Consider the following 142115-nt stretch of genomic DNA (forward strand, 5'->3'; position numbering starts at 1 on the left):
TTATTGTGAATGTTTTAGGTTCAGTTTCAAATTTAGACTTAGCCTTTAAACCTTATTTTGGGCAGTAAACCACAATGTTTTTGCCAGGAGATCAAATCACAGCAAGCAACAGGTTAGCTTAGCTTAGCACATCAGATAGCTCACTCTGTCCAAATTTTTTGAAACCAGCACAGATTTCTTTGCTCTTACAATAAAATAAAAGCTTCGATTTGTGGAGGGGGGTAGTGTCTTAAGCCTACAATATAGAGTGACTTGATGCTCTTGACCTGAACTTATAACGTGCGGTGGAGATGGATAGCGAATGAGTAACAGCTTCTAACTTCCCACAAGCACTCATTTATTTAAAATATCAAAAATAAAAGTGCTACCTCTACCACACATTACTTGAGAGCACTCTAGTCCGCGTACCCACGTAAGAATCCATTACAGAGATGGTAGAAGAAGAACAAAAACGGGGGTGACGCACCAGTCATGAGACAGGAGGCGCCGCCATGCGGCGATACACTGCATTACAACAGCAACTGTTACAAACTGAAAACCTTTAATGTTAATTAGTGAACATTAGCTTTTAAAGTCTACAGTAAAGTTAAAGACAGTAGCAACAAAGAGGGAAAGTGAATCTTTAACATATAAATTTTATGTAGGTTAATCTGCTGTGAAGCGGTCAGGGCTGCACAGCAAAAGAACAACAAAAATAAATAAATGCTGTTCAAACAGTTTTGTGCATTCCAGAGCAAAAGGGAGGTGTCTGCTACCACTCTAAACTCCTCAGGGTCAAAAGTTAAAAGATCTCAGTTTAACCACTCGTTATCTTATGGGAACAGAGTCATTCAGTCTGTGTTAGAATTTTCCATCACAGCCTTAATGGGACTGTTAGTCTGATTTTGCACTTTTGGACAAACTCAAACAAGCTGTTTGTTATCTGTTATCTTTTTGCTAACCCACATATGGGTTCTTACATCATATAAATGAGAGAAGTGTAATTTTAAGAGTTGGAAAACCTTAGAAATGGCAGTGGTTCATGTGGATATATATTTCCCTAAAAGGTAAACTATGTGTTGTTGCAACACAACTGGTGACCTACCCAGTGTGTACCCTGCCTCTCACCCCATGATAGATTTTTTTATATGCGTCGCAATAATATATTTTTTATAAAGCCAATCACGGAGTCTGACATTGTGCTTAAATGCGCTTTTCTCAAAGTTTGCATGAAGTCTTGGAACAGAACTGAATCACAAAAATAACAATAGTTTTCATAAATTATGTATAACGATAACTTGGTGATAGACCTTTGATAAAAAAGTATCTGTTGGCGTGTCAAAATCAACTGTTTGACTTCCAGATAACCAGCGCAGTAACAATGTAATGCTGAAATGTTTCGAGTTTTCGTGAGCTGATTAGAACTGAGTTTGATAAGATGTGAGACAATTTTAATTTGAAAAGACTATTCCAGACTGTAATGCTATACCTGGATCAAGAAAAGTATTCGGTGATATTTTCTTTATAATTTCTGCAACCCCTTTTTTCATACAAGATGCCAAAGGTACTTTTTCTTTTTAAAGTAGCTTTATCCACTACTTTTCAGACCAAATCCTTAAATAACTGTCATTATTCTTGTGGGGGAAACTTTATGGAGATCTCTCACAGTAACACACAAGCGGTGGAAATGACTACGAATATTTGTTATGTAAGATAACTGTCGTGACAATAACATTAGTCCCAAACATTGCTGAATCAATCAGCCAAGTGTTTAGAATTCAATGCCTTGATTATTAGCCACGCCCCAAATACGGTGTTCCGCTTTTCTATTTGTAAATATTCAAGTCACGTGGAAATTTAGTCCAATGAACACCATTCTCTTCCCAGATCGTGGGCGTTTCCATTTGTGCTCCTGCTACCGAGACCGGGAGCTAGCGTGAAGCGCTGTGTTAACGACACAACGGTAAGTAACAAGAAAAGATCCGAAATAATGACTTTAAGTATTTAGGAATGAAGATACTAAGGAAGCTGAATACCAAAAGTAGTTCAGAAGCTCGACTGTATATTCCGTCCTGGGCTCGTAGACTTCAGACGTTGAGCTTTTTTTTGCCATTGTTCGGCAAAGCTAGCATGCTAGTGCTAACTGTAGCTGAGGTTTCAATGGGGTCTCGTTTTGTCTCCTCTACCATTTTGGTGTCTGATAAGCAGCAGACAAGTACTTAAATTCAAAATTCTCAGTTAATGTGCATCATATTATCAAGTTTTGCAATTGGCAGGAATAATGGTAACACACATGACTGTGTTTCCCGATTTATGGAGCATGTCTGCGCAGCTTTAAACCGCAGGCGGTCGGTTTTTGTCGGGGATGCGAGCTATCTGCCGTCAACAGCCAGACTCTGCGCCGAATTAAAATGGCGTCTGTTTTTAAATCCACGAGTTGGAGCTGCGAGGGTCCGGGGACTGGTTGTTTCTTGAAGTAAAGGTTACGTTTCAGTGAGAAGTTTTAGTACTTTAGTGGCTCGTGGGGAGTGCGACGTGAGCTCATTTTGGCTTTGTGCCATGTTTCGGTAAGTCGTTGACAGGTTGGAGCGTAGAAAACGGGGCAGTACGAGCCGTGTTTAAGATTTCAGCTCTTTTACGTTATGTCAGCTTTGTATCCAGGTACAGAAAGGTAGACCCACGATGGGAATGCTACAGTATGTGAGACCTGTGGGTGTGTCGTTATTATTGAATGAGAAGTCCTGCCCGCCCACTTCACGCCACTATTTGATCCAGATCTTAGCGTTTTGCTGTAGTAACACAGTAGCAGCTACACTCATCACGTCAGACAACACTGATGAACACTCAGTCATCCATGAAGGTTCTGCTGTTCCCCTCCACTCACATTCATCTGTTTACACCAGCCTGGTTTTTTATTTTGGTTAGAAATTAAAAAAAAATCTAACATGATTGCCCTTTATTCTGAAATATTGTGGTTTGTAGACACGAGTGAGTCGCATTAATTGCGCTTTTATTTATTACTGTGGAGCAGGAGAGGCTGGGCCTGTTTAGTGCCTGAGGCTTGTAAATCTGTGCCAACTATGTTGCTGCAGCTGGATGCCAGAGATGCCAGTGAAGTGTAAAAACATTTTCACCTCTGAGCCACTGAATGTCAAACAGTGGCAAACTTGAAATAAAAAAATTGTTGGTTTTAATTTTGCCCTGGTTTTTGATTTTTATTTTTTTTTATTTCCGTCCTGCAGACTCGGACAGCAGCAAAGTCATCTGCTGCCAAGACGACCATTTTAATACTGTGGGTCACTGGATAAAGCAGCCGTCACGGTCTCCACAACAGCAATGGTAAAATTTTCATTTTTCAAGTCTTACTGCGTGTTGTTTATAGGGCAGAGGATATCCAGGCATTTATGTTAAATACCAGTGTTAACAGGACAAATGATTGTGACCCATCTGATGCAGCCAGCATGTTGTTGTTCCATGATGCCCGGGGCTTTGGGAACACATGCTGGCTGCTTTCACATCACCGCCATCACTCTCCCATAATTTGGCTTTGGTTGCCTGTGCATACCCTCTGCTTGTGTAATGACTAGTTTTAGAAGCTTGACCTCTGTGTTCAGTATTTCAATTCATCAAACAAGGTCAGAGGAAGGAGGTCTTAGTTTGGTGGCCCGTTTAATCTTGATAAATGTTTTTTCCAGGTTGAGCAGGAGCTGCTTCATAAAGCTGGATTAGTAAAGTTAGTTGAATAACTCGTCTGAATAGAACCTCGACTGAAGTTTGAGGAGCTGCTGCATAAATGTGTTACTCGGGTTAATTGTCCCAGGGTAATTCAAGATGAGGTATTAATGTATTTTCAAGAGTAAAAGTTAGACTTTTATTTGTGGAATGCGAGGTAATAAATCTTGTGCACATTCTTGTCATGCATTGAAGTCTGGGTAGTGTTACGATGGAAATGCTTTGATTGAAACTAGTCTCATCTAGCCATGTGACAGATATGTTTCCCTTAAATTCACGCTGTTGTTTCTTTTCATCACTAGCCACCACCAATGCGCCACCGCGCCATGCGTGTCTTCATGAATGACGACCGCCATGTTATGGCAAAACACTCTGCCATCTACCCGACACAGGAAGAGCTGGAAAGTGTACAAAACATGGTGTCTCACACAGAGAGAGCACTCAAGGCCGTCTCTGACTGGCTGGATAAACAGGAAAAAGGGACGACAAAGTCTGACTCAGGCACAGAGACTGATAAAGAAAGGTGAGATGTTGGAGACTTTGGTGAGTAAACAAGTACCTTTTTAAAACCAAATCTGACTTTGTTTCATTTTATTCTTCTCCACTGTGCATCCGGTGTCTTTTCAAAGTGAGCATAAGGATCAGGCCACCCGCTCTCTGCGTGGCGTCATGAGGGTGGGACTGGTTGCTAAAGGCCTGTTACTGAAGGGGGACCTGGACCTAGAGCTGGTGCTCCTTTGTAAGGACAAGCCTACCATCAGTCTGCTGAAGAAGGTGTCTGAAAACCTTGTTACACAGCTCAAGGTGAGAAGTGTGACGATTCACTCTATATTCGGAAAAGTTTTATTTAACTATAACATTGCTATTTCAGATAACTTGCAACTAAACTAAAACTAGATGTGATTTAACACAAATAAAAATAAAAAGTAGATTTAGAAAAAGGCAAATTAAGTGAGCAAACGTTTATAAACTATATTAGTTTTAGTCTTTGTGGTGCATTATCAATCTGAAGCTTTGGGTCTTGTCTTGATAGAGATTTGGGGTACCTACATGGCTGTGATGCTACTTATATTGTAATGCCTGTAAAGTCTTAGCCTTATCAAACATATTTCTCATTATAGTAATTGGAAAAACTAAAACGGCCCATTTTAGAACAATGAAAAATAAACTGAAACAAGCAGAAGCTGGAAGCTAACTGAAATTAAACTGAGTTGGGAAAATTCTTTTCAATTTTGACATGACTGATGTTCTGGGTGTCCGTGTCATCCTGTGCAGTAAGGACAAACAAAACTTCCCACTGGCAGCATGCACACAAGCAGTGACTCCGACCCAAAAAGCAGCTCCTGTTTCTGTGAGCTGGGAAGAGGAAATGTAAAGCTAAAATGAAGTCAAGGGTGCAGTAAACCAATGAAAATGTTATTTGGCTGAAATCGTCCGCCTGCCAGTGTTTGTATTTTAAACGTATTGATTAACATTGTGTTAGGCCCGGAAAACTTGTATTTTCGGGTTAGCCCTTCACACTTGGGAGTACTCTTTAATTAAAATTTCAGTAAATGTAAGCATTAAATCAGAAGCGTCTCGCTTGGGTGAAAACTCCTCTGACCCAAAAGTGTCTGCAGACAGACACATTTGTGGGAACAGTGATAGTAATGGGTATTATGGAAAAGCTAGTTGTTGCCTTTGTTCTTATGAAAGTGAAATCTGCGATTGCCTCACCAGTGAGAATTTGGTTGGATGAGAACATATCCATTGATATGAGCCTTGAGATTACATCTGTACTGGTATGTAAACTGTTGGGGAAAAGTTACTGGTAGCAGTTTAATAAAACAAAATGATCTAGGACCAAGAATCTATATTTGCTAGCTTCATAGATTTCTATAATAACTCAATATCTTTGAAATGAAACAAGACATTAGGGCTTTTTATAAACCCAAATTTAGAGGAAAAAGATTTCCAAGTTTTCATTCTGGATCCCTGGGTAGTGTTATGTTGGGGTTTTTTGTTTTTTTTTGTTAAGGGAATCCTACAGTTGTATAGTCTTTGGTATCCCTACACGTGTCCTCCTTCATGACTGGGTAAGTTAAAGAAACCAGTGTCAAGTCTTTTTTTCTTTTTCTTTTTTAAACTGTACTGATTGTCTTGTTTTCTATCTTTCAGTTGATCACAGAAGACAAGTATGTGGTGACCCAACAGATCCGTGAAGCTAGCATCGTCATAAAGAACACCAAGGAGCCCCCTCTCACCCTCACAATTCACCTGACGTCCCCTTTGGTCCGTGAAGAGATTGAGAGGGCTGCAGCTGGAGGTAAGCTCCTGATTGAAAGCCTCAGTGTTTTTCTTTCTTTTTTTCTTTTTTCTTCTCTTTCTTCTTTTTCCCCTCTTTTTAGTGGCACCCTGTTTCCAGCAGGGAGGCCAGGCAGGTAACCAGCCTAGACAGATATTGTTTATTGGGCCTTCAATGGAGCTAGAGGACAAGAAATGCAGTCACATAATGAAAGTGTGCTATGCTTATAGCTCTCTAGACACTCTCGTAGTTCCATGTAATGTAATTGGACATTTTTGATGGCCCAATATACAGTATAGGGCAGGTAGTTTACTGACTTCTGAAGACGTGGCTTTTTCTTCCCCCTTAATGATCAAGGTCACCAAAGAAATGAAGGCTTACTGAGAATTTAACCAAATACAAAAAGAGAGACCACTTTGTTTGCATGTGTTTTATCATTGATGATGAACAGTTTGCATTGCAGCAAAAATGAGTAGCAAAACGTGCAGTGACACCCAGCAGTGGGCAGACAGTCTCTGATGTTGTTGAGCAGGGAAGGCTCGGGGTTGCAGATAATGACAAGGGACACTTGAAATTGCCTGTCCAACCACACCCAAAAATCCAGGGGTTGGTCCCACATGTCAGCTAGTAATAATTAATGGCAATGTGAAACGTGTAGTTATTTGGATTATTGGTAGCTATACAACAAAACATTTGTTGTATTTTGCGTTTTTGAGTTTTCAACAATAGACCTCTACCTTGACTTTATCTGTAGCTTCGTGCTCACAGTGAGGCCCAGTTTGGGACTTTGTTTAATTTTTTCTTTTTAAGCCATCAGTTTTGCTGCAGTGTGGACTTTTTTTTATACCCACCTTTTGTGTATCTGATCATTTTTGCCTGTGGTTTCAATTCTGATTCTCTCTGTCAAGCCTTCTAGTTTGTCAATTTTTAGGGACGCTGGACCTTTGACCAACTGGCCGCTCTCTGTCTCGGAAGGGGCAAAGCGCAGTGTACCCAATCTAGGGGTGAAGGGGAGGGGCTCTACCTCCTGTTAGTGCCAGAAAAAGAAAACTAGACCGTTTTAGGCAATGAAACTAAAGCATCCATTTGAGTTGAAGCGGCTATGGAGAGACAACCTCCCATTTGATGCAACCTATAATCCCTTTATAAAGTCGCCTTTCTACGTCAGGGATTTATTTTTATTTCTTGTAATCTCTTATTTTTTACATATTCCAGTTACAACGCACTCTGCATTACAGTCACTCCGGTGGAATTTAAGTGTAATTGTTACGTGCCGGGTCATGTCAAACCATATTAACTGGGAGGTTGGGAGCGTTTGGTGGTTCTCCAGTGGAGGGGTCCCCCTCCCCTTTCCCCTCCTGGCTGTGGTTTGGGAAGGCTGCCTGTGTTCCCCCTGGCCGGCTGACAGAACTCCCCTTGGTCAAACTGTACCTTGTCTTCTTATTCCACCTGCCAATAGAAACGCTTTCAGTCAACGATCCCCCGGATGTTCTGGACAGGCAGAAATGCCTAACTGCCTTGGCGTCTCTCCGCCACGCTAAGTGGTTCCAGGTTTGGATCTTGTCTTTATTTGTCTCTAAAACAGAAGTAGTTTTGAGTTTGGTTTTATGCTGTTTGTCTTTTATTTGGGCGTTCCATGTGTTTTGTTTTTCTTTCTTTTTTAAAATTTACTCTTTTGAAGTGTACTTCCTGTAGTAATTCTTGATGACCTGGATGTTTGTTTCTTAGGAAACCTTTGTCATCGCACTGTTGTAGAGTTGTTTTACTCACATAACAGATTTTTATTGCTTTATCATTTCATAAACTGAGAAATTGTTGCTTTTCAGTCCCTGATTTTCTTTGTTTTCACATTTAGCTTAACAGCTTCTAACTCAAATCAGTAAAAAAAAAAAAAAAAAAAAGGGGCGGGGGGGGAACTAATCCATGGTTTGTCCAGGTGCAATATTTCTCTAATGTCAGTGTTGCTGTGAGTGCTTTGTCATTATTTTCACACTTCTGCAAGTCGCAAGCTCCACTTTTGGTAGAGAAAGGGTTCCTTGTAGTTAACTGTGTTTGATTATATCTCATTGTAGTATTTTCGCCTGTTTCATTTCTGGCTTTGACACTATAACGATCAGTGCTCCATCTCTGCAGCTTGTTATTGTAGAGTATGTGGCCTCAGCTGTTTCTGCTCTCTGGCTGTTTCTGTTACTCTGTGTGCCACAAAAGCAGCAGAAATATTGCACCTCGAGTCATATTTTAAACTTCCTTTGCCACTAACTTAGTCATGGCCTCTTTTAATGACAGCACATGTATGCATATCCTCTGAAATAACACACTTGTTAATCATTTTAAAGTTGACATAAAGTTTGAGGTGGCTTTAGTCGCACATTCATATGCATGCTTTTTTCCTACAGACAGAAACAAGCAGTAACTACACCACTGATCATGTTGGCTATTGATTTGCAGACATAATTAGGCTTTTCCACCAAAGTGATCAAACATCATTCTGTCACCTAATCTCTCTGGACATTTACCATAATGACAAAGCTAAGCTGCTGTAGTCTGTGTGGCTTCATTTTTATCTTTCCACATATTTGAATATTTATCTTGCTTTTTGTTGCGTACAGTCTGCTTTTCTGTTGTGTTGTTGTTGTTGTTGTTGTTGTTGTTTTGTTTTTTGTTTAACTAAGGCTGTTTGTGCCCCTCCCCCCACCCCTTCTTGTTTCCTCAGGCTAGAGCCAATGGGCTTCGCTCCTGTGTCATTGTTATCCGGATACTAAGGGACTTATGCGCCCGCGTCCCCACATGGGCCCCCCTCCGGGGCTGGGTGAGTAAAAGAAAACCTTATAACAAAATTTTTTTTTTTTAGATAGATAGATATGCGCTGATTGTGCCTTTTATAGGACTATCAGATATGTTGAATAAATATTGCCTAAGGCTGATGAAAATGTCAAAAAACAAAAAAAGAAACTTTAAAATTCCTTTGTTATTGCTTTCAAGACACCACTATCTCACGTTCTAATACTATGACCTGAAATCTCTTTGTGTAAGTATAACTGGGCTTAAAAATAGCGTCCTATCTCTCATGCTTTGCAGCCATTGGAGCTGATCTGTGAGAAAGCCATTGGCACAGGGAACCGGCCCATGGGTGCAGGAGAGGCTCTGCGGAGGGTTTTAGAATGTCTGGCTTCAGGAATTCTCATGGCAGGTATACACCTGAGATCTCTTCTCAAAACTTTAATTGTGCAAGTGTAATTGTACTTGTTTAGTTTGTGTGCTTATTTCTAAGCACACGCCAATGCTGTCGTTTGTTCATGTTGTAAGATGGGCCTGGAATTTCGGATCCATGTGAGAAGGAGCCAACAGATGCAATTGGTCATTTGGACCAGCAGCAAAGAGAAGACATCACAGCAAGTGCACAAGTAAGTATGTGTGTGGGTGGCAGCAGCAGTGTCTCAAAAAGGCGCCAAGAGGCTGGCTACAAAAGGAAGCTCATGTCCATCGACATCCGTGTTTAAATTCCCAAATATGCAGCAAAGGAAGAAAACTCATGTTTACAGCCTGGTACAAAAAACAGCCTAACATGATCTGCATGGAGAGAGATTTGTTTATTTTATATTTTTAATTATATTTTCAAATTTAGGTTTAAAATTGGGGTCATTGGGGAAAAAAAACTCCAGTACTTTTAAACTCTATTGCTTAACTTGAATTAGCTGGTTTCTATGATGCAGTCAAGCAGTTTATGGTTGCAGCATGCTGATGAGTTTTGCTAGCCATAACTGGTGACTTAGCACTTTACCCTGTTGTCCAAATAGAGTCACTTCTGACTTAAAATAAACAAAAGAAATGGCTCAGACACTAACAACAGGGCTTCATAAACCAGTGAGTGATGTCACCGTGTCTGTGTCCTTCTTTCATATGCAGTCTGTGTTCTGCATATTCATAAATGGGTATATAGTTAACATCATGTGTTTGTTGTCCTCAGCATGCCTTAAGACTGTCAGCTTTTGGACAGCTTCACAAAGTGCTTGGAATGGATCCACTTCCTTCTAAGATGCCCAAGAAACCTCGACCTGAGACTCCTATCGATTACACAGGTAAACCTGAGATTTAAGTCGTCTACAAAAGCACATTAGACATGGAAGTTTTGTCTGTGCATGGTGTATATTTAATATGTATTTAGTATAATTTGAATGATCTCATTGCACAACTTCGGTTGTTGTGTTTCAGTGCAAATCCCACCCAGTACAGCATATGCACCACCAATGAAAAGGCCTATCGAGGAAGAAGAGGGTACTGATGACAAGAGTCCCAATAAAAAGAAGAAAAAGCTGCAGAAGAAATGTAAGTGCTCTTTTAGCTCAAGTTGCATGTGAACCTTTAGCACGTGTGTGTGTGTGTGTACACTTATCTGGGCGCGGAAGAGACACACTTGGGTGATCAGATGTGAAGTTCAGCTGTATCAGAAATCATGAAGTGTGCTGCCATTGATAATGTTACTTAAATATGTTCCTTTCTTTTTGAATTAAATTAACAATTTTGATGTTTGTTCACTTTCAATAGGTTAAAAAAGATGTTTGGTTTTAAAAATTATAACTAGATTACTACTTTCTGGTCAAAGAAATTTCACTAGTCTGATAATTAAAGTAAAACATTTTGATTTTACTGTATGTTATTATTGTTATCATAATGCTGTTTTTCTGACTTTATCACCAGCTGCAGAGGAGAAGGCTGAGCCTCCCCAAGCCATGAATGCCCTAATGAGGCTCAATCAGTTAAAGCCAGGACTACAGTATAAGCTGATCTCCCAGACTGGCCCAGTTCATGTTCCTGTCTTTACAATGGCTGTAGAGGTAGATGGCAAGACATTTGAGGCTTCAGGCCCATCAAAACGCACTGCCAAGCTGCACGTAGCTGTAAAGGTAGGCAAAACATTTGCAAGACTGTCTGAAATGCATATTAGATTTCATTGTTGCCTTAAACCTCAGTGTCTTTTTCTTATTTTGTCTTTTTGTAGTTATAGTTAGACTTTATTCTTGCATCTTTTTAACCTACACTGAATCTTCTGTGGGCACCTTTTAGGTTTTACAGGACATGGGCCTGCCCACTGGAGTAGAACTAAAGTCTCCTGAGCCGGCAGTAAAAGCAGACGAGGCAGTAGTAGCAAACACTGTGGAACAACAGAAGCCAGTAGTGCCACCTGTCGAAACTATCACTGCTGCCGCAGGAGCAGCTAATGCAGAAAGCACTGAAGCTGCAGAGGTATGTGTGTCAGCAACCAGCTTTTGGGTTGTTTCCTGTACTGCTCAATGTATCATTTTACCCACCAACTCTTTCTTATCAGACTGCTCGCCAGCAGGGACCAATCCTCACTAAACACGGCAAGAACCCAGTGATGGAGCTGAATGAGAAGCGTCGAGGCCTCAAGTATGAGCTCATATCAGAGACCGGCGGCAGCCACGACAAACGTTTTGTCATGGAGGTGGAGATCGACGGGCAGAAGTTCCAGGGCACAGGATCCAATAAAAAGGTGGCTAAGGCTTATGCAGCTCTGGCTGCACTGGAACGGCTCTTCCCTGAAGGCTCAGCACCTGAGGCTGCTAAAAAGAAAAAGGGACCACCCATGGTAAGCATCCCATTTCAAAAGTCCAGGCCCAAGATTTTTGCTTAAAGCATGTTTGTAGTTAAAGTAACTGTGGTGCATGTTGTATTTTGTGTACATCAGTTCCTGCACAGCTCAGTGGTAATGTACCATGACAGTGATGGAAGAGTAACATCCAACAAGTTTACATCTTGCGTCTTGCAGTGAAGTAAAGTTGTAGGGTCTTGTGTTTGGGGGGGGGGCGTTCTGTATTGGAACATCATATTAAAATGGCAGTAAAAGCCGTAACGATTGTACACACAACACGCCAACTTAAGAGCTGCATGACCAGCCGAAGTGCCAAAAGAAGATTGTCATGTGACGTCAAAATAAGCTCATGACACAGGCAATGCAGCAAGTATAATGGCCACATTACTGCTCAAATAAAAAAAATAAAAAAAATGAGGAGTTAAAATTAAACATGCTCTGTTCATCTATTTGAGTTAATTACTGATGTTAGAAAGGATTGTGTCACATCTTAAAAACATGAGACAGTTGCCTCTTAACAGGCTGACAAGTGAATTCTATCTGAAAGATGCACAACAGAAGTATCTGCCAAAAAACCAAAGGGGGAAAAACACTTTAATGAGCATCTTTCTTCAATGCTCTCTTCCACTCCCACTGCTATCTTGGATTTGGTTGTCAAGAGAAAATTCTAGTCCATTGTAGGGCTTGCAATAAATGGAAATCTTCTGGTTAATGGTGGCAAACGCTGGCTCTCCTGATAAGATAATCTGCAGTTCATCCATGTTATGTAGCAAAATACTATCTTGAGTGGATGCTGTTAGCCAGTTTACCCAGACTGTTGAGCTGATCTGGTAACTAACTACTTAATCTGCTAATGGCATGAACTATGGCTAGGTTACAGCTAACTGGTTAACTGTTTTGTTTGCTAACGCTATTAATAGCAAAAGTATAATGGTATTGATTTGAACTCTTTACCCTTGAAAGTCTACCATGAGTATCCCTTGAAGCTCTTTTCTGCGCGGAGTGCTTCCTGTCATATTTTAGGCCTGCTTATAGAACAAAATGACTGGGTTTGCAACAGAAGTTAGCGAAGGTGGTCTCTGCCTGTGCAGCTACCCTTTGAAAACAAACTACTGTAATAGTCATCAAACAGTGTCTTTATTGGTATTAACTGAGGTGTTGAAACTCACCATTAAAGGTACAGGGGAGGTCATCAAATGTTGTCTTTATGACGTAAAGAGTTAAGATATCAGCAAATAAGGTACGGCACAACGCTAAGATGAATAACTAACATTTGCTTGTGTTATTACTCACATGGGGGAAGTCGACTAGCTGTAAAATATAGTTATGTAACATGTACTTTTGTCATTGTTACTGAAACACAGGTATGCAGAAAGTTATGCTGAACTCCTTTTAAGTGATGTTCATTTCCTCTTTAGCACACGCCAGGGTTTGGCATGATGGGAGCCCCTGGACCTGGAGATGTCGGCGCCCCCAGGGGCAGAGGGAGAGGAGGGCGAGGTCGTGGAAGAGGCAGAGGTTTCAATAACGGAGGCGGCTATGGCCAAGGAGGTAAAAACAGATCCTGGGTATACTGGTACTGCTGGTAGACTTGGTCAGTGTGCTTGACACAGTGTTAAATCTCTTGAAAATAAAACTTATGTGCTCCTCCTAGGTGGCTTTGGAACATATGGTTATGGGAACAACGCCAACTCCGGATACAGTGAGTGTCCATTTCTTCCTTTCTAATCTTGTTGTGGGTGAGAATGTAATCTTTGAGAATTTAGTCTCTGATTTACCCCGTGAGCTTCAGAATTACATATTTTTGCCAGTTTGTTAGCATAGATGTTGTCCTTCTGCATCTGGCTAGAACTCTGGGAAATGTAGTCTATTATGTAAAAATGGTTTTTCCCCCAGCCAGCAAGACCATATGCTGGGTTGTTCCCAGTTCAGTGATTTTACATTTCTCTGCTTTAAGCCACAGGATTGAATCTGGTTTTGACAAGTCGCCTCTTATGAGTACCCCTTTCTTCGTTCTGGCAGCCTGTTCTGAGGACTGACCTACAAGAGCGTGACAGGAGCAGAGAAATCTAAAAAAGAAAAAAGACCAAAACAAATCAAAAATTCAGTTTGAACAAAATCTGACCAATGAGTATTTCACCTGCCACCATTTTAAGGCAGGAAAAAAAATTCAAACTAAAATTTAAATCTAATTTTGATCATTTTTTTCCCCTTCTCTGCCCTGTCTCACTCTTTAGGTGACTTTGTCTCAGACTGCTATGGCTACCACGAGTTTGCGACATAGATGTTCCCCCAGTCTTAGAAAATCCAAAACTGTGCTGTAGCGAGGATAAAAATGGACAAAATACTCAGTAGTTTTCCCGAAGCATCACGAACTCCCCTTCACCACCAAGTCCTCAACCCTGGGAACAAAGTGACAACTACCCTCTGCCCTGTCTTGCCAGTTCCTCTTGTCGTAACCATGGCACCTCGGGGAGACGACGTGCCACTTGCATGCATGTAGCCATAACACCTTGTGTTCTCTCAAGTTGCCGTGGATGTACCCAAACTCCTGGATCTCTGCAAGCTGCAGGGCCGATTTGTTGCAGAGTATCTTCACCCGTCATACTGGGGGATGGGGCTTGTTTCTGGAGTGTGATTAGCTGGCAGCTGGACTAGACTGCCTTTTGGATTGTTGTCAAGACCACGACGATGGCCTGGTCTCTCTCTTTGTCTTCATAACGTTTTCTTGGATGCAAATGCTGAGAACATTTCCACGTGGATTGCTTTTTAGTTCACTCTTAATGCTTTTTACTCACTCCCATGTTTTTTCCAGTTTGCTTTTAAAAAGTGGTCATGTGGTCTGTTCGAAAACAACAAAAGAATCTGCTGTTTCTGTATCACATCAACAACACTTGTTAAGTCATTACTGCACTGAATGCATGATGTTCTTATTTTGGGGATGTCTGCAGGTTTCAGTTTTCCATCTGTATTAAGTTCTGAACTGTAGCTGTTGGAAGACAGAGTGGATGAATTGGAAGATCTGATGCGTGTCGGTGAAGCGAAGACTTGTTCTAGCTGTTTTTATGTTGTTTTTTTTTTTCTTTTTTTTTTTTTAAATAAATGTGACTTCATTCATCACTGTGCTACTGCAAGCTTTGTTTTGATTGTGCGTGACAATGTATTGCCATTAAGAAACATGTAGTAGGTGCAGCTGCTGCCATGCTATGTTTGTTTTTATGACCATGCAATGCCCTTGTTTCACAGATTACTACAATAACGGAGGTACAAACGGAGGACCTGGGGCATCAGGCAGCTCATCGGTTGGCCCTCCAGCTAACACAGCACCGGGCCCAGCACAGGGATCCTATGGTTCATACTACCAGAACGATGGAGCCTACACTGCCGCTTCTGCCAGCAAGCCCCTCAAAAAGAAACCCCCTATGCACAAAGGAGGGAAAGCATCTTTTCCAGGTCCCCCAGGGACAAATAGTGGGCCTGCAGGGGGCTACCAGTCTGGCAGCGGCTCAGGGCAGGGCTCCTATAACCAGTATGGCCAGGGCTACGGGCAGGGAAAGAAGAGTTTCAACCAGAACCAGGGGGGAGCAGGTGGATACTCGTACAGCACTGCATACCCGAGCCAAGTGACGGGAGGAGCTGGAGGTAATCAAGATTACAGTTACGCTGGTAAAGTGTTGGGATTTTAAGGATTCTAAGAAAAATTTTATTTATACACATTTTCATCACTAATTGTCATCGTTTTGGTGCAGGTTTCAACAACCAGTCCGGTTACAACTCACAGGGAGGTGGAGGAGGTAGCAACCAGGGTTTTGGTTCTCAGTACCACAACTCGGTGGGTTACGGCAGAGGCGACAGCAGCATGAACTACCAGTACAGATAGACTGCGTCCCTCCATCTGTGAATCTCCAGCACCAAGCACCCCGCATCAGTGTCTCAAGCCTTCTCCAAAGAAAGTGATTGACGGCTTGCCTGTGCTCTCTGCCTTTTCTATGTTTGCTTCGTATATGCTTTTGGTTTGTATGTAGCACATGTGGGCACAAAACGAGATATCTGGACTTTGATGTGTCAGAGCCGAGTTGTGGCTGAATTTACTGGTCTGTTTCAGTGGTCTGGTCAGTGCTTAGTCTTTTTTAAAATTATAATATTTTCTTTTTTTTAATCGATACTACCAGTCCCCATTCTCATCACTAAATATGAAAGCCGATGCTACAAATCACTTGCTTGCTCTGACTTGGTTTCCTTTAAAAGTTATGTGGCAACAGCATTTATTTCCACATGAAATTTAGTACAATCTTGTGGTGTTAAACTACAGGGTTGTGTGTTTCGTTTTCCTTTTGTTTTTGTAACAATTCAGTGGACCCAAAAACTACTTTTCTCCAGTGCTTGTAATTTTGGCTTATTTTGTAATTTACCTACTGTGATGTAGTTATTTTAATAAATGGTTTTGGAGATTACTGGAAAGTACACTTTACGTTCTGGTGTTTAAAGTCACATTTCTGCTCAATGTAGCTTTTGGATTGGGTGGGACTTGTTTGAGTTAATGTACAACAAACTATGTTTGTATCAATAAAAGACTTTTATTTTGAATAAAAGCCTTCATTACAGTTTTGACTAAAGGTATCGGCTAACAGTTATATTCATATAAAGTGGGGTATTTCACAGGTAATATTAAGCAGGCTCAAAGGAAATCGGGAAACGCTACCAAAATTACAGCTATAAGCATTTGGAAACTGGGTAAAATAAGTTGTGATTTCATTTTATTTTATTCTTTTTAAATGTTCATAGATGCCCCTAGGGTTATAAATGTCCTGTAATGTAGTGGCATCGCTGAAGCGGAAAAGTTTGTTAAAGGTTAGTAATCAATAAAATAAAATATAGTCCACTGTAACTATGTTATAGAAATAACGCTTTCTCACTCATCCTTTGGTCGGCAGTGGACCAAACCACTTTGAGAAACGTGGGGAGTCCGTCTTTTAAAACATATATTTATATGCATAAACATCTGCCTATTATTAAACCAGTAGCTTTCACTAAATTTAATGTTATTGCTATTTATAATTACATAGTTATATAAAGGGATGTGCTGAGGAGGCCAAAGCGTTTTTCGCAGAAAAGGGGATGTTAGACCACCTTGTACACCATAATATCCGCCCATACTTGGATTGCCATGACAACGCAATTTTAGTCTGCTTTAGGGCGGTGGCTACAAAGGAAAAAAGAAGCTTAAGTCGCTCTTTTTGAACTTGGTGCTACACAAAGACCCAGTGTAAGATAAGTAAGGATTACTTTGAGGTGTACATCAAGCAAAGTTTTTCTAGTAGAGTCCTAAAATAAAACTAGCTTTTATGGAGCTTGTAGGTAGCATAATAGGTCCAATTTCATCTATTGATAATGCCCGATAAACAATGTTTAGCTATGCAGGGGCGGATCTTGAGAAATTTTCTTAGGTTTGTATGGAAATCAAATGGGGTGGCAAAATCACAGCCTTTTTTTTTCTTTACACAAATGCTGGTGTTACATTGTATAATATGTATTATATATGGTTAAAATACATCAAATGCAGTAAATGTATACATGTTTCATATAAATATAGTCTACAACTGTTTTATTTTTTAGCCCACACAATTAAACATTTCAGTTACATAAAACATGGGAAATTTGATTTTATGTACTGTATAGTCTGTATAATAAATAAGTATGTAGCCCAATAAGTATAAAATCTAGACAGCTACACAACATGAGGTGGTTCAGTTACAAACAAGTCTAACTAAATTGTTTTATTGTCTAATTAAATTGTTACATGCTTAAATTTACACAAAATGCCAGAAATCTGCACTGTCATGAACACATTTTTTCACCAAAAACTGAAACTTAATTTTTCATGACTTATTGTACGTGGCACATGCCGCCCGACGCCACCCCAGTGGATAGTAGTAGCAGTATGTGACAAGAGTCCTTGGGTAAGACACTTCACCTACCGCCTACTGGTGATGGCCAGAGGGGCCGATGGCGCGATATGGCAGCCTCGCTTCTGTCAGTCTGCCCCAGGGCAGCTGTGGCTACAACTGTAGCTTGCCTCCACCAGTGTGTGAATGTGAGAGTGAATGAATAGTGGGACTGTAAAGCGCTTTATAAATGCAATCCATTATTATTATTATTATTATTATTATTATTATTATTAGTCAAAAACCTTTCTATTTGGTGTCCATAAAAAAGCTAAAGTAAGTATTTATTTTGTTTTATTAAAATATTAGAAATTTGATTCTGAAACAATTTCTCTGTTTGTTTCAAATTCAAAAACTAAATTGCACAGAAATACAATATTTACGGTAACCCATTTTATGTCGCCCTAGCTTCTGAACTTTATTTGAAATTATAAAGCGAACAGTCAGTCATTCCAGTTCAGTTTTTACAGTAGACATACAGGGCAAATAAGAGTAACAATATACAGTACAATGAAATAAGAAGGATACATCCTAGCTACTCCTGCTTGTTCGGCCTCCGAGATAGTGACGTCACGTCCGGTCTCTTTCGGGCTTCGTAGGGCTACAGCATGGCGGACACCGGTGTGTTGGAGACGCTTTTACAGCGGGTTGAGAAGGTGGACGACGGCGTGGACAGCCTGGCCGTGGCGACCAGCCTCGGGGTGGATCATCAGGTCATCGTCGGGGCCGTGAAGAGTCTCCAGGCTCTCGGTGACGTAAGTTTCACGAAGAAGCAGCGGAAGTTAGGCTGTCACAGTCAAATGCACGGTGACTGATGCAATAGGTTGAGCTGACAGCCGTGTTTGTTACCTGCTGTACAGGTAATCTCAGCCGAGTTGCGCTCCTCCAAGCACTGGGAGCTGACCGAGGAGGGCACCGAGATCGCCGAGCAGGGCAGCCATGAATCCCGGGTCTTTAGCTGTATCCCCCTGGAGGGCCTGGCTCAGAGCGAGCTCATGGTTAGTGTTTGAAATTGTTAATTATTATCAGAATAACAAAGAATCTAATGCATTAGGTACCTGACGGAGGTAACTTGCTACACACTTAAGAGAAGCAAGGTTTTGATTCTTAAATATCCCTGAAAGTCCACAATATTACGAATACAACATCCATTCGGCTGTTTATGTTCAGGTTTTACGTGTATGTATTTTATGTTTGTCAAACATCTGTATTGAATTTCCCAATGTCTGCATCGCTCATGTATTTTCAGCCTTTTTTGATGTTTCAGTTAAACTTTCTTAAACTCTGCCATCATTTCTGTGTAGAAACTGCCATTTGGGAAGATCGGCTTCAGCAAGGCCATGTCCAGCAAGTGGATAAGAGTGGACAAGGCCCACGAGGGTGGCCCCAGGATATTCAGGACTGTAGGTGTTCCATCATACCCGCCTTTTGTTGTCGCCTTTTCTGATTGAGGTCAGTTTTCTCATTAAGGTGTGTGTTTTTGATCCCCAGGTGGAGAGCATAGACGACCAGGTCAGGGAGAAACTGCTTCTGGTGCAGAAAGGCAACAGCACTCAGCTGGAAGAAAAAGAAAAGAATGAGCTGAAGAAGAGAAAGCTGCTCTCTGAAGTGTAAGTCCTCTTGTTTAGTTAGTGGTGAATGTGTACCTTTTTCTGCCAGTAGGTGGCAGGAGACGATTAATTGATACTCAGGGGTTTCCCTGCTCATTCCAGCTTGCCTGGTATTACTGGATTCAAGTTTTCATCAAGCTCAGCAGTAATAAGAGATGAACATGCACAAAGTAGACAGGCGTCTCTAGAGGTCTTCAAAAACATAGTTAAGTGTGTTGAATTTCATTCAGTATTGCAACAGGCAATATTTTCACTTCACATTTCTTTATGAAGTCTGCTGCTCATGGGGTTTCAGCCAAATCGCTGCAATGGTAGCTAGGAGTGTTAAACCATCAGATTTTATGTCACTTAGTGGTCTGAATCATGTTAGCTGATTTGTTTCATAGAGTTAGAAATTATTCTTACATACAGGCGGGAGGGCAAACACATGATATAAATGTTTTTAAATGGTCCCAAAAATATTTGCTGCTGCTGTTTCCAGTCATGGAAAGTGGAAGTGGAAAAAAGTCTTACAATTTCCAGAGTAAAAGCTTTAAAATGAGCTTTACTTAATCAGATTAAGGTTGTACTGACACTCCTCTGCCTCAGCATGTTTGACCCTGTAAGTCTGGTTCATTTGATTAAATGTGATGGAAGAGGTGATCCCCGCTGTGATTCAGCTGCATTCAGCCTGAGTGGAAAATTCATCACTGTGTTAAATAACCGATGAATCCGTAAGGCATGGAAGCGGATGGCGTGTCACTGTGCGCTAAAAACAACCACACTTGCGATGTGTGTGTGTGTATTAGAGTGGGCGTGGTGGTGGGAGGGGTGATGTTTACATTTGAATGGAGAAGAGTGATGGAGTAAAATAAGTGGAACAAATAAAGATGTACTAAAGCGCACTCAGGTCCAGGATGCAAAGTAACCGTGTGTGTGTGTTTGGAATATGGCTGTAGTTCAGATAATATAATATTATATAATGATATTTTTAGGTAAAGCCTTTTATCCTTTTATTATTACAGCTGCATATGACCTGCTCCCCTAAAAGCTCTATAAATCTTTTATACAGGTCTGAAATGATTCTTGTGTCTTAACAGTTTACATTTGCATTCTCAACTGTGGCTCCAATGCTTTGGAATAACCTTCCCCTCCATATTAGACAAGCGTCATCAGTGTAGGTCTTTAAATCCAGATTGAAAACCTATTTTTATTCCCTGGCTTTTAACTGTGTAGGAAACTGACAACTTTCTTATTAATTTTATTGTATTTTTAATTTTGCTAGTTGTTTTGATCTGTGTTGTTCAGCACTTTGGTCTGCCTGGTGTATTTTTTTTTAAAGTGCTATACAAATAAACCGCCTGCCTGCATCAGCACCACTCCAATAAGCCCACAGGTGCCTAAAAGCGGCACAAATTAAGTTTAACAACCAGCTTAACTTCATTTAAACTGATGATTGAAATGACACTCTTGTCCATAAATGTTGCATCCTCTCTGAGCAGCAGCAGAGCCCCTGCTTAAGAATAATGGATGTGAGGAGCGCTAGAAAAAGTAATAATGATTTGTTGGATCTACCTAGTTGGTTTTCCCATGTTTACCTAAGTGTAGAACTAGAGCTCCTGATTGGTTTGTGAAGTCACATGGGGAGTTTGAATAAGAAAGTTGTGTTGCTAAATTTTACAAAGAAAGATATCTGTCTCCATCCTGCTGTTTTAATGGCTGATGTTCTGCCTGGTGTTAGAGCACTTAAATGAACTCCAAGGTTAATATTCTTCCAAAATCTTCTTATTCACAAAGAATATTGCTCATGACCTGTACACCAGACAACAAAAGCACAACTAAGCATCCATCTCCTTAGAGACCCTGCTATCCTGTCAGCAAAATCTTTTGCTTTTATTCATGTTTACGTTTGATGTTTAAATAATCCTCCCAAAGTGAGACAGATTTAACCATCACATTGTGATGTGGCAGCGTGGCAGGTTTGTCACAGAGGTTCTTGTATTAACCTCACAGGATCTCCGCTAATTAGCTTCACATCAGAGTTTCTGTAGTTTAGGGAAGTGATCATGTCGTGGGTACGACATGTTTCTGTGAGAACATATATGTGGCTATATAGCTGTTGGTCACATCTGACAGTCTTTCCTCCTCCGACTGGTTATTCAAAGCAGACCCTGACGTCATCTCCTGGGCCAAAGCTGGTCTACAGATGGGCGGATGTTTGTGTTGTCTCCATGTAGAATGGAGGTCTGTTTAAAAAGTGAGAAATATGGATCATTATTGCAAGAAAGGAGCTAAACACGTTTGTTTTTCTGAACACCATCACAACTAACTTGTGTGGTACATAATGGATTTGTTGCTGTGCCACACTAGCTCAGTAGGAAAACAAATGGGCTTGAAAGTGTGAGGTCACAAGTTCAAATCCATGCAGAGGTGTACTTTCTGTCTTTCTATTAAGAATGTTCTGCTTTATTTTATTCTAATCAATAAATTCATGCAAGAAGTACCTAAAATCCTTTATTTTGAAATGATTTTTCTGCTATGAAAGTATGAATCAAAATAAAAATAACTGCATGTTTTTACGGTCTTTAGATTGTGAACAGCAGTACCTTTCTGCGTACTGAGGTCATTCTAATTTGTGTTCAGGACTGTGAAGTCTTACTGGATCACTAAGGGCAACTCCTTCAGCACCACCATCACCAAACAGGAGACGGAGCTCACCCCTGAGATGATTGCCAGGTATGTAGAGATGCACTCTCCTCAGAGTTTCAGTAGCTCATCAGGTAAAGCGTGTGCACAGAGTCCTCACTGCAGAGGCCTGGGTTCAATTCCAACCCAGGCCCACCCTTCTCTGGCAGTCAGTGTCAGCCTGCAGGGTCCTGAGTGAGGACAGAGAAAAAATCTGCCCATAAAAGGGGACAGGTCCAAAGATGTGGACTCAGTCCTAAAGGCAGGGCAGGACAGATGCTTTAGCTTGCATTGCTTTCATGCTGAAAGCGACAGAATGAAAAGAGCGCTTGCACACTTTTGTTTTTTTTGCATGAAATCATATCATAGAGAGGATTTGGCTAAAAGCCGTATCCAGATGTTGCATTGCCCAAAATTCAAATTGATATTCTGCGTGCTGATTACGTGCACTGTAGATTCGCCCGCCTCAATTATCTCAGCCACAGATTAAAAATGGCGAAATGATTTGAGAGAAATGTTTTTGTGTTACCTCCCTGCATGTGGTGTGTTCCAGTGGCAACTGGAAAGAGAAGAAATTTAAGCCCTACAACTTTGAGGCCATGGGTGTTGCCCCAGACTGCGGTCACCTACACCCGCTGATGAAGGTGCGAACGCAGTTCCGGCAGATCTTCTTGGAGATGGGGTGAGCAGCTGTGAAACTGGGAGAAACGCACACATGCGCATAATAAAACACCCAGTTAACCGTCTGTTTCTTGTAGTTTCACCGAGATGCCGACCAACAACTTCATAGAAAGCTCTTTCTGGAACTTTGACTCCCTCTTCCAGCCCCAGCAGCACCCAGCCAGAGACCAGCACGACACCTTCTTCCTGTCCGGTGAGCCCGAGGTCACCGAGTGGTCGAAATGAGCTGCGAGTTCAATCGAGAATGATTTCTGATCACCTTTCACTCGCTGTTTTTCAGACCCAGCGAACGCCCACGAGTTCCCACAGGACTACCTGGAGAGGGTGAAGAAGGTCCACTCTGAGGGAGGCTACGGTTCACAGGGGTGAGGCGTGATCACAAGCTCACTTAACAAGTAACAGTGTCGTTGCTGTCACTGCATCTCATTGCATTTTATCATCTGTCTTGTAGGTACAAGTATGACTGGAAGATAGAGGAGGCTCAGAAGAACATCCTCCGCACTCACACTACAGCAGTCAGCGCACGCATGCTGTATAAACTGGCACAGCAGGTGAGACTGTAGGGACGCTGCACTGACCATATAAATCAGAGCTGTTTGGTGATTTGATTTCTTGGTAACACTTCATAATACAGCTCACGACTAAGAGTGTAATTCCCCCGTCAGTAAATGTAATTTCAACATAATGTTTGTTTTCTAAAGTAAAACAGAGTATGTTTTAGACAACAAGAGCACAGCGTTTGTCATTACCATGTCTTAAGACCTGCCCTTTAAGCACCCACTGACTTTTTGGACAGTGAACTGGAAACTTGACTGAGAGCCAGGCCTTACGCCTGACCTCACTAATGCTCCTGTGTCTGAATGTGAGTAATTCCCTCCATAGAAGAGCAGCAGCAGCAGATGGTTTTAGGTGTGGGTTCACATTGTTTTGACGTCGTATGTGTCCAGTCAATAACTCTAAAACTCTTCTCCCCTTCCTTTTCTCCTCACACTGACAACCAGGAGAAGTTCACCCCCGTCAAGTACTTCTCCATCGACCGCGTGTTTAGGAACGAGACCCTCGATGCCACCCATCTAGCCGAGTTCCACCAGATAGAGGGCGTAGTAGCCGACTATGGACTGACTCTGGGAGACCTCATGGGTGTTCTGCATCAGTTCTTCACCAAACTAGGTGAGGACTGATAGAGGACACTGGACTTGAAAGACCAAAGTTTGGAAGGGACAAATGTGCTGATAGTTGTTTATAGAAAGCCTCTTAATACTCACTTTAAAAAAAATGTAAACAGACAGTTACAATATCCTATTCTTTTACCAAACGCCTTTTTTTTTAGGAATTACCAAACTACGCTTCAAGCCTGCCTACAACCCCTATACAGAGCCCAGCATGGAAGTGTTCAGCTACCATGAAGGTACAGTGCAACTCTGTTTTTATGTGGCGCTATTAGTCTAACTTACACACAACAGAAACTGAGCTTTAAGAAAGCCAAAAGAACGTCCTAGTAGTCTCTTTTATAGACATTTCTGATGGTGTATATTAGGGGTGTCAAACATAAGACCCGGGGACCAGAATTGGCCTGTCAAAGACTCCAATCTGGCCCACTGGGAGGCTTTGGAAAATGTGAAGGAGGACATAAATTTCAGACTTTTAACTGTAATTTTTATAGCTTTCACCAATGATAGAGACCTCCCCCATGGTCATTCATGTGACACATCGCAATCAATAATCGTCTAGTTGATCTTCTTTACACTAGACTGAGATGTAGTGTTGAAATTGTCCTTGTTGGTGGGCTGTACACAGTGAAAAATGAGTTTGACATCCCTGTTTTTGTCATTTCTTTCCACGTGTACAGGATTAAAAAAGTGGGTGGAAGTGGGAAACTCAGGAGTGTTCAGACCAGAGATGCTGCTTCCCATGGGCCTCCCTGAGGATGTGTCTGTAATTGCCTGGGGTCTGTCTCTGGAAAGGTGAGCGTGCATGAAAAGCAATACGAGTTAATTAGCTACAAGGAAAACTGAGAGGTCAGCCACGCTAAACACAGCATGAGTCTAAAAGGGAAGGACGTCAGTACGTATCTCCCAAACTATAGTAGATGTTCCATGTAGGGATTAAAGGTGTGTGATTAAGTCTGTGTGTACTCATAATCACTTCTTGTGTACGCGCTGAACTGACCCACATTGAAGAAATGTAGGTTTGTTTCCTGTGGAGGATTACTCCTGCTTGTACGTGAGTTTCATTTCTATTATCCTGTGAAATTATTTGAGGTCAGACTGTGAGTCTCTGCCTTTCTCTTTGCTCACTCCCACTTTTCTAAAGTGAAGTCGTCCCAAATGAGTCGCTCGCTGGTCGCGCTGTCGCACACTGTATTCAGCTTGCTGTTTGAATCGAGCGCTAATTGAGTCTTAACTACGACCAACTGTCACAGCTAATAACCGTGGAGTGAGTGAGCTGGGTAATGTTCCGTAATCCAGGGCGAGTAATCCTTTACTACTCCGACCTCTGTTGTTTTCGCTCTCGTCTGTTAGACACAACATAGTCTCGTCTCCCAACAGAACAACCGCTCACGCGGGCTTCTCCTCTGTCTCGCAGGCCCACCATGATTAAATACGGCATCAACAACATCAGAGAGCTGGTGGGACACAAGGTGAACCTACAGATGGTCTACGACAGCCCTATATGCCGCCTGGACTCCTGAGTACCGCCCAGCTGTTGTTATTAATGTTATTATTCATTTGGATGGACCCTTTCCTTTTTATCTTTACTGTGTAACACCTCATACCCACGTCTCTCCTCAAAGCCCGGCACCACCGCTGTCCCCTTTATCAAAGCTCGGCCAGTAAAAGCAGTTGGCCTGAAAGCGACTGTAGCACTAAAAGGGACGGGGCTTTTTTTCACCACAGCCTTCAGACAGATCTGAGTTCAAAGGGCTTTAACACAAAAGAGCAGCATTTTTTTTTTTTATGAACTCCACACTGCAGCTGGTTGAATGAGGATGAGCCTTGAATTTGTTACAAACTGCCTTTTTTTACCACCTTGACCCTGAACTACTATCTTGTACAGGAAAAATAAAACTGCAACTTTTGGGAGTCAAAATAAAAGCTTTTTCCAGGTATCAGTGCAGTCTGGCTTGTAATTCTTCAAATGAGCGTGTTTTTACTTGTATGCATGTATGAGAAACATACACTGTAAAGGTAATCGTCCCACACATTTCTAAAAGCATGCAGCTTTTCAGTGAGATGCCGATCAGCAGCAGGACGACTGAGTGACGTCTGCGTCTTTACCAGAGAAACAACAAAGTTAAAAAGATATTAAAATAAAACAGATCAGGCCGTATCCCAAAAGGTTGACTCTGATCATCTGGACGAAGCGTTTTCAGTGGGAGAAACATTTCGTCACTCATCCAAGTGTCTTCTTCAGTCTCAGCTGACTGCAGGTTTCCCCAATCTTCTAAACAAGTACATTTGCACAAGCCCACTGAATGAACAGTGGGCTGTGAGGTCAGTTCTTTGGTCATTAATATGCAAATTGCCATAACCATTGATCAAAGACCATGAGTACAATTCAGAGAGAGTTGGGGAATGGCTGCAAACACCGCGTTTCCGTGGCTTTTAAACAACAAAACATGCTGCGCTAAAAATCAGTCGACCCCAAGGATCGGGTCCCCCGACACAAACAGAGTAACAAAGTGTACGCTGTTAAGTGCCAGGAGGATTGCCAGGATTTATACATCAGGGAAACCAAACAACCTCTGGCGAAGCGGATGGCACAACACAGAAGAGCTACCTCGTCAGGCCAGGACTCAGCAGTCTATTTACACCTACAGGCCAGTGGACACTCTTTCAATGATGAGGATGTTCACTTCGTGGACAGGAGGAACGCTGGTTTGAGCGCGGAGTCAAGGAGGCCATTTACGTGAAAAGGGAAAGACCATCTCTGAACCGAGGAGGGGGCCTAAGGGTACAGCTTTCACCATCTTACAATGCTGTGATTGCAGCCATCCCCCAACTCTCTGTGAACAGTGACCGTTGATCAGTGATCAATGATCTTTGATCAGTGTTGAAGACTAAAGAAATCAGTCATGGTTGAAAACACTACATCCAGATGATGGATGTATGGATGATTGATCATGCATCAAGACAGATCAGGCTGTAAAACTCTAAATTTCAGTGTCACATAACAGTCCTGATAGCTCTTATGCTGAATAGCGAGCTTTCTGCTCATGCTAATGTTGTTTAGCAAAAGCTCACATTTGAAACTGAACTGTACCGCGACCATCAAAGAGATTAGAGTGATATGCGTCACCACTTCAACATGTAGTAATTGAGTTTCTAACAACTACCTATTAAACACTGAAGTCAGCTGACCCAAACCTTCACCATGCCTCTCAGATGGGCCGAGGGCTTGAATGGACCAAACCAAAATATAACTACTATATTAAAATGAGAGTATTTAGAGCCACCTTTGGCTGTACACATGCCTTTATTTTTAGGGGCTCAAATGTAATTGGACACATTAATCTAATAAAAAGCAGCTCAGTCAGATTAATGTCAGGTGACTTAACTCTGTCACTCCACAACTTACGACTCCTGGGTTGTTTTTCTAGAATATTTTAGGCTTATTTGTTCTGTGAAGCAATGTCCATGCCGTTTACTACAGCATGTATTTCAGAATTCCTCCCCCTCCTTCTATCCCGGTCACATCAACAGTATAATACTAGAGATGCATTGTCAGTGACAACCATGCATGCCCATGCATCACACTGTCTCAGCAGTGTTTAAGAAAGGGTGTAAAAGACTACAAAGATGGTGCAATGCCTTTTTCACCCCATCTTTCTTTCAGTTTGAAGAATCTGCCCAGGTTTAGATGTTTTATGGCGAAGACTAACACAACCTTTCTGTCCATGAAGCTGATGAAATGTTTAAACTCTCTGTATTTTCCTGCCTCATGGTAAAGTGCTCTTCATTTCTGTATTTTATAATTTACTGTATTTTATAAACACAGAAAGGATCCCGTGATCATCCACCACAGTTCCATGGATAATCCAGGCTTTTATAAGTCACAGAGCTCACCACTGTTTCTTTCAAATTTTTATTCATTTACTTTTATTATTTTGTAGTTGTTTTGGCCTCCTGTGGCATTTTACAATTTCTTTCTTTCTGAAGTCTGCTGATGTACGGTTTTGCCTGAACAAAGTTCAGAGAAAGTTCAGTTCTCAGATTAATTTGATGGGTCTTTTACAGTTTTTAGGATAGTTAACCTGTAAATTTCTTAATCATTTCCCGTCTGGTTTCTGCTCTATTAAATTAAGACAAATTTGAATGTCTCTTTTTAAAATGTTCAGATCTTCGGTTACCTTTGAGCCATAAGCTGCATTGTCCCGTTCTGTGTACAAGACAGCTAAAGGGAATCCACGAGCGCGTGCGACACCTGCGCTAAAGCTGCAGGATTAAGCTGCTCTGCGTACGTAACTGTTGAATAGCTGGAACTCCCTTAAGTCTTCCTCTAATCCCCGAGTGTCTTCAAATAACATTTTAATGAAGTGTGTGAGAAGGCCAGGAGGTTGGAAGCAGCTTTGTCAAAGACTCCAGAAACGGATTTTGTGTTCCTTTTTCTTTTTTATGAGTCACACATGAAGCATACCAAAATAACATTAAAATCACCAACAAAAAGACACGTTGCACTGCCAAAAATGCAAATCTGTGAGCAGACTTTACAGCTAATCTGTTGTTGTGCATGCGGATTATAATGCTGCAGCAGATGGACAGTCTTTCAATCTCACACCCTGGATCATCATATGTCACTCACACTGGACACAATAGCCCCCCTGATACATTTCAGACAGATTTTACTTTAAAAAAACAGAAAAAACAACAAAAATACTTTATATCAACATGCTATACCAACATGTCGTGTTTTTTGTACTTATCTAATATGTATCTCACTGAAGATCAGGCACACAGAGACAATAAGTGCTAATCTTCTCCTCTAAATCACTTCCTCTTTGGATTCCCTGCCTGAGGTTGTCAGCTTTTCTCATTTTGTGACAACAGTCTTAAGCCATGTGGTGTAATACTGACAAATCCTTTAACGTGTTAGAGACAGTTTCATTACTGCTGCTCGCTTCACAGTCACTGAAAGTCTGCTGGTAATGACACGGGATATGAGATGTGCAGTTTGTACATGCTGCGTTCCTCGCAGCCATCTCCTTCTGTCAAAGTCATGTGTTATGCACACTCAGGCGTGTAGTCAAGGTCCATGTCACAATCAGACCTCCCCCGGGATTTCCTTGCTTGTTTCTGGGCAGTTGGGGAAACCCGGAGAGCCGTGACTCGGTGGGCTGTGAGAGTGTGGGAAGAATGACGGGATGTAGGGGATGGCGGCCAGCAGCAGCGGACTGCTCTGGGGGCTTTCGTCGCGAGATAGAGGAATGACCACATCGTCCTGGTCCCACACATGGAAGGCATTGTGAGCGAACGGATGCGCCGAGGGGGGATGGCTGCCCATGCGTTGGGGATCATCCTCGTCTTTGTCTTCATCTCCAGGTGGACCGAGCATACACTCTAAAGAAGAAGACAGGGCTTAGCAAAGGAGTATTTACAACAAACTGAAAGCTGTGAAAAAGTAGGCAAATTGACCAAAGGTGATGCATTAATGGTGAAAACTGACAGATAACTGAGGTTTGTGTTAAAAAGAAAGCTTGAATTCCTGAACAGTCTGGCTGATAGTGATACACAAGTGGTTCAGTTTAAGCCTTTGTAGTACTAAAGCTAAACTAAAGCTACCAAGCACTGACTGTCCCCATTTTATTGGCATGTTTATTAACATATAGAGCAAAAATAACAGCTGCTTTGAGTGCAGATGAACCCATTTGGATCACAGTGGTGTTAAAAGTACATGCATCAGTACTCAGTGTATCCTCACCGCTGCTGCATCCCTGTTATTGTACTCTCAGAGCTGTAATCCAACCATTTCCCCAGAGGTCAGGAGTTCCAAACAGAAGACGCAGGTGCCAGAACTGGCCACCAATTTTAGACTTGTAACTGTATTTTCTCTGGTTGTACAGCTTTTACTACTAATGAAGTTCTCCCCTATTGCCATTCATTCTCCACCACAGTAATAAAGATGAATAAAACACAAAGTTCCTGTTTTTTCACAATCTACTGTTGAAATTTAGTATTTTACTCTGGGCTCACAATTTTAAAAAAGACATTCTGTCAATTAACAAATAAAGTTCAGTTTTATAATTTCAGCACAGTCTGCACAATGAGCTAACAGAACCATTTCTGTAATTTTACATAGTTGTTTCTTACAATTTAAGCCCAGAGCAGCATTTCTTTATCATGTGGATAAAAAGTGAGATGTAAAATTGCACTTCTTTCATTAAAATATCTCAAGCATTAAATGTGTAGTTGAACTTCTTTACACTGACACAAATGGAAGTTTCACAGGTCCATTCAGATCAAAATGGGCTCCATACACGGCCCACGGTGTAAAAGGAGTTTGATTTGCCTGCTCTGGGTGACTGGCACGTACCTGCTATGTCAATGGCCAGATCCTTGATGAGGTGTCCAATGATGGCATAGGCAACTCCAACTACTACCAGAGCGGCCATGAGCAGATACAGCACCGCCTTTGGTAAAGGGATGAGCTCCTTCACCGGGGGTTTGTACTGCCGGTACAGAGGGTCGTCTACCGACGCTGAGTAAGGGTAAGCGTGTGCTTCGTGGGTGGAGTTGAAATCGGTGAAATTATAACCATTCATGGTTACAGGAACAGGTGATGACACGTGTGGGCTTTTTCCTCACTTCTTATAACCAGACCATACTCCACACACGAGGGTGATATTTCTTACACGAAGACATTACGCAAAAATTATAATAATTAAATCAATTTGCCGTTAATATGAAGGTTAATTCTCCAGTTTCGCAAAGAAAATAAAAGAAATATGAAGGGCAAAAATGAAAATGAAGTCCTGATAAGTTTGCATCTCACTTCTTTACTTCATCCCTTGTTCTCAGACACCAAATCCATCCAGTCCTTCAGCGGTAAAGAGCGCTCCTGGCTTGGGGTTCTTATGTAAGGTGCGGTGGGTGCTGCTGCCTCCTGCTCTGTCCTTGGTGCTGAAATGAAACATGCGACCCGCCGGCAGCTGTAAACTGTCAGGTCCGCCCACTTTAGCCCACTCACCCTCACTCTGCTGGAAACTGTCGGCTCACGGCAGGCTTATGCAGCGCTACCGAGAAGTCCCCTGAAAGGAAACTAGTCCTTTCTACCGCGTAGAGATGCTATTTTTGCTCATGTACACAGCTCGGGACGTCCCTGGAGGTGGCAATGTCAGTGTTTCAGTTAAACTGAATAAACTGCGGGTTTGTAGACTGGACACGGGGGTGAGCTGAACCTTATTAGCACCTTTGGGTGGACTTGAAGGTAACTGTGGGCAAAGACACTTCTTTGCAGCATATCCACTTTCACAGTCTCAAATGATCACACAAACACATTTTAAAAATGCGTTACAGCCCACTGCCATACTGCTGCAGCAGTCACGGTTACTGGTTATGGTCAAAATGTAAATATGCTATGTATTTTTTTTTTTAAATATTAAAAAAATGCTAATTATAAATATTTTTTTTAAATATATATATTTTCAAGTGTAAAATCCTGCAGACGTTAATAGGAGAAATGAGACTTTTGCCTACTTTTGCATTTCACAATAATGATGATCACTGTTTAAAAAAAAACAACAACCCAGACCTTCTTTTAAAATAAAATAAATGCATAATCATAAAGTCAGAGATGTATTCTCCGAGCATATGAGAGTTTTTCTTATGTCCAACATTTTGTCCAAACCCAGCTGGCTATTATTTTTGTCAGAGCAGTCAAGGATATAACACAGATTCACCTTACACTCAGGTTGTGTCATCATTATAGTGATATATTTTATTTTTCCACGTAAAAGTCTGGTTGAAAATGGACTTAAACTCCATAGTAGTCAGTTTTGACAATTTCAGCTCCTCGTTCCAGGAGTAAGATCATACAAGGGTCAGCATTATTTAAAAGCCTTTTTTTCTTCTTAATTTGATCCTGACTCTGGGGACAAACACTTGTAAAAATACTGTGAGATCAAATGTTTCATCACCTGCAGAGAGAAGCACGATTACTTCCTTAAACACATTAATATTGATTTTTTTCTTGCAGCAGAGCACGGATCCATGGATTGATGTCTGTGTGCTACAGACCTGCGGCAAAAAACATGCACACCACATGCATGCACACTTGAGCATTTATTATGCGTTAAAGTTACTCTGCATTAGACAACAATCTAAATCTCAATCTAAGTATGTCTAATTACTGCCAGCTATGCTGAAACTGGACATTTATGGGCACATTTAGTAGATCAGCACTACAAATTGTAAGCCAGGTGTTTCTGGTAACAGCCATTATTTTAGTCCTGGAAATTATTGATACATTCAAAGTACTGATCCCAGCCAATATTTCTGGAAACACATCACAACTTAAAGCCACGTTTATCTACACTGATACAGACTGGGTAAAGTGTTAGGAAGGAAAGGATGCCAGATCATTGGATGGAAATGAAAATGGTCATCTTACAGAGGGCTGCATTCAAACACACCCTGGAAATCAAAGTGAACAAATGATGTGGCAAGCTAGTGCATTTTGCAAAAATTTCATTGCAGCAACATTGAATGGTACTCTAGTTTGTATGGCCCCATGTGCTGATGTGCATGCCTGACAACATCTGGGAATGTTCCTGATGTCATGGGGACTCTCTACCCAGACATCAACATCAGTGTCCTGCTGGAGGTAGCTCTTGCAGTGCTCTTCCTGTTTCTCCTTGCACAAAGGAGCAGATAGCAATCCTACTGATGGGTTAAGGACCGCCTGGATGTCCTAGAGTAACTGTGTGTCTCCTGGAATCTCCTCCTTGCTGTTGAGGCTGTGCTGGGAGACTCAGGAAACCTTCTGGAAATGACACGTATTAATGTGCCATTAAAACACCCTCTGGCTATGGCCCAATCAGTACTCTAATACCTCAGTTAACAGCATTTGATTGGTATTTAAATTTCTATCTTCAAGCGAGAATAGAAATAGAAATGCTTTACATTGAGAAAATCGTTCACCATAGATGTAGTGATGAGACAAGCAGGCATATTATTAGTAAAGGTGTGTTTGGAGATATTGGGTGTTAACACCCTGATTTACCAAAGTTCACAGTGCAAGTGCTCGATATTTCTATGTCAGGGCTGTTAGAGTTCAACCGTCTCACCTAATATACCTAACATACAATGCAAAGTATGGTAGAGCCTGCTACTATCACATGTAGGATTAAGAAGTCCAAAAAATGTGTAGCTTTTAAGTCTTTGAGTTAAATTGAAGATGGGCTTTAACCTGCTGTCCAAAAATTGTACTGCTCATACCGACAAACTAATCCGGTATTTGGATGTGGTCAGAGAATTGTCGTGTTTTTCCCTACTAAATGTGTTAAAACTCTGCCATTTGAGTCCCATCATGGCGATGACTCATTTTGACAGAGCTGCTAACTCTCTGGGGTTATAATCCAGATGATTACTTGAGATGAAAAGCCTCCTAATTATCCAAGTATTAGACCGCCATGGCTGCTGCTAATGCCTGGATGAGGAAATATGAGCAGTCCTCTAATTTCCCATAACAAGAGAACCATCATGTCAGCCTCCATCATTCCTGACAGAAAGAACCCTGAAGAGAGAGTCCATGCTGGGTACAATTAGTCACATATCCATACCCAAAAGGATGAAAGGCAATTGGATGAGAAAAAAAAGCAATTTCCTTATGTAAGCACCATGTAAAACATGCCTGGGCATCATGTAAGGCTGGGGATTTGTCAGCTCTTTAATTCCCTCCACTTCAAAGTGGCAGCAACAGACATACGATGGAGCTGGAGAGGATGGAGGTCTTTATCTGTACAGTGGCTTGCACAACTCAACATCCCTCATGGCCTTATGGATTAAAAAGAAAAAAGATTATCTGAAGCACCGATAACATTTTGTCCTGGATATGAAGTGAGGTAGACACGGAGAGACAAAACAGTACAGACAAAAGAGCGGATGCCTGTGCACAAGCAGGACACTGTTGTGTGCTGTTGATATGTCACAGTTGAAGCAGACATAGTGTACGGACTATCTATCATTTATTACTATCATTAAAGTGGAGTTAAATTTGTCTGAATCTGTTGAAAATGATTATATTTCTGGACTGATGTGACCCCTTGAGCACATCACTGCTGTTTTTTTGTATCTGTTCCCATGTAGCTTTAACACATAATAATCTCCTAAACATTTCATATGATTGTTGGGTTATCTTTAGTGTAGGGCCTACCTTACAATATAAAGCGCCTTGAGGTGACTGTTGTTGTGCTTTGGAACTGTATAAATAAAACTGAATTGAATTGAATCTGCAGAACACATAACTTATAGACATTACAGTCCTGTTTTATCTTTGTCAAACACATTAAGAGTAACACAGGGAGAGTTACAGAGAAGATACTTAGATTGGGGGATTTAAATAGAAAACTGTTTTATAGTATTGCCTTTACTGTGTCACAGCTGATTCTATTCTTGACCAACAGAAAAAAGACTCTTTAATGTTAGAATTCACAAAACATAGCTGTGTGTAGTGATTTTAACAGACTGTAGTGGTAGACAAAGGAAAAGCACCAAGCTGCTCAGTGGAAACTTATTGAAAAAACACAAAGCTGGGGATGGGAATAATAGAGGCTCAAGTTGGAGGCTCAGTATACAGTAGCAGATATTTCCCCGTCACAGAGTTATGCAGGAGGGAAAAAAAAGAATGGCATTCTTAAATTTTTTGAGCAGTTTGAAGCACATGACAGATTGGCAGCCTCTCCAGGGTGTGCTCTGCCTCTTGCTAAAAGCCCCCCAGCAATCCTGGCTGGATAAGTGGTTAGAAAAAAGAAATGATAGAAGCATTACGGGACTACAAGTGCATTTGATTATGCAACCCTGTGATTAAAATGATGAATAAATAAACCTTGTACCTTGAAGGTCATTACATTTTAAAAGGGTTGCCAGTTTTACAGTGAATCCATAAAGTATTCACTTCACTTTTCCACATTTTCTCATGTTACAGCCTCGTTCCAAACTGGATTCAATTCATTTTTTACCTCAAAATTCAGCACACAGTACCCCAGGCCTGACTGAGGATTGGTGCAGAAATGGTTGTCTTTCTGGAAGGTTCTCATCTCCGCACAGAGCAACACAGGAGCTCAGTCAGCGTGACCATCAGGTTCTTGGTCACATTACGGACTAAAGTCCTTCTACCCCGATTGCTCAGATTGGCAGGGTGTCCAGCTCTAGGAAGAGTCCTGAGCTCTTCCATTTACAGATGATCGAGGCCACTGTGCTTATACCCTTATACTCCAGATCTGTGCCTCAGTATATAAAAACATGTGGCTCTCACTAAACAAATGCAAGTGAACTGCTGTGAATACTTTCTGGATGCACTGTAAGGAAAAGTTCAGGGTCATCTGATCAAGCCCCAACTTTATGAAAAATGAAGGCTTTAAGTCTAATCCCAAAACCCTTAAGAGAGGGTGTCTGTCTCCCGAAAAGAAACTAATATGGGAGAAATATGGTCTCTCTTTCTAGTCCTTGTCTTGCTGCAGTGTTTTGGATTAACTCAGGCTTTTAAGGAACTTATAGAGTGACCTGAAAATGAAGTACACTAGTCCAGCCTTGAAGTGATAAATGCAATAATTAGATTTTCAGCATCAGCAAACAGTCCTACATATTTGTTTAACATTGTTACGACTGACGCCATGAGGTGTTGTTTATCATGTAAATCTTGTTATCTGATTATAGTTTTCACCTGTTTATCTTAGTTAGGGAGGTAAATTATTGTAATTAGGTTTGCTTACTTTGATGAGGTAAGTTTGATGGATATTTCAGATAGTTTCCCTTTGTTTGTTGTTTTGGTAGAAAGTCCATCTGGAAGTTACAGCCAGCTCCATTTTTAGGGCTAATTACAATAGCCTGTTTTATCTGAATTTAGAAGCAGAAAAAGATTTTTATGTCTTTAAGACATTTCTGCAGTTTAACCATTTGCTGTGTATCACCTGGCTTCACTGATAGATAAACCTGCATAGCAACGAAAATTTATTCTGTGCCTTCTAATAACACTGCCTAAGGGAAGCGTCTATAATGTAAATGTAAACCCAGACACTGACAGCCATTAACCCTGATAACTGCAGCAAGTCGCCATACAAAAACATGAAATCAAAAGCTGATTAAAACAACCTTTAAGCTTATAATAAACCCTTTCAGTTTTTTCACGTAGAGTTGATCCAGTGAACTCGACTGTTATTTTACGTTGCATTTCTGCTCACTGAAAAACAGGATCAGGCCAGGAGTCCTGACATTTTTGAGTCACACAGGTGCAGAGATCTGCTCCACACATTTTTCTGACTCCACATGTGCTGTGTCATGTGAGACAGATTAAACTACAACAAAGTGAGACGAGGATTATCAGTGAAATCCGCACCCAACCCGAATAGGGCAGCAACATTCATTTAGATGAGGAAAAGGCAAAGACAGCTTGGATTTGAGAGGTGGCATTAAGCTCCTCGAGGACAGAAGAAAGAATCCTAAAGTCAGCTTAAACTGAACAACTTTTATTTCCTGTCAGACACACAAATTATTTTCACACTTTATGAAGTCTTGTATGTAACTTGTACGTTGTCTCTTAATCATGTACAAATATAACAATACCTCACATTTTTCTACTTTTATTTAGATAAAAAGTCTTGAAGTTGTCACCTTACCAAAAATGAAAGCAGGGCAAAAAGATGTAGCCGGTCTCATCCAACCTGAATGTCACTTCCTGTACAGACATTTGTTTTTTTTAACGTTTATTTGAGCGCTGATCAACAACTCTGACCTCTCGCAAATCATGCAAAGTTATGATCCATTAGTGTTAGATCCTGTAAAGTGCTACAAGTAATCACAGTATACTGTGTCTGACACACCAATTCAACATTTCAAATGCATGACACTTCACAAGCAAAACAGGCATTTATGTTTTGTAGCTTCATAACGACAGTTTTATCTTTTTAACGCAACTATAACGCCAGTGATTCTGGATCTTGACCTTATTTGGAATTATTCAAAATACGTGTTTTTTCAGTAAAACAATCAATAAAGTCGCTTCCTGTTGTGAAAAAAAATGTTCTTTAGGGTGTAAAAGAATCTCTTCTGAGGCAATTACGCTCTACAAACCTTGATTGACATGTTCAAAACATGACACGTTTTTCCCTAAATAACGCACTCACGTATGCTTTTTACAATCAATTACTTCCATAAGGGATCTGAAGCCTGCTCGTGACTTCTAACGGTTTTGATGCGATTTGCATTTCTGACAGCTGTCTTGTTGTTTTGGTAAAACGGAAGAACTATTTGCCCACAGTGAAGGACTGCAATCCAGTGATGGCTCTGCCCAGGATCAGGGCATGGATGTCATGGGTACCTGGAGGAGGAGATAACACAGGGGTTACTCATGTGGAGGTGGGGGCACAGATGGCTGCTGCTGGGGATTAATGCGCTCCTACAAAACGACTCATTTAGTGATGAGGCAATTTAGTTAAAATGGACTTTTTTTTTTGTGCATAATCTGCTCAGTCAAAACCAAACCTCGTAGCGCACTTAAACACACATATTCAGACTGTCAAACAAGCCCTCACCTTCATAGGTGTTGACAGCCTCCAGGTTCATGACATGGCGGATGATGTGGTACTCGTCGGCTATCCCGTTTCCTCCCAGCATGTCTCTGGCCTGCCTGGCGATGTCCAGGGCTTTACCGCAGCTGTTCCTTTTCAGCATGGATATCATCTCTGGAGACGCTCTGTTAAGGAAGCAACAGATTTGTTAAGCATTGTTTTTCAATGAAGTGTGAATGAAGTTGTGTTTGTATCTTTTTACTGTACCCAATACCTTCACATGACTACACTACAGACACCCAAAATGAGACTGAACCTTAGGTAATGAAATATTTATCATTTCGATGACATTCAGGCTCTACTCTTTTAGCTTTCAGCCCTTTATTGACTCACGACACTTCTGAGACGCACTGAGGGATGTTTTTCCCCTCGTCACCCTGACAGAAAGAGACCACAGCGACTATTTAGTTTGAAGGATGGCAAGAGGTGCTAAGAGTCTGCCGCATCCCATCTAATGCCCTTTAGTTAGAGGATAGAGGTGCTTTTACTTCTTCTCATCAATAAGTCTGCCCAGCTGCAGACAGGACTGCAGGCCGATGGCGATTTCTGTCAGCATGTCAGCCATTTTTTTCTGCATCAGCTGATTTCTTGCCAATGGTACTCCAAATTGGATTCTGTTGTGGAATAAAAAAACAAAATCAAACAATGTTATTATGAATAATTAATACACTACATTAAGATAAGTAAATTAAATAAAGTTTACAAACATGGATTAAAAAAAAATGTCATTTGTTCATCTGACCTGTCGAGCGTGTACTGACGAGCTGCATGGAAACAGAACTCTGCAGCACCCAGAGCACCCCATGCGATACCGTAACGGGCGTTATTCAAGCAGCCAAAGGGACCCTACAACAACAAACAGTAGTCATGAGTGACAGAAACTATTCAATTAATAAGTAATAAGTTAGTGATCGAATAAAACAAAGGGATGAAATAACATTTTCTAAACATGCTACTATACCCACCCCCAGGCCGGATACTTTAGGCAGCAGATTCTCCTCAGGAACCTCCACCTCGTCCATGAGGATCATCCCGGTGGCCGAGGCTCTCAAGGAGAACTTCCCTTCGATCTTTGGTGTCGAGAGGCCCTTCATGCCACGCTCCAAAATAAAGCCGCGAACCTTCCCGTCGTCGCATTTGGCCCAGACTACGGCTATATCTGCCACTGGGGAGTTGGTGATCCTGAAAGAGAAAGCAAATGAAACAATATCAAGACACATGACAACTTTTGTTTGTTTTTTTATAAAGCACACAGAACACCTATATTTTATAGTATCATACTGTAGCTTTGTGGATGGTTCTTACCATAAGAAATCAACCAGTTTTGACCAATTACAAAAAAATGTCACGATTTTTTGGGGGGTAAATTTATTGTGTTATAAGATGTAAATTGCACATAAAGTTTAAAAAAATTCAATTTTATTTTAACTGCTAAACAAAGATAGGATAGGTATGGCCCTGAAAACAATAAAAACGACCCTGGTAAACTTTAGTATTATACACTACACTGTTACTGTTTTAGCTGTGAAGAGCTCCCCCGTGTGTACATCTAATGACACAACACACTAAGTAGGAAAATTCTTAGAGGTTACAAGAAGTGAAAGAAGATCAAAAAACAAACCCACACTCACACGCACGCACACACACACACACACACACACACGCGGTTAAAACCGATTGTACCAAAAGAACAAACAAGTCAACTCTGTTTATACTTTGCAATTTACAGAGAAAACATTCAGAATATTATGAATACAATCAACATGTCATATATTTACACTTCTTAGAAAAACATGATAAGGCAAAGATGGACACATAGGCATTAATGGGGTGCATCTCTCAAAATAACTTCCAAACACATTATTAATCCTTCAAGCCCTCCTGTCAAAGAGCCAATCATCTGCTTTCTTGCAGCCAGGCCAGCAAACACATGCACGTGGTTGAGAATTTGCACTGCATTTGTTCGGTGTTCTTGTGGGATGAGTCAGAGAGCTATCGTGTGAGCGCTGACTGAATAAAACTGAGTAATACTGTAAATTATGTACATGTCGAACAAGTAATGTCGGTTTTGGAAAATACTTTTAAACCATATTTTGGGTCAAAGTTACCACCAAACAACTTTTCAGTAGTTTGTATACAATTCTACCAGTGATTTCTATGCAGGAACCACAAAACTGCACACTCCCAGTAATTTAAATATGTGGCGTGGGCTTGTTAACCCAAAATAACTGGCAAACATATTTTAATATGGCTGCTGTGTGGTTAGATGTGTCCTAGAAGGACTGTGACACTGCTTACCATGTCTTGGAGCCAGTCAGAGTGTAGGTGCGACTGGACGGATTGTATTTGGCTCTGGTTTCCATGCCTCCGGGGTCACTCCCATGGTTAGGCTCCGTCAGCCCAAAGCAACCCAGAATCTCTCCACGAGCTGGGGCAGAGGGGATCACACAGTCAGTAAGACGTATACCTGAGAGCTCATGAAGTCTGCATTGGAGTTTCACAGTTAAACCGTCAATATCAGAATTATTGTTGATAAAGTATTTTTACTCTTTTCCCTTCTTACCCAACTTGGGGAGGTACTTTTGTTTCTGCTCTTCTGTTCCATAGGCATTAATGGGGTGCATCACCAGAGATGACTGCACGCTCATGGCTGAACGATAGCCGCTGTCCACTCTCTCCACTTCTCTGGCGATCAAACCATAGGCCACGTAGCTTGTCCCAGCACAGCCGTAACCTTAGCATTCAACACAGGAAGAAGAGCAGCAGAGACAGTGCATAAAATGAGAACATATCTGTGTAGATTCTCAGTCATCCAGGTCATGGAAGCTTAAAGAGCTTGGAAAGAAAGCAAAATCCAGTAACTCGCTTTCCAAACACTTTTTAGACATACAAAAAATAATGTTAAGTATTATATAAAAAGAGGAAAAAAGTGTAAAAGGCTAAAACGTTTGTTATTGAGACTTCCCAAAAGCAAACATTGCACACAACTTCAGTGTGCACAGATCCACAGTCCATGCTGTGTCATTAATGTACAAAAAAAGAAAAGGAAGAAAAGCCTGTTTTGCAACTGAAGTACGATTAGAGTTTACAGCTTTTCATTAAAATCAACATGTGACTGGACTGACCTTTAATAGTTGGACCCAGGACACCCATCTCTCCCATCTCTGACACGATTTCTCTGTGGAACACTTGAGATAAAAATAACAAAACCAGACATGATGTGCAGTTATGTAGCCAACACCTGTGTAATACAACACTAAATGAGCAATCTAGTTGCATATACATGTGGGCAAATAAAAAGCTCTCTCTCACCTTCGTTTCTGTTCGCCATCAGGATTCGAGGCATGAGTTTCTCTTGACAGTAGGTCCGGAAGGAATCTCTGATCATGATCTCCTCCTCAGTTAACTGACCCTCCAGGTCCAGGGCATCACGCCAGTCGAACTGGACCTTCGCTATCAGGCATTTAGAGAAGCAATTTAATACTTAAAGTCTAAAAAAAAAATGGTTCTGGGTTAAAGGTACAATTTACAAATGTTATTCAGAATTTTTTCTTAAAGTGAACACGTACGTGCTTTAGGCTTCTGATCTGTCTTCTCTACATCTGTGAAGGAACAACAACAACAAAAACACGCAACAGAAAAACATTAATACTATGAACTAAGGATTTGTGACTATTTAATATATCCTAATATACGATAAAATATTGTTTTTTTCACTGTATAAAAAAAGCAAATGGAAATGCAAGTGTCATTTCGAGAACACTATCAGAACTGAAGGTATATTTATTTCGGTATCAAACGCAGCTTCAAATTTAAAACCATTGTATTTCTACCTGTGGCTGTCAACTTTAAATGATAAGTCTGAACATCATGCTGATCATAACGACACTGATGGCAGGATGTCACTGTGGGTGAGGAAACCACGTATACCTCAGTGGCGGATTTCACAGTACTAACCGTGTGTGATAGGTGCTGCAGTTCCCTGTGCTCTGGAAGCTGTGATGAGAGCACATCTGTGAGGGTTGACTAAGAGACGACACACAGCGCTTCTCAATGCCATGACGAAAACGGGTCTAGAAAATAAGAAGACCATTAAGATCCACGATTCTTTATCACTTAGGCTAGTCAGGCTAACAAGTGCTACATTAGGTAACTTCTGTAGCTAAAAGCGCTAGTTCACTACTAACTTGGGAATTAATGTGCTAATTTCCAAATAGCTAAAATAAAAATGTATTCTGTGTTGAGAATAACTGTTAATACTCCAATAACAGCCGTAAGACCAAGTTTTACCTGAGTCAAGTGGAACAACGTATCCTCGACCTAGCTCTTCTTAGGTTCCCTGGATGACTTTTACATGACTGGACGTAAACACATTCAGTCTACGTCATCACGCAAAGGCCGTGACAAGTGTGGCATAATGCCTTAACCATACGCCTCTGACTGAACAGTACTCCACTATTCCCACATAGAATCAATCATCTTTCTAATGAAGGTTACACATATAATATCCGAGACCAAAAAGGTAACACTACAACCGCTCGGCTTTTTTGTGGCCATTTGTTATCACTGAAAATGACCGACTTTAAATGACTCTTCGGCAGCTGTAGCGCACTCTGATTGGCTCATTAGCGGGGGAGTGGCAGTTTGTGCTCCCGTTTCCCAAAATAAAAGCGTGATCGCTACAAGGAAAGATCTTTATATATCATGTCAACACCCTAATCCCAGAAAGTGGACGCCAGATCATAATTTCGTTTTTCGTTTATTTTTCTTTTTACATTTTATTTACATTTTTTTTTTACAAATGTATTTTACTATCAATTGAGGAATTTTAAAATAGCGCAGTTTAGTAATTGTCTGCTCTCTAATAACATTTCCTTTCAATTCGAATCAGTTTTACTTGAATAATGCCAAATCACAACAACAGTCACCCTTTATAAGGTAAAGAAACTACAATATTAGCAAGCACTTGGTGACAGTGGGAAAGAAAAACTTTATTTTAACAGAAAGAAACTTCCAACAGAAGCAGGCAGGGAGGGGCAGCCATCTGCCAAAATAGGTTGGAGGTAAGAGGACAACACAGTAGTGAGACTGCACAAGTATGAATAAGATACCTTCAGTTTAAATGTCTCTTTTGATTTCATGTCACAAGATCTGTTACACCACATATTTACACTTAAATATTGTTCGTTTTATTTGATAGCATCTTAGTTTCTATCAGATTTTTTAAATCAGTGCCAATGATGATGCATATTGTCAATGGATATGCATATTCTTTATTGTTTTTATTTATTTATCTTTTTTTACTCTTCAAATAGCTGTTCAGCACTTAGTTTGAAAGTGTTTTATAAGTAAAGTTATTATAGGTTATACAGTAATACTTTGGATATTTTTTTGAATCCATAGTGTCTGTTACGTTCCTCTGCAGCCCCTAATCATCTCAATGTGTTCAGTTGGTGCTAATTGGCCACACCTAGGCAGGTGTGGATAAAAGCATACCTGAGGCAAGCTCACTTGTCTTTGCCTTGGTGGCACCAGCCATTTTAGCCAACCTGCTATGCCATTTTAAGATAAAACCTCTACTCACCTACACTCTGGTATTCGTCTGTTTTTATTATGTTGCGGCTTTTGAGCCGGGTTGTAACATAAGTGGGGGCTCGTCCGGGAACGATGCTAAAAACAATAAAATCCTAACTTTACCTAGCTAGTCTTCAGTGGTGTACCATGGCTTGAGGCAACTTTAAACGCAAACTTGAGAGCAGGCAGCAGACCTGGGCCCGTATCCCTAAAGATTCTGAGAATCCTCTCAGAGAGCTCCTAACTTAACCTAAAAATTCCTTGCCAGGAGTTTTAGCTTAGAAGTGATTCCAGAACATTTTCAGTGAACTCTGAGCAAGGAATGGATGGAAAATCCTATCTTAGTGAGGAGGTGTGGTTGACCCCGTTGCTAGGTATGAGTCATCATTTCAAAAGCCGTGATTGGTTGATCCTACAAGTTTGATGGAAATGAGCTTTTGGTGATAATGAGCAAAGGATGTACCCTCAAATCAATAAACATAATTATACACTCTAATCTTATGCTGACTGTAATTGTAAATAATATTTCACATTCAAGAAAATATCTGGAAAATGAATAGTAAGCTGTAGGGGTTATAGCTTAACATTAGAATCTAAAATATGTGAAAACTTAAACTCATTACACCCTGTTCAAATAATGATTCGTGTCTTATTTGCTCATATTAATATCCTAGCTGGCATATTTTGTACTTTCACTCCCATATGGACCCCATTGAAAACAAGATGGCCTATCTCAAGGGGCTGTCCTTAATGAAGTAGAAATCACAACGTTACAAGTCCAGTGTGGTCTTAACGAGGGTAACACGGCTCAGCTTTTATCAATGTCTGTGATTGCTGGCTGGTCTATTTATAAAGGCTATTTGTTAACAAATATCCTACAAACACAGAAAATGGAGAAAAAAAAAAGGACTCGCAAGCCGAACTGGACTGAGGAGCAAGGTTTGTTGCTGGCCCAGTTGGTGAACGAACATAAAGGTATGTTACGAGGAAAATTTGGCCCAACTGTCACTAGCCAAGTCAAGAGGTGCGCCTGGGACACAATATCCCAAACAATCAATTCCTCTTTTCCACTGGTGGTGCGGACAGGCGACGATTGTGAGAAAAGGTGGTATGTGCTGCAGTCCAAGGCAAAAGATGAGATTGCAGCACACAAGCGGGAATCCTCACTCACAGGTGAGCAAAATATTATAGCCTACCACATAATCTGGCAACTTGCTCCTGCTGGCAAAGTTAATTTACATGCCTAAGTACTGTGTTCATTGACTGTTTCTTTCTAGGGGGTGGACCACCTGCAAAGCGGCTGTCCCAGGTGGCCGACACTGTCTTTCAAGTCCTGGGACACTCTGAGGTCAGTGTCACCGGGCTGCCAACAGGCATTGATACATCAATGATGCAGGCCCTTGAAGTGCAGCAAAGGTAGGACACAGGGTTATTCATATCTACAGTGTTTATTCATTGCAGAAACCATTTCATGTGTTATCCTTGCTCATTGTATTAAATTAATTTAATCAAAACAATAATTACACTAGGCCTATGTATTTCTGTAGCATGGAGCCATCACAAGAACCGGGCCCATCAAGTTTGCCGCCTGAACCATCTGCAGCTGCTACTCAGGATAGCCCGGCGGATCAAACACCATTCCCATCCGCAGCACCTGCTCCGTCAGCATCCCTGCAGGAGAGCAGATTGCAACTCACAATTGATGTGTTTGAACAACAAAAAAAAAAACAAAAAAAAAAACAAAAAAAAAAGTCCTTTCCCTTCAGGAGGAGTACTACCGCCTTAAAATTGAACACCTAAAAAATAAACATTTACAGATTGTGTTCTGTGTCTTGCATTTAACAATTGCAGGTGATGTGCAGTAAAACTGTGGTAGTTCTTAATACCATCACAAGTTCTCAAAAGACATGGGGCTACAGCTTGCCTGAAATGTAAATTTGTGAAGTTTGCCCTGTAAGGCAGTCCACTCTGGGCTAGGTTCCCCTGTGGAATGTAAATATCTTCTTCACCACCATCCTCATCGTTGTCTTCATCCTCATCGCCATCCTCCAGAGGTTCTGCAATCTGTCTAACCTTGCAAATATTGTGTAATATTGCACAGGCTATGATGACTTTGCTGACTTTTTCAGGCCTCAGCCGCACCTCTCCGTGGAGAACATGAAAGCGCCTCTTAAGCTGGCCTATGCCACGCTCCACCACCGCTCTTGTCTTGTGGGCCCTACAATAGAATACAGAGACCTTTAATTATTTGATGGAAATATTGCACTACTTGGATGCTCTAACATATTGCTTGCATTTCATTTCCATGATTTTTGTATTGTTTGGCTTACCTGTTATAGTTTAGTTGGGGCCCTTGGCGTGGCTGGAGATAAGGTGTAAGGAGCCATGGTTTGCATGGGTAGCCACTGTCCCCTAACAAGTGGCAATTAGCTGGCACATAGCGTCTCTCAAAAAGCTGTCTGATGCCACTCTCGGAGAGCATTCTCGCATCATGTGTGGAGCCTGGCCATTTAGCCACAATGTCCAAAATCTTACAGGCCGCATTGAACACTATTTGCACATTGATGCTGTGGAAATTCCTCCTGTTAACAAAGACAGCCTCGTCCTCTGATGGCGCAATTATTCTCACATGTGTTCCATCAATTACACCCACAACGCCAGGGAATCCTGCAATGTCCATAAATGCCCTTTTATGTGTGTGTAAAGTGCGGGCATCCAGCGGGAATGAAACAAATTGTGTCACAATATTAGGTTGTGACAAAGCTGTCAGTGTTTGGGTGATGACTCTGCTGACGGAGGATTGGGACAGACCCAAGTCATCACTGCTGCATTGTTGCATTTTCCCGGTTGCCAAATACCTCAGGGTTGTGATTACTTTCGTCTCCGGTGTAAAAGCGTTGTGGCGTCGAGTTGGTGAAGTAATTGCATCTCTAAGGAGATCCACCACAAACATGATTCCTGCACGATCCAATCTGTAGCGTCTCAATAATTCCCTGTCATCCAGTGTTTGCAGGACATCTCTCCTGCCTCTTCTGTTGGCCATTTTGTGCAGCTGCTTAGGGGAACTCCTAAGCCACTAAAAGTCCTCTTCCCTGCTCTTAGCAGATCTCGCCTTAGGAGCCCTTTTAAGCGCTAGGAATCTTGAGGAATAGCTTTTATATTAACTGGGATTGTCGTGTCACTTTTAGGGGAAATTCTAAGAAAACGTCATGACTCTGAGAATTTTCTTAGAATTTGGCCGCTAGGAGCCACTTTTTGCACAAAGATTCTTTAGGGATACAGGCCCAGAGATATAGTCTCCTACCAAACTCTGAAACGTACCCCCACCCAGGATACCCACCAAACACAATAAACTAAAACAACAAAGCAAAATAACAAACAAGTGCTTCGATGGAAGGGCAGCACAGCCACCCAGCTGAAACACACTAAAGGGACGTTGCTCAATCACAGTGAACACCATCACTCACCCACTTTAAAAGTCAAACAAACTGATACTCAGTCTCCACAAAAATGTCCAAACAATCCCGGACGAGCCCCCACTTATGTTATGACCCAAAAGCTGCAACATAAAAAAAAAAGAAAAAAAGATGAATACTAGAGTGTTAGTGAGAGGAGGTTTTTTTTCTTAAAATGGAATACCAGGTTGGCTAAAATAGCTGGTGCTACCAAGGCAAAGACAAGTGAGCTCCCTGGAAGCTTGCCTCAGGTATGCTTTTATCCACACCTGACTAGGTGTGCCAATTAGCACCAGCTGAAAACATTGAGGAGATTAGGGGCTGCAGAGGGACGTAACAGTCTCAAACAATAAAAAACCCGACTTATTAAAAAGAAGCAACATAGCCCAATTCAAAAATCTGTCTTAAAACAGCTCTTGTCATTTCTTGTCTCTTCCTATGCCACAGTACATTTGATAATGTTATTGTTATTGTTTCATGATATCATGTAAGGGTATTCCCCTTCCACAACGCTTTTGCTTTCCATAGCTAAACTGTATTTCGCTCAAAATACTTGAGTGATTTCCTGAAGTAAATTTATTTGTGTCATGGATCTTCCTGCATTCTCTGGATCAAGGGGAGCTGTCGTGACTCATACACAGTGCAGAGTCTGAATAGGTAATGTTAAGACTGTAAGTTGAATTATGAATGAATAAATTGCTTTTTATAATTAATGTTGTCTTGGATTTCATTGGCCAATGAACGTTATGCTATGTCATTGCTTTGCTGCATTCTAGTCCAATGAATATGATTTTTTCGCTGTGAATTGGTAATAATATCCGAACAAATCATCAAGCCCTCGTTAAATATTGAGATGAACCGCATTTGCTGCATTGTTATAGACTGAACAAGCCCGGTATCACTAACGGTACCAGAAATTAACCCAGTCTCCGGGAACATGAACTCCCGCCTTCGGCATCTGATTGGTTGAATATCCTGTCCATCATGGCATCCCTGATTTTCATTGGTCAGTGCTCTCCTCCGAGGAATCCCCCCGTTGGCAGAACGGTCAAGATTTTGGAGCGGACTTATACAAAGCGAGCAAGTTGAGGGAAGCGCAGCACACGGACGTCTGTCAGGGCTGGAAATGCGCTTTAGTGGTCGTACGTGAGCATCTCTGGTCCAGAAGAAACATTCCATAATCATGGAACTGGAAGAGAAATCAAAATACGGTAAATATTTAAAGCCTGAAACAGAGACGCTCACTTCATTTGTCCAAAGTCCTTATTGGCAGTTAATGTAAAACCAAGTTTTATTGCGTTTTTGGAGCGGCGAAAGTAGGTCTCACAATGGTCCCTGCAGCTTTGCTTAGTAAAGTACCTTTCCTCATTCTCGACTGTTAATTTTTCAAGTTAGCACTTTCTCTGGCGAAGTGTCGAACCCGTGTATTGTCACAAACTAACGCAATGTAAGCTAGCTTTTACTTCTGAGTCAACGTTTTCAGTTTCGGCATGGGAGCCCTGTTCTGCGTTTGTTTTGTGAAAACACAGGATGCCTGAAGTATGCTGCTATATATTGTCAGGGTGCACAATGCCCCAGTTTGTGTTGTGCTTGTCCAGTTGCTGCCACATTCCTCAGACTGCTATGGCAGGCAGCTCAGCTAACCCAGCGTGCATATAGAGTACAGCTTATTAGAAAATTCCTCAAACAAGTGAAGAGGGTCTCATTTTGTCCACCGAGTGCATTCAGTCTGCTTTGGGAAGGCTATCTTTAGTTTCATTTCAAACGCAGACTCCAACTACAGTATCAGTGCTTCTCTGTTTTGGCTGTTGTAGTTCGTAATCAGGTAATGTGGGTGTAATTATGCCCCCACTTATCCCAAAATACTTGTTAAAAATGTGTTTTTATTCTTGCACATAATAGTAATTGTAGTACAGCTTTCTGCTCAATGAAATCAGTACAGGGGAAATGGTTTTCTATGAAACGAAGAGTGATTTAAGCTAACAAAAAACAACAAACAAACAAACAGTTATGCAGCGAGGTGTTTTTTTCCCCATAAAGTCTGTTTTTGGATCAATAACATGTGCCTTTTGTACAAACTTCCAGTTTCTTCACATGCAGCTTGCAGTTTATACTGTTATCATCAACATGATCATAGGGAGGAGTGAAAAGCGAGGCAGTTACTTCTGCTTGCAGTTCTTAGTATTTTCCTCCTGCTCTTCCCTGGACACACCCTTTCCCACTTTGCTTGCCACATGATGGCTAATTGATTCAATTTACCTTCCACAGATTGCAATGAATATTGTGTATGTGTGTGTGCCTCTTTGTACAATGTGAGTTTGCTCAGTGTAGTTAGTTGCGAAAGTGAGTAAGAATGCCTACAGCCTCTCGAATCCTTTAATATCTTTCAGTGAATCTTTATACCAGCTAAAAGAAACAACTAAAAAAAGAAGAAGAAAAGAACAATAACATTATTGTTCCATGTGGCAGAAAATATCAGAACACACTATAGGATCTCCACCAGTTTTATGCGTTGGAGTAATTTCAGGCTGTAATATATGAAGAAACCTCAATGACAGGACCTGAAACAACCATGCAGCCTCGCCCTGGTGCAAGTTAGGCGTAATTACAAGCCATATTTAGTAGTGTAGTTTGAAACCTGATCTCCATGCCCCCCTGATCTCTCCGTCATGTCATGTTAGACTATGCTGAAACTACATTCAGATTTTTTTTTGGAAACATTTCATCCATTCACTTTCTTTTCATTTCACTTCATGTGCTGCATTGACAAAAAACCAAAAACAAAATAAAAATACATCTATTATTGCAGCCTTCTGTTTCCACTGAACGGTGCCTGATCATACCCTTGCAGACCAATCTGGGTTATGTGACTCTGCTAACAGGTTTGTGGTTTTGTCAGCTGCTTTGAACTGCGAGAGTGTGAGGCACTAAGAGTGAGTTACTGGGTAAAAACTGAGCTATGGTCTTGTATTTATTCTCCCTGGCAGTGTCTGTGTTTGTAGATCACGTCTTAATCTCACTCACAGTTCCTGCTATTATCATCACAGGACATTGTGCCAATTTGTGCTTGAGTGTTCATGTCATATAAACAAAATTTTAAACAGCTTCATAGAGACTTACTGTCGTCAACTGGTGGTATTTATAATGATGATTTTCTAGATAGGTGTTACAAGCCTAAGTTGAAATTAAATGTGTGGGTTTCACTTTGCATCATATCTGTAGCAGAAATCTCTTCCTTGCATCTGACAGCAGAGAATAGCAGTTGATATGCTCATCAGATGTAGTTAAAGTTGTTGTGCAAGTGCTCATTTTTGATGAGCTTAAAGATTAGCTGCTGTCTGAAAATACTTCAATTTTCAAAAGAAACCCTCCTCTTGCAAAAGTGGAGTCCAAATCTTTGCAACCATTTCCCAAAGGATCCAACAGCTTGCTTGCATTTTTGCGTGTGGTCATTGTGTTGCTTTTTCTGTAATACCGGAAATAGATCTGAACTTGGACTGAAATAATCCACACCCTCTTTCTGTACTGACAGACATGTGGGACACAGACAGGAAGGGCTGTGACCTTTAGCTTCAGGATTTTAAGCGAGTGCAACCAGCGGCAGCCCTTGGTAACGTTTTATGCAGCTTGAGAGCAAGACAAGCTATTGTTAACATTTCATCTATTTTTACTTTATGCCAGCTGGAGCCTTTCCTAGCCACCATAGAGGAAGATCTAGGGTACACCCTGGACAGTCTGTCGCTGGGCTAACACAGAGAGAGACAGACAACCATTTGCACTCACACCTAAAGGGAGTTTAGATTTACCAATGAATCTAACCAGAGAAAGTACCCAAAGAGAACCTACGTGGGGAGAAAGTGGCAACCCCAAACAACAACTCTAAAGATGGGCAGTGTTTCCAATATTGAGATCAGCATATGTCTGCTGTAGGTTTTTACCCATTAAAAGGGAGTTTTTCCTTCCCACTGTTACTAAGTACATTCTCATAGGGGGTTGCCTGGTTTTCTCTATATTATTGCAGGGTCGTTACCTTACAATATAAAGCACTTTAAGGTGAAGTGTTGTTTTAATTTGGTGCTATAATAAATAAAATTGAAAAAACTGAATTGTTTCTAAAGAATAAAAGTGTAAAATCTTATTTTAGGAAATGTCCTAAATGAATAGCCAGTATATCAGTCAGCTGAAAAACAAAAATATAGCTCCACTTGTGTGTTTTGTGCTGCAAAGGGTCAGAATGTCCTTAGAAAACACTCTGAGAAGCTTTCATGTAACTCCAGGATGTGTAGGAAGGTATCAAGAAAATAAAACAGGGAAGCTCAGGAATGTTGGGACACACTAAAGAGTAAATGCTGCACATGGAATAAAAAAATACTGCTGAGAAGAAACAATGGAAGACATGAGCTTTAGCTTCAGTCACAACAATAATGCAGATTGGACTGTAAACGTCTTTGTGAAGGTTCATTAAAAACCAACATGGCCTTTCATTAGTAAGTTACAGCGCTTCTACATGTGGGAAATGTTATACTTTTTTTATGCTTCCAGTAAATGCTAGTGTATCTTGCAGCAGACTGGAGAGTATTTATCAGATTAAAACTTCAAATAAAAAATGCGCTCGCTTCATTTCCCTCACTGCATCGTCCCACATGTTGTAGCAGCTGTCTGCAGATGGAGGTCATTTCTAATGAGTTACACATGACTGTTCGACCAATTCCATCACACTTGATTTTAATACCTCAAATCAGTTTCCAAGGAAAAGAGCTGGATCGGTATCGCCGTGCCAGTTATTGCAACGCGTTTTTGCTGTTTAGAGAAGTACAGGAAACCAAAGGCTCGCAGTGGTAATTCTCTTGTGCAGTAACATTAGCCAAAAAAAAGAAAAAACTGGATGGAAACTTTCATTACAGCTCCCCTTTTTTCTGGTTTCTCTGAGTGTCTGTGGAAAGCATTCGTGGCATTTAGTCTGTCTGTGGACTCTTTGTTAAAATGATGAGTTCGTTTAACACGCTCTGATTGCTTTCGGCTGTTGGAACAAACAGAAGTGGAGACCAAAATCATACAGGCACCAAGAATGAAAGTGAGGAACAAAAAAAAAATAACTAGCTTGTAAGATTTATTGGGTTTCACTCTGCCCCCAGTGCAGTAGATCCGTGGGAAGGAAACATATACTACTTTAGTTTTTACTCAATACTGATGTGTTTAAGCTTGTGAGCTGTCACGTCGCTGCAGGTGACCATTTTACAGCCATAAATATCCCAAACACCTGAATTCAATTAGCGAGAGCATTTACGCAAACCACCCCCAGATGGAGAACTCCTCCTCTGTTTACTGCAAACACATGTTCCTGATCACATACACAAATGAACTTTAGTCTCCTCCTACTCTTTCACACACCCACACCTTCTTTTACTTCCAGCCTCTCTGTAGATGAGTTAAAGTTGCCTGCAACTTTACGCGGAAACAAGAGGGGAAAAGCAGGCCGACAGAATTCATGTTTGGAAGTGCTGGGGAGGTACTGTAGGGGGAGCACAGGTCAGAAAGAGGCTGCTTTTTTTTTTCGGGATAAACAAAGAGGTGTTTGGGGATGGGAATGTGAAATAGGTTGGGTGGGGCATTGGTTGTTGTGCGGCTATTCAGGAACAGGTTGAACTGGTTTCCGACCAAACTACTTGGTTCTCCCCTTACTCAGTCATTTGTGGCAGCAGATAGGAAAGGTGGATGAAGTGAACCAGATAAAGAAGCTGTGAAAAGAAGGAGAAAATTTTTTTTGCCCAGGAAGGAATTTCAACATGCCTGAGGGTGGAGAATATTATGGAAAGAACGGTACTGACTTGTTTATCTTTACTTTTGCCTCAACTAGGCACTCTTTCAAAAAAAAGAAAAAAAGAATCTAAGACACGCTGGTGATCACTGGGTAATCTTTAGATTGGCTGTTTACCTTTCTTGTATAGTGCGTAAGTGCTCACACCTGAAAGTGCAGTGGCAGCCTTGAGACTAGGGGTGTGTTTGTGAATGTTTGTGTGCCACTTCCGGCAGTGGATGTGTGTGCACACCGATACAGGTGTGTGTGAGGTCACGCAAGTCTCTTATCAGTGTTTTCTCCTGCACTATTGTTACAAGGTTGAATATAGATAACCACCAGAGGTGCAGATCTCTTTCTTGGACTCAATCTGTGTAATTATACCGAAGAACAGAACAAAGTTAAAAACTAAACCTGTTTGAAATATGTTAGAAGTTAAATACCAGAACACATACGAAATACAACATCTACCCTCACTATAACAGGAAGTGGTGACTTCTTCAAAAGGCTGTAAATGCTTGTTGCAACATAACCCCACTGGCCACATTCATAAGTCACATACTTCAGAGTCACCACAGCTGTTGTGTTTGTCTATACTTCAAGACTCCATATGCTACACATTATTAATAGTGTATGTCTGGGCACTGTTATGATGTAGGCCTGAAGCTGGTGGAGATGTCTTTTTGTGGCATAATTGTCACAGTAATGGCAACAGGAAACAGTCCCTCCCAACGCAAGCTAATAGCATTTAAGTTTTCGTTAAGCATGAGTCAAACTGCCCTCCTTCGGCAAACGTTGTTTTTGTACCGCTGATTATTCACTGCACTGAAATGCTGACCTTTTTTTTTTTAACTCTTTAGTCAAAGCAAAGCTATGGACCCACTGATCAGGTCAGCAACATACCAATGGGAGGTGAGAGTGTTGAAGTTGCCTCCTTCAGCACTGTTTCGCAGAAAGTTCTTTGTAATCTCATAGAAAGGTGATATGCCTGGCTGTGAAAGACCAACTGTCTTTTGTTTGTGAGTGTAAGACAAGAAAGAGAGCTGGCTGAAAGGATGTGTTAAAGCTCAAAAGCTGAGCCGCTACACCAAAAACCATAGACGGTATAAACGATGGGTATGAAATGTGAAGCTAGCGTGCTGCTACATTAAAACTGTGGTTGCAAAAGACATTTCCAGTTCTATAGAAGTGTCTGGGAAAAGAGCCCAGACCGCTGCAAACACTTTCCAATTGAGCTTTTGTAAATCTTTCTTATTTTAAGTGTAAGATAGGAGGATTTGCCAGGATATCCCCACTGAAGCACCAACCCTCACTGTCAGGTCTGCTCCTTGCTTGTTTACATCAGGCGTCAGGTTTGGGGTGCTTCTTGTGACAATTTAGCATTAAAAGTATAATTTGGATTAAAGAGTTTGTGGATTAACCATTAGAGAATTTGGACTGGAACTGGAAAGTGAAATTTGCTTAGATAGCAGACACACTACCGTCAGATAACCTGCAGCAAGCTCAAGTGTCTGCTTGAACCTGCAACTTTAGCTGAAAGAACAGAAAACATAGTCCTTATTATAAGAGACAGCATGTTGTAATCTAACCATATTTAGACAAAAGAAAAAAGTTTGCTCATTTTATGAACTGGGAAGATGTGTTTGTCTACTGATGAGCATGATAGCTTTGTTTTGACATAGAGCTGTATTAAAACAACAATACTAGCTCCGCTGGTGGCTTTACACATGGGATGTTTGCTCCTGCTATATTATGAGTTTTATATGAGCTCCCGGTTAGTCAGCAGGGAGGAATTTGATGAGTTTCTGGGCGTGTCTTGCCTTCAGGGGAAGTCATCTGTGAGAAGAATGGGAGGAAGACTCTGGTACACTGCTCCATGGCCTTGATCCAGCTCTGGTTTTAACATAAATAATGAGCAGCTATTATAAAGATGTTTACTTAACCCTTTAAACCCCAGCGTATCGTATTTGATACATGTGTTTTGTGAGGGTTTTTTTTTTGTGTGACATCTATATCATCAGCGTGACTTTTTTTTACCCTCAAAAATGATGTAAATTACATGACATTTTAATGACTAAATTGCAAAAATATGGCTTATGTAGCAAGTGTGTTACAAATTAAAACTCATGTATGCAGATTAAAATTTGATATATTCTTATATTTTGTCTAAAGGTAAAAAAAACCCCACTCCATTATTCAAGTCAAAATTCAAAATTTTTGGCAGTTATTTCATGGTTCAGGTTTTAAAGGGTTAAACCTCTCAGCGAGCCATGCTTTCAGTTGCCACAATGCTAAGAGCTCATTGATTGATCAATGCATTTCTCTCCTTTCATGCAGGTGAGCCCAGGAAGCATGACCCGAGCTTCAGGGGCCCAATCCAGAACAGGTGAGACAGAGATGTGGCTGTTACACTGTGCAGATGACTACAGAGGACTCCATTAACCATTTGAACTCTCTCCACTGTAGGGGCTGCACAGACATTGTTTGCTGCATTCTGTTCATTATTGCCATACTTGGTTACATTGCAGTGGGAATACTCGGTAAGGAGACAACACAGAAGCACAAATATCCAAACTGAAAGCAAGTTTCATAACCTTTATATCTCTCTTTTTTTCTTCTTTTCTAACCCAGCCTGGTCCCAGGGTGACCCAAGAAAGGTGATCTACCCCACAGACAGCCGAGGCCAGTTCTGTGGGCAGGCTGGCACTCCACTCGAGTGAGTTGCTTTCCGAAGTATAGATAAAATGGTCTCTGCTGCACTATTTTTCTTAATTTGAGTGTGATCTTTAGGGTATTTTGAAAGTTTGAAAAGGGTGGAGTGCCCACTACGGGCCGGGGACGAGTTCCTGCCCCAAGTGGAGGAGTTTAAGTATCTCGGGGTCTTGTTCACGAGTGATGGGAGAAGGGAGCCGGAGATCGATAGACAGTTTATTGAAATTGAAACAGTTGAAACAGTTTATTGAAATGTGTTAACATACATGGATGTATATAAGACAAAAGACAGAGTTTGTACAACTCAAAACAAGCTTGTTAGTGTTCGGTGTGTTGTCCCTAAAGATACATATATTAATTTATTTTTGTCTGTTTCTTTCATGTTCATTCCTTGAGTTAGGTGCCTTTTTTATGCCTTGATGGTTCATAGGCCAGTGTTAAGTGGCCAGAGAGTCTGGCTCCTTGGAAGCAGAAATGAAGGGTGGCTCAAAAGTTTTGCGTGGTTCTTTCGATTCCTCAGGCTTTTTTGTGTACCACCATCTAAAAAGATATACAAAATCAATTGTAAATATATACAACTGGTTTGAAAGCTTAGCTAGCTAACTTAATTAGGCAACATTAATACAATCAATTATGACTAACAAGTTAACTCAAAGGTTTTCCTGGCATGTTTACATTAAGTTAGTTCCCAAAAAGTAGATTCTGTTCATCTGGACGTAGTGTTTTCAGTGGGAGAAACGTTTCGTCCCTCATCCAGGTGACTTCTGCAGTCCCAGCTGAAAAGAATCAATTTTTGGGAATTTCCTTACCTGGTACTATTATTCATTTGTATTATTAGTATTATTATTATTATTTGTATACTTTTTTGGGTTGTTTCAATAGCCACACCATGTATTTTTGGAATGTGTAAAAGTAAACTGGAAAGTACCTAGCACATGTTAGCCAATTGAAAGGCAGGACAGCTGAATAAACCCTGCAAACACTGTTGTGACAGCATTGTGTTGTCCCTGGACAAAAATAGTTAATTAGAAATTTGTGTACATTTCTGTGCACTTTCTTTGGTCTTGTTCCCAACAGGAAGAAGCCCTTTTTGTTCTACTTCAACATCATGAAGTGTGCCAGTCCCATGGTGCTGCTGGAGTTCCAGTGCCCAACCACACAGGTGCCAACTCCTCTGTTGATGAATCTTTATAATATTTATTTAAACAAAAAGAAAAACACAATATATACTATGTACTTTGTTGTGAAGGCTTAAAATTATGAGTGTAGAGTTGGGGCAGAGTTGGCTTTTTGCTTTTGTTTACAGATGAGGATAAAAGTTACTCCCCCAGCCCCCTATCAGCAAGTTTTCTTTAGAAAAAATACATTTGTGATTGGCCAAAATAACAGAATTATTTCAGAAAACAAAATGAACAGGATCAGTGTTTTTAGGCCTGGAAAAGCTGACCTTTTTATTGAGCCATAGTACAAACCACTGCTGTGCTTTGTAATCCTCAATGCTTACAAAATCAACTGAAAACTGAGGGTTATTTTCCAATTTACGCACAATTTAAAAACTTCAACATGGGTTTGAACTGTTCTTTTGGAACATTTTATTGTCAAAAACAAAAGAAATCAGTTTAAGCTTAAAGAATTATTGACGCTAACAAAACAGGAGATGGATATACAAAGATCACAGCGGTTCCAGGCTAGAGTGAGAAGTGTCATAAAGAAATTCAAAGAGCCACACAGTAGAAAACAAGCCTGCCAGTGGTACGAAATGAAAGCTTTCAAAGAAAGGACTCTCACCAGTGCACCCCCGAACAACGATAACTAGAACCCTGTACAGGAATGGATGTGAGGAAAAGCCTCACTTCTGTAGAAGAGACGGCTAAGAACAAGCTGAAGAAGGATGATTATTATTATTATTACATTATTTCTTTGACTGCTTTTGTGATGGGAATGTGGCCTGACTGTCCTGCTGTCCATGTTCATCTTTAGATGTGTGTGGAGAAGTGCCCTGATAAGTTCATGACATTAATCAAAGCATACGCTGTCAATAGTGACTTTGCCTACTATAAAAACTTCTGCGAAGAAGGAGTGACCAACACAATGGTGAGTTGTACTTGAAGTCTTCTGTACTATCTCGGGTATCGATATATTCGAATGCTTTCTACAGACCTTCACTTATGTTTTGGATATACTGTGTTTTTAGGGTGTTGCAGAAATCCTTAAGCAACGTCTCTGTCCTGCAATGCTGCTTCCCAGCAAACCCTGTAAGTAGAATCTCTAAATATCTGTAAATGATTCTTTTTCAAAGGAATTTTAGGGGAGTGGAATATTCATGCAATGATACTAGAGTATCATTGCATGATTCATGACCTTTGACCTTTACAAAAAGGCAAGCAGAGAGACCGTCAGATTTACACACATAAACAAACCCATCTTCCCCCATTTTTAACAACTCGACAACATAAATTGGATCTGATTCAATCATATCATTTGTGCTGCTTATCTGCACTGTACTTGAACTTCTTTATCTTTCTGCACTCCTTCCTGGCTGAAGAATTATAAAATATTTTACTACTATAGTTTAACAAATATCTAGTACAAATTATTTACTATTAGCTGAAAATGACACATCTTTTTTTTTTTTTTTTTTTTTTTTTTTTAAATAATTAATTTATAAAAAGAAGCCAAAAAAGCCCCACTATGAAAACATCTCACTACACATAAAACTGTATTATTCTTTACACATGTAGGGAAACACATTTCATTTGTTTGTTTTTGTATTTTTGACAATGACACGTTTCTCTACTTTTCTTTCAGTCACCCGCAGGTGCTTCCCAGCTTTGGGCATGAAAGGAGGGGTGATAACTGTGGGAAACAGCTCCACATTTAACGATGGAAATGAAATTAGAAACGCCCAAGACCTTGTTGCTGGTGTACAGTGAGTATACATCAGTAGAACTTTGTGACACAGCTAGTTTTCAACTACATTACTCTATGTCTTGGTCTGTCAGCCGGCCACTACAAATAAAGTGTGATGAGAAATTCCTGAAGCAGATAAACACACGGGGTTCTCTCCACAGGAATGCCACTGTGGTAATGGAAGCTCGTCAGGTGGTGATGAAAATCTTTGAGGATTTCACACATTGCTGGTACTGGATCCTCTTGTAAGTAATAAACTCTCCTTTTTCTTCCTTGTCAGCTCTGTTTGTATTGCAAAGAGATTTTCCTTAAATTGACTATACCTCCTCTTTGCAGGGGATTGGTTATTGCCATGATCATCAGCCTCCTCTTCCTCATCCTCCTCCGCTTCCTGGCAGGGATCATGGTCTGGGTCATGATTGCCATGTTGGTAGCGGTGATAGGCTATGGTAAGGGACAAGGTGGAAAATATCATTGTGGTTCATAATGGCTTAGTAATCTGGTACTACCCAAAAAGCAGGTCCAGACTAGCTGGTCAGTAAGTAAATCATGAGTGTCAGTATAACCGTGAGCATGCTCAGTGAATACACTAGTATTTAGCACAGCAGGAATATTAATGCAGGGTTGGTAACTTTTGACTGGGGATAAATTGTGAAAGTCCTTGTTGTCAGAAAACTGTAGTCAGTGTGGAAAAAATGCAAACCGAAGGAATTTGCATGAAAGGAAGACGCAAAGTTTGAGTGAAGTGACCCACAGCTGTGATGTTAGATTTTCTATTTGAATAAAAATGTGTCATTTGTTTAGTTGAGTGTGAAGAAAAACACAGCGTCACTTCCTGTCATAGCCTATCCTGATCCTTTCACACTAAAAGGAATGAGAGTATGAGACACCTTTGGGGGAAAAACATGTCTCATGCAAAAACAAACAGCTGGCAATGCTGAATTTTGCATATGCTTCCCAAGCGTATATTAAAAAAACACACATTCATTATTGTGGGAAAATAATTTTCTCCATCATTACCAAGTCATTGATCATTTCACAGATTACTTCAAAGTATCTCTAAACAGTGCTGTTCACACTTGGCAAGCTTAGCGCAGAGTTCAGTTTCAGTGTCTCAAAAAGTAATTAACTTTTATTTTAACTGCTTTAAGCTTTTCTTTTTTAATTCCTACCATCCACGTAACCCTCAATCTCTGCTACCTTGCTACTATTCAGTGTACTACTGAAGAATCACTGACAGACTGATTTTACAGTCAAAGAAAAAGCAATGCAAGTTTGTATTTTTATGGCTTTAACAGACGACCATAAGACCGTCAACTGAAAACAAATCTGTTCTAAAGGAGTGGAATTGAAAAATTAATGTGGAGTGTTAGCAAAACAACTAGTTAAACTTTGCAGACTTGTTGAACCAAGTAATTTCTCAGATAGATTAATCTGAAAGTGCTGATGTTGTATCCTCTCCATCAGCTCATCCACAATGGCATGTGGGAAAAAAAACCCCACACAAAAACAAAAAAAAAACAGAAATTAATACTCATTTGAGAGGTGTGCTGCTGTTTCCAATGGGATACAAGGAAAGTGTGCTACCAGTGATAAAAGAAAATTGCGGCCACAAGATGGAAAGATTGATGAAAATAGAAGCTTTATGACAGAACACAGTTGGAGATGAAAGAAGAGATGTCACTTTCACTTTTGGTATGTTTTAATTGCTGCCTACTTCTAGATTTGACTGGCAAGCTCTGCTTATCTTGGCTGGTGGAATGTCACTCGTTTAACTCGAGACCCAATGGGCGCAATTAACATAAAACAAGATTTATAATGATATTTTTACCTTTAATGACTATATTTCATACACTGTTAAATAGTGATTCACTTCTTATTAAAATCAAAAATCTTCAATATTGTATAACAGATGACAGAAATTGACAGTTGGCCTGTTAACTGTTAAATAACGTCTAGGCTAATGCAAAGATAAACATCACTGTAAAATCATCTGCAGCAAATATAGTAAGAATGTTCTTAAGAATGATCTAGTATCCTACTTGAACTTTGATTTTACTTATCCAACAAGTATTTCTGTGCTTTTTTTAATTAATTAATTGGCTTTTTTATTGACTGAAAAGAATACAGTTTTTTCAGGGTCAGCAGGGGGCAGAGAGAGAAGTTTGCTGAGGTAGATGTCAAAGTTATCATTGTAACTGATTCAGAGTTGATCTGACTCTTGATCTGTTTGGAAGCAAACCCAAAAGGAAATAACAAGGCCCCTTTTTCCACCTGCTTTCCCAAAAAATGTATTTGCTTTTCTGTGTGCTTCCTGTTGCTGATTAGGTATCTTCCATTGCTACATGGAGTATGCGGCCCTGAAAGGAGAGGCCGGCGCTAATGTGACTATCAAGGATCTGGGCTTCCAGACAGATTTCACAGTCTACCTGCAAATTAGGCAGACCTGGCTGGCCTTCAGTCAGTATACATCCTCAAAATCTCCATGGATTATCATCCACACTCAACATATGTTGATTAAAACTTGAGACACTCACGTGATTTTTCTCTTTTTCTTCCTCTTATCTCCTTATATAGTTATTATTCTAGCCATTGTGGAGGTCATCATCATTTTGCTGCTCATCTTCCTTTGGAAGAGGATCCTCATTGCCATTGCTCTTATTAAAGAAGCCAGCAGGTCAGACTTCATTTTAGAGCTGTAGCAAGTAGAAGAGAAACAGATCAATAAAACTTAGATGTTATATTGTTTATTTTAGAGTGACTGACAGTAATGGATTTAAGCGCTGCATTAAGGGTGCAGATAAAGAACCTGATACATAACTGTGAAGGTAGATGTTTGCATTTGCTTTTACCACTGATGCTGTGATCCTGTTTTCAGAGCAATTGGACATATGTTGTGTTCCCTTTTCTACCCACTGTTTACATTCCTCCTCCTGGCTGTGGTCATTGCCTACTGGGGAGTAACTGCTGTGTATCCTTTCAAGTTATTGTTCGTGGTAGTGTTGTTATTTAGGGTTGATGAGGAAATGAAAAATACAACTCTGAACTGTTTTTTTTTTTTTTTTTTTTTTTTTTAATGTTCTTGAAGAATTTAAACTGACTTAAAAAATTAATGTGTCTATGAATGAACTGAATGAACAATTGAGGTAAAGATACCTTAGACAGAGTATGTGCAGGGATGATGAACAGGGCTGGTAAATTCACATTAAAAGCTAAGGTTGAAGTTTGATCATGCATACTCTGCAGCTGCATGATTGAAGTTCACTGCATTCATGAACAAATAAACCCAATCAAAACAGAGGAACATGCATATTATTCTTTATTATTAGTAGTATTATTATACACTCAGAATTGTCAGTTTTATGTTATCAGTTAATGATGGTAAGCCTTAACAGAACTGATCAGTTTCTTGTCCACATCCAATCAGCCTATCTACAAAATCTTCAATGAGACAAATTGTGACTACTCGAGACAAACGTGTGACCCAGCTGTAAGTTTTTCTCCTCTTCATTTGTGTGTTAAATTTTCATCTCACTTCACTTCCATGCATGCCGCTTGGATTTAACGTTTTGGATTTGAGAAATACATTTGCGGCGTCACTAAATTAACTGTGTCTTTGTTCAGAACTACTCGACGAGTCCCATGAAAGCCCAGTGTCCTGACTCGAAGTGCCTTTTTGCTTTCTACGGTGGAGAGACCCCTTACCACAAATACCTAATTGCCCTGCAGTTCTACAACGTCTTCCTCTTCTTTTGGTGTGCCAATTTTGTCTTGGGACTGGGACAGATGACCCTAGCTGGGGCGTTTGCTTCTTACTACTGGGCTGCCAAAAAGCCAGATGACATTCCTGCTTTCCCAGTGTTTTCTTCTCTTGGGAGATCTCTCAGGTTTGTGTCTGTGTTGGGTGAAGACTTTTAGTAAAACTGTCCTGAAACATACTTCCTGTTTTCATTCTTTAATTGTTTTAGGTATCACACAGGGACTCTGGCATTTGGCTCCCTTATCCTCTCCATCATCCAGATCATCAGGGTTTTGCTGGAGTATCTGGACCACAAGCTGAAAGGTTTGCTACATTTTATGGAGTCATAAATGACTCCATAAAAGTGACCTATTTAAGTCTAACATCTGTTAAAGGTTGATTGCTCTCATTCACAGGAGCCCAAAATAAGTTTGCAAAGTTCCTGTTGTGCTGTCTGAAGTGCTGTTTCTGGTGTCTGGAGAAATTCGTCAAGTTCCTGAACAGAAATGCGTATATTATGGTACGTGTTTCAGTTATTATTTATTCGAGTCTCTGAGCTGGCGTGATTAAAAGCTTGGTATTTATAATGTTAAGTGTTATCTTGATGTAATGACTGCATTTGGCCTCTAGGCGGCGATCTATGGCAAAAACTTTTGTACCTCTGCCAGAGACGCCTTCTTCCTCCTCATGAGGAATGTGATCAGGTGAGTGTAAAATCATCACCTCATCAGAAAGCATTTTGTTAAATGTTTAATCGTATAAAGTTGACTGGAGTAAATGCCTTTTTTTAAATCCCTGCAGGGTGGCTGTGCTGGATAAAGTGACAGATTTCATTTTATTTTTGGGCAAACTGCTCATTGTTGGGCTTCTGGGTGAGTCTGCCTTTTGTTTATGTATTTTTTCCCTTCATGTTGACCATATGTCAGACTGAACCAGCATTTCCTGGAAGGATTGTGTCGACCCATCGCTGGATGACCGATTCAACTCACAGTCCAGAAATGTCTGCATAGCAGATGAAATCCTGCAGACTTACTGGCTGTGGTGTTTTAGGATTTGTTTATTTTTTGAAAGTAGGATTTAATTGGAGCTTTAAATAGGACTGGATCGCTTCCACTGATTTATAATGTACAACATTATTTATAGCTAATAGAAATTGTAATCATCAACTCAGACTGTGTAATGTACATGGGAATTGTATTTATATATCCTTTGGGGTTTCTCTCCACAGGGGTCTTTTCCTTCTTCTTCTTCTCTGGGAGAGTGAAAGCCTTTCAGAATACAGCTCCAACCCTGAACTACTACTGGGTACCCATCCTGGTAAGCAGGACTGAATTTCTATTTTTTTATTTTCTTGTCTTTAATTGTTTTGTTGAAGGATAACGTTTGTGTGGTTGTTGTCATCTCTATCAGACTATGGTGGTTTGCTCATACCTCATCGCCCATGCATTCTTCAGCGTGTACTCCATGTGCGTGGACACTCTGTTCCTGTGTTTCTGTAAGTGACACATTTTCAGTCAGTTGTGACATCTGTATGTAATTCAAATTATCCACGCAAACGTAAAAACAGGTTCTTACGTGAATGGGAAAAAAAAAAAACAGTGGAGGAAGGGCGTAATGTTAGGAATGAGCGAAAAGAAAACTTTTCTCACTTTGCTTCTGGTGTTGGGCTGTCACTAATTTTAAATTGCATGAAATACGGTGTGCTACATTTCAAAATAACAGCCTGCTCCTGTTAGCCTGACAAATGTTGCTGCTTGGTGATGAAGTGATACTTTGGGTGCTTTTGCTTGCTTGCCATTTGACTTTCTTTCTCTTTTTGTGTCTCCTTTCCTATTTCTCACTTCCTAATTTGCCCCCTCTTATTTCCCTTCCCACTTGCCCTCTAACACCCTGGTGTATACATAAATTTTTTTCACATTCACCCATTAACACAAAATAATCAAAAACACGATAAGGTGAAGACCTGGAGCGCAATGACGGCTCAGCTGCGAGGCCTTATTACATGTCGCCAAGTCTTCGTGAGATTCTTTGGAAGAACAAGGAGGAGGATCCATCTGAGCCCTCCGCTCAGCAGCAGCAGCAACACGATGAAGACACCCAGCTGAAACAGGAGGCTCAGGAGGAGGACACGGCTTAGACAGGAGGAGTTTGTGGGGGGAAAAACTCAGATTTTCCACTTAATTACAGGCAGAGCAAAATCCAGAAAGTCTTTTTATTTTGAACCCTTTCAAAGTATGAGCTGGGACTCTGTCATCTGCTCCCTTAACTTCTCTCAGATACTAGTACAGCTACAAAACACCACGCCTTAAAATGGCAGGGATTCAGCATTTTACTTTAGTCCACTTTGTGCAGATGCAACCCCGCAAGTTTCAAAATGAATGAAGGACGTTTTTCAGTTCAGAGTGATTTCAGCATCCTCCTGAGGTAATAGGACGTTGAACGTTCCCTAAATGGATTATCTAGGCTTCGTTTAGTTTGCCTCTGGTGGTCTTTACAAACTGTTACATCCGACACAAAGTAGCGTTTTATACAGCAGCGTATACCACATTGTCTTCAGTAGAATTTCACAAACTCACAGCAAATACTGTCTAATACTATTTGTTATATGTAGAAAACACATTTAAGAGTAAAGCACATGGCTTCATTTTTTCGGTGGTTCTTTTACTCGCAAGGCATCACCACAGCGATCCAATCTGCATATTTGATCTTGTGGATTTTGACACTGGATGCCCTTCTTGATGTAACCCTGCTAGGAATTTGTCTCCTCCCCAACTGGTGATCTTTTGCTTGTTAGGCAAATATTTTAACCAAAAGTAAAGTAGACTGCCTAAAAGTAAGCCTAAAGCATGGATTGTTGCTAGGAAATAATTGTAATAATAAATTGAACGAACAAACAAACAAACAAACAAACAAAATCACACTACTGTAGTACAGTATAGGACAAGAAAACTCTGGTTACAACTGGTAACCAAACCCTGTAGAAGCTATAACCAGAGTTTTTTAAACAAACTACTTTCTTATGTATTAGGGTAGTTTAATAGAGTTGCATTTGTGTCTTAATCCTGCTTTTATCCTAGCGGCAAGTAGGGGGCGGCGACTCAAGTTATATGGAAGTCTGTGGGAAAACAAGCCTACTACTTACTATATTTATGACCTCAGTAAATGCAATCCTCAAACTGATGATGTCATCAGTGGCTAGTGTGATATCTTGATAAGTCCAGAATAATGATTAAACTGCTAATTATGGTCCAAGTTACTCTAACAGACTTGAAGAGATCCACCCTCACACTTGACGTCTTGTTCAAAAAACAAACAAACAAACATTATACGATGGGAAGGGCCAAAAGTTGGGGTTCCAAAAACCAAAGGGTGATGTCATAGTGACCATGCACGTGTTTTATATACAGTTTGTGATTTTTTTTTTTCTTCTAAAATAATTCAAATAAATCACCACAACAGACATTATTCGTCAGCAGGTGGGGCTTAGCGAAGAGTCAACTTAAGCGAACAGAAGGGTTTTACAGCAGGCAGGAGTTTGGTATGTGTTTAATTGTTGTATGAATTTTGTGATGCGAGTGATGTCACCTCACACTCAGAGATTTATTGACACTCGCTTCATCCTGTTTAGCGTGCTGAAAGCTGGCAGATGTTTTATGGCTATTGAAAATGTGAAACTTCAGTGAACATCTGGGTAAATGAATGGCTCCCTGTGAGGTGACTTCATATTTCTAACTCGGTGTTGCCTCCATAAAACATGCTCACACTGCCACTAGCTAATAGAAACTTGAAGCCAATCATGTGCCTAATTGACAGCATTATTAATGTTTTGCACATTAATATATTAGTGTTTACAGTTGATGTATCAGAATCTTTTTTTAATACACTCAGTGAAGCACTTTAATCTGTGTTCACTCTAAGCCATAACACATTTGTCTCTGTTTAATGAATGCTGGTCAGTCTTTTAGTCGTGCAATTTTGTTTTGTTTTTTTTAAACTGTAAATTAGCGTAGCTTTGCCTTTTAAACTATTTTTAATGACTGTGTTTTGCAGTGCAGTTGGTTTAATAAACACAATTTAACCAGTGATATCTGTTTAATAAAAAAAAGGATGCTTTTTTTTGTTTTTGTTTTTGTTTGTTTGTTTATTTTTGTAGAACTGAAAGGTTTTCATTCAGATTTCCTACCTGTGAATATACATCGCAAAATCTGATGCTCATTTAAACTTATGCCAAGTCCTCAAAAGCATGGTTTAATGTCCTTTTCTTTGACCTCTTTCCAGTGGAGGATTTGGAGAGGAATGATGGCAGCCCGGAGAGGCCCTACATGATGTCCGAGAACCTCCTCAAAATCCTGAAAAAGAAGAACAAGACTGACCCTGCTCAGTAGACCACTCAATGTAGTAGCGTACGCCTTAGTGGGGTGAGATCGTGGGCTAAAGACAGCTGGGGGTTTTGTTGAGTTTGAAGTTGGATAACAAGTTCATGTCATCGGTTATAAGCTGTGTCTGCTGAATTTGGTTATTACTAAATGCTTCATAAGCTCTTCTGAACCTTAGTTTGGACACAGACCTAAAAATGTCCACATTCCCACATCTTGTTTCTTGCTGAAAGCATCATGAAGTCTGGCAGGTTTTGTGGATGTTAAAAACGTAGAGACTGCACATTTATCAACTGAAAAAGAAAAATGAACAAACATGTTAGTGGTATGTAGAATTCTTGTTTTGTTTTTTTTTGTCATGTTTTACTGTTAATATTTGAGTAGTACGGGAAGGTACATATAAAGGGTCATCTGCTACAGTTTTGTAATATGATCTGTTTTTATTCTTGTATTTTTTTTCTTTTAAAATATCTATAAATATGTATAACTTGTGTCATATTTGAATTAACAGTTAACCATGTAGGCACCAAAGCCATTACCCCAGCAGTCAGGTATACATCGTGCTTTTATACCACTTTGCCTAAAGCATCTGGTGCTGTGGCGTTCCTGTCATCAGCAGCTATATGGAAATATAACCAAAAGCAAAAAAAACTTGTATCTTGATAGATGTGCTGGTTCGGATGAGGGGATTTTTTTTATGTCATTTTTGTGAAGCTGAACTGTTTTCAAATAAAGCATAGTTTTCTATAAAAATCCATGTGACTCTTTATGTATTCATATACCAAAGGCTTTAAGGTGCTCCAGTATTTCAGCATTGGTGTCATTCTGATAGACCTGATGTGACTCGAGTCTTTCAGGTACTGGGGATAAGCTCAGGTTAGTCTCTTTTCTAAGCTTAAATGGTCACTTTCTGTTCCCTGCTGGAACTGAAAGTGTGACCATTTCCCCCCCCTCAAAAAAATTCTATATATTTTGAATAAATCCTTACAAAACTAACATATAAGTGTCACATCTTTCCTTTTAGCTTTAAACTTAGAAAACATCGTTACAGTTTGTAGAAATCCATAAAATCCTAACTGCTGTTCTACGTTTGACCATGAGAGGGTGTGCATATCCTCACTACAGGTCATTCAGCGTGGCACAGTAAAATCACCTGTAGTGTGTAAATGCTGGCTTTACGTAAGTGTCTAATGACTAATGCGGGAAAGTCTGTCAGGGTTTGATAAAAATCAACTTTCTAGGAGTCATATCAACAACTCGGCAGTAATGGAATGTAGCTGAATACTTTTAAAATACTCTGTTACGGTTCAGAGACAGGGCCTTCAGTCAGAGAGCTGCCAGTAGACACACTTCTGGAAATGTTTTAATGCAGAGCGTTTTAGAACAGGATGCCCTTGACTTTGAATGAATACACTGCTAAAAAAAATTAAAGGAACACTTTGAAAACACATTTGATCGTTATGGGGGAAAAAATCATGTTGCGTATCTATATTAATAATTTTGGGGGGAAATTTGTAGGAAGGAATAGGATGCCACAATGTTTGATGAAAATGACAGTTATCAAATTATAGAGGGCTGAATTCAAAGATAAAGGAGGGAACAAAATGACATGGCAGGCTTGTCCTTTTTGCTGAAATTTCACTGAAGCTCAAGAATGGTTCTCAGCAGTGTGTATGGTTCCCACGTGCTTGGGCTCCTCCCAGATCTGGACCAGGGCAACACTGAGCTTCCAAACAGTTTGACGTGCAACCGAAACATGATGTCGCAGAGTTCTTCTGTTGGATTTAGGTCAGGTGATTGTGGGGTCCAGTCAATGGAGTCAGTTTCTTTATCCTCCCAGAAACTGCCTGCATACTTTTGTCACATGAGACTTGACATTGTCACACACCACGAGGAACCCAGGACCCACTGGACCAGTTGAGGGTCTGACACTGGGTCCAGATATTTCATCCCAATATTTAATAGCAGTCAGGGTGTCGTTACCTACCCTGCAGAGGTTTGTGTGTCCCTCCATGGATATGATTCACTGTCAGTGACCTATCACCAAACCGGCCATGCTGAACAATTTTATAAGCCACATAATGTTCTCCAAGGCTTCTCCAAACCCTTTCATGGCTGTCACATGTGCTCAGGGTGAACTTGGTCTCATCTATGAAAAACAAAGGGTGCTATTGGTGGACCTCAATAATTCTTGTATTCTATGGCAAATGCCAGTTGGACTCCATAATGCCGGGCAGTGAGCACAGGGCACACTACAGGACATCAAGCCCTCAGGCCACCCTCATTAAGTCTATTTCTGATTGTTCGGTCAGAGACATTCACACTAGTGTCCTACTGGAGGTCATTTTGACTTGATGCTGTACTTGAACCTGTATTTTTTTAAGCATTGTACTTTCTTGTTTTAAAGAATTCAAAGACTTCTCAAGCTGTGTTTATGGTGCATGCACTTTGTCACGTTGACTCTGAGCCACCGCCTCAGTGTCGCTTCCCTCCATTTTCAGTACAGCTCCTCTGTGACACTAAGTAAATGTTTGAATAATGCCAATACTGAGTGAACTCCAAGTGTCGTACCTTTCCTTCAAACCTGTCATCCACTGCAGCGCTACATGGTAGAGTTTCCACATGGACGATGAGTCATTCAAGGAAAGACATATCATACATGGTCAGAGAGAACACATGCAAAGAGGATTGAGATGCAAAATTCAGTGATATGAAGCCATGACACTATAAACACCCGTGACACATGCTACGACACAGAACCGGAATACCATCTGCTACCTTCAAATCTGTGCATTATTCTGTTTCTGAGTCAGCATGCACAGAGGGCAGGTTTGTGGTATTTCTTGGCCAAGACCTCGCTTATGTTACATTACCCATGACCGACTGATTTGATCTGCTTGTGGTTTGCGTAGATGCAGCGGGCTGATTCAGTAACCCACCTGACTTGCTCTATGAATACTTCCAGGGAACCTGGGTGAACAATGTTTAAGACCTCTGATCCCACAAGATGCTGTTTTCTTTGCGGTTTCACGTCAGAGGTCCTGAAGTGGTCAACAAAGCTTGTTTTTTTCCTTCCAGAGAACACCTGAACAGCCCGAGAGTCATTTACAAGAGTGGTGGAGTCCTTGAGACTGACTTGTGTGCACTCACCGTCTCTGTGTGAGCCTTCTAACCCTGAACAATGTAACACAGCTTTTTGGTAATCCCTCAGTCGTTTCTAGTTCAAGCGCTTTTCCCCCCCTATTAAATAAAGGCTGAGTAAAGATAATGAGGGCTGTTAAGAACTGTGCCGTGACAGGACTTCCTTGTTTTGTGTGTGGGTCGCAACCTAATATATTGCAGGGTATGTAATTTACCATTGTAAATTTATAAATGCATAGAAACTGTGTAGAACCACTTTACTGAATCAGTTAGCGCTCAACACCTTTGTAAAGGTAAGCTCAGTATTTCACTGTTATAGCTGTGCTATAATACTTGTAAACTCCTAAATGCACCATCAAGTTCACCAGTTGTGGCTATAAAAGATCGAGACTAAATCCAAATTGATGAACATGCTGTCGATAAACAACACATGTCCATTCCAGCTCCTGTCATGAGGTGATGCTTAGGGTGACATTTGAAAGGTATTCGTCTCAGGTGCTATGCAGATAAGAAACAGTCTGTCTGCATTCCGTACTGCTGCTGCACCTTTTGTGCGCAAGTCAACCTCTGAAGTCTTTGAATTCCTAAATCCAGAGTCTTCTATTAACTACCTGTAAATGTGTTTCTTTATGATGGGATGAGGGACCCACTGGCCAGCTTTTCTTTATCCATTACTGCTACGCAATATCATAAATCAATCAGGTATCTGGAGTCGAGAAGCAAATGCTGCTCTTTTAGCCCAATCATTAATCAAGACCGTAACCCCAGACAGGCGCTCTCATTACAGACAGTCTGCCACTCAAGATCCTCACATATTTACACACATTCCTGACAGTATGTGAAGGTAGGACTGCATGTTGAACAGTGACATATTTGAAGGTGGCATGACTCTGAAAAGTAAGTTAGCACCACAGCTTATTCCAGATCAAATCGTTTCCAGGAGAAACCCAGCTGCCAATCTCAGCAACATTGGTTGTTCTCTTTCTCAAGCATCACCACAATTCACTAGTTCCTAGTAAGACATCCAAATTGTTACTAAAGGCAGCTGTTAGGAACCCTAACCCTAACCCAATGACACTGAATGAGTGTAAATACAAAGCTTCCATTTCAGAAGCTAATAGAGGAAATCTCAAGTTTAAATTGTGATACAGTCTGCCAGACATACTTCAGCATGCAATAAGATATGCATAGGTCTGAAGAAGTCTACAGGGGGCTGTTTTGTGAAGCGATGAGCCTGAACTGGATATATTTGGACCTGTGCATCACCACTTAGTGAGGACAAGTCATGTATGACATCACCCCAACAGCCTACATGGAAGTGTGTAGACCCAGTTGAGAAAGGATTTTATTTTCCAAGAATGGGTTAGCTTGACTGCATCACATCATTTTTATTTATTCTAACAGCAGAAAGAGAAAATTGCAACACAGAAAAAATGTGGTGTGTATTTTTTTCAGATTTTTTAATTTTCAACATCAGCTCCTTAATAATGTCAATAATATTCACTATACACCAAATTGTTCCTCTTGGCTCTATCGTGGCCATTTTTGGCCAACTGAAACCCATTATAACCACCTTTTTTGATTCCTTGTTATTGATAGTAATATATCATGCAATTTAGGTAAATTTGCTTTCATTCTAAACTCAACACATGAAAATGGTAGTTTTTAATGTTTTTTACCAAATTACATCATTTACCCATTTTTGGCCAATCAAGCAATTTCATGTAATATTCCGAGTTTCTAGTAGCGGCATTTGATGGCTTACCACACTCCAATGGACCAAAATAATGAAACAATTTTGACATAGGTTTGATCTTAAGGAGCTAATAGTTTGTGTTTGTGCATGACATTGCAGCACAAACATGTATTTGCAAGATAGACTGGAATAAATAATGACGCATCAAACATTACATAGACTGCAGTGAATTCCTGTAGTTCCTAGTAAGACATCCAAATTGTTACTAAAGGCAGTTGTTAGGAACCCTAACCCTAACCCAATGACACTGAATGAGTGTAAATACAAAGCTTCCATTTCAGAAGCTAATAGAGGAAATCTCAAGTTTAAATCGTGATACAGTCTGCCAGACATACTTCAGCATGCAATAAGATATGCATAGGTCTGAAGAAGTCTACAGGGGGCTGTTTTGTGAAGCGATGAGCCTGAACTGGATATATTTGGACCTGTGCATCACCACTTAGTGAGGACAAGTCATGTATGACATCACCCCAACAGTCTACATGGAAGTGTGTAGACCCAGTTGAGAAAGGATTTTGTTTTCCAAGAATGGGTTAGCTTGACTGCATCACATCATTTTTATTTATTCTAACAGCAGAAAGAGAAAATTGCAACACAGAAAAAATGTATTCATACTAAATTGTTATATCTCAAATTAATTGCAGCACTGTAGTGGCTTCTAATAATGTAAGCTAACAAATGTTTAGCACTTATACTTTTAGATCTGTCTAAAAAGTTTAAAAAAGCAATTATTCTATTTTCTTCTTTTTTGACTACATTTTTTTTAATGTTATTTATTTATTCATTACATTTTTATCTTGCATTAATTTAAAATGCGGCTATATACCATTGAGAAATGGTCACTAGTTGTCTTTTGTGAAGTTTTTTTTTTATTAATGTGTGCTCTTTTTTCATATCTTAATTCATCATCAGATATTTTTGTGTCCCAAATTACAATTTAGTCCTTCGCTTCCATGGTAAGAAACACCAGTGGAAATTTTAGGTTATTGTCTAATATTTTTAATAGGTATTCTGGCTGAAAGCTGCTTCACATTTCAATGGGCAAAAAACCTCAACCAACCAAACAAGCATCAAACTTCAATTTCAAAGCCAACATTATCTGTACAAACTTTGGAGCATAACATTTTTTCAGCAGCTCGGAGTTGGCTTACAATGATTTGAGATGCAATGACCATTTTTCTTAAACACACTGATTATTTGATGAAACAAGAACAGTTTCTAACCTAAATAGAATAATATGAGATGAAAGAGATGACAAAGAGAAACTGATGCTTCTTTCCTGTCTATGTGTAATTGTTTTTGTAGGCTAACACTGTTTTAAACAGTCTAGACAAAAATGTGTAAATAAAAAATAGTGTATTTTCATTTTTAAATGTTGTTTTAAATCATTTTACACTAAATGTGTCCATTTAGTAAGGTGCCAAGGATAGACAAACAGCAGGGCTCCAATTCTGTGACATTCTGCTCCTTTTATATGTCATCCAGGGTCCAGTCTTGTATTCTAGATAGCAAAGCCTATATTAGCATGAATATAATCCAGGGAAACAATTGACATAAATTTAAATTCACATCCCAAAAAGTAACTTTCTTATGTCAAAATCACTTTTCTGTGAATGAATTCTGCACATTAGCATGCAGAGTTCCTCAAAACAAAGTTTCTGCGTTGAGGAACTGAGCGTGTTACAACTGGCCTGTGTTAGTAGTGCCTCTGGCCTCCCAACAAAACATGACGCCAGCACCATGAACAGTGACTAGAATTTGGTGGATGACGTCTAAGGGTGTCGTAAGTGTTAAAGCAGTGACGTAGCTTTAGGGAATCTCTGGCTGGAAAATGGAAACGTGATCTGCATCGAGATTTGAGACAAAGTAGAGTCAGGAAGTCTCTCCTATCAATTGTTTCACTGCTTTTGTTACCACAAAACACTTCAATACGACTTGTATGAGATAGCAGCCATGAATAGTTGTGACCCAAAACATCTGGCAACACTTGATCACGCATTTGTGGCTGAGTGTTTCAGGGAGTCCCTGAAGGAGACTAAACAAAGACAACGTGATGCTTTTGTTGGACAATAAAAGAAGGACGTGACTGAGCAAAATGCCAAGTACAGAAAAGAAGCACCAGCTTTTCACAGAACAGTTGGCTCTACAAAACGCTGGAGCCAGTGGACTGACGGAACACGAGCACACATACGCACTTATTTCCTCATAGTTCATAGGTTAGAGAACAAAAATAACATGGGGATTAAGCATACATATATTTCCATACAGATCATCAACAATAAAGTTGAATATAGCTTAAAAATCAATAAAATACATACTTAATTACATATAACTTACTTTCTTTTTAGCAACAACATATCAGTGGAATCAGTGACAGACAGAAATCTGCAGATGTCCTGATCTTATGACCATATCAGGTGATCCTGATAACATTCTCCTTTCTACTTTGAATTTCACACATTTTTCCATACTTGTGTTTTCTGTGTGACCCTTTGGAACAGTCAGTAACCAACAAGCTCTTTGCTCATATGCTTTATGTTCACAGCGGAAAATGATGTGACATGTGCTGAGTTTGACATTAGAAGACTGTGTTTACATTCACCTGCTAAAGGAGAGGCTATGGCCTGTTTTGGAATCTCACAATTAGCTTGAACGCCCGTCATGGTCTAATGTTGAACTTACAGAGATGTGTAGTTACTGGAGATTACTGAGGAAGACTTTCAGGCAGATGATGTAGGGGACAGCTTCTGAATATGATCGTGCTTAGTAACACCCCACTATAAAAATAGCCATGCTTACATGATCAAGTTGGAGACTCTGGGCACAAATGTTTGATGGGACCTATCCAACTTTTCTTCTTTCCTCAATAACAAGACCTATACACACATAATAGCTCTGAATCATTATGGAGAGCACCTTTTCCCCCTTTCATAACTTGAGCTTTGGTATTCTACAAAATAATAATTCTATTATGAAGAAATAAAAATATATACCCATGTTTTTGGTTATAAAAGCACCAAAACCTAAAATTTGCTGCTTGGGTGTACTGCCAAGTGGCATGAAACCCTGGTCCAGTGTCCACAATGCCTATATGATAATCCAGCCTAGGTATTAGCAACAAAAGCATCAGTTTAAACACCCATTACCCAGAATGCACATTTTCTTTTTGGGTGATTAATACTGTAGCATTTTAAACAGACTTCTAGTGCATATACACTATAATGTGTCATTTGAAACTATTACAATTGGGTCACTACAAGTCTTTAATCCTCTGAAAAGTTAATTCTTTTGTTAGTTTGGATGTAAGTTTGGGGTTTTGATTTGCTCAAATGTATTATTCTTCTGCAGCGTTCTAGCAGATACCTGAATGTTTTGTGACAATTCCCCCCAACTTTGACTAATGCTCCAATTCGAGCTGATGATAAATCGTCCCAAAGGCACCACCGAGCTTCCCTGTGGGTATTTTTGGTGATGCACAGTCCTGTTTTTGTGGCAAACATATCTTTTGGAATTATGGACAAAAAATTCAACACTGGTCTCATAAGAAATATTTACCCACATGCTCTTTTGAGACTAGATGTTTGTTTTCCCAAAGGTTTTAAATGCATTTCTTTTGCTTTGTCTTTCCTCGTTACCACATTGCTCACACGAAGACTACATACATTATTATTACATGTAGTACATGACCATTCCACACCTGGAATTCCTGCAGCTCCTGACCAGTCTTTTCATCAATTTTGGAGGGACATCCAGTTATATTTTCCCCCCTTGTTGATTACTGTGCCTACTGTATTCCACGGTATAGATAAAGCTGTGGAAATTATTTTGCAACCCTTTCCATTTCAGCAATGAGATCCCTGAAATGTTTTTTAGGCTCTTGCTCGGCCGTAGGAACCAGCAAGTCAAGGAAAGTCTTCAAGAGCAGTTGAACTTGACACAGTTTCATTAAAAGTCACTTAAACTGATGGCAGGTGTGCACTTATTTCCCTCCATAAAAGATTTTAGTTTGCTTTGCAGTTGAATTGTACATGTTACTGGTTGCAGTATGTGTGGAAAACGTCCTGAAACCATTTTGGCTATATTTATTTATTTACATGTAAAAACCAGATAGACTCACTTTAGCAGTCAATGCTCTCTAAAACTGGTAACTGTGGCAAGCTGGTAGCATAGCTAGTTAGCTGCAGCTTCTCGTCAACTTGCGTTTTGCAAAAAATAGTCCCACAGAATTAGTGTGTTTTTCTTAACCCCAAATAAACAAAAATGTGTTTATAGCCATAAACACTGGATCTATGTTTCATTTAACTCTTAACAAACACATGCAAGCAGGCACCTGTCCTTAAAGGGGAAAAGTAAGGCGGAGTCCGATGCGCCCCCTCCGCTCACAGACACACCTCAGCACTCACTCGGCTCCAGGAGTCGCCTCCTGTTTATAAAGCCGAGGAGGGTTGGTTAGTCAGGGAGACTGTCGACGAGGAGAGTCCGCAGAGGGTGTTAGAGGACTACTGCGGGTTAAGATGCTGTCCGCGTTGGTTTAAATATATGGAAACCACCCTACGCGTTTGTATATCGGCATAAAATGTAACGAAGACGGTCCGCTGAAAGTCGGGATTTGCCGCTAATTGTAAAAGGCGTGCGAATGTAGTTCGAGACGAAATTATTGGAGGAAAAATACACACACACAAAAAGCATAGGAACAAGTTATCACATGAAGATGAAGCCCTGACCCTACTCTTCGGGAAGGCTGGAAGTTCATTTTAGGTTCAGGACCTGTTGAGATGAAACTCAGCGCTCCTTGAGCGACCAGGCGAAATGGGAAAATGGGAGATAACAATGGTAAGTCATCAGACATGTGCTGGAGGTGGTGTGTCACAGGCTCGTCTGTGAAGCTGCACGAACTCTGCTTCCTCCTCCCAGGCGTTACATTTGAATAGCATTGCTTTTTAAAACGTTTAAAGACCTCCAGAATGTGTTTTAAAGGTGTTCCCATCTATCATAATAATCCCACTCCTGTCAAGTAAAGGGGCTATGGTGGTAAAAGCTGATTTTGTACTATTTGAACGCTGTCACTGTGCCAGCTGCAGTGCTTGCTTGGGGAAAAAAGTGCAACTTGAATAGCAGTCGTCATTTTCATGCCTACACATGCTTCTGTGACTCAGACGTATCGTTAGGCCTACAGAATTTCAGGTGTGACAACATGTTTGCTTCCCTGGTTATGTCTCGTTGGGTTCTCTGGATGAGCTCCATCATTGAACCCCAAAGCAGCTTGTTAACCTCAGTGATCGGCTGCACTCAGAGTCAGATAATAAATATCTATGCTTTCTCACTCTGAGATGGATTTGGCAGTGCTTAGTACCGCCAGCACACTGGTGACACTGTGAGTGGAAAACAGTTTTCCATTTGTGCTGCTCTGATTCCAGTTAGTATGAAGGACAATGGGGCTGGAGTGTTACTGGTTAGCAGACATGGAGGCTGAACGTTTGCCACTGCAAAATGACTTTTTAAAAATGATTGACTAAAAAGCATGCAAGACCTCCCACCATTTTAAATGAGATGTCCGGAGCCTTTTAACAGTCTGTTACTTTTATCAGCCATCCCATATATCATATATGGACTGAGCTTATGGGACACTGTTTTCAGTACTGAGCTTTCAGTCTTGTTCAGCTGTGTACAGTAGTAACACATTTCGTGTGACCCAGATTGCTTGGCACTGGCTATGAGCATCTAGAGGTGCAGTACAGAGTTAATGTGTAAAGCAGAGTTTTCTCAGAATGTGAAAGCAACATGTCTTTGGTTTCAACATCAAGAAACTTTTTATTTGAGCTTATATGTCCTAAATTCAGGATATCTCAGCCTCAGCTGAAGCAATTTTTATTATTTACTTACGAGATGACAAGATTAAGTATATATATATATTTTTAAAAACATCCATTTCCCTTTCCTATGTGCACTGAGTTTCAGACTGGGTCAGGTGTCTTGTTTGAACTTTATGTAATGATAAACCAGTATGTTTCACTAAAAACATGACACCTGCTCTTGGCACTAACCAACTATAGTTCTCCAGTGCACCATTTTATTATTTTCTTGATTGCTCACTGTGATGGCAACTTTGTGCTCAGTGAGAATTTTGCTTTGATGTAATATTTGATGTGATAACTTATGATCTAAAAGGTTTATTTGTCCAAAAACATTTGTGTGTACCTGTAAAATTCTAGGAAATTCTAGCTTTCTGCGTTGTGAAAATGAGTACTAAGTATTTTCTCAAGCTAGCACAGCTTGTTTGCGCACTGATAGTAGGCTTGGTTATGACTATAAACAAATATTATGTAGTTGCTGTGGTTCATGTGGGACCAGTGTGACTTTTTGTGTTGCTCGTTTTTCTGCAGGATCATCTGTGTGTTTGGCTGTGAGGGCTTGCTATTTTTACCTTTTCGTGTGTCAACCTCTGACACTAATGTTGTGACCTGAAACATTCTTCGGTATATACAGTGTGTGTGTCTGTGCATGTTTTCAGCTCTGATGATCGCTGCTTTTGTTCCCAGAACCCAGTGCAGGAGTGGGGCGAAGAGACGGAAGACGGTGCCGTTTACGGGGTCACCCTGCGTCGAGAGCCTGTCCCGTCCTCCGCAAACGCTACTGAGGGGAGCCCATGCTCTGGTTTCGTGCAGTACCGAACCTGCAAGGTACGACGGCTGAAAGCCGCCACCCTGGACCTGCTTGTAAATCACCTCCTCGACTTTGGCTGCCAGGAACAGGACTACAGCAGGATCTTCCTCTCCACGTACAGAACCTTCACCAGCCCCACGAAGCTCATAGAGCTACTCTTTCAGAGGTACCAATGCTTGTTGTACATGCAAAGTTGGCTGTTGTGTTGCTTGAGTATCTTTTCTTCTGTTGTTTCCACCTGATGAAGCCTTGGCCTTCAGCCAGCTTTGATGTAATAATCAGCAGCTTGCAGGTGCTCATTATCCAGAGGCTTACAACAACAGCTATTATGCACAGAAAGGTTTTAGACTGTGGTTAGCAGCAGGTTTAAGTATTTATAATATGCAAACAAAACAATAACAAATGAATTTTTGTTTGTGTTTTTTATATCCAGAGACAGTGTTTTGTCAGATGTGGATAATGGCAAATGTTACCGGAGGTAGGTAAAGTGTATATGAAGCGTGTCTCTATTATGTTTCTGCTGTGTCTCCTTGGCTTAATGTGTCATTTAAAAATGTAACGGCTTTTCTCCTGCCTTCTCCAGCCCTCTGTTGGCCTTTGTCCAGACGTGGTTGGATGAGTACAGCGAGGACTTCAGGGACCCTCCCCTACACCCGGCGCTTCGGTTGCTCTTGGATCACCTGAGGATCAGCTCTGCGGTGCATGACAGCATGCGCAGCCAGCCCAACTTTTGCTCACTCGCCGGGCAAGCTGAGGAGCTGCTCAGGACATTCCAGAAAGAAGGTGATCCTTCGCTGCGTAGCATGACCCATAGCAATTCTGGCCACGCGCAACACCTTCGTGGTTGTTTCATAACTTTACTTCGAGGCCTGATTGCACTTTTATGATTATTGCTGATGCTGGCTCTTTCAGAAGTGGCATCAAGTGGCAGTTCTGCTTCTGCAGATCTTGAGCAAGATGATCTGGGGTCTGGTGATGAAGATTCAGGCAGTGAAAACTCTCAGGATCAAAGTGGCATCATGGATTTTTCTGCTGCAGCCATTGCTGAACAGCTCACTCGAGCGGACTCTGTATGTTAGAGGAGAACTTTACACCATTCCCCCCCCCCCATGTTGTATTATAATGATCAGAGCCTGATTTGGTTTTCTTGATGTTCCAGGCTCTCTTTGCCAAAGTGGTCCCATACCAGTGTCTGGGTTGTGTATGGTCCCAGCGAGACAAGAAGGAAAACATGTCGCCCACCATCCGAGCCACCATTGCACAGTTCAATGCAGTCACCAACCAGGTCATCGGGTCGCTGCTCTGCCAGCCTACAGATGGCAGTCCCACTTCCTCCCCTCTAGCTCCCACCTCGCCAGCGCAAAGGGCTCGCATCATAGAGAAGTGGATCAAAGTAGCGCAGGTCAGTTGAAATGCTGTGGTTGTTTTGCAGCTTTTAGGCGTCTGGATTGGTTCTAAGTCACAACACAAGAAGTACTAATGGGTTATTTTTAAATGATGTGCATCCACTGAGTACAAGTTTATTCTACAGGAGTGTCGTCGCTTGAAGAACTTCTCTTCTCTCAAGGCGATCCTGTCGGCACTGCAGTCCAATGCCGTTTACAGGCTGAGGAAGACCTGGGCGGCTGTCAGCAGGTATGGTTGGATAACTGCAGGTTCAAAGGCCGCTTTTGCTTTTGCTGTTTGTGTAGTTTGCTACATAATCATCATTTAACGAGCGGTTTGAACCCTCATTAAGGTCAATTTATGGAGCGAGTCAGCAAATGCTGGGCTGTGACCCATATTATAGGTCGGGTCATGAAACGCTGCAGTAAGCAAATTCTAAGTTCAAAGATGAGTGAGACACAACTTTTTGTGGTTTTCCTTTAATGGTGTAAACAGGCAGTAATATGTCAAGTTTTAACTCCTGCCATCCTGTATAATTGTTAATAATTAAAATATCTGATGGCTGTGGCTCTTTATCATTGTCTTTGCAGAGATAACGTGGCTGCGTTTGATAACCTCTGTGCGACCTTCCCTGATGAGAATTGTGTTCTGACCAACAGAGAGTTCCTGATGGAGGTGAGACTGAAACTTCTTACATATGCTTTAGTGTTTGCACTTGTACTCGTCCATTTAGACTTGTGCCATGTTGAAAGCTTACTTCAGGGTAAATGGCCTATAAAACAATACATTGAGGGGAGAATACCAATGATCCCTTATAACCAACACCTGGCGTCAGCGGGCAGGAAGAACTCCCTTTTCACAGGAAAAGGCCTCTGGTAGAACCAGGCTCTGGGAGGAGCAGCCATCTGCTCTGAGCAGTTTGGAGAGAGGGGACAGGGAAGGAAGTAGAACATAAATTTTACCTGCTGCTTGATGAGAAGTTTACATGTTTGAGTGGTGCATCATTTGACACCAGGTGTGTAAATTTCCTTAGAACAAGGTTTGATTCTGATACTATTCTGAAACCTTGATACCCACAAGGCATTGCTGGGAAACGTGCTAATGAACAGGCAAAATAAACCCGCAGGTGCTCAGAGGTATGCAGAGATAGTGGTAAACGTTTAATTGGAATTTCTGTTTCCTGGTTCATTATCATTGTTTTTAATGTTGTAAAGTTAAAACATTAAAATTCTTCACCTATAAATTTCCACAGTGAATGCATATGGTTGATTCTTGAACTCTGTGCAGATCTAAGGTTAATGTTTACCAGTGCAGAGAGGTCAGCCCGAGCAGCTGTGCATAATTTTCTCTCAGCAGTCAATTGAGATGATTGGGATTTGAGGTTAATTGAAATCACTGAGATTAGTTTTCTCTTGAATTGTTTAGATTGTAAATTTACATTAATGCCAAAATTACAACAGAATCTGAAGTTTTAAAAGCTACAAAGATTGTTTCACATGCTTAAAGTTTGGAGAATATTAGTTTGGAGGTGATTGTTTTCCTGTTTCATGTTTGTTTGTTTTTTGTTTTTTCACTCTTAAGAGAGTTTAATTTTTGAGTTCATATGTACAGAAATGTTTACCAGCGTTTTGATGGCAAACTAGAACACAATGTTTTCCATTTTTCTTCTTTTAAGTTTTGTCTCCTTGCGGCAACTGTGTCAGCCGTATCTTGTGTCTGGCTACTGTAGAAGTGTTCAATAGAGAAATGGATTAGATCACCAAAACTTTCTGTACATAGCAACCGCAGCTTCACAATAACATGCTTTATTCAGTGAAAAATGACCTCCCCCTCCACTTTTCAGTGTTTTATTCAGCCAGTGTTTTTTATTGATGTAAAAACAGTCACTCCCTCTTATAGGGAGCTTGAGTCTGTTTTGAGAGTCGTGAAGCTTGCAAGCCTCTCTTCCTTTGAAAGCTAACTGTTAAACAGGATATCTGAGTTAATGTGTAATAAAGTCTAATATTGCACCAAAGAAACAAGTAGAGGCTGTACTGTTTCATAAGCTGGCACACGGGCCGGCATCTTTTACATGCTGCTTTACATACATATACTGAACACTAAGAGCACACAGACGGGAGGGGAAATGATCCAAATAACACTGAACTGAATATAGCTTTGTCTGACTCTGTGACAGGATGGAGGTCCCACGCCTGATAACGTTTCTCCAAGGATATTGAAACGGTGTCCACTCTCCAGACAGATGGTAAGCCATTCTTCAGGGTGGGGTGGGGGGGGGGGGGGTGACAGGTTCTGACGACATGCGACGCAACCAGTGTCATTTATGGCTGAATTTGACGTAAGCAGATACTACAACGTCATCCCAGGACTCTCGTTTCATGTGATGCAGGATTTGTTTTCAGCTTTTGAAAAGGGATTCATACAAAAAATCCCTGTCCTACATTTCAGCAAGGCACAAGAGAGCTGATTTCCCTGAGTGTGGGTGGAGTATCTATCTATCATGGCACAAGCCCCAAACTATGTTTAGCTCCACTCAGTGCTGAGCAAGTTTCAAATGGCCTCAGATCACCAGGATTATAGGACAGTAATAATAGACTTGGCTGGGGTCTTGTATGAGTCATATGCACATTCTCCTGGGTTGTAATAAGACCTCACAGTGCTGCTAACAGGTCCTGTCTTGTCTGAATGTTGTAAATTTTAACCCATTAGCCACAATAAAGCAATAAAAGACCAGCTATATTGGCACAAGAAAATATAACCGTTTCCCTATTAGCTGTGTGCTTACGTGTCGTCTGCCTGCAGAGTACATCAAGTGGAGCGGTTCCATACCTCGGCACGTACCTGACCGTCCTCACCATGCTGGACACTGCTCTGCCAGACACTGTGGAGGTACTTTTGTCTAACACGTCCTCTGGATATTATTTCATAGACTTAAGGGTTCAAAGTGTTCACAATGTGTTGGATACACTCAGTATGTATGCAACACTATATACTTTGAAACCTGATTAAATGATGTATGCGCTGCCATCAGATGCTCTTCATGGGAGATTATAAACATAGAAACTTCAGCCTCAGGAAAACTCTATTTTGCCCATTTATATACAGATAAATAAACTTGGTTCTAGTAGTAACTGAGAGACTTTTTGGCTCATTCAACCATTTCGGTTTCCCAGTTACTGTGTTTTGGTGTTATCATCTTGGCCTGGGAAACTACTTTTATCATGGAGAACTCAGTTTTCACTGCATAAATCACCCCTGATAACTAAACTCCGGTACATTTTGGCTAATAGTTCATGCTGATGGAAAAACACAAGGGTGTATCATTTAATTTAGTGCTGTTATTGTGTCACTTAGCAATTACAATATAATAAATGAAATACTAACAGTGTACTGTTTTTACAGGGTGGACTTATAAACTTTGAGAAGAGGAGGAGAGTAAGTGTTTCTTATTGTCACTCCTTGTTTTTGTTTGGCTTTGTTTTTGACTGCTGGGAGGGGGGAGAGGGGGAAGGCAAAGTTGTGCATATAAGACCGTCAGCTCTTTGTTAACTGAGTTTGAACATTTACATTCCTACACCTTAGTAAGTGTCAGGCTGAAAGCTTTTTAATTTTTTCTTTAAGATTTGCACAGACTGTGATTAAAACACAAAAGCTGTATAACCATAAAGAATCTCGTTGTTGTGTCACTATGCGGAAGCAACTGTCAGCCTGGTTTATCTGTTTATTCATCAACACGCCTCTCCTTGCCTACAGGAATTTGATGTTCTGTCACAGATCCGTCTGCTGCAGGCTTCCTGTTCCCAATACAGTCTCGGACACCAGCCCCGCATTGCTGCCTGGCTGCAGAGACACAAGCTGCTCACTGATCAGGAGAGGTGAGCTGAAACACCCTGATTTTAACATGGACATGAAAGGAAGGCCATCAGAGAAGACATAATATACATAATACTGTCATGTGATTGTTAAATCTCCATTTGGATGAATAAAGCTGCTTTCCTTTGATATTACTCCACTCAAAGGATCATTTGATAATGTTTCCACTGACTTTTTGGTGGTAGAAGAACAAATCCTTTTGTATTCATAAGCTAATTATTGGATTGGATTATTGGAATGAACCCAAGGTGTTATATGAGTTTTTTTTTAAATAAACATGCTTATTCTTGTAGCTGATGTGAAATGGCAGGGGTGTTTCTAGCTACACTCTAAGAGTACTCTCCGCTCTTTTTTTTGTGTGTGTGTGTGTGTGTGTGTGTGTGTGTGTGTGTGTGTGTGTGTGTGTGTATTTTTTTTTTGGCAACACTGGTTATATAAATAATCAGTGTTGCCAAACCTGCTGCCCTTCATTGCTTATGTGTGTCTGACATTTAAAATATGCATGATGGCTTTATCTCATTTTGTCATGTTGTAAATTGGTAACTCACCCTAGACATGATGCAGCTGTGTCAAATGTCCTATTTACCTGAGATTGCTTGAGTCAAAGATGTCTGACTTTGTAAAATGCCTCGACTCCCCCTCTTGTATCTTCCTCACCTTCTGTGCACCAAACTCTGGCGCTGACTAACATGCGGAGGAGAGGATGTGCAAACTGAGAATTGAGAATGGCGGAATGTTCGCTAGCACCTTTCAGAAAGTCTGAAAGTCTGCCTGTGCTGTTTTTCGAGTTCTTTTTCTGAGTTTAATTTTTTGAGTTTGGAATGAAGTGATATGTCAGTAAGATGTCAGGTACCCTGGTGCTCAGTAACATCTTCTTATTACAGCTACGAGCTGTCGAGACACCTGGAGCCTCCTGTGGACTTGTGTTCGCCACCTCCATGGAGCCAGCGCACACTCTCGATGAAACTCTCCTTGTGAGTCTCATGCTATAGTCTAGTTTGCATATTCAAACATGCACATTATACTAAGCACAAAGAGCTGAACGCAAAACTTAGAGTAAAGCCACTGTTGGTTCACATTACATGTTTTACCTCACTATAAGAACAATGAGATGTTTAGATTACAACTTGTGGTATGCAGTAAAATGGAAGTGAATCGTGTGATGTGTATACTCTGGTATTAAACTACATTGTTCAAGTAACTGAATGGTGCGGGTGTGGTATTTCTAATGAAAGCTCATCCTGTCTTCAGTCTCAAGATGGCGAGTGACAGCACTAAGAAACCGCCTGCTGACCAGATCAGTCTTTCATCTTCTGGATCCAGTGGGTCTGAGATGGAAGATCTGTCCTCCCCAAACCCAACCTGTTCCATCAAGCTGCAGGTAAACGACCGTGTTTAGCTGCGTGCATCATTGCAATCGTTTCCCCGAATGTTTTGTGTCCATCCTTTGTCATTGGCTGCATTAACAGTGGAGCCTTTGTTGAAAGCTTTGTCACGCTGTGCCTTCAGACTGGGTCTCTCGGTTTTAGAATAAGTCACTGTTTACACTGTACAAACAATTACCCTTTTTAAAGCAGTCAAACAAACCTCTGAAACATGGGAAGTGTTTTTGTTATAAAGTGATTCTATGAATTGATTAGCTTTCAGAAGTAAAATGCACTGAATGTCTTTTTAAAAACTGAAAAAGTTACATAATCTCTACTTCACAAAAGGGCAATCGAAACTAGCGTGAGCTCTCCACAAGTGGAGTTTGTATCGAGGAGGTGCTTAGCTGAGCTGGAGTAGTGTTTAATGGGCTACAGTCCTCTGCTTCACCATGGTTCAATAGCCTAGCTTTCCCCTGCAGACCAGACACTTGTGAAAGGCTTCAAATACTCTGACACAATAATACTCAGCAGTCTTCTTTCTCTCATTTCTGTCCCCGATCTTCTGTCCTCTGCAGTCCTTTCACAGCTCTTACAACAACGTATCCGAGTCCTTCTCTTTGTCCTCGTCCTCCTCTTCCTCGTCCTCTCCCAGCATCTCAGCTGCTTCGTCTGCAGACTCCCCTGACTGCCAAGCAGACCTCAGCTCTGCAGCCTCACCCTGTGGGGGGGCACGGCCGAAGCCTCAAGCGGCCCACCACAAGCGCTCGGTGTCTATGACCTCACTGCCCGTGTACAACCGTCAGGTGGATGACTCCTGCATCATCAGGGTGAGCGTGGATCTGGGCCACAACAACGGCAACATGTACAAAAGTATCCTGGTGAGTTCATCCTCGTGTTGTGATGTATGATGTTCAGTAACTGGAGAATTTGACAGTTTGTTTATTTTCTTGCTTGTTTTTTTAAGATCTCTAATTACACTTAGTCATCTGCAAACAAAAAGTAAATGATATTTACTGTTCTACACATCGTACAGGACATACTGGTGGAATATTTTGTAATCATGCAGCTGTCCTCTGAATAAATCCTGGACTCCACCTGAGTCTCACTTCTCAGGATCTCATGCGTAGCACCCAACGATTTCTATCAGAAGTTATCCCTTTATAACAAAAACACTCCTTCAGCCTCCTCATCAACTTGAATCGCCTTGCTGTTTTCAGTGCAAGGCAACGCATGCACAAAACCTGAACTTACACTGTATTATTTTAGTTAGTAGGCCTGTGTCGCTTTCCCTCATTGGGTCTGCTGATATTTTACCCTCCCTTGGTAGAATGAAGTGAGCTGGCTGGGTCTTTGTATACAAATTATACAAATTTATAGATCAACTTTGAACTGCAGCAGCACAATAATTTGCCCCACTTAGCAAATCTGCCCCTTTATTCAAATCTTCATTCAGTTCGACCATAAGGACTATCAGAACATATGATTGGCCTTCTGCGTTTACTTCACCTGTTACTGCTTTTCTATCTTGGGGTGTAGTTAGTGTGAATACCTACGATTCAAATAATTCATATCTGCAAAAGTAGAGGTAACCTTTAGAAGTGAAACCAGCTTCAGTTATATCCTTAAAACAAGTGCTACAGCGAGTAGTTCATTCTCAGTGGATGTGATCAGGAGAACTGATCCTTCTCATCATTTGTCACAAAGGCAGACTTTTATGGTAATGGTAAATTCAGATTTGAGGGCAGAGAAACTTTGTTCCAACTGCTGAAAATAAGCTTTTCTGTGAAGGTCGCAGTTGTGAGTGGGACAGGGCTACATCTTAAGGCTCAGAATGCTTCTATTGCTATTGCAGTGCTCTTTGAATGTGTAATATGAGCCAAAGAGGTAATGCTCCTTAAACGCAGTGGCCCATGAACTTCCGTCTTCACTATTGTGTGTGTGTTTATGTGTAACAGCACTCGTTATTCTTTGTTTTTCATAGCTGACCAGCCAGGACAAAACTGCACAGGTGATCCAGAGGGCATTGGAGAAACATCACCTTGAGCACATGACCTGGCAGGACTTCACCCTGACACAGGTCATCTCTCAGAGCAAAGGTCAGAAGAGAACTCCTTTATAAAAAAAAAATTGCTTAACTGGTGACAGAAAGGAAAATGCTCTTCTGACAGTGATTTTGTTGTTGTTGTTTCTCTTCATCTTTCCAGAGTTTCTCATACCAGACAAGGCAAACGTCTTCTATGCTATGTCTACAACAGCCAACTTTGACTTTGTTCTGCGCCACAAGCACAAAAGCCAGAAGAAACCACTGAGAGCAACCGCTAGTCTCGGACGATTCACAAAGTAGAAACTTTAACGTGCAAATTCTCTGACTGCAAAATGAACTGAGCTCTGCTGTGCTTCTGCATAATGGCCTTTATTTTTAGAGGCTTCTTGAAGAAGATGCGTCCTCTGTTTCAGTCCTCTTTGGCTGCTGAGAGGGCTTAAAATAGGACTAGAAGACTCCCCACATAGGACGTGTGGGAAGGGGAGAAAAAGACCCATTTCTTTGCCTCCAAAAATGTCACTTCCAATAAATCTCTTGACCCAAAGATGCACAGAATAATGCCTTCCTCTCTTGAGCAACACGTGCTGGCTTCAGTGGCCTATCTATATGTGAACACTGAGCATTGACTGGCTATTCCCCTGCACAACTGGGTGCTGTTAATAACTGGCGCCTTAAAAAGGGAATCGAGGTCAGTTGCTGCGTAAAGGCGGTGAAGTCCTGGGGCCCAGCAGCAGGCTGTCAGCTCTGACATGGCTCAGTGCACTGAAGTGTTGGCACGCCAGTGCTGTGTGAGAAGTGGGCGGGGCCGTTATCATCAGGGATCAGTGCGTACCCTGGGAGTTTCAGAAATTGCTCCTCCGGTGTTGCTGTGATACTCGCTGTGTGCAACTGGCAGCTCCGACTGGAGGGATTACATTCTTAAGATTGGGTAACAGAGGCAGCAGATATTTTTGATGGACTGGAGGGGATGTACATGTGGAAACTGCTGCTGAGTGCTGGGGGGGTTAACTGTGATTCTATGAATTGATTAGCTTTCAGTGTTAGCGCTTTGGCTAAGTGAAGTTGGCTTGCTAAACTTCTTTTTTTGATCTATTTATTTTTACAGTGTCTCCTTTGTGATTCACTCTGACTGCACTTTCATGTAACATATTTTTGACTGTTGGGTCGTCTCAGCCCAAAATACTTTGCATTTCGAAAGAAAATGCTTGTACATAATTTAATTTCCTCATTTTTGATGAATACGGAGAATATTTTAACTGTAATTGTTTCTGTTTTTTTTTTTTTTTTTTTTTTTTTTAAATACTTGAACAAATTGTTTCTTTCGTTTGAAGACTGCATTTGCCCGGTGCATAAATGGCCTGATTTTTTTTTTTTTTTCCCCCTCCTCCCTCAAGCCTAACGAGGAGTTCATGTACCGTATCTCTAATCATTTCAATTATGTCAGTTGCTGCAAAACTTGTGATAGTGCATGACGACCATATAGTTAAAGATCCAGAGAGTATTTGCAAAGATTAGTTGCACTATGAGTTGACACGCATGGTATGTGTCAAGTTTAAGAACTTCTGTCATCTCACTGACCTATTCTCTTGATCCTCTACATTATATTCTGAAAACTACAGAGTTTTTCTTTTCAAATTTAACCCCCCCCCCTTTTTTTTTTTTTTTTTTTAATGGCTAAGAACTACAGTTAAAAAAACAAGGGACTCTGCTTTTTAAAACCAGAATTCAATATGCAATACAGAGCTGTATCTCAAGCTTCATATTAAACATTTTTGTCAGTTATATTTTTCTCAGTGTCTTCTTCTACCAAGTGTGGTGTAGCCAGAGGATGCAAATCTCCTGTTCCACCACATTCAATTGTAGTTACATAGCACCAAATCACAACAAAAGTCACCTTAGTGGTCAAAAGTGGTTAATATTGTAAGGTAAAACCTCCTAAAATAATCTAGATAAAACCCAACAATCAGACAACCCCATATGAGTGAGCACTTTAGCAACAATGGGAAGGAAAAACTCCCTTTCAACAGGAAGAAACCTCTGGGAGAGCCAGGCTCAGGGAGAGAGAGACGAGACAAAAGACATGCTGTGGAAGAGAGCAAGAGATAAACTCCCCAACATCCCAAAGGTGCTGTAATGGATTGAGATCTGGTGACTGTGGAGTCCATTTGAGTACAGTCAACTCACTGTCATGTTGAAGAAACCAGTTTGAGATGATCTGAGCTTTTGTGACACGGTGTGTTATCCTGCTGGAAGCAGCTGTCAGAAAATGGGTGCACTGCAGCCATAAAGGGATGGACATGGTCAGCAACTATGGTAAGCTGTGGTGTTGACAGGTTGGACTGAGTGTGCCAAGAGTTCAGCCTGAACTGATGATACAAAATTTAATGTTCAGGCCAAATTTCACAGCAGAAATCCAGACTTTCTTTTTCTGTTGATCAACTTTTGATGAGCCTGAATTAAAGCTTCTGTTTCTGACAGGAGTGGCACCCAGTGTGGTCTTCTGTTGCTGCAGCCCATCTGTTTCAAGGTTCCACATGTTACATATTCAGTGATGCTCTTCTGATACCTTGATTAAAACTGGTCATTTGAGTTACTATTACTTTCCTATCAGCTTGAAGCAGTCTGGTGTTTCTGTCCTGAAACCAAAAAAGCATTTTCACCCAGAGAACTGCCGCTAGCTGGATATCTCATATTTTTTGGACGATTTTCTGCAAGCCCTAGAGGTTGTTGTGTGGGAAAGTCTCAGCAGACAAGCAGTTTGTGAAATACTCTGTCCAATACATCTGGGACCAACAACCATGCCACAGTCAAAGTAACTTTCTTAATGCTGTGTTTGAACTTCAGCAGGCCGTTGTGACCATGTCTACATAATTAAATGCTCTGAGCTGCTGTCGGATTAGATATTTGTGTTAACAATAAGTTTGACAGGTGCACCCGAAAAAGTGGCTAGTGAGCTTTAAATCAAATTAATATAACCTAAAGGTGTTCCAGTAAGGTTTATTTATTTTTTGCTAATGAAACAAGAACTAATTAAAACAAGACATAGACTAATTGACGTCTTTCTAAAATCAAAAATGCATCTTTTCCACTATTTTCATCTTTTTTATTACATCGACTCATCAGTTCTTCCAAGACTTACCTTTCAAATTATTTTCAGAATCTAAAAAGCAAGTATGACCTGTAACACTTCGAACGAGGAGAAAACTGCAAATAGACCACGCATTAAAAGATAATTAATCATACTTACATACTTTATTTAGTTTGACGTGGTTTCCGCAATGTTTGACGTCACTGACCCCTGCAGGCGCTCGTGCGTGGTACATCAATGTCGTTACTGCTCGCGCCTGTTTCTTTCAAAGGTTCAAACACACAAGTTAAAATAAGTTACTGCGATTTTTTTCCCCCACCCACACAAATATGGCTGCAACAAAGCGTATCTATCTCTTCCCAGCTTCAGTGGAGAAGAGTGAAGCTGCTCACCAATGGTAAGACAAAGTGTTAACTAGCTAACAGTAACATATTTTGTAAACGTACAAAACCAAAATAGTTACACAGTAACTATGGTATAGCTTTCACCACTAGATGGCGCCAGAGCACTATCTGCTCAGCAAAGGGCGAGTTAATTTACGAGCAAACTGCACTGACGTGGAGTAGCCACTCGGCTGTAGCACTGGCTCACTACACTGAATATCAGGACAGTTGGTTTATTATACACTTTACAGTAAAAAAAAAAAGATACTATAGAGGTGTTTGGGGTATAGATATTTTGATAGATGATAGCATGAAGGCAACACTACGATCTGTTAAAGCATAAAAATAAGAGCCCCACATATTCTTGTGGAGGCCCTGTTTTTTAAAAATTAAATATAAATAAATAATACAAACATATCTAAGGGCTCAGCCCAGGAGCTGCTCGGTGGTTTACCTGATCACAGGATAAGCACCGGATGGTGGACCATCTACCCAAATAAAGAACTTGGCAGCAATAGATGCACACTCAGCAAAGGGATGTGGGTTCTGGAGTCATTAGATGAGACCTGCCTCACACTGTGTGTATGTGTGTAAGAGGTTGATGCACAGGTCAGCAGTTCTGGAGGAGAAACAGGACACTTTCTCATGTATTATGCATGCCTGTGATGTCCGGCAGTGAGCTCAGCTGGGTGCGTGAGCTGCATATAGCCACGGAAATAGTGCATCATCCGTGGCCTTCGCTCTGACTGATCAAGAACAATTCTCATCTGACTTTGGAGCGGTGCTGTGCAGAGGCCACACGAGACGTTCTATGAGGATGGACTAGACACAGAGTCCAGTTATCAATAAAACCGATGATCTTCACCTCTCTTGACCATGGAGTGTTTGAGGAAGTTAGAGGGTTTCAGTTCATGTTCACGCACACTCTTAAACTGAGGTGTGTATCCTGTTTTTGGCCCGCTGTGGATACATGTTATGAACATCCGCATGGTCAGAAAACGATGAGACTAATTTCTTTTGCCATTGCTTATAAATCTGCAGGCTTGTGGACTTATGTTTTAACTTTTGCACCCACATCTGTGATTCACTCCATATACATTCCATAGAAGCAACTTCTTTTTATCCAGTGAAAGCCATTAGATAAAATCATGTCATGGTAAGACACACACACACACACAAAATCAACCAGCAAATAAAACTTAGCAGGTTCTGTTGCGGTCAGGTAACTGATCTTTCATCCAGTGACCCCTGTAACTTCTGCATTTCTTTGCACAAGGTGTAATGATATCACATCCTGTGTGGTGGGTAAGGGGGAAGTGCAGCAAGTGCTTGCTTACGGTGGCCAAGCTTGTGATCCTAATTTTTCTTCTCTTGCATCAAGATGAAGTGCAGCATGTGAAAGACGACTTGTCGTTATCTTTATGAAATTCACTGCTGTTTTGTTTGTACTCGTAGGGAACATGTGAGGCTGTGAAAAGCTGACTACTACCATTGGGCAGGTTCCTCACCCACTTTAGAGGAGATGCATTTTCTTTTTTTAACTCCTCAAAAGCTGCGATAAAGTGCGATGATGCTGCATGGGTTGTTGAGGTCAGCGTGCTACAATTGTGGTTTTTAGCACCTCTGCGGATGTCACACGTGTGCTGTAGAAGCTGTAACAAAGCCAGCTCGAAGCCTCGTTTGCATGTGTGGGCCCTGCACGCTGTTGATAAACACAACCTTGTTCCTTATTCTCAGAGGAAGTGGGAGGCGGGGTGGGGGGGTCGAGAATAGTCCACATACTGACCCTCGTGTGCAATTAACACGTGTGCATTAGAAAATAATCACACAGACACCGTGTATACAAACAGCGTATCAATGTGAGTGACAGTGAGTGTGATAATTTGCACCCGAGCACTGTTGGGCACGCTTGGCAGGGTGCAGATTGGTTACGGCATACGTGCACATGGCTCATGCATATGCATAAAGGGCTAAACATGACGCCCTACTTTGATGGCGACTCTGCACGTTTAAATTCATATACAGATGTTTTGATGCCCACGAGAGTTATTCACGGTTTTCCATTCTCACCTCTGGAATGAACGTAGGATGCTGATCAGAATTTTTAACCGCTTCCTCGCCATGGCTGATGATGCCACAGTGCAGCTTCTTTGTCACACGCTGGGAGCTTGTGAAGCGGGGTTAGTTATAAAGTTCTCTTTTGAGAAACTTTTAATGAAGCTGTGCTACTATGGAGCGATACTGTTGCATCTCTCTTCGCGCTGCTCTGGGGGGTGTAAAAATGTCTTTGTCTTTAAACTAAGTAAGACGATATGTGAGATTCAGGCTTGCCTGATGTTTGTGGGTTACCTCTACTGCTGCAAGTGATCAAGAATCACCATCTTCAGCGGTTTTCAACTGATTGGTCTCAAAGATCTTGGTGGATGTAAGCCAAATTTTAATGGATCCTTAACGTGACCTTACTCTACACCCCTACAGTGTTTTATCAGTATTCATTCAAAACAGAATGATGACACCCATGCATGCAAATGTTACAAAAACACAACCTCGTTGGCTGAGGTAAGAAAAATGTTTTAGGCGCTTTTTAATCAGCTAAATGTAGCTGGAGTCGGAGACTGTTCCAAAGCTTTTCCAAAACTTGGTTGTTGAACACTTAAGGTGGATGTATGCTTTAGTGGGAGATTTATCCTTTAGCTATGGTCTACCCATATACATCTACACCTGATGTGTACTTCCCTAGAAATGTAGCTACATGTCAGGTCAACGCATGATTGTGATTGGCTGTACCGATGTCCTGTACTGTTGGTTCCTCCTGTGCATTCCTGGATACTTTTTCGCTGCAGTTTTTGAATTTGTCAGTGAGAGAACGACAATCATCCTCTCAGTATAAGCAACAATCGTCAGTATAAGCAGTAGCGTCAGTATAAGGACTTCCAAATGTCGGCAAATTTCTGGAGGTAGTTTACTGAAACTATCCGAAATATCGGTCCTGGGTTCAAGTCAAATCACTGGACCTGTTTTATGTGGAGTTTGCATGTTCTCCCTACATGTGTGTGGGTTTTCTCTCTGGGTACTCTGGCTTTCTCCCACGGTCCGAAGACATGCAGTTAGTTGGGTTAGGTCCACTGGTGATTGTAAACTGGTGGGAGGTACACTCCTGCCTCTAGTCCTATGGCAGCTGGGATCCTGATAAGGATAAGCGGAAGAGAATGGATGGATGGATGGATGGGTCAAGAAATTATACCACCACCACCCTGAACCCTTTTTTTTCTAGCTTTTTGTGTGATTTTGGTTTCCACTGACTGACATTTACACAATATGTGTCACGATCTTCAGTTTCCAATGTGTGAGTAACCTCATCTCAAGCACACAGCTCTGGCTGTGCGCACATAAACCCCACACGGCTTCGAAGCTGCATGTTTGTTTCTTCATTCAAGTTCAGAAGTGGCAGCAGTGGAACTAATTTTAAGTAAATGTCATCTGACCTTGTTTTCAGTCAGACTCAATAACAGCGCTGAGGTACTCCAACACTCGTTTCTTTGTGACATGCTTTCAGATTCCAGGAAGCTTTGAGCATGAGCAAACATCCTGCTGAAGCACAGCTGACCTATCAAAGTCCAAAGGTTTGTAAAATGAATAAATTTATCATTGACGTGAACAGATGACACGTGTGCATTTAAGTAGGTTATATCTCCAAAGGAAAACAACCCCCTGAAAAACTAGTGTGATATCACACTGACTGTGACGCTTGGACGCGGGAAACACAAAAGAGGACAGAAGAGTAAATGATGCCTGTGTTGACTCAGCAGTGATGAAATTAAATGAGAAAAGAGGGGGCGTAATTATTTGAAAGTAATACAGAATGCCTTAGAGTCTCACTGCATTTATTCTGGTATATGTTGAGCCATCACCTGCCGCTCCTAAGATGCATCTTCCTTATTCCTATCATTGCTTCTTCATTAAGTCTGAGGCCTGGCGTGGCAGGGTGGGCCTATTGTGTTTACTGTAAGTTCCTGGTTTGAGTGCATTTCCAAGAGTTATTTATTTGTCTCGTCTATTTTTAGGTGGGCGCGCTTCTGATGGATTTATCCGTGTCTACGTGTGCATCTGTGTGTATGTGAATGGAGATGTGCGAAGAGCAGCCTTCTGTAGTGTGAGTCATGCAGTGACGCGAGCAGCTCCAGTCACTCACACGCCTGGCTCGAGCACATGGCTCTCAGACAACACACTCCCTGCCTTCACGTGCTGTCCTGTCCCCCCCACCCTTCTCCACTCCACTCCCACTCTCTCTTCGAGCCGGGTTTTTTTTCCTTCTTCTGAAGAACCCACCCTTTCCCTCAGCTCAGCCTGTTGCTTCACAGACAATGGCAGCCATTCTCCCATTCCCACTCCCTGATTTAAGTGCACGCTGATAACCTAGTTTCTCCCGAACAACAACAAGCTTTACGTGTGTTAGTTTAACGGGAATAGGAAGTTTGTTTTGAGGCTGGAGCTTTTTTTATTCTCCACGTTTTGTTGCAACTCATGGCAGAGTCCTGCTCGGGCTGAATATTAACACGTCCCAACGGCTCAGGCACTTGCTGCTATTAATAAAGATTTGTCAGTGCAGGAGTTGCCTCAGAGCCGAGAAAAGGCTTTGCCACGAATCCCAGTGGATTTTTCGGAAGCAGGAGGGGGCTTCTTAGAAGAGCAAGAGGAGTAAAAGAGGAGGTCAAATACAATTTAGGTGGGGGCGGCTTCCACCCTGCTCACATACAATACTTTGGAAGCTATTTTGCTGGTGTAAAAAATACACACTCATGAAAAAAGGGTTCTGTGTATACACCCAAATGCTAAACAGTTCTCAGGCTCTATCACTGCTATTCTAGGATTTACCCTATTTGCTCAGCGCTCAGGCAGAAGGTCACTCTGCAGCCAAGTGTTTGAGCTGAAATGTTAATTGTCATCACCGACATCACAAGTGGAGCCCAAATCCTCGACCCACACTCTCTGAGGGGGATTTCAGCTGAACTTTCCCACAAGTAGAAGCCTTATGGAGACGCTGCCTCTGTGTGAACGAGTGTGTGTTTAACCCTGTTAGCCCATCTCCCTGCGCTCCGCAGCGCCAGACATGTCAGCTATACCTGGGATCACGTAGACCTGGACTACAAAGAGGAGACTACTTTCGCACTTTGATTTTTCATCCAGTCTGGTCATTACACTTCCAGTAAAACCTGCCAGAATCTAAACTGTTGGCACATTGTGTTTTTTTGGTGGCCAGCTTGTGTGCTTATTGCAACACGCTTTTGTACTGTAAACAGCAGGACAGCAAACACAAACAACAGCTGATGGTTTTCAATCCCCTCTGTCCTATTTGCTGCCACGTCCACCTGCTAACCTAACTAGCTTTTCCCATGCCCTCGGTTTATATATATATGTATGTGTGTGTGTGGGGTGTGTGTGTGTGTGCTTTACATAACTGCCTGCCATGGCCCCAGTAAAGGTGTTACTGTAACACGTTGAGTCCTGGCTGCATGTGAGCAACCACTCACATGGGGCCCGCTGTTTGCCCTCCCCCTCCAGGTGTTTGGATTAGAGGAGGAAGGATTGAGTGGCTGGGAGGAGCAGGGAGGCCCTTACTGTAAACTGACTCCTTTGCTGTCACTGGGTGCACTTACAGCTCACTTCTGCCTGCTTTACTTCCTCCTTTCCCCTTCAGCGTATCTGCCTCAGGGATCTCACTTTTTGTGTGTTTTTTTCGCTACTGCGCTCGCTTTCTATTCCATCTGCTTCTGTAATCACAGCTGTTGCTTTTACTTCCAGCGAGGCCTCAAGCGTTCTCCTAACTTTTTCTTGGCAGTCGGCGAGAGGCAGTGCTACTAAATGCAATGCTGCATAAATGTCTTTAGAAGCAGGCCACAGTGCTTCAGCAGTTTATACCAAACATGTGGTAAACACAAGCTCATTTCAGCCCCAAATACTTAAAATTATGCAACAGCAATTGAAGTCAAGACATCAAGGTGGCATGATCAGAGTTTATAATGTGAAAAAATGCAACTGTAAGGCATGCATATGTTTTTGTTACTGGCTTTATGGTGGTCATGGATTTATCATAGTGTATATATAAAAGCGTGCCATCGCTCACTATTTTAGCATTTTGCTTCTCCGTCTTAGTTTTCGGATTCAGAAGTGACCTTATTTGGACTGGAAGGTACAGATACAGATGTAACAAGGTTGAATAGCACAGACAATATCTTTTTTTGCATAACTTCATTAAAATTGCTCAGGAGTGCACCAACAGCACAAAGAGAGTGGAGGGATTTCATTGATTCATTATAGCAGAGGTGAAACACAGCTGGTGGCTACAGTCACCTATATCTTTATCCACCTGCCATTCAAAGCGACTACACCATTAAAGCAAAAGCTCCAAAAATGTTTCTTCACTCTCAATTAACATGAAACAATAATTTTTCGTAAAAAGATTTCTTTATTCAGATAATTAATCACTGAGGAAAATGTGCTTGGTAAACTAAATGTGTAAATCAAATAAATGTCATATGACCAGACTGACCGCCGGCCGCTAGAGAAAAACGGGATTCGTGGTTGAAGTCACACATGCCTAGAAACCAGTCAGTCAGTAACCCCTTTCTTAACTACTTGTTGCTAGGGAAAAATGTGTATTCCCCAACCGAGTGGCAAGTAGTTGGAGATTGCTTGCTGTCTCAAAGAGGTATACAGTAAGGTTGGGCGATATGTAGAATTTTTCCAACCAACATTCATCAGTCCAATAAATGACGATAGGCAATATAATTGCGCAGGTGACTTGTTGATGGTGGAGCAATGTAATCATGCATGGACTGATTTGCACATTTAGAACATAGAAGAAGTCCAAACATGAAGGAACTAGTTGCCAAAAAAAATACAAAGTCGCCAAATTGGGATTTCTTTGGCTTTAAACCAGATGAAAGAGATAAACCTGATTATTTAACCAAAGGGGTGTGCCGCTTGTGCAGACGTATAGTGCCAGCAAAGGACTCAAACACAACTAACTTGCATGAGCATTTACGTGTCCACCACCTGTTATGAGTTTGAGTAAATGAATCACTGCTGCATTTGGGCGCACTCTAAGGAGGGTGCATTTGCTCGCAGCTGGAAGAGGGTACCATTAAAACAGCCCCATTGTTTTTTTCGTTGACTGCTTCTCTTAGCTTCAACGAACATTATTAGCAAACTTACTCATGGGAAAATAAATAAATCCCTCTTGTAAATGGTCGATAAATTTGTCCAATCGTCCAACCGTAGTATACAGTGATGCACTGAAAACCTCGTTATGATTACTTTGGTCGTGAGCAGTTTTCTGGGGTCTCTTCTTGCATTGAAGATGCCAAATTGTCTGCAAACAGTTGCCAACCACTTGCTGAGCTGTAGTGAAACTATAAAAAGTGCATCTGGAGATTGTTTACTTTCAAAAGCAGAACTTGTTGTTTTAGTGGTAAAGCACACCTTTTACTTTGAAGGTGAAGTTCCTCTGCTGCTTGGTGGTTTGCTGGTGAGTCTTTGCAGATAAATTGGCAAATGCATGCCAACTAATCGCTCTAGGCCTCAGAGGTTGGAACGCATGGGAACATTTAAGCAAGAAGTCTTGATCTTACAATTCTAGGAAAAGTTGGTGAATAAAAATAATGCAACTGATGCACGTCAAACTCTAGCACTGGCAGAAGCCACATGCTCACAGAAGAAACAAGGTTCTTTTGTTATGTGACTGCTTGTATTTTGGCACTAACATGCATCCTTCTGAGATTTATTCCTTCAAATTGAAACTGTAGATGCTTTTGGAACTTGATTGTTTTAAAGTTTTCGAACTCCAGGCAATGTACTGGAAACTGTTACCATCAAAACAAATTATGAATGTAAAGTACGCAGGCTCAAAGTCTTCTTAACTGGAAAATCTTATTCACCCGAAAAATGAGAGTGACTAACAGGATGCCAGTCATAGTTTACTTTCAGTTGCAGAAGAGAACGATCTAAAGAAAGACAAGGTAAACAGGTCTTTTATCAACAAAACAGTGAAATTCACCAAATTCTCACTGTTATCACAGTTTATTGTGATAACAGAATACGAGGTGTGCTTTTAAAGTGTATACAATCCATATATTCATTCATGTACTTATTTATTGTCTTACTAACAGTGAATGACAGCTTGTATGTTGCAGACTCTTTGCATTGCCACAAACCTTACAGTTGCAGTTCCACTCTACACAGCAGACAGTGACAGTGTCTGCTAACATGCAGGGGCATGTTTAGAGGCTAAAGAGACAAATATTTTTAGAAGTGACGGAGATAAAAGTAATTGCTGTACTGTATCTGATGGATTTATAAATAGGCACACCAAGAAATTGAATGTCAGCTCTGTGTTTCTGTGAGAAGAAAAAAGACAACCCTTTCTGTGTTCAGGAAGTTGTACTTTGTTTTGTTACGAAAGTAATAAAACACTTTAAACCAGAGAACTTCCTCATTACATACAGATTAAAAAACTTTTAGCCTCTTGCTGGCTTTACCAGAGACGCTGCAATTGGACACTTCCTGTATATGTTTCAGTCAGCAGTCAAAACACTCCTGGAGGGTTGTTTATGAGGTTATTGCACCAGGAAGCCACCCTCCCCCCCACCCCCACCTTCTCCACCTTCTTTTTGTTGTTTTCTCCTGGTTCTTTGACACTTTGACACACTACACAGCAAACAGGATGTGTTGCTTTGTGTCAGCCGCCTGTTTGCTCTAACTCAGCATCGATTGCCACAGGTGTAACTTCACCAGCCTGACTCGGTGCACTGCTGACCGTACGTTCCCTCATGTGGATGTTTGCGTGCACAGCTTACAGGTTATCTGTGTGGCTTAACTTGGCCGAACTGGGGGACAAACCCCTGCTGCTCTTCTCATGGTCACTTGACCCAAGATGGCTGTAGACAGATGGATGGGCCTGTTGACACTAATCCACTACGTGAGGTAATGGAGTTAGCTCGTGTTTGTGAACTCCTTCCCTGCCACTCCTGACTTACTGACTGACCTACTTAACCAGAAACTCACGTGGCACCAAAGCAAGCGCGCACGCATTTGGTCTTTCTTTTCCCAGAAGCTATAGAGGACCATAATATATGTATGTGGGTGTTTGCACTGTTCACACTGGTACTTCTGCTGTGAGCAGGGAGATAAGACTTTGATTTGATCATTAATAAAGTCTAGGTGTATGTACATATGTTTGTGTGTGTTTGTGTGCTTTTTCCTTGCAGTTGTGTGTACGTGTATATGTGGGTGGATGGGTGGGTGAGTTCGTGCAGTGATTCACTTCTTCAGAATTAACTAAACTCAGGGAGCAGGACTAAAATGTTGCTGCTAGAAATGTGACTATGCAGGTGTTAGTTGAATTGAACAGTTCATAAAACACTAAAATACTTAAATGCTATCAATGTGTTCCTGCACTAAAATGAGGATAATGGACTTATCATTATCCTGATGTAACTTTAACCCTATTATTCCCTCGGTATCATATTTGAAACATGAGTTTCTGAGACCTCTATCACATCAACATGATCAATACTTGCCAATAATTTCAAAATATTATGGACAAAACTCTTTTTTTTTTGTCTAAAATGAACATCGTTGTTAACACAAAGTTGCCAAAAACACCCAATGTATCAAATGTGATAAAAAAAAAAAAAAAAGATAAATAAATTATAAAAATATATCATACACAACATGATATAAGACATTTTTTGTGGAGTTTGTTATAAGGGTTAATAAACATCTCAGTGCCAAAAAATCAGAATTTTCTGGCTATTTTTTGATGGGTTGGGTCTTACAGGGTTAACTTCAAACACCACGGCCCCCACAGCACTACAGATCCACCAGGTCTCCTTCGCTGCAGCAAGGTCAAGAGTTTCTTGCTTTAATCAAGTCATCAGACTGCAACTCATTAGCAGCAGCATTAAAGTGAAACAGAAAGTTGAAGTCTTTTGTTTGGAAACAAAGATTGCATCAGAGAACATGGCGAGGCCAGTCTCACTTGTGCCAGTTAGACTCATGCGCCGGGTGTGAATGTGTACGTGCTGTTGTGCACTTGGCTGCATGCCGCTAACTGTATGAACTACTTAAAGGAACAGTTTGACCTAGAGGGAGGGGCACGTGCTCTGCATGTATTGCTTTGGCTGGCAAAGAACGGGCAGGTTACTGTGCTGTGAATGGCGGTTAGGGCAGATTTGACATATAATAAATCATTTTATACATAATTTTATACATAGTGTCTGACTCTCCCCCAGTTCAAGACAAGCTAAAGATAAAACAAAAGTAATCATTAAGAAGGTCATGTGGCATTATATGTATGCGTGTAGGTCTCTTGCGCAGTACTGTCTTCGAGAATATGAACGTAAGGACGAGACAGAAGAAAATGTTTAATGAATGTACACGTGAGTGCTAACCCCGCGGTGCTTTTGACAAGCAGTTTCACAATGTGGTGTGTCATGGTTGGCCCGGTCACATTCAGCAGATGTTCTGAGGACAGGTTCAGACTCTGACCACAGTCAGCCGATCTCCAGTGTCAGCACGAGTTACCCTCCGGGGAGCTACTCCAGATGTGGCCTGTCTTACCACATTGTTCTCTGACCACACTGTGTGGGTTTACTACTTGCATTTACACACACATTGGCCACATTATTAGGTACACCTGTTGCTGCTTGTTAATCCAAATATTTAATGAGCCAGTCACAGGGCAGCAGCTCAAACATTTGAGTGCATATATTTGGTAAAGTTCAAACTGAGGATCAGAATTTGGGGAAGAAAGGGGATTTAAGTGACTTTCAGCCTGGCACGGTTGCTGGTGCCAGATGAGTATTTCAGAAGCAGCTGATGCACAAGGATTTTCTCACACAACCATCTCTAGAGTTTATAGGGAGTAGAGAAAGAGAAAATAGAAGGAAGGAAACAGTAACTTAAATAACCACTCGTTAAAACAAAGCAAACACCGGTGGTCTGATGAATCATGGTTTCTGCTGAAACATTTGGATGGTAAGGTCACAATTTGGCATAAACAGCATGAAAGAATGGATCAATCCTGCCTTGTATCAACAGTTCAGGCTGGTGGTGGTGTAATGGTGTGGGGGATACTTTCCTGCCACACTTTCAATTCAATTCAATTCAATTCAATTTTATTTATATAGCGCCAAATCACAACAAAAGTCGCCTCAAGGCGCTTCATAGATACAGAGAAAAACCCAACAATCATATGACCCCCTATGAGCAAGCACTTTGGCGACAGTGGGAAGGAAAAACTCCCTTTTAACAGGAAGAAACCTCCGGCAGAACCAGGCTCAGGGAGGGGCGGCCATCTGCTGCGACCGGTTGGGGTGAGAGAAGGAAGACAGGATAAAAGACATGCTGTGGAAGAGAGACAGAGGTTAATAACAGATATGATTCAATGCAGAGAGGTCTATTAATACATAGTGAGTGAGAAAGGTGACTGGAAAGGAAAAACTCAATGCATCTTGGGAATCCCCCGGCAGCCTACGTCTATTGCAGCATAACTAAGGGAGGATTCAGGGTCACCTGGTCCAGCCCTAACTATATGCTTTAGCAAAAAGGAAAGTTTTAAGCCTAATCTTAAAAGTAGAGATAGTTTCTGTCTCCCGAATCCAAACTGGAAGCTGGTTCCACAGAAGAGGGGCCTGAAAACTGAAGGCTCTGCCTCCCATTCTACTTTTAAATACTCTAGGAACAACAAGTAGGCCTGCAGAGCGAGAGCGAAGTGCTCTAATAGGGTGATATGGTACTACAAGGTCATTAAGATAAGATGGGGCCTGATTATTTAAGACCTTGTATGTGAGGAGCAGGATTTTGAATTCAATTCTGGACTTAACAGGAAGCCAATGAAGGGAAGCCAAAACAGGAGAAATATGCTCTCTCCTTCTAGTCCCTGTCAGTACTCTTGCTGCAGCATTTTGGATTAGCTGAAGGCTTTTCAGTGAGTTTTTTGGACATCCTGATAATAATGAATTACAGTAGTCCAGCCTGGAAGTAATAAATGCATGAACTAGTTTTCATAACTTAACTTAACTTTCGGCCCCTTTGTACCAAATAAGCATCATTTAAACATCACAGGCTACCCGAGTATTGTTGCTGACCATGCCAACAGTGTACACATCTTCTGATGGCTGTTTCCAGTAGGATAACAGACCATGTTGCAAAGCTCAGATTATCACAAACTGGTTTCTTCAACACTCTCCACAGTCACCAGATCTCAATCCATTAGAGCACCTTCGGGATGTGGTGGAACAGGAGATTAGCATCCTATGGCTACGCCAAGTTTGGTAGAAGAAAACACTGAGAGAAATATAGGTGACAAAAGTGTTTAATATGAACCTTTAGATACAGCGCTGTAAAGCACACTAAATCCTGGATTTAAAAAGAAGCTTCCTTTGTTTTGCACTTTTCTAGTTTTTAGTAATCAAAAGGAAAAAAAAGGAAAAAGGACAAAACTGCATAGTTTTTAGGATATAACGTAGAGGATCAGAAGCAGAAGGGAATCAGATATGCTCTCATTTCCTGTGTTATGTTCAAAAACATAACACATACCAAGTGTGTCACCTCATAGTGCAGCTAATCTTTGCAAATACTTTCTGGGGCTTTAACTGTACAAATGATTATTATCAACTAGCTCAAGCTTTGCATCGACCAACGTCACTGCAATGATTAGATCTGCGGTACACGAGCTCCTTTAAACTTCACAAAACAGGCCTTTTATGCCCCAGGTACACCCAGGATTCACACAAGGCAAACGATTTGTTCAAGTATTAAAGCAAAATACAATTAACCTTTAAAATACCACAGCCTACCTGAGTATTGTTGCTGACCATGTCACAAAGCTCAGATCATCTTAAGCTTTGTTTCTTAAACATGAAAGCCAGTTCACTGCACTCAAATGACCTCCACAGTTACCACATCTCATCATTACAATAGAGCAGCTTTGGGATGCGGTGGAACTGGATACAGCTAACAAATCTGCAGGTGATGCTGTCATGTCAACACAGACCAAAATCTCTGAGGAATGTTTTCAGCACCTTGTTGAATCTATGCTGTAAAGAATTAAGGAAGTTGTAAAGGCAAACGCACTTCCAACCCAGTTCTGACAAGGGGTAATTAATAAAGTGGCCAGTGAGTGCACATCTGTACTTATCCAGACAGGATCTCTATATGAAATTGCTTTTTAATGTCGAGTGTAAATAGTGTTGTAATGATACATCACTGACCCACTCAACGCTTCCATCAAACTGCCTTCTAGGGGTTTTATTGCATCACTTTATTATTTTGTATCCATGCACCGAGGTCATAGAGTTGTTACAAACATGATAAATATATGACATTGCTCATTGCCCAGATATCAGCCATGCCTTGGAGCTAAAGTGCTATAAAACCCAATACAGAACAAACACCCTAATAAATGGCAGTAACATAGCTGTCATTTGTTGTCTATACTTATTATTAAAGTTTAATTTTATGTCACCCACAGCTCATAAGTAATGTCAGAAGTGGACAGAGCAATATGGGTTTAATGTGCACTCATTTTCACGGCTCCCCTGTTTGAAGTTAGCTGCAGTTTGTTTATCTCAGTTCGTTAATCAAATCAGCTAATCTCTTATTGCTATTATTTCCATTATGCAAGTTGATAAGCTGACCATTCTGTAATGAGGCCATGAGGAGGAGGTTGTACCAGGCCTGTGTGAGCTAGTCCGTGTGAATTTATATCAATGATTGTTTCCTTTTATCTAAAAACTGCTCTTCTCTGTGTTTCAAATGCCACACACGACATGAATTTCATCTAAATGGAACCTGAGTGGTGATATTTGGCCAAACTCCTGCTGTGAAATCATACAGACCTGCTGTCTCTATGTTAGAGATAATAGAAGATATCTCTCCAAGGTTTTTCAGATTACTGAGTGAACAATAACCACTTAGAAAAGAACAGATGCAAATACACACGGCATAAGGTTTCCATATGAGGCTACTTTATTGCTTTATTGGTTTGGTTACAAGGTGTTAAAGTGTTTTTATTTCACCCCAAATATGATCAGTTTCAGATCCTCCCACAGCACTTTAGTTGGATAAAATGTGTATTTTTTTCTCAAAATCTTTAAGTTCTTCCCTTTGCCATTTCTTCCTGCGTTTGCTTCTATGTTTCAGATCGTTGCCCTCTGTCCGTTGCAGTTTTTTAGCATTATCTTCAATCATTCTTTGATATAAAGAAGTCATAGTTTAGTCATTGTTTGCAAACCACACAGTCATTGAAACCATCATGTTTCAACCACCATGATTCACAGCTGTATGAGACTCTTTTCATTAAAAGCTGTCTTTGCTGTGCAAAACTCTGATTCAAAATCATTGATTTTTACATTTTCTTTCTTTTTTTTTTTTTTTTTGGCAGACTTGTGGAGACTTGTGTTTGGGTCTGCTCCTAGGGGAGTCCCGGGCGTCACGAATTCGTGAGTTCATGCGTGGATGATTTTTCTTGCAGTGGATTGATTTATTCTGTGTTGAAATAGCTGAGAAGTGGAACTCCACATAAGGATTAGACAATCAGGAAGCTTTGCAGTGTTTAAAACCAACCTCGCGCTTCTAATATGTCATTTATCTAAACATATAACCTTTATTAATGTTTTGATGCATGCTCAATCATCCAGGTGAGGAAATTCCCCCGGAGAAGTCACCTGGATGAGCGATGAAACGGTTCTCCCACTGAAAACGTTACGTCCAGATGAACAGAATCAACTTTTTGAAAACCTTTATTATTAGACACTATTCCAAAGAAGATCAAATGTTTCTGGTTGAAGTATAATTTCTTTGGCTTGTTCTTATTTTTTTAAAACTATATTTAACTTGAGAAACATAATATGTTTTATTTATATAAGGGATTGATATAGATCCCAGCTGGATACACAACTACCTGCTGAGGTGATGAAAGTAGCTTCTGTAACTGATACAGTGGATTGATGTGATTGGATAATATGGACTATTCTTTTAGGACAGGCCGTAACTTGTTCACTGGTCTTGGATGGGGTTAGCCTTGAAGTCAAAACATGTTGAGGGAACACTAAACAGAAGATGATTTTCTTCGCCCTGCTCTGCTGTTGGCCCTGATGACTGCAGTTACAGCTCTAGTGGGTAAACTGACTGCACTTAGAAGTGTTATTAATGAACTCAAGTCATTATTCCAATTAAATCCCCTTTAATTTCCTTCTGTGAGTTTCCTCAGCGGGCACCTCATCCATCTTCACAGATTGCTGCTCCTCAAAGCCGTGGAAGCGTGGGGCGGGGGTGCGATGTAATCGAAAATGATGGTGACTTACAGAGACATGGACTGAGATACAAGGCCTGCCCTTGTCTGAGCGTGAGTGACTGGCTGGCACAATAAACCAGATCCACACGGAGGCCTAAGAGGAATCCACAGTCACGGTCAATTTCTTTGTTTATGAGGCCATCACCACTGTGGGGAGGGATGAGATGTCAGTGAAAAGGACAGTCTCTCTGCACCTGCAGCTATTGCATGTTTATGTTCATATGGATGTCACTATAAAGGGAGCAGATCTGGAAATCTCCATTACACTCCTGCTTCACTCTGTAGCAAAACATCTCTGATTGTGAGCTAAAAAAATCAGGTACAGGCTGATACAGTCACACAGTTCTGCATCACAGCTGTAGCCAGATGCTGATAATCAGATGCATCTGGTAAACTGATCATCAGCAATTGAGCACATCTAAAGAAGAGCGATTTTTCTATAATGTAATCATTTGTCATTAGCCTAATTTACATAAAAAGTTAATGGTATAAAGTTTGAACATATAGAATGGTTGCTGTGAAAATTTAGCTTCATATATCAAATAGTGTTCAAGACACATTTTGAAAAAAATCTGCAGCAATGTTTGATTATAAGTATCTCAAAAACTATTAAAGATAAAGGCCAGGAATTATCACTGGTCCTTACTATCAAAATCAATCAGGGTCTGTAATTTGGGACACGTAATAATAATAATAATAATAATAATAATAATAATAATAATAATAATAATAATGGATTGCATTTATATAGCATACATCAAAGTACGTAAGTATTGACTAGTTCAATTTTCAAAAAACCCCAAAACAAAACCAGCACTCATGCAAAGTCCTGTATTTGAGCAAATACTAACAAAAGAGTTTATACTGGAAAAGACGTGATGATTTCTGAGTAATATATCATTCAATCTCACAATACTGTAAAATAAAGCACGTGGAAAAGCTCTAGCCCAAAAATCTGATGTTCACAAGGCATAAACTTTCTTCTTACAGTTTTCCAATTGTTCTAATTCAATTATTAGATCTTTTTAGGGTGATGTTTGTTGTAAAATACCTGTCTGTGACTCTTAGAGCACCATGAGGGATTTTATAGCATTCACCTTTTTGATTTCTGCTTGGATTTAACTATACTTGGAAAGATGATGCCCTCAAGGGAGAAAGACCTGTTGCTTCCTCCCTAATCATTGATTTCAACCAATTTTAGTGGACGTAAGCACAAATTCTCCATAGAGCAGGTCTGAACCAGCCTTACAGAGCTGCTGGCTGTAGGCTGTAAATCTAGTTATTCTTGCCCCCAGTACCATGTAGCTTGTGGAATAGTACTATAGTCTGTAGTGAATTTGGATTTCTGTCTTTTCTGATTTTAAACAAATATTTATTTTCTTTCTCTTGTGAAGTCATAAAAGAAGTTGCACCCACCCAGGTCTGTGTGTATACACAGTATTGAAACAGTATAAGAGCAAAAAGAAACTTTTCATTGAATTACAGATGGACACAACCCAACCTTTCCAGCAAGGCAGTCTGTATTCAACATTTTCTGCTTTAGACCAAAGATTTTTCCCATTTGGAACTGGATAAGGAAATAGATTTGGTGTTTTTGCACGTGTAAAGAAGCATCAGTTGCATCGCAACCCACTCTGGAGCAGCGAGAGTGGATGCGTGTCAACAATGCGAGAAGAAAGCGGACAACGTGAGCAAAACTCGGGTTTGAGTCTCTGGATGGACGTCAGCGTGTCTGTGCGTGGGAATTTAATTATACCCTGTAGAAAAAAACACGTAATGCTTCATCGGCTGACCTGTTTCGCTGTCCCACCAGTCACACGCCGCGTAAACAACCCTTTGCTTTCTAGCGTCTGTTTGTATTTCTGATCTCTTGTTTTCCATTCAAAGGCCTCGGTGGAGCAGAGCTCGTTTCCGTGCCGTCAGTCTAAAACAGAAGTTGCTTTTTTGCTCCGACTTGTGTAAGAGGCCCCAGAATGCTGTTTTGCCTTTCTGCTTTCAGATGAAATTTTAGTTATCTCACATGGAAACCCTTCTCTGAGGTTTATCTTCAGTACCATATCTGCAAACCGCAGTCATGCCGACCCCCCCGCTGCTGTTTGCCGCCCTTGTGTCACTGCTCTCTTTATGTGATTCATTTTCTTTTTACTCACGTTTCATGTTGACTTGGGGCAGTGTGCAGCCCCGTTATTATCGTGTCTCTGTGATGTATGGATATAAGAAAGAATATAGGAAGTCTTCAGATCTAGTCAGTTTCACATAAGGTTTCAAAGCATGCCACCACCTTAAAGAAGGTGACTCATCAGCATTACCTCAGAAACATTTCCCTCCCACTTAATATTTTCATAACTGCTCAGTTGGTGATGCATAACCTGTGATTTAGCTTCCCTCGGTATGTAAAATCCACTTCTCAGTCATCCACCCTCTAACGACCACAGCACTGCATCTGTCAGTGGTGTGAAGGAGAGAAAGTGTGCTTTTCCCAGCATGTGACACACTGCCCCAACCAGCAGACTCATAACGGAAGGCTGTAGTCACCCATCCACAGCCATGCAGTCAGCTGCTACATGACCCCCAACTCCGTACTCACATTTCCACCTCAGGAGACAACATAAATTACTCCTTCATCTCTTTTTCTGTCTGTTTTGTTTTTCGAGCTCAGAGATCAAATACCACCTTTGCTTCTTCCTTAAAAGGTGGCTTTGTTTGTGGTCCAAACACGCACACTAACGGCCATGCGGTAACACTGTGGAAAATGAATTTAACCTGCTGATAGATAGCGGTCACTTCTAACAGGGGTCACTGCACAGACATGACATTCCTGCACTCAGCTCATGGGGCTGAATCAAAGCCAGCTGAGACACGTGACTGCAGTTTAGTCTGTTGATTTTTGATCCCACAGGCTGCTGTATATGGTCAGAGTTCTTGGAGCTAGGCAGATATTTCCAGGAGGGAAAAAAAAAGGAGGAGGAGGAGGAGGGGAAACCATTTTCGGAGTGCCAAATCTGAATTTTTAGCATGCCCTTGTTTGCTGGAGTCTCTCTTTGCTCTGGATTAACAGCCCCCACCCCACCCACCCACTATTTCACTTTTACCCCACATTTTCCGTTGCTTTGCCCGGGGTTCATTTGAGGCTCCACTGCTTGAAATCTTATTTCGTCGAAGGGTAAAAAACAAGGTGGGGCCGTGTTGAAGAAAGAGGGTGGAGCTGACCTACATTTTGCCCGTCTGCTTCCAGCGAGCTGGCTCGTGTGCTGTGTACCCACAAAGGACTCACTGACTAATATCTATTTTTGCTTCAGACTGTTTGCTATCAGGCATCAGAAGATATAACATTAGACCAGATGGAAGCTTGTAAAAGCCTTTTAGCTTGTAATGTGTTTCAATGAAGATTTACATTTGAAGATAATAATAATGGCCCGTTTCCTGGCCTGTTTTCAGACAGTAATGATAAAGAGGCTTTCAAATATAGCACGCCTGAAGCTTTTGACTAAAGTGGCATATTGTGACGCTCCTATTCATCCTATATTAGTGCCAGAACTCAGTTTCCACCTCAGTACGACTCGGGGGTTGATTGCAGCTGTGCAGACTGTTGTATGTTAACTCTATTTTCGTTTCTTGAGTGTGACAAAAGGTAAAATAACTATTTTATCTAGTGAAAACAGACAGCTTGTTTCTGATTGGATAGTGGAGCGGAACAACAACAAGAAATTAGTTAACATGGACACACACATAAAGATGAATAAACACTAGAAGACTATAAGGGATTTCAATAGTTATCATGCTGGCTCCATCGGTGAACTTGTTAATAAGTTTAGAGGCCAGTGAGGGAACTCTTGGGATTGTGTGATCACTCTGCATGTTACACCCTTTGGCTGGCATTAATAAATGTGACCTAAAAAAAATAGATTTCTAGAAGCCTGCAGGCTAGTTCAGGCAGGCAACTCGAGCTGCGTTGAACATTGCATAATACACATAACATGCCTCGCTTTCCTTATGTCATAAAGCAAACACACCCACCCAGTTTGGCGCTCCATTTAAGCTGCAAAATTTCCCACTGCTGCGTCTGCTTGCATTACCCCCTGTTGTTTCAACCTCTCCACCCGTAGGGTCAAAGGAGACCCTGTGTTGACATATCACTCCACAGCTTTATATCTCATAGCATACCTGTGGGGAGCGATGAGCTCAAGGACTAGAATCTAAAATCTAAGCTGTGTTCTGCAGCTATAATAAATCGTCCGTTTCAAAAGTGACTTTTAACTCTGCCAGTTTTTTGCTGGTAGCTTCCAACTTCCTGACATGCAAGCTTTTCCTTTGGGGAGTGACAGTGTTGGAGACAAGATGTCAAATACAGATAGTGTATTTGTGCACATTTATGCAGTTAACCATTCAACAGGAGTCAACCCAGTTTTATTTATTTATTTAATTTTAGCGGGCTTGTGTTGCCTGATTTTAAATAGCTATTAAATCCTAAATAAAGCTATAAATGATCACCGAGGTTCTCATTTGAACTGTACCAAACGTTGGCGTTCATAATGTTTTTGATAGGTTTAAAACACATGGCTGCGGTTTCAAATCAAAACACCTATGTTGTAAGGAAAGGTTTCACAATGTCCCTTTAGTAATGTTTTGTCTGAGGTGGCAGTACTAACAAATGTGACTCTGAATGTTTAAACAGATAATATTTTTGTACTCGGTGACACTGAAGATGATCTAATCTCTCCACAAAACAGTCTCTAGTTTTCTTTGTTCCAGGAAAGCTTTCAGATCAGACACTGGCCATTAAATATAGTTATTTAATTATGTATAATTATGTTAATATTTATTTAAAGATTAATCTCATTGGCTTCTGTCAGACTGACTAAAATTATATTACAGATGCCACCGAATGTTTGTCGTCTGTATGCGTACACGGGCAGTTGATCCAGTGTTATATGTTTTCATTCCTGCATGCTCTTTTCAGGAAACTGCTCACACCCATCACAACTTAGCAGTCAAGTCAGCGCGCTCCAATTTGAACCACAACATGAGCCGAACATAAACACTGACTTTATTGTGAGATTGCCAAGCAGGATCCTTTATCTCTGTGACACTTAATGTTTGGCTCATTGTTTCCTCGTTCCTGCCACTCCTATCAGCAGACGCTCGTGTCAGGCATTTAGGCCGCGCGCATGCACTCCGGCACCTGTGACTGTGACTTTCCACAAGGTCACCGAGCCTGGATCCCCTCCAAAGTCAACAGTAAGTATAGCACATGGACATTTCCGTGGAGCTCTAGGGAGAGAAAACCTGTCTTTGTTTTGGCCCGTGAAGCTTTAACCTCAAAAAATCTGAAGCTAGTGGATAAATTTAAAGCTGAGCTACAGACTGCCAAAGAGGTATCTGTTAAGAAGGTTAAGAATGTCTCGGCTTTCTTTTCCTTTCTTTTTTCCGTCTCTTGTTGCTTTTTTGGCTTGCACACACAACATGTGACTGCTGACCTAATTTTTAGCCCTGGATGGGGAATTGAAAACAAGAACAGAGGAAAGTTTAGGGTAATTTGCCACGAACGAACCCTCCCCTCACTTACATCCACACGCGCACACATTGACATACACCCACCCACACCCACGCACATACACGGACACAGCTATACACACAGCACTGTCCTGGGTCCCCCCTGACTGAGCCTTATAAAATCAAAACAAACATTCCACACTCACCCTGCCCAGACCCACAGTAACACACATGCAGCTGTATGTTACTCAACTATAACTACAGGCATTCCTAGTATTGTGTAATACCTTCCCCAGTGCAATTCAACCTACACCACAATATTGATGTGAATGCAGATTTCATAGCTAAAATGAAAACAAAACAAAATACGGCATTCAGTGTGTGATAAAACACAAAAACACACACACAAAACACCACAACAGAACAACGCAAGATTTTATCGCCACCAGTGTGGTTTTGAAATGTGCAGTAAGCTCAAGGAAAGACTTTTTTTTTCTCTTGTCTTTTTGTCTTGATAATACACAAACATGTTTTTGGCACTTAGCTCTGTGCACTTCCTTAGAACTGTAATACTCATCACGCATTACCAGTAAAAAAAAGATTAATCGTGGTGTGCGTCATAAAAGCTTTCACAGCATCCAGTCAACATTTAGATGAGGTGAGTGCGGCTTCGTTTATCACTCCTGTTTCTGTATGTCCGTCCCCCTTTAGGAGCAGCACACTTATCTCAGTCATGTTTACAACCACTCGGTTTTCTGTAGTAGAGTTTTGTAATCATTTTATGACTTCTTACTGTCCCACTATGTAAACACATTCCTTTTCAGGCACTTAACTGCTCCAGTGTACCACAGAGTACCCAATGAAACCATATCTGAAACATCCATTCAGCCTCACATCATCGTTATAAAATTATTGTGAAACTGATGATAGAAAAGAGGCTCAACTTTTGTTGTTAAAAACAATGTTTGTTTTTTTAAAAAATACTTTTAAGATTAAAATCTTTTGAATCAGTGACACCTTAAGTCTAGTTGACTTTTGCCCTAGTTTATCCTGCTGCTTCGTTCAGCAGTCACGCCATCAATAAACACTAGCCCGCTTCACTCTGGTACTAGTTCATCTGGGTTTCATCCGTCTACCTATTATTTTTCAGAAACATGCAGGCTCCTTTAGATCTGCACTTCCTGTTCTTGAGTGTAACAAGTGGTTTTCACCTTGTTGTAAAGCTTCTGTATTTCCATTCAGATCTTACAGACTTTGTTGCAAAGTTTTTTTTCTTAACCACGGAAATCATTGTGGGATGTTGTCACTCCTAAAATTAAGGAGGTTTATTACGTATTTTGTTTTCAGTCTGTTGATAACTTCCCTCACTTGTGTCAGTATCTCCTTGGATGTCATATTGAGAGTTTCAGTGAAACGATAATAGATGCAAGTTAAACACTTGAGATCAGCTCCAGATCATTTATTAACTTTAGGCCTCAACCTGGCCACAGCACTGCTTGTCAGTCAATTGTTCATTAATTTTTGAGGGTCATGTATGAAAATGGCTGTAATTCCTCAACAGTTAATGCAGTACTTTTGTAAAAGAGTTAAAGTTGGAAGGCTTCACATCTTGACTGTTGATTTCAAATCCACTGGGGTGGTGCACAGAGGCTAAAACGTTTAGCCTCTGTGCACCAGACTTTGAAGGTTCTTAAAAATATACTTAAAGCTTTACTATTACACAGAGAAAGAACTGATACACCATGAACTCTCTGACACTTTGTGCCCAAAGTCCCTTTGTGTTCCCGCTGTATGAGACCAGGCATCTCCCCCTGAGAAAGTGTCTCATTGGGCCACATTGGGCTGCAGTGAGTGTGTGGAGAGCTGCAGTGGGGGTGTGCCTAAAGCTGTGATGAATGCACAAACAGCACAATTTGTGGTATTTGTGTCACACCTACCGCTTATGACTTCTGTAAGTTAACCCACTGTTTTACCAAGGAAATGCAGGTGTGGGTGCTGCTTGTGTTGTTTAGGTGGGGCTGCAGCGGAGCGGGCATACTAAGCTGATTTTTCTTTTTTCTCTCTTTTTTTTCTCCAGCTGCAGTTACTTGCTGTCCTCGCGGCCTTTCAGGAAGGAAGCCTGTGGGGCAAATGACACAGCAAGCTCTTTGTTTTACTCCCTGCAATGTTTTCCCACTCCCTGTCTGAGCCCTGCAGGCCTCCGTCATCATTCATTCTCTGAATCCCAGCCAAGCTCTTTTACTCTGACTCTGGCTGTTGTGAATTCATGCGTGCACACCTGCCGTTTCTTTCTCCCAGTTCCTCTCGTGCTGTCTAATATGAGCTGGCAGAACCTGGTGTTGCAGATAACACTCTCAGCCAGGTCGGTTGCTGCGTGCCAGCTAGGAGCACGCTCACTGCTGCATTTGCATTCTGCTTTGCTAAGGGGGAGGACTAGTAATGGGGAGCCCGCTGCACTGCAGGTGTAGGTGGTGACGTGTAATTGGTGTGTCTTTTGTAGGATTTTATTCACACCGAGGAAAACTAGGACCTCAACTAGGGCTGGAATTTTTACTAAAATGGCTTTTCTAGATGTAATTTTTTCATGTTAGATGGGTTATTTTCTGTTCTCATGGGCCGGTAAAATTATATTACATTTGTAAAGCTCTGAAACAAAAGTTATCAATTAGAATACATTTTTTAAAAGGTCTGTGGTATTTTTTATGAAATGCTTTTAATTCTCACGTTTAAGCCAGAGGCTGAGGCTGCAGTTCAACAGAAATTTCTTTATGTGTGTGTGTGTGTGTGTGTGTGTGTGTGTGTGTGTGTGTGTGTGTGTGTGTGTGTGTGTGTGTGAGTAAAAGTGTGTGTGTATGACCCAGCCGGCTCAGAGCTAAATCAAGGCCAGACCACTCCCTGTCCCGACTCTGTTCACTCCACCAGCCGCTTCAAACCAGTCTGAATGTGGATGCACAACTGCACATGAAATGCTTCATCTTCATCTCTCAATGTGAAAAACGTGTTTGCAAATGTAAAAAAGCTTTTTAAAAACTTGACCTAATTTCTAAACAGCTGAAGTAATGGTAATGCAAGAATGTAAAGCATTCATATACACATTAATAGTTTCTTTCTGATGTCTGAATGGATTGCAACACAACTTTAACATGAAACTGTCCCGGCTCTCTTGTTTTCCTGTAACAGCTTGTTAGACACGAGAATGTGACATTTATGATCTCACCTGAGCAGGGGTGGGTGCCGAGGACTGTTGGGTAATACTGATAGCAGGAAAGTCAGGCTGGCCTAGAAACTTTGAAGTTGTTATGTGTTTCCATTATGTGCTCCACATTCATTGCCAAGAAAAAAAAAGTACTCAAAAGTGTTGGGCTCATATAATGAAGTCTGATAATATGAGAGAAAAACCATCTAAATGCAACATGACCTATAATATAATATAAGAAGGTTGCTGCCCCAAACTAACAACTCTGCTGTGCTGCATTTTTAACTGCTTCAGCAGAGCGACTGCCACATTGGTATCTCCTGTCCAGACTGCTGGCTCTGATTACCCTAACTCACAATTGGGATGGTACTACAGTCACACTAGTGAAAACAGTAGTCGGAGATCACAGCATTGTGTGCAATGAACTTCCAAGCCAACTGTCTTTGGAAATGACAGCTTCAAAGACAGGGACCAATTCTGCATCCATTGACAGTCAGTTGCCATCTGAGAGTTTAGCATATCAAGGAAGCAATGAAACTGTGATAAAGACAGAATCAGTCAGAATCAGTTTGCCAGTTACATGCAATCTGTTTGTGGTAATTCAATGATTAACTGAAGAGACAAACTAGGAAAAATTTGCAAATCTGCTGCCAGTGCATTCGCAGAGATTCACATTCATAACTTCTATTCAGAGTCCAGCCAGGATGTCATAGATTTGATATAAAAACTTAGAAATTCCTCCACAGATAGTGATATAGTTGCCTCCTCATGGCATTTAACTCCAAAAAAAGACAGGCACTCAGCAGCTTTGCATTAATATATAAATATAATCATAATACAAAAAGTTAGCAACCGTTTGGATCAAGACCTCCAATCTGTACGATACTGTTTTCAGCCAGTCCGAGTGAGACATCGAGATTGGTTTTGTGACAGGTTGCCCCCCACCAGGCAGTTGGCTTGGGATCATAGTAGCTACCTAGAAGCTGAGGGTGTTGCACACATAACTTATAGACTTTGCCACAACAATTGACATTCAATCTATGACAGTGCAATTGTTGGTTGCCCTTTTCAGTCAGTAATGACTGAGATGTAATGTGAACTGTCCTGGTTTAGTTAACTTATCTAACCTGTGCTTATTATTTCTAGATTACGTCAAGTCGCTGTTTTGACTGAATACTTTAATGAAACCATTAAAAGCCCGAAGTTATCATGGCATTCATGCTTGTGATCAATATATGTAAGCTTCTTGTCATACCCTGTGTATGTTATTACCTTATTTCTTGCTGCTCCTTCTTTATACCCTTCTAACTTGTGCTTTCTAGGGCTAATGAATCTGTATAACATGGATGAGATGTGAACTGTGCCACATGCTATGAGCTAGTTATGCAAGAAAAAAAGGGTTTTGGTCTTTACTTGCTCTTTTAACGGCCTCAAATAAATGTGGGGTCTTTTTCCCTCAAAGGAACACTTCAAAGCACTGTTTTGTTGTCTTTATGTAACAATCATGTGTCATAGAGTTAGTGTAGCAGACTCTGTAATAAGAACCTAGACTTGAGAAATGTGCCTTTAGGGTTCTGACTGACTAATTAGGTCAACAGCACTGTGCTATTGTGCGAATTCTGAATATATACACTCTGTGTTTGCATGAGCACATGTAATGTATGCTTATATGGACGTGTGTGTTTATATAGAAACTGTAGAACATTTGCAAAGAGTCATAACTGCCCCCAATGACAAATGGAGGAAAATGGGCTTCTGTTGGTTTACAGTATGCAGACCGGGGCTTCTTCAGTCGTCTTACCTGAAGATGTGTTACAAATTTCTTGTGTACCACTTCCCATCTTCCTCCCGTCACCACAAACCAGTCACAGTAGATGGCTGCTCCTCCCTGAGCTCGGTTCTGTCTGAGGTTTCTTCCTGTTAAAAGGGAGTTCTTCCTTACCGCTGTCACCGAGTGCTTGCTGGCTTATAGGGTGCCATCTGATCGTTGGGGTTTTCTCTTTATTATTGTAGGGTCTTTGCCTTACAATTTTAAGAACTGTGTGGCGCACCCTCCCATTCCCTTCTGCTCTGTGCTCACATGCCTCTTTTACTCCTCCCACTGCCTTTCCTGCTCCACTAACCCTTTTACCCCAGACTGAGAAGGGGAACCAGGTAACACGAGAGCCCTGTTTCTGCTCTGTTTGCCAAGAGTATCTCTGCTGCCACAGACAAACAAGAATGACACGGATGGAGCCTTAACCTTGATCGATCCATCTATCAGCACCCCCCACTCCTCTCCCTCCCTCTCCTGCTCTCTGTGTCTCCCTCTCTCCCTGTGTTTCAGTCTCATTCTCCTCTCTTTTCCGTTGTTACGCACACTGACCTACTTTCCTGACCTGTTTATGCAGGCTCCGGTGGTGCAGCCATTCAAGTCAAATCAGGAAAATAAGAGACGCAGCAAAAAAAATGCTGCCTGAGCTCTGTTATTCTCACAGGGAGTGTCACCTTGGAATGATCCCATGGGTGCTGGGTAGGCTGGCTATTATAAGGAATGCCCTGTAAGAGCCAAACTCCTATGAGATGATACTTTGTATACTTCTTTTTCTTTTCGTACATGTGTGCTCTTGGGCACTGGTGTGTGTGTGTGTGTGTGTGTGTGTGTATGACAGTGCACTGTGAAGGGCACTGATGTGTCAGCCTCAAAGAGGTGCTTTGTTTGGAGGCTTAGATCAAGTTAGCCTACTGGGTTAACTCCCCCCAGTGTTGCTCCTCCCTTTGCCCTTTATGTTATTATGAAAATGACCCATTTTGCTTTAAAGGAGGGTGGGAAAGAAATGATCCAGACAGTTTCTGCATGTGACACCTGAGCCAAAGGGCAGTCTAGTGATCGATCACTGAATATAGAATCCAAATACCTATTTAGTCGCATACTAGTGCTGAACTCCGGCTAACACTCGCTTTGTGTTTAAACAGGGCTCCGTATAGCCCATGAGTCTGAATGCGGACTTAGACAGGATTACACAGCAGCCTTTTCTGTTTTAATACAATAAACGCACTGGGACTTGATCAGGAGGTTGGCAGGACAGTTGAGCTGGTGGCAGCAGTCAGAGGCTCAGACTGGCTCTGCCCTGGCTTTGTCCTCTGCATCACACAGCGCTGACTCTCACAGGTCAGATGCTGTTCAGTCCGGTCTGTGTTGCTCCTCTGCTATAAATATTCACTCACGTTATGTGGGGCACACCTGTTTAAGTTGCAAATCTAAAGCGATCCCTTAACCTTTTGGCTAAACGTTTCACGTCAAGAGTGGGATAGAGATTTAGTTGATATTTTTGTTTCATTTTAAAAGCCCTCAACGTCACGTGAGAGAAATCAGAGGTTGAAAGCATGAGTCATAAGCCGCCAGAGAGGCCGTAATCAGAAGAACGCACGCACAAGTGTAATGTTTAGTGGTTATTTCATGCAATGAGCTTGGGTCTCTGTGTAGAAGTAGGCCAGTGTTACATCAGACGAACTTGCCGGGGAGTTTTCTGGCGCCACCAGGCAAAGTGTGTCAGTGTGTTAGTGCGACGCTCCTCTCTCTGCAAATTGGTCTCGGATGCCAAAAAAGAGCAAGTGGGGACATTTAGCTCAGTACAAGGCTATCTCTGCTTAGTGAAAACAGGGTGTTCCTGCTAAACCTTTTGGAGAACAGCAAGAAGGATCTTTATAGGAAGAACTTTTATAAACTTCAAGAAACACAAGAAAAATTGCTCTAATTTAACATGTTTGCGTTCTCATTGTGACTCACTCTCTTATGCCAATCACTGAGTAATTATTACCTAACTGATGACTCTTGCATAAGGTTCATGGATCATCATCTCAGTTGATAGCATAAACTAGGCTGCCAGCTTGGATATGGTGCCTACAGACTGTGTTTTTGTACACTGCCAGCCAAGAGTCGTACACAGATCCAAACGACTGCTCACTTCAGTGTCAGCCGTGTGCAGTGGGCTGTAAAAGTCAGTGGATACGGTGGATATGAACGTGCACGTAACATCAACGTAGGTGCAATTGCATTAAGCCACCAAAACACAAACAAGGACAAACAAGAAGTTTTCTTGATATGTTGACGGGTCAACATTATTTCTTTTTTATTTGAGTTTTCTTGAAATGCTCCCATCTTCCACAATGAACATTAGTGTCTTTACATATGTCAAAAGGAAGCGACGGTAATGACCAACCAGACCAACCACCACCCATCTCTACACACCACACTATCTTTGCCTTTTTTCTTTTCTTTTTTTTTGTCCTTGTCTTTTTCATTAAAACCATCAGCAAAACCACAAACATTACTGATTAATACACACTGAAAAGGGTGGGGGGAGGGTAATGAGGCAAATACATGTCATCACAGTCAGTAGGAAAAAAGACACAGTATAGAGGAAAACAGAACATCACCTCTTGACTATAAAAAAATAAAAAAAACAAAACAGGATATAAAAACCAATGAAACAAACGTTACAGTGTTGTTTGAGGGCGGGGAGGGGAAACTTTACATTTATACACAAGCACCAAAAAGCCAAACATGGTACATAGACTTTTTTCTTTTAAAAACTAGAATCCAGTGAAGGCAATTCAGCACTGCCCAGTAGCAGAACTACCACGAATAACCCCTGATAATGAACAACGGAGAAAAATGGGAAACAAGGGAAGTGCCCTCTCTTCGTTCATTTCAGAATTTTTTACTCGATCGAAGAGTTAGAGAACTTCGCTGCAGCGTCAGCTTATGAGCTGTATTAACTCAGTTACGCATGTTGAATGCGAGCCATAGGGGCCATGCTTGGTCACACTACAAAACCACTTTTTCATGACAATAAAAGTAAACAGTAGTTGTGGAGGGCTCTTTTTTTAGGTGTTTCCACAAGAGGAACTTTGAGACTCAGTGCACTGTAGTGTGTTTCATAAGAATGTGACTTAATTCCTCCTGCTTTCGTTCACGCCTCCCAAGTGTCCCATGTCTGACGTGAAAGTTCAAAATCAAGGCTGCAGTATGCATCTAAAAAGAGCTGTACACATTCTCCATCTATGTTCCTGTGAGCTTTTTCTACAGTGATGGGCGTGTGAAGGGAGGGGAAATAAATACACTGGGCCAGTGAATGGTAACAACAAGAAGAAGATATGGTCAATAAAGCTCAAATGAACTAAAGGCTCATAGCCTGCAGCTGGTGAAGTCCACCGAATATTTAAAGGCTGGTTAAAGGTAAGAAAATTCAAAGATTCTTTTTTCTTTTTTTAACGAGGCCTTTGCCTCAGGGAACAACGCGTTCTCCATTCAGTGCTGTTGGCGCTCCAAAATGAACGGCCGTTTAAGTGTAAACTAGGCATTAACTAACCGATTAATGCTAAAGCTCAACAATCAAGTGAGAGGTGATTCAAATCGAATGGGTCCTGTAGCCACAGTAGACAATGAAGAGAGTCGATTCGAGACAGGAGGGTCGCTTTCAGAATCCTCCAAAGATTTGTTGCAGTTTTTTTTGTTTTGTTTTTTGTTTTTTTGGTTGAATTTGTATTCAAATTTGTTTTGTAAAATATATGTTTAAAATAGATACATATATTCATATATCACAGTACTATACAAACCAAGTGCTTAAAAAATAAAGGTGATGGTGATCTTTTGAGAAATAATGGAGATGACTGGGGAAAGCATGGGGTGGTAGAGGTAGGGTCTGGGAAGAGGTATGGAACTTCTTATTGATAGTATTGTTGGTGCTTCTTTGGTCGAGGGAATGTCCCCAGTGTATGTTTGCATTTGATTTTAATTAAGGCAGATAGCCATACACGTGTATGCTCCTCTACAGTCGGATGTGTACCAAAATTTTAGCACTGATAAAGCCTGAAGCGTTTATTTTTCTACATTCTTTATTTGTGTTTTTGTTATCAAAATGTGCTTTCACTGATGTACTCAACTGTATATTGTTGGATGACAAAAGTAGAAAAAGTGGACAGTTCCATTCCTCTTCTCATCACATAAACAAAAGTGCATCTGTAAGTATGGAGAGGATGTAAGAAATGACAACTCTGTACAATATATACAAATATAATACAGCCCTACAAGATGATCAGCCTCGTTGGGTGGGAGTGGAGTAGAAAAGCTAAGTTTCCTGTCCCGAGGGCTGAAAAAGGGTGAGTCAATCATAGGGCAAAAGGCATGATGGCAGGGTAGTTCTTTGATGAGAAATTGTGTCTTTGAGTCATTGAAGTTGTCATAACGACTTCAACTAAAAGTCCATGTCACCTAATCGCGCCTCTTGTTCCTTCGTCCACCTGTCTCCTTTTTTCCACCCTCCTTCCTGGCCCCCTCCCCTGAGGCCACCTGTTTACAACCTCCGCCTGAGCTCTCTTGCTTAATGTTTCGTGGGGGCGTCAGGGACAAGTAGGGATGCTGGGGGAGAGGTGGCGGCGTGGCGGAGGGAGGGGTGGTTGGGGACTCTTGGCCGGAGCAGTTGCTGCCGCTACTGCTGCTGCTGCCGGTGCTCATGGCCCGGTGTTTGAGTCTCAGTTTGTGGGGCAAAGCGGTTCCCCTCACCTCCCCCTGAGGGTCCCAGCACTGAGCCTGAGGGCCCTGGGAGGAGGGCAGAGGCGAGGCAGGTTGGTGGATGGTAAGATGCGGGTTGTGGAAGCTGCCCATTTCTGAGCACAACGAGGAGGGAAGCTCATCGTCGTCTGTGGATGCCTCTTTTTCTGGACTGCAAGGATCTCCTTCACTGGATGTGGCCTCCTTACAAGAGGTTGATTGGCCTTGGTAATAAGCCTCATGCCTGGGCCCGCCCTCATAAGCAAGAACAGGTGGCTCCTCGTCTTGTGTGCTGAGGTATGAGTGAGGCTGCTGGAGATGGTGGTACAAGTGTGAGTGGCTGACACCCTCCACTTGTTTGTGGTGGAGCTCCGCAGATGAATCGCTCTCCTGATGCTGCTCCTGCTGCAGTTGCTGCTGGGGGAGTTGGCAAACACGGTACACCTGTCTCTCTCTAGCCTCATTACGGCAGTCTGAGAGCTCATACGGAGGGGAATCTAATGTCTTCCTCTCAAGCTGCTTCGTCACCTCGGCCACTGTTTCCGTGGAGCTCTCTGTAATGGGCTGTTGGCTAGCACACACTTGGCTGCTGGTGCTGCCATGCTTCTGCACGTTCAGCAGCTCGGCATCCTGTGTCCTGGTCAAGGAGTCCACGGGATAAGAGGCACTACTGGCACCGTACAGAATGACGCTCCTCTGGGCAGCAGGCGGATGAGAGGCGGCCTGGCTGACAGTGTTGATAGAGGTAACGGGCTCCTGATGGGGTTGGGGCTGTTGGTGAAGGTGGTGCTGCTGCTGCTCTTGGTTGTGATATGTAGCCTCTAACTCCTGAGAATGCTGCTGGATCTGGTGGTGGGTGGGCACAGAGGCCAGCCCACGGTGGATGTTAAACATGATCTGGGTGGTGGTGCCGTTGGCGATGTCCATCTCCAGCCTATCACCTTCCTGCTTGATCTCAAAGGGGATTGGCTCTGGGCTGTCCCTGGAGGAGCCGTCAGACATGTCAGAGAGGGAACCACGTGGAGAGTATTTCACCAGCTGCCTGTGGCCTTCACTGCGTCCCGACTGCTCCGTTTCAGAGGAGTCAGAGTTCACCATCACCTGAGAACCACTAGAGTAACCACTGGAGTAGTACTGAGTTGAGGAGGAGGAGGAACCTCCATTTCCTGCGTTGCTACCCGCACTGATTTGTTGACTCTTTTCAATGTAGGAGGCAGTGCTTATTAAGCCGAAGCGCAGCTTCAGCTGGAGCAGCTCTGTCTTGAGCCTCACATTCTCATCGTTCAGTGCAATGACGCGGTTCTCCAGAACCATATCATTGAGACGCCGCTTCTCCCGGGAGCGCTTGGCGGCCTCGTTGTTTTTACGGCGCTTCTCCCAGTAGGAGGCGTCCTTTTTCTCATCGGAAATGAACTCCCGCTTTCGCCTGCAGGTCATGTTGGGCTTGGGTTTGATGAGACGCCCCATACGAGTTGGAGTCCCTTGGATAGAAGGCAGAGACTCTTCATAACCGCTGAAGGTCTCAAGGCAGTTTAGGTTATTCCCTGAGTTTTTGTTTAACGTTTTGAGAGCCGATGTTAGATTTTCCATTTTTGTCGAGAGGCAGCCAGTTTGAAATGTTGCTTGGTGAACTGAGTGAAGAATTAGGCCAGAGGTTAAAGGTGGGGGTGGGGGGAGGTTGGGGTAGTGATGAAAACAACTGGTCTCCCAAGGCTCTGGGTCTAGTTATTGTAGATGTGGTATACTTATGCCAGGTAAACAGTCAAGTGTCCAAATTAGCCAAAAAGATAAAGAACAACTGTAGCTCAGCATTAGCAACCCACATTTATCCACTTGAAGGGTTATCAATTCAGTGTCTGAGCTCCTCGGAGTACTACAGACCCAAAGCAGTTCAGATCAGTCCTTTAGTTCCCTCTTTTTCTTCCCAAATTCTTGCTTTAGTTGGTTGTTAAAGGTTTAGCATAGAGCACACGGAGCTAAACTGGCAAGGAGGTGTCCTAGATCTCCACGTAAACAGCAGGATGTAGGTCGGCCTGTCTACCTCAGCGTGTCAGTCTCTTGGGGAGCGTCGCTCTCCCTCCCTCCGTCTTTCTCTGTTCTCTCTGCAGTTGACTGCAAGATGAAAGCCTGCAGAGATAAAAAACAGAAAAAAAAACATATGTTAATCCACTGCTGACTGCTGCTATTCCATCCTGCAGCCTCACATCAGACCTACAGTTATTTGAACATTTATTATTATTTTTTTTTACCATTTTCCAGCTTCTTTTGGCATGCAAAATAATATAATAAATACATGTCTATAACAGAAAAGCTTTCCTCTGCTGTTGGGATGTCTGGCCTTTACTGAGTGTGTCGCCCCTGGCAACCAGTGAATAGATGCTAGACCTCACTGTCTGACCTTTCGGCCTTGCTATTGATCCGATCCGTCTGGAACCTATGACCCCTGACCCTTTGGCCCAGCCCGGTCATGTTGACTTTTGTGATGCAATGTGAGCAGTGGGTTCATCGCCAGGCTGATGATCCTGTTTCGTTTCAACACCCAGGATTTAAAAAAGCACTTGTTCAACACTGCATGCTAAAATGTCGCAAGGTCTGAGCTAATAGGGTTTTATGTAGGCGGCTGAGGGCAAAACTAAAACCTTGTAAATTAAACAGAAGTATATCGCAATCGAGGCAGGCACACACACATGAAATAAAAACACAGAAATTGCATCAGTCTGGGACATGCTGAGAGCATGAAAACTAAACAGTTTAAGGATTAGCTCTTTTTTTGTTTTGCCAGATGAATATGTGGGCCAGACAGAGCAAACAGTGAGTCAGTCTCAGAGCCGTGGGGTTCCCTGACACACACACCAGACTGGCTCTCCACTGAGAAACCCCATCCACGAACACTGCTACCCCCTGCCTTGGTTCATCCGCACAGGAATGTGGCAGCATTCTTTTCCGAAACAACTCAGTGCCAAATCGATGATGCAGAGTGAGCAGATAAGGCAGACAAAGGCATCCGTTAATGCAGGTCAAGGATAAAGAAGCTGAAGAGAGATATGGAGGTGTGGGGGGCAGCTGGGAGGTGGGGCTTTGATAAATATAGGTCAGTGGCCCCAGGAAAGAAGGGAGGCGGGAAGCAGAAACACAGGCTGGGATAACACAGAATCGTTAGATTGGGGGTAAAATGGGAGGGTGGTCAGACCATGGCGAGGAACACCTCAGCGCTCAGTAATTAGCTGAACAGGTGCACCTTTATACCAAAGTAGTACAATTCTGCTGATTTTGAGGTTACGCAGAATTAAGCAAATCAGCGATTCTTCTAAATGCTTCCATCTGTTTAAAGGCTCGGTGGCTCGGTGGTGTTCAAAGTCAGTTGGTTTGTTGGTCCACAACTTTGGATTGGAGCTAAGTATCTCAACTGCTAGGCCACATTTCCTACATTTTCTAGAGCTATCAAAATGGTTCAGTTATCCCATTAAGCATCTCAGTATTGCCTGGATAGATTGGCACACACTTTTTGTGCAAATTGCAATGATCTGTTAGTCCCCCAATTTCCACACGGAGATTTGTGATTTCTGACAACTTTTGTGATTTGTAATGTGACCTGACAGACTCCTGTTGCAAAAATAATTAGGCAGCACATGCAGTTGTTGTTCTTCTGCATGACTTGTTCTTTCAGAGGTGTCAGACAGCAACAATTCTCCCTGCTCTTAAATGAACTGGTCCAATTGGAAAAGCGCCTAAAAACTCGGGAGGTCAAGCTTATCAAGTTGCATAGAAAATGGAATGGTAATCTCATCCCAAGTGCAGCAAATCATCTGCATTTCTAGGTTGAAGTGCGTAAGCGCTGCTGTTACACTGTGACAATCTGTAATCTCATAATCTAGTGAGATATTTGCAGCGACTGTGCTCTGCTTGTCCTGTGGATTTCATATTGTTACGTAACTCCTCACAATAAACATGGATTTCAGCCCACTTTTTTTTTTAGTTCTCATATACAGAAGAAACCAGACTAACTATAAAACAGGGCCACAAGTTTTGGCTTTTTGAAACTGTCTTTCAGAGTAATCCAATAAAAGCTACATTAGAGTTACATCATATTTGAAAGTCTCAGCTGAATGGTTTAAGGGTGTCCTCGTGAGCCTCCGACATGTGGCTGCTGGGCACGGCAACGCAAGAACGAGGGTAGAGACTGTTTCTCAGCCTGTCCCACTGACCCACAAACTGGGGACTGACCGCACTCTGTAAACACGTCTTAGCTGCCTCCAACTGTACGGCCTGCTGGAATATAGGTCAGCCCAGCAGTGGAGAGGTGAAGAGACAAGGGAGGGGCTGACAAAAAAGAAAGACAAAAAAAGAAAAGAAAAAAAGAAGGGAGGACAAAAAAGAATGGAAAATGAGAGCATTGTGCAAATATAGACAGAGGTGAGAGCAAGTGGAGCGAAGACAAAGAAACGAAGAGGAATCAGTGAGGGAGAGTTAAAACAAAGAAAAGGGATGGAGATGAGATTATACTGTAGCTGGATGGGGGTGGGTGGGTGTTGGGGGTGGGGGGTGGGGGGGGGTAAACAGTGGCAATTGCGACAGTGTTGGTATTGCATCAGAAGAAGGAATGCATCACCCATAGCAACAAAAAGGGGGAGAAAGAAGGGGGTTAGCCAATCATATTGGACTTTGTCTCAATGTTTCTGGACCAGTGGCTTGACACGACCCGAAGCAGATGGTGAGAAAACCATGTTCCGTAACAAAAGGAGGGTCGACTGACGTCACGTGAACATTATTCCACATCTCGCCTACAGTCAGGACGAACCAGACGCATGAATTAACTCCTCTGTTTAATTAACTCACAGTGGAGGCTCGTGCTTTTTTTTTCTTTTTATTTGTCTCTCCCTCTTTTGCACCTTCAAATATTCAGGCTGTGTGAATGAGCATGAATCATAGCAGAAGGTGTTGATGCTCTTCTTTCACTACTGAGCCTGCGTTACGTTTCATGTGTGCGCCATCAGAAAGAAACAATAGATTTCACATCTCCAAAGATGCTTTAAAACCCACAAAGGCATCGCCGCCAAGAATGAAGCGCAAAGTGTTTCATTTTGCATGCGTTTGAACCACACTGCCTAACCTCTGCACACAGTTCCTCAACCTAGACCGCTCTTTCCAGTCTATCATCTAGTCTCCACAAGTCACTGCCAGGTTTCTGTGGCACTTGTGGAATGATAGCACGGTAAAAGAATCCAAGTCGCCCCCGCCCGCACAACCACAGGGGCCGAACCGCAAGAGTCTAAATGTGGCAGTGAGCTTTGGAAATAGTGAAGTCAGTTCAAAAGCCAGCACACGTGTTTCTGTGGAGCACTTCAGGAAATGGGTTGCAGGTCTGACATAAAAGGAGAAGGGTGTGTGCGCGTGGGTCGGGGGGTGCACATGCTTCAGAGAAAAGGAGAATGATGAAACCGCTGTCCAACCCCCCAACCAGCCACTCACCCTTAGGAAAAATGCAATTTAAGGCACATGGTGCAGTGCCCCTGGGGGCAGGGGGGGGGGGGGGGGGGGGTGTCACTGGGCTACAAGTCTTTTTTGTGTTTTTGGGTAGGAGGGGGTGTTAACTTTATATAAAGGCTTGGACAGCATGCCATCAAGGCAAGGCAGAGTCCTCTGTAAGCTTGTTCCATGAACACAGGCCATATCACTCTGGATTCTTAGCCTCTCTCCAAAAGGAAAAAAAAAAAGAAAGCAGAGGGACTCAGTCCATGTGTTGCACCAGTCACATGTGCTCCATTGGCCTACTAAATGCTGTAATTCGCCTCTGTGCTGGATCCAAACCGCAGCACAATAACAAAGCACAAACCCTCATCTTTTATCATCTTACATGTGCCAGGAAACCCCGAGAAAGCCGAGAGGCCGCAAAGTAGGACAGCATGGAAACCACGCCATACTCCTGACCATGAACTCTATTTAGGCTGGATAAAGAAAGGTTTTATCTGTTTTATTTTTTCAGAACTAGATTAAAAGAGGGAGTTGGCTCAGTCGCGCAATGCAATGATGCAATAGTCGTGGAATGACATGAAAGTTTTTTGGTTTCTTTCTTTCTTCCTCTTTTCAAAAATGTACACGTCTTAAAATGAAGCTGCTCACAGTGCCACTTTTCTATTTCTGCATGACCGCCTCGTTTCTTTGTTACGGCGGGGCGAGGATTTATTTTGGTGGTGTTCTGATTCTGCCTTCCTCGTCAGCGGCAGTGGTGCGCCTCATCCCCTCCTCTCCACCCACCCCAGGACAGATGTGACCTACATTCTTAGCTGGCATAGAGACCCAGTGTGTGCGCCAACCAATTGGCAGCGACCTCTGCGCAGCAAAGCGCAGCGCTGCATCGCCGCAGACTACGAGCTTCCGCAGATTGCATAATCTGCCCCTTTCTTTAATCCATTTGTTATTTAATTAATTTATTATGCAACCTTTGTTTAACACACCGCATATACACTGTGGCCACAGCGTGACCCCCAAACTGCGTGAAATCCCTTTAAGGCACGCATCGCTCCGCTGAGGACGGGGAAGCCGACCCACAGCAAAAACCTGAAATCATTTTTGTTTCTCTTTCTAAATCTGCTGTTTATACCATGCAGTGTGTAAAAACACCCGCACGCTGCTGGAGCAGAGATCTGGAAGAGAACAACGGGTACGATGCCCACGTGCTGTGTAAACCGCACAAAGCTGTATGGGGAGATGAAGCCAAGGTGACTTTCTCTTTCAAAACAAACCCAAGCCGTAGAGTTACTTGTTACTAGCCGTAGAGTTACTGGTGCCTGAATTCAGCCCCCGCTCTAGTTGAGGAATGTTGCGGCTTCAGCCGGTGCTGACATGCGGTGAAGCGCGGCTCATGTTCAACGTTATAAGATCCTGATGCGTATTTACACCAGGCGGACCCACGGAAGACCCAGAAATAAATAAATCTGAGCCAATGAGCAGCCCAGTGCGAGAAACATGTCCCCCCACACTCCTCCTTTGTTGGACCGTCTAACAAATCGTGTTCGTGCACAGCGGATTCTCGGTCATCCTAGGAAAAGCGTGTATCCCAACTCTGCCGCAAAATTTACCCACCGCCTCAAAATCGCCTTCCAAGCGAAACTCGACAAGCTTTCCACGCGCTGCCATATTTCCGAAAAATAAGCACGCGTCTATTGTAGCTGTCTGCCGAGCTACAGAGGAACACCAAGAAACATCTGACCCACATTTGATCCAGATGTTCTGATCCACACACACACATACATACACGCGCGCCTCACCTCGCACTCGGCTGCACTCATCGGAGCCCGTGAACTTCACCATTCCTCAAACGCGATCCACGCTGGCTCCCATCAGTCCGAGCCGGGGGTTGTAAACAAAGGAGAGACAAGCAGAGCCGAGCGTCCGCGCGTATCCACGCGATCATGCCTTGATCACGCGTGTCGGTGTGCTCCGGTTTGTATTGTGCTTGCGTCAGACTAATACGAGCCTACGGGCCACTAAAGGGTTAAGGAGGGCTGCACAGCCGCGTTAACCTTTACAAAGAGCTGCTACACGTGACAGAGAGAAGTGTGTCCTCGGAGCCTGCATGGGATTTTTCCAGCTGTCTGCACGGACTAGCCTACTAACCCAAAAGAAAGCGAGGACAGATTTGTAGCTGCTCCAGAGCCCCGCAGCACGTCAACCCGACTCTTAATTACGCAGCTTTTGCAGGACTACAACAACGACGACAACAACAAAAACAATAACAATAATTATAATTATTATTGTGAATATTTATTATTATTATTATTATTATTATTATTATAAGACCAAAAAGAAGGGTGTATAAGCTGGTGGAGTTCCTATTAATATCAAGTATTAGCCTATATATTTATTATTACCAGCCTATTTATAGGTCTGGTAATAATAACTGTGTTATTAAATAGGATATAACTGCACCATGTATTCAGGTTAAATAACAATTACGTGAGCCACGTGTGTTACGAAAGCAGGTGTGCGGGTTAAGCACAGCAGATTGGCTCCTAAAAGCACCACAACAAACCATGAATATTCAATTTGGGCATGCGCGCTAAGACGCGGATGCGTTGACCCTGCCTACAACTCCGCTCCACGGCGGGCTGTCCGCACTAACCTGCCCCTGCTTCCACCAAGCAGCCGCACCTTTTTTTTTGTTTCTTTCTTTCTGAAGGAATCCCATAATCTTTTTGCAAAGCCCCCCGACCCCCCCCCCCCCCGGTCCCCCACACCGACTTCCTCCCATCCGCTTCCTCTCTCTGACACAGATCCTCATATAGCTCCATACACTCTAAAGGAGGCGGGGTACAGCCTCGCCTTGACATTGAGGCGAACACATCCAGGCACCAAAACAAACTGTAAACGCGGCGACCAGCTGCTCAGAGGAAAAAAGCAACTCAACAATATATATATATATATATATATATATATATATATATATATATATATATTTGTGTTATATATGTGTGTGTGTGTGTGTGTGTGTGTGTTCTGATCCACACACACATACATGTATTGGGCATGTATGAACCGTGCCGCAGTCAATAACAACTTACCTTTTTGCTTTAAAAGCGACAGGATCCACACACAGTCCGGCTCCTGCCCAACAGTCCGCTTTGCTGGCTCTGTCCCTCTCTCCCTTACAATATCTCCCTCTCTCTGTCACACACACGCACGCCGTTTGCTATGAAAACACCAGCTCTCCCGATTAGTGCAGGTATATGCGAGAGTGAGAACACAGTGCCTTGTTTTGAGCGCGCTCCTCATGTCATGTTTGCTCCAATTCCTCCCTCCCTCCAACTCTCTCTCTCTCTTTCGCTCTCTCGCTCTCCCTCCGTGTGTGTGTGTCTCTAAATGTATGTTAGTAGGTCAGTTGTTGCATAACAGGACGCTTTGGGTGCCTAGTCACGTTTTTTTGTTTCTCTCTCGGATGTGGCCCCCTCCCTGTCTCTTTCTTCTTGCCTTCAAATCCTGTTTGGGGTGGGGTGGGGTCAGGGGGAGGAGACAGGTCCAGTAGGGGAGGGACTATGCTCAAAGGCAATTTCAGCCAGATGAGGGCATATGATACCCATAATGAGATTGCTAGATATTGAAAAAGCACACACACAGACAGGCTGGTCCGGGGAAATCAGAGTCGCGTCCTCTGTGCAGATACCCAACTTGACATGCCTGCCACTAGCTTCTTGAGTGTGCTAGTCAACCTGCTTTTAAGAGTAAAAAGATCAATTTGACATTTCAGCTGAGCCAGACAACACTGACAACACCAAAGCTTCAGCAGCTGGGCAGTTTGGCTTTAACGTTGTAATTTGCACTGTTGCCCCATTTTAACCACACGCCACAACCTTCTATGTAACTCGATGTGCACCTCCTGAGAAACGTAACTACACGTGTACCGCATAACACAGGTGTGGGCAACTCCAGGCCTCGAGGGCCGGTGTCCTGCAGGTTTTAGATGTCACCCTGGGTCAACACACCTGAATCAAATGATGAGTTCATTACCAAGCCACTGGAGAACTTCAAGACATGTTGAGGAGGTCATTTAGCCATTTAAATCAGCTGTGTTGGATCAAGGACACATCTAAACCTGAAGGACACCGACCCTTGAGGCCTGGAGTTTCCCACCCCTGGCATAACGCAACAACTTGAATAGTGTGGGAGGTTGGATAAAAAGAGTTTCCATTTACTATGTAAGTTAGGACGACTGGAAATAAAGGGAAACAGCACCCATCCTACATGGGATTTGCAAAAGTACCCTACATGGCTTCTTACTGAGCACTGGGAAGCACAAGAACTGTGAGAAGTACAGTTTTTGGATATAATATTCTTGAACATTTGAATATTTCCTCTTTGTATTATTTTATATTAACTTTTCACTCCATTTCCAAGTAGGATGCTTTAGAGCAGGGATGTCAAACTCATTTTATATTGAAGACTACATAAATTTGATCTTAAGTGAATCTTCCCATCCTGTCTGCATAAAGACATTTACCTACGCATGTAATCCCAAAGCTAGAAGTGCAGTTCCAACAGCATGTCCTAGATTTCCCACATGATATAGAAATAGTGCTGTAGTGAGTGAAAAAAATCTGAAAATCTAAATTATAAGAAATTGATGTGTAAAATTATAGAAAAAAATTGTGGTAGCTCACATTTTTTTTGTTTGTGTACCCAGTGTAGACAAACTGAAATTTCTTCAATCACTGATGAAAAAACAGGAACTTCTCTGGTATTTAATGTTTAGTTATTACTTAATTACTGTGGTGGGGCATGAATAGCCAAAAAAAGCTGTCAAATTTACATTTAAAATACATTTAAAAGTACATAAAGTTATGTCTTCTCTCACATTTTCCAATGCCATCCAGTGGGCCGAATTTTTGGCGGGCTCATTTTGACCCCCAGGCCTTTTGTTTGATACCAGTGTTTTAGAGGCTATGAATACATGATATAAGTCAGCTTTAGAAATATCTAATTATTTAATCTTGTGTAAATCTTGGCAGTTCTTGCTGACATTAACATAGAAAACAGATATGTGAGAGGTAAAGCAGCATGACATTAAAAAATCTCTTAAAAAACAAGTACCAGTTTCTCCCACAGGAACTTACTTCAGTACTTTGAGGTCATGCTCGTGTATTTCTACCTCAGTGCACATTTGAATATAGCGTTTTAAATGTAATCCAACACAAAATAAGTCAAAGTTGACTTTCAGTAAAAAAGGCAGAGGTATTTCCAGTCTGCTGGTGCAAACTCAAACTGGAATTATGATTTAATTGAGGAAAAAACAATGATAAAAATAATATCTTTCATTTTTCAAGTTCAGGCAACACGTGACGTGTGTGCTATTGGCACGTGCTGCCTCTTTGGCCTCCAGCTACCTCGCCGATGGGGCAGTTTTGACTTCTTTTGTTGTCACTCAGGGAAGAACTTTTGGGCAAACCTGTGCGTGACCTTTAGAGGAAACCATGGACAGTTTAGTCAGTGTTGCAAGTGGACGAACGCAAGTGAAAATCTTTAGTTTCGTTATGTTGGAGGTGTTTCCTGGCAGTCACGGTTCTTGCATTCGCAGAACTGCGCTGCGTACAGTATGTTCCCAAACGACTGTGCTCAATAATCCAGTCAAACCAGCTCACCTGGACTCATTGTAAGCATGTTGTGTAATTTTGATTAGTCCTCACCGCAAGCAGGAATGTGTGTCATGCTCAGAGGTGTAAAGTCTGGAGGAGGCTCAAACAAAGAGGAGAACAGTTAAGCTATTTGGTTCATCTTACTTCTCTACTTTAAACAACGCCCATTTGGTTTGGCTTATGAGTGGGCTGAATGGATACCTGTCGGTGTGGCATGCAGGGGGACTGGATCAGAGACAGACTCACACCAGGAAGTGTGACTAACGTACTGGACGGGACTAATCAGCAATGTAATTGAGTTGTGATTTACAAAGACAATATATCAAACACTGCAACACCTTAAAACAAACAAACAAACCACCAGCTAGAACTACAAATATACTCACTAGCCTCTTTTTTAGGTATACCTGTTCATCTGATTGTTATGCTACAAAAAATCAAGGCCATTCTGAAAACACCCAACTATTACATCCCAGTACTATAGCAAGGTGTACCTGAAAAAGTAGTATTATTTGAAAGTTGAAACCCACCCAAAACAAAACGCAGGAACAGAAGCACATTTCCCATTGTGGTGCATCACCCCTGCTTTCAGGAAACACAGCAGCTGCATGTTTCTCTACATCGTTCTGCAGATGTTTTCACTGGGTGACAGGTGAGGAGTGCAGATGGGCCACACTCTTTTTCTGCAGAAATATATTTGTTTTGCCCATTTTTAAAAAAAACAAAAAAACAAAAAAACATGTTACAAATTGAAAATAAGCATGTATGTGGTAATCTGGGCGTAAAAGCCTGGTGATGTACCCTTTGAATGCAGTTTGGATCATCACCGGAGCGCCTCTGTGTGAGATAGCCCTGCTGCAGACACAGTGATGCTTCAGGCTCTCGGTAAAATGTGCATTACCCACAGAGTGATTTAAATTGGCAAAAGATTGCCTGAACGGCTGCCTTAAAGGCTGACTTCTGCTGCGGATGTGTTCATTATCTCCTTTTATCTTCAAGGCTGCGCTCTTCTTTTTTATGTCAGTGTCAAAAAAAGAAAAAGAAAGAAAAAGAATGGTGTGTGTGAGTGTTCACAATGAGAAATTGATCCTCTTTCACTAAAACATGAGGAAATTCCAGCGTATTACTATAAGAATTGCAAGTTTAATACGTGTCAGTAATCGCTCTACAATTAGGTCATCTCTTTTTTCCTCCCCCGGCTTGAAGCATGTGTACGACTTTTCACCTTTTAAATGAGGAATTCCTTTTTTCCCTCTGAGCTCTAGTTTGATAAAAACACACAACCTAAATTGCTGCAACTTTTTGCATTAGATGCTGAGATCCTTTTTCTTTTACCCACATGTTTTCAGATTTGTGAAGCTGCCACACCGCCTTGTCTTTGTTCCAACGCATCATCAGAGGGTAACCCCCTAATGAGAAGCATCATTTTCAACATGTATGAATCACCATTCTTTCGCTTTATCTTCTTCTTCAGCCGGAGGAGACAAACATCACGACGCGAGCAGAGGCACCGGCCGTGAACTTGGGTCCCCCTCCCCCATTCAAACCACACACAGACTCACTCTCTCTCTCTGTCTGTCTGCGCATCACTCCCTCTTTTTTCCCCCTTGCACCCCATCCTTATCCCCACCCCACCCCAACCCGACCCCTTCTAGCTATGTCTGCAAGCGTTCCCATGGCAACTGTCGCACTGTCTGCCTAGCAACAGGCTTTATCCTTTCACTAGGAAAAAAGAGGGGAGCAGAAAGAGGGGGTTGTGTGTGTGGGGAGGGGAGGGGGGGTGTATGGGTGCATGGATGTGGGTGAGGATGATCGTGGAACGGCAGCATGTTGCAGTGGATCCATTAAAGCAGACTCCCTTTCTCCCCTCACCACACCTGCAGCGACTGCCTCTACCTTGTTCCCTTTCAGTGTCACCGCAGGCTTTCTTCACTTCACTCTCAGCCTGTTTTACTAATCAAATCTATTCTAATCCAGTGTTTGTATTTCAACATTTCAGAGGCTTATAGACAGCTCATCTTATTGCAGGGCGGATCTTTGTGTGTGTGTGTCTCTCAGCTGCTTTATAGTGTATTTAAAAGCTTTCATAAGTCTTTGTTTTGCAATAAGAAAAAACAGTTACGCTGATTTTATGTCATTTGATTTCATGTCACTTTTCCATGTAATTTGGTTACATAATTACAATGTAAAACATCCAGTTATTGGAATCCAGTTAAATGAAATGTACTTTATTGGTGTTCATTCAGTTTACACCTTAATGATCAAATATTCAACCAAATAAACCTTTGATGTTTATATATTTCAGCTGCATTTTACTCGAAATTGTTGCCTCATGATTGTGAGTGCAAATAATCACAATGACACACGGCAAGCTGAATAAGCTTTTACAGTTTATTACTCATAACAAAATAATAATAAGACACTAATTGAAGCCTCAGTTTTCTGCACGTTTCTTCTGTTACATTAGTTGGCTTTAACTCTTGTGCATCACCATGTGAACTAGCTTCCAACATGTACAGGAACAATGAAAACTGAAGCCATCCACAGTAGGATTAACAAGATTTGGGTTAACGGTGAGGGCACACAGTGAAGAGATTGTCTTTGCTGCCCTCTGCTGACGCCAACGCGGCATGATTCGTTATTATTTTTCCAGACCGAGCACAAGGTGACACAGTCTGGAGTAGCTACTGAGCGACAGGCATTTTTGTTGACTGCTAGCAAATGTATGATAACACACATATACTTGTACATAATGTCTGTGCTTGTGTGGGGTGGTGATTTATGCCGCATAACGATCAGCGAGGTTGTGTTTCTCCTTGTGGCTCAAGGAAGCAGAGCAGGTCATTTACAGCATGTGAATCTTAGACAAGAAGTACTGACAGAAAAAAAGTGCTCATAAGAATGTCTGTGAATAGGTGAATGAAGCATGTAGAGTACAAAAGCCCTTTATGAGAAGTAGTCCATTTACCATTTACATGCATTTGAGTAGGAAAGCTAAGATGTTCTTCACTGCTGTTTCATAGTATTACATGAAGTGGATGAAGGAAATGAACGGCAGTGCATTCCTTCCTTGTTGAGGACTGTGCAAAAGGTTGTCAAGGTCTTCTGGTGGCCTTCGGGGTGCACATGACCTCACTATATTCATGTTAACCCTTCTTCATGACTTGAATTCTCTCCTGTCACTTATATTTCCAGCTGTTATCTTTGAGCTCTTGTGTTTTCCAAGGTCTGTAACAGAACTGTTGAGAAACAGCGGGCTCGCCCACTGTCTCTGTCTGCCTGGCTGTCAGCCCATCTTGCTGCCTGCAGGGACTGTGGGAGAGAAACTCCTCTTCTCTTCAGTCGACCCTTCTCTCATTCCTGTTCGCATTCTTCCTTTTTTTCTGCAATTCACTGTCCGGGAAAGAATTTCCAGCCCCAAAAGAGGCTGTTTTAAGTTTTTTAAGTTTGATAACCATTTATAATAGCAATGAGCAATGATTGACTCGCCACCGTGATGCTGGATCCATCAAACGTTTCTTTTATTTTTGAATATGAAAACGCACAGAGAGACATTATTATTTCATCATTACCTCGGCACAGAAAACAGGGAGGTAACACAAATATGTTGAAACCCAGGCATGGAGAAAGATCAGTAGTAGGTGTGAAACACTAAAACAGAGCAGAAGTTACAGTGTGGTTCCTAAAAGACACACAACAACACCAGAGTAACAAGTAACACCCCGCCCTCCCCGAGACCCGTGGAGGTTTTGATGGCTATTAACCTCACCTCTGTGTGTGTTTACTGTCTGTCTCTGCCTGTGTTTGCGGGTTTTTTGCAGACCCATCTCAGCGGTTGGAAACTGTTTGTGCAGTAAGTCATACCACTCTAATTACTGGACTGCAACTTCCCGCATCTCAGTGTGGCAACGACCTGCTGGCCGACTTCCAGCCGCATTTTAATCTGGCATCGCCGAGCGGTGTGAGGTTTGTGCTGTGATGATGTGATGTAAACAGCTTTGTGCTGCATGTTTTTAGTTGTCACAGTGTATGTAATAAAGAAGCTATTATCCACTTAACACCAATACAGTTAAGACTCCCTGTCTGGGGGAACATAGATTGCTCAGACTGAGTGTTTGTTATAGACAGCAGGTTTATGAGATGAGCTTTAAAGACATTTATTATAATACAATACAATACTTGAGATAAAAACAACACATGATGAGCTAGACTTGAAAGTCCTTTTTGGCTTTCTTAAAGTAAACTTTGCCCTTAAAAGTCTAGACGCCGGCAAATGCTGACTGGCTCACAGCATCTGTCCTCAGTTGGTTTTGGCCATGAGCTGCTCTGTGAAAAGCTTTTTCAGCTGAGCCACCTCCTCGCTGAGGGAGTTTAGCTGACACTTCAGGTAAGTGTTCTCGTGCTGGTACTGGACCTCAGGTTGCACTTGAGCAGGAGGGGGCTGGAGGCTGTAGTTGGATGTCGAAGCACTGTATTGAGGGGAGTGTCGCCCCCTCCTGCTTTCCTCCCCCTCGATGTGCTGGATCCAGGAGCTGGCACATGCTGGGCCTCCTCCTGCCTCGCTGCCTCCGCTCAGTCCTTTCTCTCTTGGAGCTTCCCGGCCCGCAGTAGATAGCGTGGGGCTGCGTCTGGCGACGCCACCGTCTCCCTGGGCATCGGTTCCGTCGTTGCTTCCGGGGATCTTGAAACGCAATTTGTGAGGAAGGTTTTTCATCGCCTCTGCGTGATCCATCTTCCCCCCAGTTAGTCCTGCAGCGTGGTGGGGATCTGTAGGCGAATGGTGGAGGTCATACCCCAGCTCCTCACCCCGGTGTGGGGATAATTTCCCATGGTCGCTAAGGCGGTCTTCAAAGAAAATCGGACTGCCCACACTGGACCCACCTGGCGTAGAGAAGCCCGAGTCTTCTGACATGTTCCCAGCATCCCTGGAGCCCCTGCTGCTCATCTGGCCTGCTTGGTTGTTGGGATGTGGTGCTGAGGAGCCTTGGAGGCCTCCGTCCCCCCTTTGGAGGTAATATTGAGGAGTCAAGGGTTGAGGGGTGTGCTGGGGAGCTGTAGTGAGGGGCAGTATTGGGGCGTTGGAGGGGTCTTTAACCAGGCCAAAGCGGAACTTGAGCGCCAACAGCTCTGCTCGGAGTCGCGCGTTTTCCTCCAGCAGAGCCAGCACACGGCTCTCCAGGACCATGTCGTTCACGCGCCGCTTCTCTCGTGAGCGCTTAGCCGCCTCGTTGTTCTTCCTCCTCTTGTCCCAGTAGCTGTCGTCCTTCTTCTCGTGAGGTATGAACTCGCGCTTGCGCCGGGCGCTGGAAGAAGGGCTCTCTTTGCGTTTGACGGCTGAGGTGCGGCCCAGCAGCGAGCGCGCCAGCAGGCTGCTGGAAGTCAGGATGGACACAGCTTCATCTGTGAAAGACAAAGCTCCTCCCGCTCCCCCTCCAGCAGAAGCCACTGCTGTGGGTGATTCCACGGCACGGAGCACTCCGACGTCTTCTTGGCCCCTCATCTCCTGGGAGTCCTCCTCAAACATCTGGGTAGTTGGATAATTAAATCCCGGCTGGCGATGAACGTCAAGTGCCACTGTGTGGTGCTGAGGGCTCACTGAACTCTGTTGGACGTCTGACGGGAATGTAGCAACAGCGCCTCCTGGTGATCAATTTGAGAGAGAGGACAAGGGAAGAGGGATTTAGTGGTTACGCAAGAGCTATTACAACACAATATTATGTAACTCCATTACGGCTCTCCAATAAAACTGGAGCAACTTCCATATAACCTTGCAAGCCCTCACTCACTCAGTGTGAGACAGGAGAGTGCTGGAAACTCCAAACTGTCAGTCACACCACACATTTTTTGGCAGTACTCCGAGTACAAGGCAATAAATAAGAAGTACATGTAAAAATACATCTAGATAACAAGGTGACCCAATCACAGTCTAACCTACATTTACATTTAGTGCTTCAAGTTTGTCCTTCTTCTGCAAATTCTACCGGAAACCCTAATCAACGGATTCACGACCGGTTTCCGGTGTGTCCGTCTCCACTCGCTCCATCAGCGCTGACCCACATGTCTGACACCGACATGCTGATCCCTGACCGGCTGCTTTTCTTTTTTTAAATCATCTGCCATGACCCTACTCCTCTTCTTCATTTTTCTTCATCATGAGCGCAGTTTGAGGCAGCCGTAGGTGCTTTTGAAAAAGTCAAAAGTACGACGATTTTTATGAAATACATAAAACATAAAGTGAACATTAGCGAGGGAGTAAAAATCACAGTCCCGCAGAAAAGGACACTCAGGTGTTTAAACACAAAAAGACATTTTTAATCTATTGGTGTTATAGTAGGCTGATCAGATCACTGTAAGGAAACTCTGTTTACAAAATGATAATAATTGTACCTCAGTGGAATGAGGAGTTTCCTCCGCGGGTGCGCATGGCCGCTCTCACCGTTTCCAAACGTGTTTTTGGTCCTGTTCAGCAAGAACGCGCTTTTCCTTCCTCTGTGGTGTCCACAAACCGCGGCTTCACTCGCCTCTGTTATCCAATATTATCATCGGTGTAGCGCACCTCCACTCTGCTCCACTTGGAATGCCGCAGCTCCTATTTGTAACGTCGAGTTCAGCTCAGGACGGTCCCTATCCTCACTTGAACCAGATGGGCCCCTGTTTGTGTGTGTGTTCCTGAGTGAGACCGCCCCCCTCCCCCTTCACCCCTCCCACCATCCAAAGGAGCGCTCTCATCGACCGTTCGCATAACACGGCGGTTCAGACACCATCATCATCACCACCATCATCATCATCTGACCTCTCTCGCCCCGCCTTCTCTGAGACGATAATCTTCCCATAACAATTAGGTAATATTGCGCCTTTCTCTCTCTCTCGCTCTGCCTTTCTCTGGAGCATAATGAGACACCGGCTGTGAGTCAGTCTTACAAGAAAAGCATATAACCCCTTATATCAATCACAGGCTATGGAGCATTCTTTTTTAGAAGTGTGAAGTGTGATTACAGTCTTTATATAACACCCTGCTGGAGCACTCCTCTTTATTAGCTCTAATACTGCATGTAACGTTCTTGATCAGCTTCGAGAGTTTTACTAATTGTCAGGAGAACTGCAGATTCTCCGGTGCTCCAGCTTAGCACATAGCACAATATAGAAATATCTTTCCTTATGTAACTATACTTTAATACACTTGATTGTAATGGCTCCACTGTCATGGAGGTTTCTTCCTGGTAAAATGGACTTTTTCCTTTGAAATATATTTCAAAATATACAAAAAATGGCCAAAAAATATATGTGCTAAAATACAGTTTAAAATATATTTATATATTTTGAAATGTATTTTAGCACATATATTTTTTGGCCATTTTTTGTATATTTTGAAATATATTAAAAAAATATATTTATAATATATTTTGAAATGTGTTTTAACACATATATTTTTTGGCTGTTTTTTTATATTTTGAAATATATTTATAAAATATATTTCAAAATACAATTTAAACTTATTTAAAATCATTCAAAAATATATAAATTTAACCCTTCATATATTTCTAAGAAAACACATTCACATGTAACAGCTGAAAGAAATCTTTATTTGATGTTTAAAACATACATATAGCATATCAATCAAGCAAGGAATATTCATTTTATAATTTTATTCTCATTACATACTTAAACATTCTAAAAGAAACACACATATACATATATGTATGTGTATATGTATATATACGTATATATACACATTTATATATATATATATATATACACATATGTGTGTGTGTGTGTGTGTATATGTATATATATATATATATATATATATATATATACATACATATATATATATGTATATACACACATGTGTGTGTATGTGTATATGTGTGTGTGATTGTATGAACATAAGTCAACATACTTAAAATGTAATTTCTTTTCCTTTTCCAGCAGTCTCAGTTCCCCCAGCTTTCACTGCAATCCTCAAAGCCCTCCTGGACACATTGGGAAACCTCGTCCTTACTGCCACTGTAACAAAGAAAAGTCACAGTTCTATTACTTTTATCAGAGTTAAAATAAAAATATGATTTATGTTAGCTGGCTTCGTTTAGCAAACAGATGTTTATATAGATACAGATATTTTATATTTAGATAGTTTATATACAATACAGATATATTTTACGCATAATTTTACCTCTTTTTTTTCCTAGATGGAAAGTCTATCCAGTTCACATTACAGTAATGCTAACACCCCTTTTGGTCATCTCTCCTTACCCTCCAGCATTCATAAATCTGTTGACCTTCTTTGTCTGAGACCAACCACTACAATGCATCATCACCTATTTGTATTGGTAACTTACTTTACAACCTATTTTAATGGTTGCAAAGTAAGTTACTTGTGCTGTATGCAATTTTAGATACACAGAAAGTCTTCACTTACTATATATGGCTGTCATAGTGTCCTTATCAAGGGCAGTTCTTCACTCTGCGCCGATGTCCGTTTTGCTCTGTCCTCCTATAAAAACCATGAACATTTGAGTGTTTGACTAGTTTTAGATTTCCAAAAATCAACTAAACATTTGAACTACAATGATATGCTATTGAGAGATACTTTTATGGGTACTTTTTGGTAAAAAAACTGGTGACAGAGTTGTAGGCTTTTCAGAGTACTATTAGCTAACCATTTGAACTGACTTTCAAAGCTGTTTACCTTTTAAATTGCTGTGGATCAAAACCTCCAGTGGGAAGGCGGCCATTAGAAGAACACGCACCATTGAACCTGAAAATAACAAAAACAAACAAAAAACAGAACAATATATAAGAGTCAGGTAGGGTAATAAATCTCTTCTGAAGTAATATAGTTCATTTCGGGTGAAAAACAAAACATTCCTCTAAAATATATATACTGACATCAGCAATCAACATCATGATTGTAATTATTTCCTTTTTAGTACATCTACTGCTGTGTGCATGTGTCAAGCACTACGACTGTATCTATGCATATAAATTCACCATACAGGGAGTGCAGAATTATTAGGCAAGTTGTATTTTTGAGGAATAATTTTATTATTGAACAACAACCATGTTCTCAATGAACCCAAAAAACTCATTAATAGCAAAGCTGAATGTTTTTGGAAGTAGTTTTTAGTTTGTTTTTAGTTTTAGCTATTTTAGGGGGATATCTGTGTGTGCAGGTGACTATTACTGTGCATAATTATTAGGCAACTTAACAAAAAACAAATATATACCCATTTCAATGATTTATTTTTACCAGTGAAACCAATATAACATCTCCACATTCACAAATATACATTTCTGACATTCAAAAACAAAACAAAAACAAATCAGCGACCAATATAGCCACCTTTCTTTGCAAGGACACTCAAAAGCCTGCCATCCATGGATTCTGTCAGTGTTTTGATCTGTTCACCATCAACATTGCGTGCAGCAGCAACCACAGCCTCCCAGACACTGTTCAGAGAGGTGTACTGTTTTCCCTCCTTGTAAATCTCACATTTGATGATGGACCACAGGTTCTCAATGGGGTTCAGATCAGGTGAACAAGGAGGCCATGTCATTAGTTTTTCTTCTTTTATACCCTTTCTTGCCAGCCACGCTGTGGAGTACTTGGACGCGTGTGATGGAGCATTGTCCTGCATGAAAATCATGTTTTTCTTGAAGGATGCAGACTTCTTCCTGTACCACTGCTTGAAGAAGGTGTCTTCCAGAAACTGGCAGTAGGACTGGGAGTTGAGCTTGACTCCATCCTCAACCCGAAAAGGCCCCACAAGCTCATCTTTGATGATACCAGCCCAAACCAGTACTCCACCTCCACCTTGCTGGCGTCTGAGTCGGACTGGAGCTCTCTGCCCTTTACCAATCCAGCCACGGGCCCATCCATCTGGCCCATCAAGACTCACTCTCATTTCATCAGTCCATAAAACCTTAGAAAAACCAGTCTTGAGATATTTCTTGGCCCAGTCTTGACGTTTCAGCTTGTGTGTCTTGTTCAGTGGTGGTCGTCTTTCAGCCTTTCTTACCTTGGCCATGTCTCTGAGTATTGCACACCTTGTGCTTTTGGGCACTCCAGTGATGTTGCAGCTCTGAAATATGGCCAAACTGGTGGCAAGTGGCATCTTGGCAGCTGCACGCTTGACTTTTCTCAGTTCATGGGCAGTTATTTTGCGCCTTGGTTTTTCCACACGCTTCTTGCGACCCTGTTGACTATTTTGAATGAAACGCTTGATTGTTCGATGATCACGCTTCAGAAGCTTTGCAATTTTGAGACTGCTGCATCCCTCTGCAAGATATCTCACTATTTTTGACTTTTCTGAGCCTGTCAAGTCCTTCTTTTGACCCATTTTGCCAAAGGAAAGGACGTTGCCTAATAATTATGCACACCTGATATAGGGTGTTGATGTCATTAGACCACACCCCTTCTCATTACAGAGATGCACATCACCTAATATGCTTAATTGGTAGTAGGCTTTCGAGCCTATACAGCTTGGGGTAAGACAACATGCATGAAGAGGATGATGTGGACAAAATACTCATTTGCCTAATAATTCTGCACTCCCTGTATATATCCTGCAAAAATGTTTTGTTATAGTCAAAAAAGGCAAACAAACAAAGGCATTCAATCAGAGGTGAGAAATTAATTGGGAATATGAATTATAGGTGAACTATTCTTTACCTACTAGCAACCAAGCTTCTTTAACCAAGAAGCTTGAAATATTTGAATGTAAAATAAAATAAATAAATAAATAATAATAAAAATAACATGATGTAATTAAAATGCACAACTTACATTAAGGACATCTGTATTTGTATCCACTGGCTAAAAGTAAAACAGTAAATGTGTTAGTAATAGTACAGG

General features: G+C 41.6%; 8 protein-coding genes across 15 annotated transcripts; 4 read left to right on the forward strand and 4 right to left on the reverse strand.

Moving 5' to 3' along the window:
• The first annotated feature begins 1861 nt into the window (after positions 1-1861).
• On the forward strand, positions 1862-16210 carry LOC146389110 (interleukin enhancer-binding factor 3 homolog). Of its 2 annotated transcripts, XM_084926785.1 has the most exons (18): positions 1862-1942; positions 3222-3318; positions 4014-4234; positions 4341-4515; positions 5869-6016; positions 7455-7546; positions 8709-8804; positions 9074-9185; positions 9302-9399; positions 9963-10074; positions 10208-10321; positions 10694-10899; positions 11060-11239; positions 11322-11603; positions 13025-13157; positions 13261-13308; positions 14853-15248; positions 15356-16210. In XM_084926785.1, exons 2-18 carry the CDS (start codon positions 3316-3318, stop codon positions 15484-15486), a joined length of 2547 nt encoding a protein of 848 aa, XP_084782911.1. In that variant the 5' UTR covers positions 1862-1942; positions 3222-3315; the 3' UTR covers positions 15487-16210. The 2 variants fall into 2 exon arrangements, with proteins under 2 accessions (XP_084782911.1, XP_084782912.1); XM_084926786.1 differs by lacking the exons at positions 14853-15248; positions 15356-16210 and adding an exon at positions 13844-14723.
• Positions 16211-18118: 1908 nt separating this feature from the next.
• On the forward strand, positions 18119-25615 carry farsa (phenylalanyl-tRNA synthetase subunit alpha). The gene is made up of 13 exons (XM_084926787.1): positions 18119-18306; positions 18412-18549; positions 18856-18954; positions 19043-19161; positions 21784-21876; positions 22379-22507; positions 22584-22699; positions 22787-22871; positions 22958-23057; positions 23508-23676; positions 23837-23914; positions 24356-24470; positions 25093-25615. Exons 1-13 carry the CDS (start codon positions 18160-18162, stop codon positions 25196-25198), a joined length of 1494 nt encoding a protein of 497 aa, XP_084782913.1. The 5' UTR covers positions 18119-18159; the 3' UTR covers positions 25199-25615.
• A 1626-nt stretch (positions 25616-27241) lies between these two features.
• LOC146389112 (uncharacterized) lies at positions 27242-30753 on the reverse strand. The gene is made up of 2 exons (XM_084926789.1): positions 30037-30753; positions 27242-29063 (listed from the first exon to the last, which is right to left on the reverse strand). The coding sequence occupies exons 1-2, from the start codon at positions 30263-30265 to the stop codon at positions 28768-28770; spliced, it is 525 nt and encodes a 174-aa protein (XP_084782915.1). The 5' UTR covers positions 30266-30753; the 3' UTR covers positions 27242-28767.
• A 5418-nt stretch (positions 30754-36171) lies between these two features.
• On the reverse strand, positions 36172-41707 carry LOC146389113 (glutaryl-CoA dehydrogenase, mitochondrial-like). The gene is made up of 12 exons (XM_084926790.1): positions 41579-41707; positions 41246-41361; positions 40858-40890; positions 40601-40741; positions 40414-40476; positions 39852-40022; positions 39587-39716; positions 38254-38470; positions 38031-38134; positions 37777-37902; positions 37253-37413; positions 36172-37038 (listed from the first exon to the last, which is right to left on the reverse strand). Exons 2-12 carry the CDS (start codon positions 41346-41348, stop codon positions 36965-36967), a joined length of 1323 nt encoding a protein of 440 aa, XP_084782916.1. The 5' UTR covers positions 41349-41361; positions 41579-41707; the 3' UTR covers positions 36172-36964.
• Positions 41708-47209: 5502 nt separating this feature from the next.
• LOC146389114 (choline transporter-like protein 2) lies at positions 47210-66606 on the forward strand. Of its 5 annotated transcripts, none has more exons than XM_084926792.1 (22): positions 47210-47528; positions 54452-54500; positions 54581-54654; positions 54746-54830; positions 55904-55988; positions 56807-56920; positions 57021-57081; positions 57635-57755; positions 57898-57981; positions 58073-58185; positions 60065-60196; positions 60314-60413; positions 60615-60707; positions 61142-61226; positions 61361-61623; positions 61705-61799; positions 61892-61995; positions 62106-62179; positions 62277-62347; positions 62704-62792; positions 62886-62970; positions 63431-66606. In XM_084926792.1, the coding sequence occupies exons 1-22, from the start codon at positions 47501-47503 to the stop codon at positions 63610-63612; spliced, it is 2187 nt and encodes a 728-aa protein (XP_084782918.1). In that variant the 5' UTR covers positions 47210-47500; the 3' UTR covers positions 63613-66606. The 5 variants fall into 5 exon arrangements, with proteins under 5 accessions (XP_084782918.1, XP_084782920.1, XP_084782921.1 ...); XM_084926794.1 differs by having other exon boundaries at positions 65754-66606; XM_084926791.1 differs by lacking the exon at positions 47210-47528 and adding an exon at positions 51653-52137.
• Positions 66607-75156: 8550 nt separating this feature from the next.
• Positions 75157-87863, forward strand: rgl3b (ral guanine nucleotide dissociation stimulator-like 3b). The gene is made up of 17 exons (XM_084926796.1): positions 75157-75581; positions 77288-77577; positions 77845-77889; positions 77995-78194; positions 78324-78481; positions 78571-78813; positions 78943-79046; positions 79388-79472; positions 80974-81042; positions 81600-81686; positions 82200-82232; positions 82551-82672; positions 83555-83644; positions 83922-84051; positions 84613-84915; positions 86019-86133; positions 86242-87863. The coding sequence occupies exons 1-17, from the start codon at positions 75558-75560 to the stop codon at positions 86379-86381; spliced, it is 2238 nt and encodes a 745-aa protein (XP_084782922.1). The 5' UTR covers positions 75157-75557; the 3' UTR covers positions 86382-87863.
• Positions 87864-117673: 29810 nt separating this feature from the next.
• On the reverse strand, positions 117674-129038 carry LOC146389116 (uncharacterized). Of its 2 annotated transcripts, none has more exons than XM_084926798.1 (2): positions 128696-129038; positions 117674-122261 (listed from the first exon to the last, which is right to left on the reverse strand). In XM_084926798.1, exon 2 carries the CDS (start codon positions 121722-121724, stop codon positions 119856-119858), a length of 1869 nt encoding a protein of 622 aa, XP_084782924.1. In that variant the 5' UTR covers positions 121725-122261; positions 128696-129038; the 3' UTR covers positions 117674-119855. The 2 variants fall into 2 exon arrangements, with proteins under 2 accessions (XP_084782924.1, XP_084782925.1); XM_084926799.1 differs by lacking the exon at positions 128696-129038 and adding an exon at positions 127403-127865.
• Positions 129039-134759: 5721 nt separating this feature from the next.
• On the reverse strand, positions 134760-137966 carry nfil3-6 (nuclear factor, interleukin 3 regulated, member 6). Of its 2 annotated transcripts, none has more exons than XM_084926800.1 (2): positions 137648-137966; positions 134760-136900 (listed from the first exon to the last, which is right to left on the reverse strand). In XM_084926800.1, the coding sequence occupies exon 2, from the start codon at positions 136782-136784 to the stop codon at positions 135561-135563; it is 1224 nt and encodes a 407-aa protein (XP_084782926.1). In that variant the 5' UTR covers positions 136785-136900; positions 137648-137966; the 3' UTR covers positions 134760-135560. The 2 variants fall into 2 exon arrangements, with proteins under 2 accessions (XP_084782926.1, XP_084782927.1); XM_084926801.1 differs by having other exon boundaries at positions 137697-137793.
• Between the last annotated feature and the right edge of the window lie 4149 nt (positions 137967-142115).

Source organism: Perissodus microlepis, chromosome 4 (genome assembly GCF_051167445.1).
Source record: "Perissodus microlepis isolate ML-2025 ecotype Zambia chromosome 4, ASM5116744v1, whole genome shotgun sequence".
NCBI lineage: Eukaryota > Metazoa > Chordata > Actinopteri > Cichliformes > Cichlidae > Perissodus > Perissodus microlepis.

What these genes read in the sequence shown, in the direction of transcription:
- LOC146389110 (XM_084926785.1), top strand. An exon ending in GGGCCCCCCTCCGGGGCTGG is followed by an intron (nt 8,805 to 9,073) that starts GTGAGTAAAAGA and finishes CATGCTTTGCAG; the next exon opens with CCATTGGAGCTGATCTGTGA. An exon ending in AGGCGGCTATGGCCAAGGAG is followed by an intron (nt 13,158 to 13,260) that starts GTAAAAACAGAT and finishes TGCTCCTCCTAG; the next exon opens with GTGGCTTTGGAACATATGGT.
- farsa (XM_084926787.1), top strand. Translation starts at nt 18,160, where the DNA reads ATGGCGGACACCGGTGTGTTGGAGACGCTTTTACAGCGGGTTGAGAAG. An exon ending in TCAGTTCTTCACCAAACTAG is followed by an intron (nt 23,677 to 23,836) that starts GTGAGGACTGAT and finishes CTTTTTTTTTAG; the next exon opens with GAATTACCAAACTACGCTTC. An exon ending in TGGGGTCTGTCTCTGGAAAG is followed by an intron (nt 24,471 to 25,092) that starts GTGAGCGTGCAT and finishes TCTGTCTCGCAG; the next exon opens with GCCCACCATGATTAAATACG.
- LOC146389112 (XM_084926789.1), bottom strand. Translation starts at nt 30,265, where the DNA reads ATGAATGGTTATAATTTCACCGATTTCAACTCCACCCACGAAGCACAC. An exon ending in TCTGGCCATTGACATAGCAG is followed by an intron (nt 29,064 to 30,036) that starts GTACGTGCCAGT and finishes CTTCTTCTTTAG; the next exon opens with AGTGTATGCTCGGTCCACCT.
- LOC146389113 (XM_084926790.1), bottom strand. Translation starts at nt 41,348, where the DNA reads ATGGCATTGAGAAGCGCTGTGTGTCGTCTCTTAGTCAACCCTCACAGA. An exon ending in AGATCAGAAGCCTAAAGCAC is followed by an intron (nt 40,742 to 40,857) that starts GTACGTGTTCAC and finishes AATGCCTGATAG; the next exon opens with CGAAGGTCCAGTTCGACTGG. An exon ending in CTAAAGTATCCGGCCTGGGG is followed by an intron (nt 38,135 to 38,253) that starts GTGGGTATAGTA and finishes TTGTTGTTGTAG; the next exon opens with GGTCCCTTTGGCTGCTTGAA.
- LOC146389114 (XM_084926791.1), top strand. Translation starts at nt 52,104, where the DNA reads ATGCCTGAGGGTGGAGAATATTATGGAAAGAACG. An exon ending in TCCAGTGCCCAACCACACAG is followed by an intron (nt 55,989 to 56,806) that starts GTGCCAACTCCT and finishes GTTCATCTTTAG; the next exon opens with ATGTGTGTGGAGAAGTGCCC. An exon ending in GACAAACGTGTGACCCAGCT is followed by an intron (nt 61,227 to 61,360) that starts GTAAGTTTTTCT and finishes GTCTTTGTTCAG; the next exon opens with AACTACTCGACGAGTCCCAT.
- rgl3b (XM_084926796.1), top strand. Translation starts at nt 75,558, where the DNA reads ATGGGAAAATGGGAGATAACAATG. An exon ending in CCTGTTCCATCAAGCTGCAG is followed by an intron (nt 84,052 to 84,612) that starts GTAAACGACCGT and finishes TGTCCTCTGCAG; the next exon opens with TCCTTTCACAGCTCTTACAA. An exon ending in ACATGTACAAAAGTATCCTG is followed by an intron (nt 84,916 to 86,018) that starts GTGAGTTCATCC and finishes TGTTTTTCATAG; the next exon opens with CTGACCAGCCAGGACAAAAC.
- LOC146389116 (XM_084926798.1), bottom strand. Translation starts at nt 121,724, where the DNA reads ATGGAAAATCTAACATCGGCTCTCAAAACGTTAAACAAAAACTCAGGG.
- nfil3-6 (XM_084926800.1), bottom strand. Translation starts at nt 136,784, where the DNA reads ATGTTTGAGGAGGACTCCCAGGAGATGAGGGGCCAAGAAGACGTCGGA.